The sequence below is a fragment of the Sus scrofa genome, chromosome 9 (assembly GCF_000003025.6).
Source record: "Sus scrofa isolate TJ Tabasco breed Duroc chromosome 9, Sscrofa11.1, whole genome shotgun sequence".
In the NCBI taxonomy this organism is placed as follows: Eukaryota; Metazoa; Chordata; class Mammalia; order Artiodactyla; family Suidae; genus Sus; species Sus scrofa.
In genome coordinates, this window is record NC_010451.4 from 26642981 (window position 1) to 26752142 (window position 109162).

At 44.0% G+C, this 109162-nt stretch overlaps 3 protein-coding genes across 9 annotated transcripts; all 3 read left to right on the forward strand.

Annotated features, from left to right (window-relative positions):
* C9H11orf97 (chromosome 9 C11orf97 homolog) lies at positions 5064 to 27441 on the forward strand. 4 transcript variants are annotated; one of them, XR_305284.3, is made up of 6 exons: positions 5064 to 5316; positions 10123 to 10227; positions 22047 to 22172; positions 22255 to 22307; positions 26194 to 26279; positions 26477 to 27441. XR_305284.3 is itself a non-coding variant. In XM_003129791.5 (5 exons), the coding sequence occupies exons 1-4, from the start codon at positions 5175 to 5177 to the stop codon at positions 22281 to 22283; spliced, it is 402 nt and encodes a 133-aa protein (XP_003129839.1). In that variant the 5' UTR covers positions 5065 to 5174; the 3' UTR covers positions 22284 to 22307; positions 26477 to 27441. The 4 variants fall into 4 exon arrangements, 3 of the variants coding, with proteins under 3 accessions (XP_013834742.1, XP_013834741.1, XP_003129839.1); XM_003129791.5 differs by lacking the exon at positions 26194 to 26279 and having other exon boundaries at positions 5065 to 5316; XM_013979288.2 differs by lacking the exons at positions 22255 to 22307; positions 26194 to 26279.
* Positions 36560 to 43237, forward strand: FUT4 (fucosyltransferase 4; the record flags this gene model as incomplete). The annotated part of the gene is given in 2 exon segments (XM_013979290.2): positions 36560 to 37114; positions 37116 to 43237. Coding segments are annotated over 2 exon segments (2001 nt in total), but the record flags the coding sequence as incomplete, so codon positions are not given.
* PIWIL4 (piwi like RNA-mediated gene silencing 4) lies at positions 36980 to 108876 on the forward strand. Of its 4 annotated transcripts, XM_021102054.1 has the most exons (21): positions 36980 to 37083; positions 39750 to 39807; positions 62189 to 62267; positions 65375 to 65506; positions 69544 to 69758; positions 75844 to 75965; positions 77573 to 77653; positions 80660 to 80857; positions 82938 to 83049; positions 89358 to 89481; positions 90805 to 90922; positions 91484 to 91595; positions 92366 to 92550; positions 95259 to 95331; positions 99236 to 99436; positions 100413 to 100516; positions 102928 to 102998; positions 105054 to 105207; positions 106736 to 106861; positions 106964 to 107111; positions 108337 to 108876. In XM_021102054.1, the coding sequence occupies exons 4-21, from the start codon at positions 65449 to 65451 to the stop codon at positions 108451 to 108453; spliced, it is 2319 nt and encodes a 772-aa protein (XP_020957713.1). In that variant the 5' UTR covers positions 36980 to 37083; positions 39750 to 39807; positions 62189 to 62267; positions 65375 to 65448; the 3' UTR covers positions 108454 to 108876. The 4 variants fall into 4 exon arrangements, with proteins under 4 accessions (XP_020957713.1, XP_020957714.1, XP_020957712.1 ...); XM_021102055.1 differs by lacking the exon at positions 62189 to 62267; NM_001315802.1 differs by lacking the exons at positions 36980 to 37083; positions 39750 to 39807 and adding an exon at positions 60559 to 60648 and having other exon boundaries at positions 108337 to 108453.

A 109162-nucleotide genomic window follows, 5' to 3' on the forward strand; every position in this document is an offset into this window, starting at 1 on the left:
ATGAGGATGCGGGTTAGATCCCTGGCCTTGCTCAGTAGGTTAAAGGATCCAGCATTACCATGAGCTGTTGTGTAGGTTGCAGACGCAGCTTGGATCTCTTATTGCTGTGGCTGTGGTGTAGGTTGGCAGCTGTAGCTCCAACTCGACCCCAAGACCGGGAACCTCCATACCCTAAGAAGCAAAAATAAAAGAAAGAAAAGGAAATTTGGTTTAGTTATGATAAGAAGGATTTTGTTGGCTTTTAAAATAATGTAGACTAGAATCTAGAATAGATACCAAGGTGGTTATAGCATCTACTCTAAAGAAAAAACGATAGCATTAAACATCCCATTGCTTACTCAATTGCCTTATTACTTAAGCAGAAGAAAGACTGAGATGACTTCTGGAAATGTGTTTGAAACCTAGAGAATTAAATACAGAATGTAAAACTTATCTACCCAGATTTTTACTAATATTCCATTAAGTAGCACAAAGTAATATATTACCTTGGGCAATATATTGTTTTACTTCTTTGATAAAGACTTCATTTTTTTACACTAATTTTTTTTTTTTTTTTTTTTTTTTTTTTTTTGCTTTTTAAGGTTGCACCTACAGCTTGTGGAAGTTCCCAGGCTAGAGGTTGAATTGGAGCTGCAGCTGCCAACCTACACCACAGTCAAAGCAATGCAGGATCCGAGCCATGTCTGAGACCTACACCACAGCTCATGGCACAACACTGGATCCTTAACCCACTGAGTAAGGCTGGGGATCGAACCCACATCCTCATGGATACTAGTTGGATGCATTACCACCGAGCCACAATGGGAACTACCCCCACTTCTTTTTACATTAAATTAAGTTTTTGTTACAAGAAAAATTTAGTCTTGGGTTTTGCCTCCATCTAGTGGGTATTTTTGTCTTTTCCATTAAACTAAAAAAAAAAAAAACAACATTCTATTTTTATTCTTCATTTTTAATTTTTTTGGAATAAAAAAAGTAAGGAAAATGGTAACCACAGTTAGTGGGTAAAACAGTACATTTTATACTTAGTTTAATCAATATTTTATTCCCAAGAAGATTTGAGATGGCATATAATTAGTGGTATGCATGTAATAATTGGAAATAGAAAATAAGAAGCCGTTTAGGAGAAGGAAGGAAATAAACCACCTAAATTAATACAGTTACAATTGACAAATTTATCACCAAGCTTTTTGGTATTCAAGGCAAAAGGAAAGACAATAGGAGTTCCCTTTGTGGCTCAGCAGTAGCAAACCCGGCTAGCATCTATGAGAACGCAGGTTCAATCCCTGACCTTGCTCAGTGGGTTAAAGGATCCCATGTTGCCGTGGGCTGTGGTGTAGGTTGCAGATTCGGCTCTAATTCAACCCCTAGCCTGGGAATTTCCATATTCTGTAAGTGCGGCCCTAAAAAGCAAAAAAAGAAAAGAAAGACAATAACTGCATTATTCTTTATTACTTGATCAAAGTAAACCACACTGTTTTTTATGAGTAAAAATATCTTTAGACCAATATTTTTCTAGCTAAAATATGCTTAATTTTTGTATAATTTTGTGGAGTTATAGCAAACACAGTTCGGAAATCTTGATGAATTCTATACAGAGTCAATGCACCCATTTAATTACCATCTAGAACAAGCTGTAGAACAAAACCTGCATCCCTAAAGTCTAGCTTGTGCTCCCTCTCCCCAAGCTCCCTCAAAGGTAACTACTGTTCTAACTTCTAGCACCATTATTTCTTTCTGCCTACATAAAAAGAATAATTTAGGAGTTCCCGTCGTGGCGCAGTGGTTAACGAATCTGACTAGGAACCATGAGGTTGCGGGTTCGGTCCCTACCCTTGCTCAGTGGGTTAACGATCCGGCGTTGCTGTGAGCTGTGGTGTAGGTTGCAGACGTGGCTCAGATCCTGCGTTGCTGTGGCTCTGGTGTAGGCCAGTGGCTACAGCTCCGATTGGACCCCTAGCCTGGGAACCTCCATATGCCGCGGGAGCGGCCCAAGAAATAGCAAAAAGACAAAAATAATAATAATAATAATAATAATAATTTATTATATATATTTTTGTGTTTGCTTCTTTCACTAACCATTATATCTGGGAGATTCATCTATATATTTGCATGAAGAAGGATCTTGTTCTTTTTCATTGTTTTATTCTGTTATATGAACCTGGGCTACAATGATGAAAGCGTGAAGTCCTAATGATTGGAGCACCAAGGAATTCCCTAGAACATACCATGTATAAAAACTAACTCGAAATGCATTAAAGACATAAACATATGACCTAAATCTATAAAACTTCTAGAAGAAAACACAGGGAAAAGTCTCCATAACACTGGTCTTGGCAATAATTTCTTGGATATGGCACCAGAAGTACAAGCAACAGAGGTGAAAATAGACAAATGGACTATATCAAGTTCCAAAACGTCTGTACATCAAAGGCAATAATCAACAGGGTGAAAAACAACACAGGATGAGACAAAAATATTCACAAATAACATAGCTAATAAGGGGTTAATTATCCAGAATATACATAAATTCTACAACTCAAAAACAAAAGAACACACACACAAGGAATACAAAACAAATATCCTGATTTTTAAAAATGGAAAAAGGACTTGAGTGAATATCTCTTCAAAGAAGATGTACAAACGGCCAATAGAGAAAAAAGAGATTCCAAAAAATAATTCAATAAAAACTCTTTAAAATGAAAGGCATGCATTTCTAGATTGGAATGATCTGCTGAGTGCCCAGGAAAATGGTTGATTTGTACCCACATTAAGATGTATCATCATGAAATTTCAGAACAATGAGGACAAAGGGAAGATGTTTGTCTCATGTTTCTAGAAAGAGCACATCCTATCCAAGGGGTCAGGAATAGAATGGCAGTAGAATTCTCCACGGCAACAATAGATACCAAAAGACAATAGTGCAATTACTTTAAAATTCTGAGGGAAAATTCCTTCCATCTAGAGCTCTTTTCCAGCTAGACCCCCGCTTTAGTAGAGCATAAAATAAAGACACTTTTAAGCCTGTAAAGGACTTGGACATTTTATCTTCCACATACCATTTCTCAAAAAGCGCCTGGAGATATGCTTCACCAATAAGTAAACCAAGAAAGAGAAGAAAACAGAATCCACAAAGCAGGGGTTCGATGCAAGAGAGAGGCATGATGGTGAAGGGAAGTCCTTAGACAATAGCTGTGCAACTGCAGGTCTGGAGAGCAATCTGCAGATTGAAGCAGATCGGAGGTCTCTTTGGAAGGAACTTTTTCAAGATGATGAAACTGATAATTTCCTCCTGTGTTTGAACATATTAAGAGATTTAACAAGGAAAGTTTGGGAATTAGTGATTAAGGACATTAAAAATCAAGCAAATTAAAATGCAAGGCAATTACTGACTGCAGGTAATTTAAAAAGAGTGTACAGAAAGAGGAGTTGCGGTTGTCGCTTAGCAGTAATGACCCCGACTGATGTCCATGAGGATGCACGTTTGATCCCTGGCCTCACTCAGTGGGTTAAGGGATCCAGCGTTGCCCGTGAGCTGTGGTGTAGACGCAGACACGGATAGGATCTGCAGCTCTGATTGGACCCCTAGCCTAGGAACTTCCATATGCTGCTGGTGCAGCCCTAAAATGGAAAAAATAAAAAATAAAAAAATAAAAGAGTGTACAGAAAGAAAAAGTAACCTCAGGTTATTATGTGGTGGATGAGCTCAGCTACAACTAGAGTTTACACAGCCGTAGTAATGAAAACTCTCTAGGCAAAATTTCAAGTTATCTGCGTTGGGAGTTTGAGGATGCAGTAAGTATGCGTGCGGTGTGAACCATGGAGACGAGCTAAATCCTCATCTTCTATAGGAGGAAATCAAGATATGATACCTAAAACTGAAAAATATAAAAAGCAGCAACAGTTGCTGTGGCTCTGGCGTAGGCTGGCGGCCACAGCTCTGATTAGACCCCTAGCCTGGGAACCTCCATATGCCACAGGAGCGGCCCAAGAAATAGCGGGAAAAAAAAAAAAAAAAAAAAGCAGCAACATAAACACTTGGTTAAGCGGCTGTAAATATTAAACTCTGGGCCAAAAGGTGCAAGTGGTTGCCTCTGAAGTAAAATGGAGGCAGATGGGGTCTCCTGTATTTGGCTACAAACCTTATAGAACTATTTAACTTTGCATGTTTAACTTTCATAAAAGTAAAACCATAACACGATTCACTTTTTTTTTTTTTTTTTTTTTTTTTGGTCTTTATAGGGCCACACCCTTGGCACATGGAAGTTCTCAGACTAGGGGTCGACTTATTTCCACAGCCACAGCAATGCAGGATCCAGGGCCACCTCTGCTACCTACACCACAGCTCAGGGAAAGACGGGATCCTTAGCCCACAGAAGGAGGCCAGGGATGGAACCCACGTCCTCATGGGTACTAGTAGGGTTGGTTACTGCTGAGCCACGACTGGAACTCCCATAATTCACTTTTTTAAACAACTGCAGAAACAAAACAAAAGCAACCTCACTCTCCAAGTAAAACTCTAGATTTTCCTATTTGCTATTCAATTCAAACTTTTCTGAATTTTTGTCTGTAAAGTTATTATATGGATTGAAATAGACTGTGAATACAAACGTGCTTGGACACTACAAGAGTCGTTTAATAATAACAAGAACTTACAATCCAAAAATTGGGACTCCTTAACATTCATTTATTCAGTCATGCTCTGTGTGTAGCAGGGAGCAGGACAGGTCAAGAATAGCGCTGCGTGAAACCGGAGACCTTACCTTGAGCTCACCTGTCTTGTCCCAGCTCCCACCCCTACCTGTTCCGGGTGGTGATCTATTCTTCAGCCTTCGAGGCAAACTTTTCTGAACTCAGATTCCACTGCTTGCTGAATGTCAGTTTCCCAACCGGGGACTAGTAAAGCTTGTTTTTCAAAATTGGTGTGAGAAACAAACGAAAGATTAATGGAAAATTCTTTGCTTTGGTCGGTACGTAATCGCAGCTCCCCAACTGCAGCGCTACCAGGGAGCTCAGGACACCTGGTGACGCTAGCCGGAGAGTTGCTGGAGGCGGGGAGGATCCGCAGTCACCATGGCAACCTGAGACGCCTCGCGTTCCGGTTCCTCCCCGCGGGCAGCAAAGCCGAGAGGGCCAGCCAGCCAACCTTCGCCCTGGAAGAAGACCCCCGTGGCATGAGGGGGGAGGAGGCGGTGACCGCGGGGGTGGTGCCCGAGGCGGGCCTTGACCGGGAGCCGCCTCCGCAGCCCGAAGGCCTGGGGTACGGAGCGCGTGGGGACCCCGGCGGCGGCGGCCCCCAGGAATCCCGTAAGCAGTGTGAGTTCCTTTGCAGTCGCGGACGCCGCGGGAGGGGGGACCTCGGTGTGAGGAAGCGGTGAAAGGGGAACTGGGGCACACCGGAGGGAGACGCGCTGAAGCCGCCAAGGTTTTGGAGGGAGGGAGTAGAGCTGTTGTTTTGGCAAAGGCAGGGGTGATGGTTTTGTGGCCAAAGGCATCTAGTCCATTTCCCCGAGCCCTCCTTTATAAAAGGAGGTAGCCTCCAACTTAATTGGTAGTGGCATTGGCCTGAAAGCTATTGAAAAAAACTGTGTGTGTATCAAGACCATTAAACTACAAATATATTTGATATTTTAACATAAATATATAAATATTAATGTTAAAATATCGACTGCTAATTAACATACATTTAAAATTAAAATATTAAATTCCGTGTAAAATACAATCTATAAATTTAAGTTTTACATATAGTAAAATATGAAATTTATTTTTTAACTATATAAATAATACATATACATACTTTTGGCAGTACCTTCATTTTACAAACCAGGAGGTCTAGACCAGAGAAAAGGAAGCGACTTGCCTCCTGTCCCTCAGGGCTGGAGAAATCCTTAAAACATTTAAACTTCCATCTGATTCTCCGTTTGTAAATTATGATTACCTGTCTTTTAGAGTCTCACAATTATGGGCCACGTTTTAAGGTATTGCTGTTGTTTCCCCCTTGCCCTGCCGAACACACAAACATTCAACGGAAGCAAAGGCAGTTCTGGTTCACCGCCGCAAATCAAGGTGGTTGAAACCCGAGTCAACGCCAGGTCGAAGTGCTCATCCATTCTGTTCCATAAATTTACAGATAATACACAGCCCCCTGTGCCCCACGGGTCTTCAGCGGGTGCTAAGGAATGATGAGGGTGAAAATAAGAGGCCAAAGGGGAAGGCAGTGGTTCCCAGCCCTTCAGCAGCGCTTCTTTAATTGCCTCTCAGGAGAGCCGCCCGCCCAGGAGTTCTCTTGGATCCCTGGGCGCAGGGGAGAACCGGGGAGGGAGGGGGGGGCTGAAGCGCTCAGCTTCTGCGCCTCAGGGAACCACACCCCCTTCTCAATTCTCAAAGGGACATATCTCCCATCTGGGTAGCCACCTGGCCCCGGAAGCCACCTGGCAAAAGGACCGCGTCCTTCTGCATCAGCCACAATATGCCTGTTTATGATACCTCATTCCTGTTATTCTCAACAGCATGCAGAGGCCTTATTTAGAGCCTCTACATTCAGTATATTTAAGTATTCAGTATATTTAAATAATTCCTTACTCAGAATTAAAATTCTATCTGGGAATTTTGCTGTTAAAGATGCTGGAATTTAAAAGTTCTTTATTCCCTGTGGCTATAGGAGTAAAAGGTGGAATTAACCTTTCACTCCTCAGTTTTACCAAAGTCCTGGGGTTTACTGAGTCCTGGGGTTCCCTTGTGGCACAGCGGGTTAAGGATCCTGCCGTCTTTAAACTGTATAGTGGTGGCTATATGAACACCCACCAAATCTCTCATTGACTGAGGGTTACCTTTATTATTTTCCTTTTTTCTTTTTTCAATGTTGTTTTGAAATAATTTGTAGTGCTCTTACTGTGGTGGCTGAACTTAATACTCTCCATTTTATTAAATCACTGCATCCAGTATTCCAGGTACCATCAAATTAGTATAGTGTGGTGGGGCTATAACCTCCCTTGATCTGAATATTATACTTCTGTTAAGTAGATCTAAAATTACAGTAGCTGTTTTGGCAGACACGTTGTATTATTAACATACATAACAAATTCAGTCTATGACATCCTGCTTTCTGTTTTCCCCTTTGTCCAATTGAAAGCATTTGACTCCAGTCTATTCTATCCTTTACTTACGTAGTTCCTGTGTTTGATCCTAAATATAAGTCTATATTTATCCCCATCAATACCATCCTATGGATTTTAGCCCTTCATTTCAGGTATAGAAGGTCCTCAGTTTGCCATTCGGCACGTAAAACGTTTACCAGGTTCGTGCCATTTTCACATTTGGTGATTTGGCTGAAAGTTCCTATATCCAAATTAGCAAATTAAATGATGACCCCAACGATTCGAAGCAGAGTCTCTGGGAAGCCTCTGATCCGTCCATCAGCATCTTTGGCGTGGGCGCTCTGCTTCCTATAAATGCACATTATTAAATGCCTTGCTGAAATGCAGATGCATTGTGGTGACATCTCCCTAATCTGGCTCGTTTAGTAACTTGGGTTTGAGAGAGTCAGGTAGGTAGGACTTAATTTTTATGACTGGTTTTGTAACTTCTAGGAGTTACTTTCTCATCTACAAAGTAGGAATAATTACGCTTGCATGTGGGGTGATTGTGAGGAAGAGAGAGAGTACATGTAAGCTGGGTAGGGCTTGGTAGCTTTCGATAAATTACAGCCATCCTTACTAGCCAGCTTGCTTGCTTTCCTTTCCTTCAGCAGGGAATATTTGCCTATACTGGCGCTTTATTACTCTCATTTTTTCATAGTTCCTCAAAACCTTTAGTGATTTCCTCCGTAAATTCTCATAGCATAAGTTCTGAAATTTATCAAGAGACTTGAACTTAGAGCAAGCGATCTCTTCTTCTCTCTACTGAACTGTCATAGGCTTTTCTTCTTTCTTTCTTTTTTCTGAGCCACACATACGACATGTAGAAGTCCCCAGGCCAGCAATCCAATTCATGCCATAGTGGTGACCAGAGCCACCGCAGTGACAGTTCCAGATCCTTAACCCGCTGTGCCACCAAGGGAACTCCTTTCTTAGTCCCATTTCATAAACGCTTTTTCTGCCCAAAGATCATGATTTAACCCAAAAAGTTTAAACCACAGAGTTCCCATCATGGCGCAGTGGAAACGAATCTGACAAGGAACCATGAAGTTGTTGCTCCGATCCCTGGCCTCACTCAGTGGGTTAAGGATCCAGCGTTGCCGTGAGCTTCGGTGTAGGTTGAAGATGTGGCTTGGATCTGGCATTGCTGTGACTGTGGTGTAGGCTGGTAGCTGTAGCTCTGACTCAACCCCTAGCCTAGGAATTTCCATGTGCCTCGGGTGCGGTCCTAAAAAGCAAAAAAAAAAAAAAAAAAAAAAAAAGTTTAAACCAAAGTTAAGCTTGAGGAATACTGACCCTCATTCATCTCTCATTCATATGACTCCTAACCTGGGGGAAACAAGAACAAGACCCAGAAAGTATCTAGTTCTACCTTGCTCATGTCTGAGGTTTCATGACCACCCAGACCCACAGCCAGAAGCAGCAGGCCCCTTACTCCCTTTGAGCCAATCTGCACACAAGTCAAATATATATACTTGTGTTCTTTATTGGTTATTCTAGAAAGAATGATACCTGCCACATTATTGTGTTGGTTGTTTAGGTTTTCCACGGTCCCTTGGATTGAGCTTTTGAGCACTAGCACGAGAACTACTGGTTCCCAGACGTTTAGAAGGCCGTATGGGCAGACGTGCACATAGAAGAATCTTTGGGCTCCACCTAATTGAACAGTGTTTAGTTCCACTTGAACACACACCTGTTGAGCATTTATTGTGATGTCAACCTCTGTCCTAGGACTCTGATGAACTAAACAGACAACATCTCTGCCTTTATGGCCTAGTAAGGAAGACAAATAAAAAGCTAACAGTTGGAGTTCCCATTGTGGCGCAGGTGAAACAAATCCAACTAGTATCCATGAGGATGTGGGTTTGATCCCTGGCCTAGCTCAGTGGGTCAGGGATCTGTTGTTGCCGTGAGCTGCAGGGTAGGTTGCAGATGCAGCTCAGATCTGGCATTGCTGTGGCTGTGGTGTAGGCCAGCAACTATAGCTCCGATTCCACCCCTACTCTGGGAACTTCCACATACTGTGGGTGCAGCCCTAAAAAGCAAAAATAAAATAAAAAGTTACACAAATGTATATAAAGTAAATAAGGTCAGATGCACATTTCAATAAATCAAATGAAAAAAAGAGGAGAGTACTATGAGCAGAAGTAACCAGGAACAGTTGAAGATTGTGGGATCTGGGAAAGTTTCCCTAAAGAACTGACATTTCAGCCTAGACCTGAAATTCAGGTAGAAGTTACCCAAGCAAAACAAATACGAGAAAGGCAGTTCAGGCAGAAACAAATAGAATGTGGAAAGGCTTCTGGGTGGGGATGGACAAAGGGCCATGAAGTTAAAGAGTTTAGAGAAGAAGAGAGAGAGGCTGGCAGGAGAGACTGGAGAGACAGACAGACGGACAGATGGGCTCAGCGGGTGTAGAGCTCCCTGTGGTGAGCAGAAGAAATGGAGCTAAAGTACTTAGAACAAATAACCCATCCTCTACTATAGCAGTAGTATCTTACAGGGTCAGGTTTAGAGACCAGGAAGTCATATGTCCATCAGAGGTTCACTACTACAGTTCAAGTTTAATCTTTTTAAAAAGCATGATTAAATACTGCTAGATGGTTCTATATTATGTATCTGGATTGTAGGCTCCATGCATATATCTGTCTTATTCACTGCTGTGTCCTCTGCCCTGAGCCAAATGCCTGGCACAGCATTGGTCTGCTTAATAAGAATTTATTGAATAAATGAACATTTTCTTTGAACTGATAAGGAAAACTCTTTTCCAACCTAAAAGAGGTATGGAAACTTTGTCCCAAAATGTAAAAGTCTCCCCCCAAGTTAAGAGTTACAATGGAAATGATCTTTCCAAACTAAAATCTGTGGGATGAATGGTCTGCCTTTTTTATGGAAGGATTTCTCTCTTAAATAGTTATTTGTGTAGGTAATGGCTAGAGGGTTGGGCGGAATTTATAAGTAATTAATTTTGTTAATGTCTTTGTAGGGAAGAAATTTTTATATTGTGAGCCACATAGGAGAATTAAGGAAGTACTGGAAGAAGAACTTTATATTAAGAGAGATGAATGCCACGTTAAAAATCCACCTGCAGGTAATCTCTGTGACAAAAGATGTGTATTTGTGATATGGATGTGAAACTACCTACTTGATGGCAAAGCGATTATTGCATTACAAAACCATGACTATCAAAATAAAAATGTCTCCTTGGGACATTCTTGAGCTAATTTTATAATTGTTTGGTCTATGTCCAAACAAACTGGGAAAAAAATGCGCTAGGTATCAGTATCTGCATGACTGTCCCTCATTTTTGGTGGTTATTTCTGTATTAGTGACAAGTAGAATTTTTTCCAAGTGACCCGAAAAGCACAATAACATCTTCGATCCTTATCTATAGCAGGTATGACCTGTAACAGTGGTTCCCAAAGTTTAGACTGCATCAAAATCATCTGAGAATTACCTGTTAAAAGCAGATAGCTTGCCCATAGAGTAACTGGCTCAGTAAGTCTAGGAAGGGGCCCAAGAATTTGCATTAATTCTTAGAACTACTAAATGCCAAGGGGGTATTGATGATACTGGTCCAGGGATCCCACTTTGCAAAGCACTGACCCAGAAGACTCTGAGTCATTTAAATAGGTTGAATCATCCAGGACTTTATTCCACGTATACCTAGTATATGAGTTATATGGTCTGGGCCTTGACAGCTCTCACTGATGGTTCATTTGAAAAATACTCTGAAAAATCCCTTGTAGATTTTATTTTGAAACCACTGAAGTCCCTCATTTTCATATTTCCTTCTCAGTGATTCCTCAGTGCACATTTCATTCTTTGCAAACCATGAGATTTTTATTGCAACCATCGTGGGTCCCAGCAGTTGCCTGAAGAAATAAAAGCTGCAGAATGACCTACTGAATTGTTTCTCTGAAACCCAACCTACATATGCTATTTCCCTGGTTAAAAAAAAAGAAAAAATTAAGTCTATACTGTTACATTTTGGGTTAGCGTTGTTGTCTTCGCAGACTACATAAAAGCTGATTTATACACTACTTGGATGTTGTATTATTCTTATTGGATACATTTGTTATGAGATGGTCTAAATGATTAGGAAAAATCATTTGGTTTCTAAAAATTTGTTTTCTAGGCAATCCTTTCAAATATTCTTCATATAAAACGGACAAGGTTTGGGCTACATTTTTACAGCACCCAGCAGAGGTCGCACAAAGGTGCTATTTTAGCCTAGAAAAATCTTTCGAAGCTAGTATTGATTCTGTAAGTTTAAGTTTTAAAAGGCTCTATTGAAGAAAAACAGAAACCGGCTATATATTTTTTTTTCTTTTTCTTTTTTTAACAGCTGGAAGTCCCATGCCTTTGGGGCTCATTTTGCCACTTAATGAATTAACTGAACAATTAAAAATCTCTTAAAATCTCAGCTTATTCTTCCATTAAACGGGGATCTTTATACCTCTCTCACTTGGCTTTTGTGAGGATTTGTGGTTAGAATAATAAAGCCCTGTCCTCAGGTAGCTTATGTTCTAGTGGGAGAGATTATCAAGAAGCAAGTATACAACTAAATATATAATTTCAGGTAGCATAGGAAACTAGCACCTAGCAGGGCGCTGGCAGCTGTGAAACCGCTGGGTGGCGCCTGGGGGGCGGGGCTCCGGTTCACTCCGTCTCAGAGCTGGAAGAATTCAATGAGAGGCAAAGTGAAAGTTAAGAAGTGATTTATTGGAAGAGGACATCTGTGAGAAATATAAGTAGGTGGGCAAAAGAACTTAGTGGGCTACAGTTTTTAATCAAAGGGAGAAAAAGGAGGGGGGAAAGACCGCCTTCTTCCTCATTCTGGAGTAAACGTCAGGCGTCCATCATCAGCTCCTCCTTGTCCCGCAGGGAGCCGTGTTCTTATCCGTACTTGGTCAAAGCGAGACTGCAGTGGCGCAACAGAAATGAGCAACAAGGTGGTAACACTGAGTAAAATATTCTAAATCATCTCCGGTTTCAGTATAATGTCACCTTTCTCTATATGTTGGGTTTTTGTGTGTATGTGTTTAAAGAAGCATATGCCCTGGGACTTATTAACTTACTAATCTCACTGGGCAAGGATGTGGGTTTCATTCCACCATTGTTTGTTTGGGGGCATGGCTCTTGTTTCAGTTTTGTAGCTTTGCTGTGGAGCTTTTTTTTTTTTTTTTCGTCTTTTGTCTTTTTAGGGTCGCACCGCGGCATATGGAGGTTCCCAGCTTAGGGGTCTAATCGGAGCTGTAGCCACCGGCCTATGCCAGCCCCACAGCAACACCAGGTCCCAGCCGTGTCTGCGACCTACACCACTGCTCACAGTAACGCCGGATCCTTAAACCACTGAATGAGGCCAGGGATAGAACCTGCAACCTCATGGTTCCTAGTCAGATTCATTTCTGCTGCCCCACAACGGGAACTCCAAGTTTGCTTTCATGAGTGGTCATTAACTTACAGGGGTTTCCTTTGCTCTTTTTCTACTTACGGTCCCCTAGTGGGATTAACTATTAAATCATCTATTCTGTCCCTACCAACTGGGGCCAGACATTGGAACTCCTCACACAGTGTTTTTAGCTCCTTTAAATGTCTGATGAAAGATTTGGCTTCTCTTGCTGGAAAACACACCTTGTTATTTTTACCTGGAATGCTGCATGGACCTCTGAGGGGCTTCTATGACTTCTATAGCAGCTGTTCCTACATGTTAAGAGTAAGTACCCTTGACCCATTGTTTCCACTTCTTTACTTAGCATTCGCTCTTTTACCTACCCCGGCTAGGCTTGTGCTGCCACATGTACAGAGAAATTGTTCTTTTCCAAATCACAAATGATCTCTTTCTCTCCTTTTTTTTTTTTTTTGGTGACATGTGGAAGGTCTCTGGCCAGGGATCAAACCTGCGCCACAGCAGTGACCAGAGCCACAGCAGTCACCACACCGGACCCTTAACCCACTAGGCCACCAGGGACCTTCTAAATGACCTTTCTTTTGAAGGTCAAGTCCAGTGATCTAGAAAGCCAAATCCAACCCACTAACTCAACTTCTCTGCAGCATCTGACACAATAGTTTATTCCTTCTCTCTAGAATGCTCTCTCAACTTAGCCTCCAGGTTGCCATACTCCAATCTCGGGGTTTGGCTCATCCCACTCTTTCTCTGTCACCTTTACTTATTCGTCTTCCTCTTATGCTCTGAAATGTGCGGGATTTTCTCTAGCTTTACACCCTCCCAGGGGAATCACATCCAGTCCTAGTTTGCTATTGACTCCAAAATCTATATTTCTAGCCTCTGCTTTTCCCCTCAAAAGTCCCAAAAGCCTTACCTAACTTGGATATCCAACAGCCTCGCAAAATTAACAGAGTTCCAGAACTGAACTCTTACTCTATATCCCCGCTTTTAGTTTTTATTTATTTATTTTTAATTTTTATTTGTATTTTCTATGGCCACATCTGTGGCATATGGAAGTTCCCAGGCTAGGGGTTGATTTGGAGCTACAGCTGCCAGCCTACGCCACAGCCACCCCAACACAGATCTGAGCCATATCTGTGACCTCTGCTGCAGCTTGTGGCAATGCTGGATCCTCAACCCACTGAGCGAGGCCACGGATTGAACCCACATCCTCACGGACACCATGTTGAGTTCTTAACTTGCTGAGCCACACCGGGAACTCCACATATCCCAGCTTTTAAAATTCTGCTCTTTGGTGTTCCTTTCCATCTCAAGAAATGGTACCACCATGCCTAGTTTAGACCTAGAAGGCAAATCCTTTCTCCATATTCAGTCTATCAGTGAATCCTGTTGAATCAACATTTAAAAGCTATCCTAAATTTCCCCACCTGTGACCTTGCCAAAGCCCCCATCATCTCTTGCAGGGCCAGCAATAGCCTCCTATGGCAGTTTCTACTGTTGTCCCCTACAGTCTGCTCTCTGTCTCTAACAGAGGGATCTCTTACAAACATAAAGCATTTTCTGTCACCTCCATGCTTAAAACGCCCCAGTGGCTCCTTATTATTCGTAGGCTAAACTTCAATTTCCTTGTGTGGCCTGCTCACCTCTCTGACCTCCTCCCCCATACAGTCCTGCTCCACTTTAGCCACCGAGGCTTTCTTGAAATTCTGCAACATCCCAAACCCGTTCTTATCTTTTTACTTTACCCAGAACATCAAATGTCTTCCTCCCTCTTTGAATGGAGTTTCAGTTCAAATGTCACCTTCTCAGAGGGAACCTCTTTACTAGGTTAAGATAGAAAATATACCCCAACTTACTGTCTCATCCCCTTCTTCTTTCTGCTTTCTTCTGTCATTACCTGCAATTATACATTTATTTCTATTATCGCTTATTGACTCTCTCTCCCACTAGACCATAAGTTACCTGGAGACAGGGGCTTTATTTTGTTTACCATAAATCCTCACAAAAGCCATTTGATACAGGTAGTATGATCCCCACTTTATGGCTGAGTAGACTGAGATTTCGAGAGAGTTTTAACTGCCCAAGATTATGCATTAAATACGATTATGCATTAAGTAGGTGGCTAAACCAGATTCCAAACTCAGGTCTGACCCCAAATTCCATTGATTTTTTTTTACTCGCTATAATGTCTCTGATGACCTGTTATGGCTAAATTCAGTGGATACTGTTCTGCCCTTGGCTGGCTTGAGATTTCTGCAACATCTGACACAGCTGATGGCTCTGTCCTTAAACCCTGCTCTTTTCTCAAGCTCCTTGGTGCCCAAATGTCCTAATTATTCTCTTACTTCTCTAGATATTCTTTCTTACCCCCCTTTAATAACTCTTTTTACTCACCCTCCTCTTCAAATATTGTATTTATGAGGGTATTATCCATATTCTTCTAATCTTGTTCCATTGGCTGTCCCTGAATTGTCCCAGCATTTCCACCGCTATCTCACTACGATGCCTCTGAAATGTGTCTCCACGTTAAACTTTGCCTCCTGGTTGACCCATTTCATACTCTAGATCAACATGTTGAAAACCAAACTCGCACCTCTTTCCTACTTGTCCCTTCCCATGTATCACCCACCCCAGAGAGTGGCACAGGCTAAGGTCCAAGTTCAACACCAAAGAGCATCCTCCACACTCGCTCCAGATCTCATCTCTTCCACATCTAATTAGGCTGTCAGGGGTATCTTTGTTTGCCCGAGGATCCCAAACTCAGGTTGACTCACATGCCAGGTTCATCTTGCAAAGAGACAGACTATTCAGCATTGTATTTTTTCAAAATATACAAACCAGCGGCCAACATCTTAAAAATCAGGAGCTTTTACATACAAATTTAGATCGCTATATTATCTTGGGTGAAGAGGGAGGAAGGAGGAGAAAGGAAGATGTGACAACAGAGCTGACATTCACACCTGGCAGCAGCGGCTAGAGGCGGGTTATACTGCCCCCCCACCTGCCCACCCCGCTGTTAATCATGGCACGCCAACTTCTCCAGTCAACTGGGGCAAATCACAGGTTATGTTTAGCCAACCACTGCAGACTTCCTCTTCTCGTAAAAAATATTTCCGTGGTATTCATACCTACAACAAAAATGGAAAAAGAGGGAAAATTGAGAGAGTCAATTATTTCTTACCTCTGGCTTGCTTTATGTACAATTACCTGCTGGCCCTTTCTCTCTCTTTCTAAATATATAAATAATATAAAAAATTTATATATACATATATATGTATACATAACACACACATATCTAAATATGTATATATTGTGTATATGTTTATATATAATATATATGTATACATAATAATATATATGTATTTTTCATTTGAATTTATGACTCGAGAGAAACAATATATACTATTTCTCATATTTCTTAGATACACCCAAATATTTCTAAATTCTAGGGATATCAAGGTATATGCATATGTTTTTTAATTTATGGCTTTAGATAAAAGTATATACTATTTCTTAGATAACACACGTCTATCTAAATTCTAGGAACCCTAAGGTGTTTGCATGTACCCACACATATTTGTGTGGTTCTCTATGGATTGGTTGGGTTTGCTTGATATTTTTTCTCTTTTGTTTCTTTTTGATTAAATTGAAGTATAGTTGACTCATAGGATTATTAGTATCGGGTATATGAAGTGATTTGATATTTTATAGATTATACTTTATATAAAGTTATTATAAAGTATTGACTATTATTCCCTGGGTTGTATATTACATCCTTGCACTTAGTGTTTGACTTTTTAAACACTCAGACCTACATGTTCTCACAAAATCTGATTCGCGAATGTGAGATTTCAATCACAGTCCAGATTTTTCCTCAGCCATCAATGCAGCACCAAAACACTGTGTAACGTAGCAAAGGGCGGGGAACTTACCCAAGAGTTTATGCCTTTTATTGAGGGGTGTTTGTTCTGAAGTTAAGCAACTTAAATTAAAGCATGTTTTGCTTGTGACTGAGCTAACAATGACAATTGTAGAAGAATCCCAAAGCAATGGACCTACGTTTTTTCTGTCCATTTTTTCTTCTCCTTTGGTTGAATGAAATTAATAAAAAGTCAAAAATTTCTTCTTCTTTTTTTGTCTTTTTAGGGCCGCACCTGCGGCATATGGAGGTTCCAGGGCTAGGGGTCCAATCAGAGCTGCAACTGTGGGCCTACGCCAGAGCCACAGCAACGCCGGATCCAAGCCGCGTCTGTGACCTACACCAGAGCTCACGACAACGCCGAGTCCTTAACCCACTGAGCGAGGTCAGGGATCGAACCCCAGTCCTCATGGATACTAGTCAGATTCCTTTCTGCTGAGCCATAACGGGAACTCCAAAAGTTTCTTCTTTTTTGAGTTGAATGAACTTGGCCAAAGGTCAAAAGCTCCAGAAATTAGGTTTAAAGGATGTTTCGCAGAGCAACCATTATATTTCTTTTGAAATATGGTTGTTTCAGTAGCAAGACGGCACTCAGGAAGAAAGCTGTTGGGTGTAGGGCCCTCGGCTGAACGAGGTCTCCCAGCTCTTGTGGTCGTGTTATAACAATAGTTAGTAAGAGCTGTGAAGATCTTGAAATGGCCAAGCTGGCCCAGGTGTTTGCTACTGTGGACCCCATACCCGGGTCTGGGAAGTGGCATCAGGGAGGAAATGTGGTCTGCCAGGTCTCCAGGCCTTCCTTCTCTGGGCGTTGGATGCTTTTCAGGCTCCTGAGGCAGAGATAGATGGATTCAGTGAGAAGGTGGGGGGCAGAGTGCGGGAGGGGTGTCTGTGATGATGCGGTGGTAATTGTCAGGCGAGTGTGGAGACAAAGAGAAGGGGCTGGGCGGTCGGGCAAAGAGAAGGCAATTTATTGAAGGGAAACGAGGGGGCGATGACCCTTGAGAAGAGCCAGCCCCTTGCCCTTCTGGCTGGTCCTTTTTATACCCCACGGATGGGAAATTGGATCCCCTGGAGGGGGGGTTAGTTTATCTTTAGCCTGAAGCTGGACTCTGGTGGTCTCGCACTCTTGAGAAAGCCGGAGGTGTCCCACCGTAGGGTGGGGTCTCGTCTTGGGAAAGTGGCACCAGCGGCGAAAACAGGATGTTGCCTGAGCAAGGTGGTCAGTCTCATGGGTCACTGTGACCTCATGTTTTGTTTTCGAGGTCAGCACAATGAGCCATTTTAACAATGAGCCCCCACGTAGCCCCTGACAGTAATGATGAATAATGATCATTATTTATCTATTATTCTTATCCTGGCCGTCATTCACAGTATGTCTCCTGGACATCAAAGATTTTACAAATTATCTCTTTTAATCTCTATAACAATCCCAAGCTCTTCTTACTCCCCTTTTGCAGGTCTGGAAGCCGAGGCTCAGGGGGAAGCACAGTGACTTGACCGCAGTCACTACAGTAGAATAACTGATACTTGGAAGCAGGCTTGTCAGAAGCTGAGGTCTTTGCTCTTAGCCATTGGGTTACATGTTAAAACCTGAGGTTATGTTTTCTCACAAGAAAAAAGATTTTGAAACTGTAGTGGGAGCAAATAGTATTTCTCTTCAGTAAAAACAGGATCTTGTCCAGGCTTAGGTTCAAACTGGAGGCAGAACAGGTTTCAGAGGCTTTACATAGACCTGTCAGGTAAGCACAGGGGCCTGGATCCACAGGATCTCATCATTCTGAAAAAAAGAAATGCAATTTTCCAGTCAGATCTGCTGTCAGATGTAATGGAATCTGGGCAACCTAGAGAACTCTCTGGATAAGTAAGAATTTAGCCAACATTATCATTCATATATTCTCAGTGGTTCCCTGAAGATTTTCCCCTCCTTAAGACTTAAAAAAAATGAGAGAGAGAGGAGTTCCCATTGTGGCTCAGTGAGTTACAAACCCAACTAGTATCCATGAAGATGCGGGTTTGATCCCTGGCTTCGTTCAGGGGGTTAAGGATCCGGCGTTGCCGCGAGCTGTGGTGTAGGTTGCAGACACGGCTGGGATCTGGTGTTACTGTGACTGTGTGTAGACTGGCAGCTGCAGCTCTGATCAACTCCTAGCGGGGGACCTTCTATAAGCCACAAGTGGGGACCTAAAAAAAAAGCAAAAAAGAAAAACAAGAGAGAGAAGTAGGCTTATGAGACATGCATTATGGAACGATTGCATACATTTTGCCATTTGTTTTAAAACTATTTCTACATTTCTAAACATTCCTATAGAGGACCATGTGGAAATAACATATTAAGTTAATATTTTCAAATTGCAAGGGCTCGTGTATCTTTCTGGCTAAAACCTGCAGAGGTTACAGTAGTCGTGAAAAATCTGATTCATGAAGCTTACTAGTTTTCTTTCACACAGCCTTTCCTGTCCCAGTGAATATCAAAAGCATACTGCCAAATCCATTCTTTTAGGTCTATATGTGCCTGAAGACATGGAAACTTAACTTTTGTCAAGTCTGGTTTGTTTATTATGTTTAGTACAGATTTAGGAAATATAAAATGTTGCTCAGCAAGTGTGGATGTGTTTACTCTTCTTTAATTCATTCAACAGAAATGTTTTGTGCATCTACAGTATACAAAGAATTTACTAGACGCTAAAGGCCTGTCAAGATAATTACAAACCAAACAAACCAAACAAAAAAAGATAATTTCAGAGCCCAGAAGTCACCGAACATAAATTTACCTAAAATGTTCTTCCTCTGACCATGTTTATACAAAGGAAGCAAAGACAATATGTTTGTAAACTGGCTTTTCAAGCTCTAATGTTCGTTATTCATGGTCCGGAAACAACACAAAACTATATTTAAAAGACACACTTACCTTCTCTGATACACCAGGCCAGATCCCACTGGCTAATATCTTCAGCATAAAGACTTGGTTTTGTAATTTTAAAATTCAGGATAAACACACATCTAAAAAAGCTGCTGAGTAGAAGAGATTTGGGGGCAGGAAAAGGGAGAAAAAAAAAAAGACTTTCTGGAAGATTCTGAGCTTCAATAAAGGACTTCATTCCTCTCTCTTAGCTTCTCTCTGGTGCCTGCTGCCCTTTTCCTTTTCAGGTTAAGCTGCGACACCAAGCCCCCCCCCCCCCCGCCGCCCCCCGGTCTTCCTTCCTCCTCCTGGAGAGCTTTTGCCCAGAGCTCAGAAAGCTGGATTTCCCTTTCAAGAACCGCTGCTTCAAAGGAGATTCATGTTTCTTTCTGGTCCTCTTTTTCCCCAGTTGAATATATCACTTTCCGTAATTTCTTCATCCAAATACCGTATCGAATCAAAATCATGCTATTTTTTTTTCCTGCAGCCTCCATCCCCAAGTACAGTAAATACTTATGCAGAATTGCATTTTGCTTTGAGGGTTTTTTCCATGCGTCTTTGAGCCCATGCACTTACATTTCAGGTATTTTCTCTGTGAGGCTGCAAATGTTCAGCTCTTCCTGTGACTGCATCTGAAAGAGCACAGCTTGATTAAATGAATACCATTCTATGAGTTCTGCCTCTAGATTTTTAACTGTTTTCCATTTGCCAGATCTTCCCACAATGCAGGACAAATCTCAATCTATGTCTTGGTCTCTTGTGGGGTGCCACAAGGGGAAGTGACTAAATGTTTGTGGGCTCCTGGATCTGAGAGTTTATTAGCCTAGAAAAGGGAGCAGCCTTTTCTCTTCTAGATGGGGCTAAAAGAGGAAACTGGCTTGATCAGTGGGGGAAGATTGCGATTGGCTATAAGGAACAGCTTCAACTTTGTAAGGCTCTGGCAGAAGGAGATTGTGGCTTCTTCCTTGAAGGTTGTTGAAGAAGAGAGAGGAAACTAATCTCCGCAGATAGCCTCAGCCCCTCCATTCAGGATGGGGTGAGCTCTGACATTCAGTTTGCTGAGTCAGCTTAGTGACTGTGCCTTTGGGAGTGGAACCTCTGTCCACGCTTGGACAAGAAAATGATTGTCTCTATAAAAATAACAGCTACCGGAGTTCCCGCTGTGGCTTGGTGGAAACGAATCTGACTAGCATCCGTGAGCACACAGGTTCGATCCCTGGCCTCGCTCAGTGGGTTAAGGATCTAGTATTGCCATGAGTGAGCTGTGGTGTAGGTCACAGACATGGCTCAGATCTGGAGTGGCTGTGGCTACAGCTTTGATTCGACCCCTAGCCTGGAAACCTCCATATGCCGAGGGGGAGGCCCTAAAAAGACAAAAAAAAAAAAAAAGTAAAAATAATAGCGACCACTTTTTTGAGTGTAAAGCACTTAGGGGCATTTTATCCAAGTCCTATAAGAATCCTGCAAGGTAAACATCCCCATTTCCAAGGCAAGGAAACGAAAATATAGGGGGTTAAATAACTTGCCCCAAGACACACAGCGAGGAGCCGGAGGAGGAAAGACTGAAACCCAGGTCTCTGACACCCAAAGGCTGTGCCCCTACTCCTTACATGATGCAGACTCTTTCAGGGAGGGATCAAATGGCAGGGTGTACGCCTCTGGGAGCGCCTTGCACCTGCGGAGAAGAGTGGACATTTTCAGCTTCAGATATGGGAAAAATAACTTAGGGCACCTGCCTGAATTCACTTCTTTGCTTGACTTGGGTGACAGTTTTCCACACAGTAGATTTTCACTGAATGCTTGTTAACTGCTTCTAAAAACCTAAACAAGTGATTTTTAGAATATGGAGGAAAGTCCAATGCAAATCATGACTAAACCCATGCTCGTTGATGGTATCAGGATTTAAGACTTATTTGCAATGTGCGGACATCACATCACCATATTTTGCTATGATGTTTTCCAGTGCGTTCAGTGTTTCTTTCAAGGGGGAGCGTACACGGCATCTAGTTTTGATTTAGAAGATTGTTGGATCTATTGGATGAATTAACGTGGTAACTAGGTTATATTACCTTTAGAAATTGTTGTGCTTCTAAGAGTTAAATCAGAATCAGAGGAGATTGACTGAATGAAGTCTATATAGGAGCCATTATTTATTCCCGATCTCTCTGTTTGGCTATTTGTATTTCCTCACTGACTTTTCATCTCTTTCTTTAGGGGCAGGTTAAATCATTGACTGGTATCATAGATAGAGGTTTAATTGCATAGTGAGTAATTGAATGAGTGAACGGGAGTTACAGATTAAACAAATGCTAAAACCCTTGGGTGGTTTGATTAATTAAACCTCCACCGTGAGTGAAAAAAATAATCACCATGTAAATACTTTAAAAATGCTTTGTGTAAAGAGAAGCTAATCTGGGAGTTCCCATTGTGGCTTAGGGGTAAGGAACCCAACTAGTATCCATGAGGATGGGGGTTTCATCCCTGGCCTCACTCAGTGGGTCAAGGATCCGGCGTTGCTGTGAGCTGTGGTGTAGGCTGGCAGCTGCAGCTCCTATTCGACCCCTTGCCTGGGAACTTCCATATGCTGCAGGTGCGGCCCTTAAAAAAAAAAAAAAAAAAAAAAGAAAGAAAAAGAAAAAGAGTGAATTCTCATCATCTTCCTTTTGAAAACCTTGACAGTGGCCCTGGAGGGGATCTGGAGCATCCAAAGGAATCTCCCTGTGGGAGGCTTGAAGCCAGGACCGCCAACCAGAAACAGTTTACTGCCGCAAGCCAAGTACTATTCGAGGCACGGAGGGCTGAGAAGTAAGACCCGATACCCTGATTTCCACCCCAGCTTGGAGGGTGCTGAGCAGTGCATAACCAGCCGTGTGTGTTTTCTTTACAGTCCTCAGTCAGAATCCAATCTTCTTTTGACTCGCTTCCTCAGGTTATGAGCAGGTGAGCCGTAGTGCCTCATTGCAGAACCGCAACCGTGACAGCTCAACTAACCACTTTATCCCATGGATACAATAGAAGTGCACAAGCTTTTGAGTTAGACTCCGGACTCTTTCCTTTCCTTTTTATCCACATAAAACTTTCCAGCGCACAGGCTCAGCGGGGTGGAATCTTCCTCTGCCCTTTCTTCTCGCTGGATGATGTGTGTGTACCAGTGGAAAGAGGAACGGGAGACCAGGGAAATTCAGGAATGATAAGGCAGCTGTTTTACTTGGCCCCACTCGTGTTGCCCTATTTCACGTAGGCGGCAACCAGGCTGGCCCGGAAGACAGTTCCTCACAGACACTATATTTGGGGGAGAAAACATGACTCATCCTTCGCGGTCTCAGCTGGTGACAGCCAGCAATATTTGGGGCAGGCCGTGGAGAAGGCAGGGGTCTGCCAGGGACGCACCCACAGTGTGCTCCTAGCAGACGGACATGCAGTTGGGGCCACACGTCCTGAAAACGGCTCTGCAGTTGGGAGGGAACCCTGGGAAGAGAGAAGTGGGGAAGTGCCAAGCTTAGGGATTCTTAACCAAGATAGGAATCACTTTTTTGCCTGGATTCTTCATGTATAATTATCTATGAAACCTCTACCTCGGAGTTCCTGTCATGGCTCAGTGGTTAATGAATCCGACTAGGAACCATGAGGTTGCAGGTTCGATCCCTGACCTTGCTCAGTGGGTTAAGGATCTGGCATTGCTGTGAGCTGTGGTGTAGGTCACAGACTTGGCTCGGATCCTGTGTTGCTGTGGCTGTGGTGTAGGCTGGCAGCAACAGCTCCGATTAGACCCCTAGCCTGGGAACCTCCATATGCCATGGGAGTGGCCCCCCAAAAAGACAAAAACAAACAAACAAACAAACCCTCTACCTCAAGCACATCAAATAGGTACATTTCATTTCACAGAGGAGGAAAGGTTTTGAATACTTGGCCCAAGTCCCTTACTGGTGAGCGGCAGTCCCTAGACCAGACCAACTCTGTGAGCCAAGCAGTGCACAGGAGCTGGAGTGTCTGGAGACCCTGGAACAGGGTGAGGGCTCAGCCAAAGGGCCACAAAGGAGGGTGGGGGTCCCCAGAGAGGCAGCCTCTGGAACATGGATTCAGGAGGGGGAAATTATAGCTACTAAAGACTGAGACCCAAGGTGAAAAAAAACTTGTTCCTTAAGGGGATTCATGTAGCAAAAAAGGAACCAGTGATGGAGTCCTGGGTTTAATAATAAAGAAGTAGAGTAGCCCCCATTTACCATGTGCCAAGCATGGCAGTGAGCGTTTTGTATAGTTATGTAATCCACATGGTCCCGAGATGAGGGTTTTAATCTCTCTTTTGCAGGTGAGAAAGCTGAGGCATAGAGACTTTACATGACCCAAGATCCTATGTCTAGGGGATGGTGTGGCCAGAACTATAAACCTGTGTTCATTCGACTTCTGCCACTATGCCTCAGCTTCTGGGCAAGCATGGCAAAGGCTCCACTCATTGGACAACAAGGGTGGAACCAGTTATGGGTGGTGGTTAAACGGGCACAAATGCCAGAGCTATGGGAATGCAGAGGCAACCACCTTCAAAACACACAAAGATATCAGTGTCATGAAGCAATGGCTGATTCAACCCAAGTCTGGGACACTTGCCCATTAGGGGCTGTTTATTTCGCCTTTCCAACCACTTTGTCAGGTCCCAATTCAAGTAGGCAAATCCATCATTCTAAGAAAACCCACGAAGCAATTTACAGATGATATATATATATATATATATATATATATATATATCATACACATATATATTTCTTTTGCTTTTTAGGACCGCTCCCACGGCATATGGAGGTTCCCAGGCTAGGGGTCCAATTGGAGCTGCAGCTCTGGCCTATGCCAGAGCCACAGCAACATCATATCCAAGCTGCATCTGTTTCCTACACCACAGCTCCTGGCAACGCCGGTTCCTTAACCCACTGAGGGAGGCCAGGGTTCGAACCTGCAACCTCATGGTTCCTAGTCGGATTGTTTCCGCTGCACTACGACAGGAACTCCAAGATGATTTTCTAAATACTGCATTTTAAGACTGGTTTGGAGAACAAATTACCTTCTTTTGACAACATAGAAATGCAATAGATCACCCAATTGATTAATTACCCAATTGATCAATTGTCCCAATGGGGACATGCGATAAAATGTGTGTCAGATGTTGATCGTCACTACTTGACTTTCATCCATAGAATTTAGGAGAGACTTGTTCACAGCTCCTGCTCACTGACACTTGTCCACACCACCTTCCCAGCAGCCCCCAGGCTCTATCTCCAGCCCATGTCAAGCGCTTACGTAGTGACCACATTACAGTAGAGAACTGTTATTAGCTTCATCTCTGTAAGTTGCCAGCTGCATTTTGCCACATCAGCTGCTACTATCTGCTGTACAAATCCCTACGGATGAATCCATAAGAATCAGTCGATGACTGATAACTGAGAATTAGATATTTCTCATTATCAAATGAAAAAAGAGACAAGGCACAGAAATGTCATAGATGAACAAAAACCACAGATAACTTTCAAAAACTGGTCAGTACTAATTCATACACTGTCAGAAGCTCCACGAAGGCAGGACCCACGTCTCTTTTGCTTACCGCTGCGTGTCTCGCTCTTAACACCGTGCCTGGTACAGTAGGTGATCAGTTGCTGTGTGTCACGAGAATGGCCGGTGAATGATGAAACAAGAAATGCTTATGTGTGAATGCCTTCTCTCTGTCCAGAATCTTCTTGCTGCTAACCCACATAGGTTTAGCCCAAAGATATACAGTTTTCCCCACTTGAACTGCTAAATTAAACAGAATGCAAATGATAGAAGCAAAAGCGAGGGAACTATGTGAATTATGAAAAGTTACACAGACATAAATTTTGGAATGGATGCCTTCAAAGGAGATTTTTCCATGAAATATAATATTTCTAGGAACCAATTTGGCCAATCCCTACTGCCCTCTTTTTCCTCTTCACTGGTGCTTTTCCCCATTTTCGCATGAGCAACGTGATCATTGTAGTTGTTACTCTTCCAACATTTAATATACATCATTTCAAATTTAAACTTAGGGAGTTTCCACTGTGGCTCAGTGGTAACGAACCTGACTAGTGTCCATGAGAATTCGGGTTTGATCCCTGGCTTCACTCAGTGGGTTAAGGATCCAGCCTTGCCAGGAGCTGTGGCATAGGTCTCAGATGCGGCTCGATCTGGTGTTGCTGTGTCTGTGGCATAGGCCGGCAGTCGCAGTAGCTCTGATTAGACCTGTATCCTGGGAACTTCCATATGCCACAGGTGCAGCCCTAAAAAGCAAAAATAAAAATAAATAAATTTAGAATCATGATCGTCTATTGTAGTTCTGAATTCTTTTTTTTTTTTTTTTTTTTTGTCTTTTTGCTATTTTCGCTTCCACGGCATATGGAGGTTCCAAGGCTAGGGGTCTAATCGGAGCTGTAGCCACCGGTCTACGCCAGAGTCACAGCAACGCAGGATCCGAGCCGCGTCTGCAACCTACACCACAGCTCACGGCAATGCCGCATCGTTAACCCACTGAGCAAGGGCAGGGATAGAACCCGCAACCTCATGGTTCCTAGTCGGATTCGTTAACCACTGCGCCACGACGGGAACTCCTGTAGTTCTGAATTCTAAAATACTTTTCAGTTAGAAACTCTGAAGCATCTTCTGCTTTCATGATACTAACAAAATTGAGTCATTTAATTTTATCATGTCCTTGTTATTTTGTGGCACGTCACTAATAATATTAAAGTTGTCTAGTCCAGCTCTTGTCAAGCTTTAATATGCCTACAGATCACATGGGTATCGTATTAAAAAGCAGTCTCTGATACAGCAGGTCTGGGGTGGGATTGGAGAGTCTGCATTTCTGACCAGCTCCCGGGCAATGCTGATGTTGCTTGTCCAGACACTGGACTCTGGGTGAGTAATGAGGGGTCTAGACGACTGAGTTCCTCAGTTGCTTGAATCACATGGGTATGGCTTTTACATTCTGCTTTACCAAATGAAGCACTGTTGGGTATAGTCGATCAAATTTAGATTAAAAGAGGGTTGGGATGAAAGGACATTTCCCCAACATAAACAATGTACTTATCTGTTTGCATATTTCTTTACTCTAGGATAAAATGGACAACTATTCCATTGAGAAGAAACCTCTTTCCCCTGATGCCTGAAAAACAGAAGAAACCCAAGCTTATTTCATAGTTTAGATGTGTTAAAAATGTATATTAGTCTGGGGGGTTCTTATTGTGGCTCAGTGGGTTACGAACCTATTATCCGTGAGGATGCAGGTTCAATCCCTGGCCTTGCTCAATGGGTTAAGGATCCAGTATGGCCGTGAGCTGTGGTATAGGCTGGCAGCTGCAGCTCTGATTCAACCCCTAGCCTGGGAACTTCCATGTGTTGCAGATGCAGCCCTAAAAAGCAAAATAAAAAAGTATATTAGTTTGTAATTCCTATTATTTGTATAAGCTCCTATCTATAAATGAATCCAAAGCAATGACAGACTATTGGTAAAATTGCTAAGTACCTGAAAACAGTGAAGGAAAATATTATATTTATTTTTGGTTGTCACAGTCGAATACAATCAGGCTTCTAATTCAACTTATTAAATATGTCAAATGTGATCAAACAAAGGCATGTTTATTGAGTCTTCACTTCGAGGTAAACATCATAAATATTAATCTTTCACTGGAGTATAATTACATTCATCCATTAAAAAAATTCAGTTATAGGTAAAGGTTAGTGAATAAATAATAGATGAAAAGTTTCTGACTCAGAACCATTTTAATGCTCTCCTTGGTAGAGCTAGTCATTTCTCTAGAATTTGTCCACTAAATAGTAAAGAGCCAGGAAATTTATGAGGAGATCTTAAAAACGGTTCGGGGGGCACAATTTACAAATACTATTTGGGCTAAAATACAAATACTACTGGGCTAAAAAGAGGTTAAAAAGGAGAGGAGAAAAAAAACCCTTCCTTTTGCCCCCAGTTGTCAAAAGTAATGTATAAACAGTATAGAAGAAAATGAAAAATAAAGAAAAATAAAGGAGGCATTCCCGTTGTGGCACAGTGGAAACCAATCTAACTAGGAACCATGAGGTTGTGGGTTTGATCCCTGGCCTCACTCAGTGGGTTAAGGATCCAGTGTTGCCATGAGCTGTGGTGTGGGTGGCAGACGTTGCTGTGACTGTGGCATAGGCCTGCAGCTGTAGCTCTGATTAGACCCCTAGCCTGGAAACCTCCATATGCCTCGGGTAGAGCCCTAAAAAGCAAAAAAAAAGAAGAAAGGAAAAAAACCCATCTATAATTTAATACCCAAAACAACCACTGATAGCATGCTAATATACTTGTATTCTTTTTTTATGCCTATTTTATTTTACATGTTTAAAATCACATTTTATAGTATATACAGGGGTTTGTTTTCCCTTTTAACACAACATAATTTCCCTTTTGTTAAAATATAACAATAGTTATAAATCTTTATATGTTTATACTCGTGTTTTTGCATTTATTACACTACCTTTTTGAACATTTGGGTTTTTCAGATTTTTCATTTTACATGTAACCATTGTGATTTGCTTACCCCCTCCTCAACTTAAAAATTTCTTTTTCCTAGTATTTTGGTAACACACCTTTCATTCTCCTTCCTCTCCTAAGCTCATCTTAAAACTTCCTCCAGTTCATGGTTCCCAGACTTATTTCTCAGATGTCCTGAAATAAATCAAGTCAGGTCAACAAAGAGGCCTGGCTGTGTTCCTTCCCTCCTGAAAAATATTTACCCTATGAAACAGTCAATAATCTCGAGTCAAAATCCAAACTTTTCCAGATTTAATATAAAAATTTCCACTTAGTTAATACATATTAGAAGAGACCCCACATGTAAGTCAAGTCCAGCCACTGCCATGTTTATGGAACGGTCTCATCCCTGGCTACTTCAAAAACAGTGCTGTGAGCCAGCGGCTAAAATTGGAGAGATTACATTTGCAATTAGTCAAGAAAGAGAACACCAAAAACTACCTGGAGTTGAGGCAGAGAGAACATTCACTCTTCTTACAAATCTGAAGTCTTAACCTCCCCCAAATGCTTACCATCAATCTTTTTGCATGTGTGTTAGGACAATACACAAAAGGTGCCTTGGGTGGGGAGAACTGACTTTTATTCCTTCATTAGAAATGATGTCCTGTTTGCACTTGGGCTCCCAGTGAGACTTTACAAACACAGCCTCAGGCGTTTCCTTCTGCATTTCCATTCTACTCCAGCCAGGTAAACAAACCCCACGGTTTAGTCTCAGCCCTGCCACCTGAGCTGGGCGTTCTGCGTCAGCTCCTCCCTTCCTGCCCCACCCCCCATCCCCAGGACCGATCTCCTGGCACTGCTTCCTTGCTAGGGCTTCTAGCCTTCCCTTGGGGGCCCTGAGCTTTGGGGGGTTAAATTCTCTTCTTTATTGCCCACTTCTTTCTTTCTTCCTTCCTTCCTCCCTCTTTTCCTCACCTTCTTTTCCTTTTTTTGGCTGCATTTGAAGTATGCAGAAGTTCCCAGGTCGGGAAGCAAATCCAAGCCACATCTGCAACCTGCCCCACAGCTGCGGCAATGCTGACTCCTTAACACACTGCACCACAGCAGGAACTCTCCCACTGCATATCTTCTGAACTGAATTCATGGACAGGGTTTTCATGCCAAGACTGTTTATAATAATGATTTTTTAAATTACTATATAATATGATGCATCTTTATAATTATTATTATTATTACTAAACAAGCATTTTTGGCCATTTTTGAATACACATATAAAGAACACAAAACTTAAGCTCATAGGTCAATGCTTTTGACCTGCAACTCTCCCTCTCTATTAATAATTAGCCTGATGAAGATATGAAACACAAAAGGCTCCTTCTCCCTCTTCCTAGTCAATAGTCTCCAAAGGAAACCACTATTTTTTATAGTTAAATTTGTCATTTTTTATTGTTCCTGACTTCATAATACTTAGAAAATCATACTTCTCCACCCTAATATTTTTTTAAATCTACCCATATTTTCTTCTTTACTTTTATAAGTTTATTTTCAATTGAAATATTGTAAATTTACAATGTTTCAAGTGTGCAGCAAAGTGATTCAGTTTATATCTATATCTATCTTCTCTTTATCTGGAAACCACTGTTTTGTGTTCTGTCACCCTAGATTAGTTTTACTTGTTTTTCAAAATCTGTACATGGATTGCCCCATATGTTCCTTTTTTTTTCTTTTTTTTTTTTTAGGGCTGAACCTGTGGCATATAGGGGGGTTCCCAGGCTAGGGGTCAAATCAGAGCTGTAGCCGCTGGCCTATGCCACAGCCACAGCAATGCCAGATTCAGCTGTGTCTATGACCTACACCACAGCTCACAGCAATGCGGGATCCTTAACCCACTGAGCAAGGCCAGGGATTGAACCCACGTCCTCACTAATGCTAATCAGAATCTTTGTTTCCACTGAGCCACAATGGAAACTCCTAAGTTCGTTTTTTGTGTCTGGCTTCTTTTTGTCTTTATAATGACTGAGATTTCTTAGTCTAATGTGTTTGATTCTTTTTTGTTTTCCTGTGCCTTTCCATCATACTAATATTTTACAGTTTACCTAATCTTTTGGTGATAGACTTTGGGTTATATCCATGTTAAGGCTATTTTGAATAAAGTCATCACAAACATGTTTTACTGTCCTTTTAAGTAGCACTATCTACTGTGATAATGACAATGATCAATTCAGAAATGACGACCGAGTGACAAGGCAATCAAGGAAATGTTGCTCCAAGAGGTGGCTGGGCAGGGTCACAAAAGCCTAACACATCGCAGCTTCGGAAGTCAACCCTTGGACTCTTTGGGTTTGGAATTTCTCTACAGCTGTAATTCACAGGGGTGGGTCAAGTATAATAGCAGGATGTCCCATAAGGGCAGAAATGTTTGTCTGCTTGTTCAAACATACTTCAGGTACCTGGTACATAATGGACATCCATTAAATGTTATTTCATGAAGTGATAGCTTTTGCAAGTTTTTAAGCTGAAACAAGGTCTGAACTTAATGTCCTGAAAATATCAAAATCGAACAATTCCTAGTCTTTTTTGTGTGTGTGTCTTTTTGTGTTTTAGGGCCAAACCTGGGGCATATGGAAGTTCCCAGGCTAGGGGTCCAGTCAGAGCTGCAGCTGCCAGCCTACACCCCAGCCACAGCAATGTGGGATCTGAGCTGCATCTGCAACCTACACCACAGCTCACGGCAACGCCGGATCCTTAACCCACTGAGCAAGGCCAGGGATTGAACCTGCATCCTCATGAATACTAGTTGGATTTATTACCACTGAACCACAACGGGAACTCCACAATTCTCGGTCTTGTACACTTTAGAAATAGTTCTGCAAGCTGATAATGACAAAGGAGTTATGTCATAATAGATCAAAATAAAGAAATACTGCAGTCTTTTATCTTTCATTTATTTATTTATTCTTTTTACAGCTGTACCTGTGACATACAAAGTTCCCGGATTGGGGGTCAAATCAAAGCGGCATCTGTGACCTATGCTGCAGCTTGTGGCAATGCTGGATCTTTAACCTACTGAGCGAGGCCAGGGATCGAACCCGAAACCTCACAGGGAAAGGTCCTTAATCTGCTGAGCCACAGCAGGACCTTAGTCTTTTATCTGTTAGAGGAACATAGCAAATCCTAGGGTCATCAGATCAAAATCTCGTAACAACAATCCCCCCATTGTTCTTTCTCAAACTGTGGACAGGGAAATGGGCCCTGGAGAGCTTCAAGGGAACCATAGAAGCAAAGCGGCTGTTCAGTGACGAACAGTGGGCTCTGGAAATGGGTGACCAGACAGCATCTCCAGCTCATTCACATCTAATTTCTCTGACTTCAAGAGGGGCTGCTATTCCCTTGTTGTCTTGGATGATCCTAGAAATTAAATCTTTGAACAGTAAGCTCACTCAAAGAAGTTTCCTTTTTTTGCAGGGTCCCCTGGTGCTGCCAGGATAAAAGTAGTTCCTGCAAGGCAGTTAGACAGTCAGGGCACTGTTTATTCTCCTGTCTTTCTTTTCTTCCCAAGACCAAATGTTTGTTAAATTGAGTTCAACATTGCTAAGGGTAAACACAGACCAACAGTTTTTTCAGAGAGGCTGAAAATAATATAACCACTATTTTTATTGTGATTTCATCCTGTTGAGTCATGCAGGATTTCTGGGCTGTGGTTTATCTGGCCACACTCAGTTGGATGCAGAACTATGTGGCTGTCCCACTGCTTCGGGAATGCTTTTTCCTGGCTGTGCAGGAGCAACATGCATTTACCTTGCATTTCCGCACTTTCCCAAAAGCATGAATATGTCACTGATTTTGTTTAATCCAACAGGATTCATATTTCAAGTGCCCCAGACCTCTTTGAGAAGAACAATCACAGGAACAAGTGTGATGGAACCCGGTCTGACCACTTCCTGTTCTGAATGGCTGCTTGGAGAGGAGTTTGCTGGTCAAGGAAGAATCCCCTGATTTCTGTGGAAAATCCATCTTCTCTCCCTTTCTTTAGCCTGGGTGTGTGTGAGGAGGGGGGTCAGGACAGTGTGAAGGAGGAGGTTGTCACAATTCTTTCCTCTGTCTTATAGAGACCTGGGCTGCCTCCCTGAGTTGGGGTCTTGTCTTGAGTTAGGGTCTGATTGCCTTGAGGATGGCCACACATACGTTCTGAGGTGGAGCTGGTACCAGAGTGAGCCCAAATCAGACATGTCTGAGTTCCTGAGACTGTACATAGTTTGGGCCAGCTCGTTTGACTGAGGACCCACGTAGACGTCAAGTGAGTGGGGGAGATAGTGCTGGTGAACCTGAAGAGGGTTTGGGGAGACCAGTATGAGTCTTACATTTTAACCCTGCACTCGTGCTATAGTGTTTATCTTAGTCATTATTTTACAGTCCAAAGTCTTTGGCATATTCGTCATGAATTAGGAAGGTGAATAGTTTCGTAAGTGCCTCATTCATGTGAAATTAATAGTGGTGTTCACTTATTGCTTTAACAAATATTTATTGAATCCCTTACATGTGCCGGGCATTGCCCTGTGTGATATTAACAGGTTTATTTCAATGTCAAAATCATTTTCTTTCGTGTAAGTCTTGTATTCCATAAATTTTACATGTGACTGCAAACAAACTCTGTGCTATGAAAGAGTCGTTTAACAAGAAGAATGAAATAAGCCCTACAAATATTTTAAATATGGTACAAATGTTTCTGACGTTAATCAGGATTTCACTACATAACTTTCTGAACATCCAAAATTTTTGCATTACTCATTCAGTCAAGTAAGAGTACAGGAAGAACTTGAGTACATAAGAGTAAAACCCTAAAACAAATGTAATAAATTCTCTAATTGACTAATTCCTAACAATATCTCTTAGGGGCTGGACATTTTTACTCTTGGATAAAAAGAAACAATTTATAAGTTGGTACTAGTTTTCTTTCTTTCTTTTTTTTTTTTTTCTTTTTCAGCTGCACTCACAGCATATGGAAGTTCCCAGGCCAGGGATCAAATCTGAGCCACAGCTGTAACCTACATACACCACAGCTGCAGCAATGCCAAGTCCTCAACCTGCTGCACCACAGTGGGAACTTCAGTGTTAGTTTTATTTCTCTCCAGGACTTAATAGGTCAATGAACGATAGCTTGTGGATTGTCGTTGATCTTACTAATATTTTTCAACTAAAAATCATACCGTTCTAATCTGCCCCATTATATACAGTTAAAAAAATTGTACCTGACAAAGGCAATCATCTCGATAATCTCTACTTTTCTGCATACAGATTAGCTTTTCCAGCTATACCTGCTTATCGGCTGCTCTCCTTTTCTAGTAAGCATGTAATACTGGAACTCTTGCTCTTTCCTCTCTTCCAGGAAAACAACACTGAAGGATACTTGTCAGGTCAATGTTCGGTCGCAGAAATCCCAGATCCTACCAAAACCAGAACTCGTTTGCGGGTAGCCTGGTTCACAGCCCCCAGTCTGACTGAGTTTGGTGCTGCTGGGAAGCTGAAGGCAGTGAGAACATGTCCTGAGGTGTCCCCAGAAAGCATCAGATGACTCTGGTGAGGCGCAATAGGACACGCTTCAAATGAACTCTTTCCCTGGGGAAGAACAAAGCACGAGTTAGGCTGTTAGGCACCACAGTTGGCCTGGTTCTTGCCCCCAAAGAACTCAATAGCTGATTCTTGGACCCATTGTATATGGATCCCTCATTCATCTTGATAAAATGAGCCTTGAATTCTGGAGCTCTGTTCTACACACCTTTGGCAAATTCAGGGGCCAAAAGCCCTTCCTTATACCTGAATTGTCATTGTGCTTGCGACTGAAATCTAGTTTTTGCTGTAGGACATTTTGTGGAAATTGAGAGGCTTTTTCTTTTTCTTTTCTATTTTTTCTTTCTTTTTTTTTTTTTGCTACACCTGTGGCATGTTGAGGTACTTGGGCCAGGGATCGAACTCATGCCACAGCAGTGACAATGCCAGATCTTTAACCTGATGAACCACCAAGGAACGCCCACAGAGGCATTTAATTATACAAAGAATCACTTGTTTATTGTTACCAAATTTAAAAGAATCATAGGGGAGTTCCTGCTGTGGCTCAGTGGAAATGAATCTGACTAGTATCCATGGAGATGCGGGTTCTATCCCTGACCTCGCTCAATGGGTCAGGGATCTGGTGTTTGCCGTGAGCTGTGGTATAGCTCACAGACACGGGTTGGATCCCGAGTAGCTGTGGCTGTGATGGGACCCCGAGGCCTGGGAGCGTCCATATGCTGTAGGTGCGGCCCTAAAAAGCAAAAAAAAAAAAAAAGTCATAGGATGTTTGAAGTTCTAAAGTGATTTAGAATTCATTTAGTGTAAGAGTAATTCCTTTGCATAAAGCCAGTAGACACACTGTTCGGCTTGCCCACTATCCCTTTCCTCTTACTCTTCAGATGACAGCACTTCGCTTTTTCCTTTGGGGAAAGGCCTTCCCCCCCACTGTTAGTCCATGAGGCTTGCGTAGAACTGATTCTACCACCCAGGTCCAGGAGAGGGTCTAAAGAGAGCCCACACCCCCTGACCACAGTGATTACTTCAAGAATGAGCATTCAGTTCAGGTTGGGCCATTGAGACCCAGCCTAATTTGATGGCATTTCCGATGCATGTCACCAGGGTTCTGATTATTATATGTGCAGTATTTTCCACTGAAAACTTCTGAAGGGGCTTCTTACAGTCACAGGAAGTCATTCACCTGGCCATTTCTCCTGATACTGACCCACATTCTAGTGAGGAACAGAGATTCTAAAAGGTCATTTCAGTAATATACGAAGAACCTTCATTCATTCATTCAAGTATGCGCTGAGATGATGCATCCTACTAGATGCCCGGTTCTAGAGGTGGATACAAGCAAGCAAGTCAACAATGACCAGATGCCAGGGATTGCTGCTCCGGCACAGTAGGTTAAGGATCTGGCACGGCCACAGGTGTGGCCCAGTTTGCAACTGTGGGGAGGGTTGGATCCCTGGCCTGGGAACTCCCACGTGCCATGAGTGCAGCCAAAAAAAGAAAGAAAGGCAAGAAAAAAAATCGACCAAATGCCGACATAAATGTTAGACTCTTATCTATGGTGCCTTATGTAATGGAAGTTGGGGGGGAACGGGCGTAAAGGTGTAGACTTTTGAATTGCATTAAAAGAAAAGCCAATATGTCCTTTTCTTCATTTAGCTGAAAAATGAGTCATGCCTGTACAACGTTTTCCTTCTTTCTTTCCTCCTTTCTTTCTTTCCTTCCTTCCTTCTCTCTCTCTCTATCTCCCTTCCCCTTTTCTTTCTTGCCATGCTCTGTGGCATAAGAGATCCAACCTGAGCCACAGCAGTGACCCAAGCCACAGAAGTGACAGTGCCAGATCTTTAACCTGCTGAGCCACCAGAAAACTCCTAGCCTTTTCTTTTTTAATTAAAAATAATGGAGTAGGCGTTCCCCTTGTGGCTCGGTGGGTTAAGAACACGACATAGTCTCAATCCCTGGCCTCGCTCAGTGGGTTAAGGATCCGGTGTAGGATGCAGATGCAGCTCTGATTCGACATCTAGACTGGGGACTTCCATATGTCACAGGTGTGGCCGTAAGAAAACGAAACCAAAAAACAAGAGTGGAGAATAACTGAAGCTCCTGTTTCAAAGGCAGTCTGCTTAATTAGCTTGAAAATGATTCTACAGAAAGAAAAACATTATAAAAGGTTTTCGTGTGTAGAAGTGCCACTAGATTGATGGGTAGCCCGAGCACCTAATGCTGTCCATTCAGCTCCCAAACTGCCCCTGTGGGCAGGCAGGCATTGCCACTTGAAAATATTTTTATAGAAGCTTTTACAATCTGTACATGGTTTTTAATGAAAAGGTTCCACACAATAAATCCAATGGGCAAACCTGGTTTACTTCTTCACAGTAAAACCCAAATGGCAAAGCATCAAAAACACATGACAAGCTGGCCCCATTCCTAGCAAATCTATTTCTTCCTAACATCGGTAACTTACACAGCACTGGGCTAGGGCACCAGGGATCTCCTCCTATGATCTAAAAATTCTCTCAAAACTGCCTCCTTTCCTTAGGTCAGCAGCCCACTCATGCCCTATTTAGACTTTGCTGACTAAAAGTTTAATTACATGAATGAAAATCCCAAAGTCAGAAATTCAAATTCAAGCCCTAGGCGAAAAAGAATTCCAGTCCCTGTAGAAGTAGATGCCTCCTTGCTTCATTAATAAAACTGAAGAGGCCAGTGTCATACTCCTTTATACCCTAAACTAGGGTGCTATAATATTTATTTATCTTAGTCATCATGTTATAGTCTAGAGTGTTTTGCGGAATCGTCCCCAGTGCAGATTTTCTGCTGTTTCTTAAGCGCTTAGTAAAATTAAGGTGATGTTCATTCATTCGTCTCACTGAATAGGCAGGAAGTTCCCTGAGGACAAAGCCTCAAGGGCCATATTTTTATGTTTGAGTTATGAGTTCGCCCAGCGCTGGTACAAAGAATTCTCTGAGCCAGCAGGCGGAAGGGTTCATTCAGAGGGGGGAGCAAAGGCAAAGAACTGTTGCATTGCTCAGAAAACATTCGAGTCTTCTCTAGCCTCTGCTGAGGAGGTGAGCAAAGCGAATGTTCTTATGACAGAAGGGTTTCCTGAACACGTGGTTTCACAAAATGCACCGTCTTTGTGGGTCGCACCGCGGGACAGGCGGGTCACGAGGTCAAGGTCATCTGGCCCGTTTCCGCGGTCTCGCCGGCTCCCGCCCTCCGGCAGGCGTCGCTGGCCCGTAGCTGGGCCGAGAGGAAGGAAGCGGATCTTCGGTCCTGCCCCGAGGCTCGCATCCCCGGGCCGTCTTCCTCCCACGCCCGCCTGCTCTCTCGCCGCAGCGGCTTTCGGAGGGTCTCGCGTCCCCTGCACGTGCCCACGGCTGACCCGGGCCCTCACTTTGGAAAGCGAGGGTTCGGGCCACCGCGATTGAGGGCCGGGACGCAGTTGGGAGGGAACTCGGGCGGGCGCGGCCCCGGGAGCCTGGCCGGGGAGGAGGTTGCGCGCAGAGAGGCCCGGGACCCCTGCGACGGGATCTGGAGTGGCGGGGCGGGGAGCGTCCGCGGCGAGGCGGAGGAGTCCGGGAACCCTGGAGGAACCGGAGAGAGGGCGGAGGTGCCGCCGGAAACGCCCGGGGCCTGGCAGGGCAGGTCAGGCCGGGGGCGCGGTGGAGGGGAGGGACCGGGCGGCGCCGGGCTGGGCCTCCGGGCCCACTCCCCTCGCCCTGGAGGTGCGCGGGGCGGGGAGTGGCGGGGAGGCAAATGGGACCCGTGGAGCTTTAGATCCCGGGACCGCCCTCTCCCGCTCCAGGGCCGGCGGCGAGTGGCAACGACGGCCAGAGCCGCAGCGGCAGTATGAGAGCCGGCGCCGAGGCTCCAAGCCTGCGGACGCGCGGCGGGCGGCGGCGGCCCTTTCCGCGCTGGCCATGGGTACGCGCTGGGGCCGACGGCGCAGCCGGCGTGGAGGCCAGGGGCTGCCTCTGGCCGCCTGGGCGCTGGCAGCCGTCGGCCTGGTGTGCACCGCCCTGACCGCCTACGTCTGCTGGAAGCAGCTGCCGCCGCTGCCCCGAGCCGCCTCTGCCCCGCCGCGGCCAGTGAGCGTGCTGCTGTGGTGGGAACCCTTCGGTGGCCGGCACATCTCTACCAGGCCGTCCCCCGACTGCCGTCTGCGCTTCAACATCAGCGGCTGCCGCCTGCTCACCGATCGCGCGGCCTACGGGGAGGCCCAGGCGGTGCTTTTCCACCACCGAGACCTGGTGAAGGGACCCCCAGACTGGCCCCCGCCCTGGGGCGTCCAGGTGCGCCCAGCGGAGGAACAGCAGGTGCTCGTGTTGGACGACGAGGAAGAACCGGTGGCAGCTGCGGCCGAAGCCCTGGCCGCCCGGGGTCCCAGGCCCCCCGGCCAGCGCTGGGTGTGGATGAACTTCGAGTCACCCTCCCACTCCCCAGGGCTGCGAAGCCTAGAGAGTAACCTCTTCAACTGGACGCTCTCCTACCGGGCCGACTCGGACATCTTCGTGCCTTATGGCTACCTCTACCCTAGGACCCATCCTAGCGAGGAGCCGCCGGGCCTGGTCCCGCCGCTGGCCCGGAAACAGAGGCTGGTGGCCTGGGTGGTGAGCAACTGGGACGAGAGCCAGGCCCGGGTCCGCTACTATCGCCAGCTGAGCCAGCACGTGCCGGTGGATCTGTTCGGCAAGGGCGGGCCCGGGCAGCCGCTGCCCGAAGTCGGGCTCCTGCACACGGTGGCCCGCTACAAGTTCTACCTGGCCTTCGAGAACTCTCAGCACCTGGATTATATCACCGAGAAGCTGTGGCGCAATGCGTTTCTGGCTGGGGCGGTGCCGGTGGTGCTGGGCCCAGACCGGGCCAATTATGAGCGCTTCGTGCCCCGCCGTGCCTTCATCCACGTGGACGACTTTCCAGATGCCTCCTCCCTGGCCGCCCACCTCCTATTCCTCGACCGAAACCCAGTCGTCTACCGCCGCTACTTCAGCTGGCGCCGGAGCTACGCCGTGCACGTCACCTCCTTCTGGGACGAGCCTTGGTGCCGGGCCTGCCAGGCTGTGCAGAGGGCCGGGGACCAGCCCAAGAGCGTCCCCAACCTGGCTGGCTGGTTTGAGCGGTGAAGCCAATCTCCCTGGGTATAACCCAGGGAGACTGAGTCGTCAGCTTTCGGGTCCTGTGCTGTGCATCTCCTTAACTGCTGAATCGTGGGACTAAATTTTCTAAACAACCATTTTTAATCTGTTGGAACAAGTTGATTTACCAATGAATATTACTCAGCACAGACTGGGGTGGGAAGGATCCTGGCTGCTTATGGTTTGCGCACAACTAACAGTTGGGCTCCCTCTGTTGTCCAAGGGCATCCGTGGTCTGGCATGAAGACGTGGTCCTTTCTCACCTTGGAACCGGTGCAGAGGTGAAGAGGCAGATTGACTACAAGAAACCATTGTCACTTGCCCTGAATTTCCTCATCTGTCACAGGTCATATCTGTGGCCTGTGCTGAGTCCAGATCTCAGGCACTGCCCCACCTCTCACATGTCACTGGGCCAAATGCAGCAAATTCCTGATTTGATAAAGAGTTTTGTTACAGGATAGTGAGAGGAAAGTGGGGCTTTCCCCATGTCCCTGGATTCCTCAGGTGCATCTCCTAAGGTGAGGAGGTGATCCAGGAATCCATGGACTTCCTTAGAAAGTAGTTTGTTCTCCTGCTTTATGAATGGACACAAGATGCTGGATGTCCTTGGAGAAGAGTTAGGATGAATCTTTGGTGTACCTCATTTTGCATAAATGTATTCCTGAAAAGCCGCTTTTGAATCAAATTCTCTGCTTTAGGAGAGCACAGTATTTAACGGAACCCTATGGAGAATCCCTTTACAATGTGAAAAATCGTCTCCTAACTGATTTCTTCTGTCTATGTTTTTCGATAACTTGGATTTTTACATATTAAAATAACAGATGTGAAAGTAAAGCAGAAGCACCCGTCTTCCTTCTTCCCAGAAAACCAGCCTGTGTTTACAAACAGAAGAGAAGGAAGCCACAGTGGCACTTTTCACATTATTTATTTTGTATCTTTACTGGAGCTGAAATTTACACTGGAATGTCATTCTCCAGGGGTGCTGGCATTACCTGTCTGCGGAACAATGAAGGAGGTTGTACTGCTTTGTGGAATCCTTTTGCAGGAAAAAAGTTTCCTGGTGTCTGTTAATGGCAGTTTTTGTTTCTGTCTGCCAGTTTGTAGTTAAATGTTTAATCGCTAGAGAATAGAACCTTCTAAGTGCCTGCAGTAAAACGTTTATCCTTTTTTTTAAAGAAATCTGCACTTCCCCTGAGGGCCACCAGGTTCCCCTCCTGAACTGCCTAGTGGTACAGTAAGTATATCCTCACCTGTCTACTGCCCTTGAGACTGTGCTATGGGACCAACTTTGAAAATACATGCATTGACTTTAAGAGTTGTTGAATGAGCTTATTAGGTGTCACCATGTGCCTACCCTATCCTAAACACTGAGCTTGGGGCATGAGGATGTGTAAGGCGAGTTACAGCTCTTTAAGGCCCTTACCATCTTCTACTGTCAAAAAGTAAAGAGTGAATTTTGATAAATCACTTAGCAGAACTTGTTTGTTTAAAGGGATATTTGTTTTTTTAAATTGAAGTATAGGTGATTTCCAATGTTAGTTTCAGGTATACAGCAAAGTAATTGTTTATACATATATATATATAATATATATATGTATACATATATTATTTTTCAGATTCTTTTCCATTATAGGTTATTATAAGATATTGAATATAGTTCTCTGTGCTGTACAGTAGGTCCTTGTTGTTTATTTTATATAGCATAGTGTATATCTGTTAAGCACAAACTCCCTATTTTGGGGGGAGGGATAAATTAGGAGCAAACTGACATTCTTAATAATACCGTAAATCAATTATGAGAAAGCCAGTTGATTTAAAGTCTGAAATAATGGCTTTTTTTTTTCCTCCTTGGTTTATTATAATAAGCATCCTCAGTGATTAAGCATTGCGGGGAAGGTCCACAATTGATTTGTGCTGTAGACAGTAATTGTGCATTTGATTAGTACAATTAGCTGCTTCCTAAAGTAACTTTTATCTCTATGCATATAATGCAGACTCACTAAAATCTAGGTGCTTCACGTTTCCCCTTTTCCCTAAAAGGAGAAATTAAAATTCCTGGATAAAATTTTCTCATTAAAATATTATAGAATATTCCAATATCACAGTAGCAGCCAACCAATAAAGAAAGAAAAGTTCTCTTCCTAAAATAAGTATTTATGACCTATTGGCCAATGATCTTGGTGTTACTGGGAATTTACATGGGACAGTGGGGGATAATTTGGATTTTGGAAGTAATCTGGTTTAGATTTGAATTCCAGCCATGTGACCTTGGGCAAATTAGTAATAACCCTGAGCCTTAGCTTTCTTATCTGTAAAATGGAGTGAGAAACTACTTCATAGCTCCTATGAACTGTTCAAGAAATAAAGTAACGAGGTGCCTGACACATAGTGGCTACTCAACTGGTGAGAGAGAGAGAGATTTTTTCACCCTTCTTGGCAATGATTTCAGGGTACCTCCATATCCATTTATATGGATTATAAAATTAAATCTCATGATATGTTACAGAATAATCTGAAATAAAAAGGAAGGGGCCTCATATTATGTATTTCAAATGAATCCCTAAAACTGAGCCATACTGTTTCAAGAATCATTGCTATTTACACTGAGCTGAGCTTGAATTTGCAGACTAGGAAGAAGCACCTCTTTGAAAAAAAAAAGTTGTTTTTTTTTTGGTTAAGTTATATAGTTAAGTAAGTAATTATTATTTTACTAATGCTGTCCTTAGTATTAACTAAGTATTTAAAACTAACCAGGTTTTTTTGTTGAATACTTACCATAAGGAAAGTATAATTGCAGTTTTATTTATAAGCAAATTTTGCATAAGGAACAAACTATCTTTTAAGCTAATCTCATCAAAGAGCAAGCAAAATGCAGCAATTGCTCATTTTGTTATTTTTCAAGCCACTTTAAATTGAGGAGGTTGGAGTACCCCTTGTGGCTCAGTGGTAATGAACCCAACTAGTATCCATGTGGATGCAGTTCTGATCCCTGGCCTCACTCAGTGGGTTAAGTATCCTGCATCGCCCTGACCTGTGGTATAGGTTCCAGATGCAGCTTGGATCCCGCATTTCTGTGGCTGTGGCCGTGGCTGCGGCATAGGCCGGCAGCTGCAGCTCCGATTGGATCCCTAGCCTGGAAACTTCCATATGTTGCAGGTGTGGCTCTAAAAAATAAGTAAGTAGGTTAAAACTTCACCTACATTAATATAAAAAGACATATATTTCAAATGACTTTCATAAACTTGTCTTTCAAATTTATTACAGATTTCATATTTTTAGTGCTTGATGGCTAATTACAGGAGTGCACGTGGAATGATGGAGACAGTATGACTTGCTTTCAGTTATTCACAGGTCCTTTTCCTCGGCAGTAATTTAGAGAGAGGGTAGCTTCATGGAAAGAGCTTGCAATTTGGAGTCAAAACCTGAGTATGTGGTTCTACCACTTTCTGCCCCTGTGGCCCTAATTAGGCAAGTTACTTAAGTTAGCGTCCTCCTTATAATGCAGGAATGCCCCTGCGAAATAAGGATTAAATGTGAAGATGTCTGCCAAGGTGCTTCGTACATTGTAAAGTGCTAGACAGTTATGGGATGCTCTAAATTTTCAAAGCTCTAGAACAGGGATCGGTACGCTTTTTCTGTACAGGGCCAGAGAGTCAACATGTCAGGCTTTGCCAGTCCTACAGTCTCTGCTGCCCCTACTAGCTCTGCTGTTTTTGGTGCCAAAGCAACCATGGACCATCTGTGAATAAAGGCAGTGCCTGAATTTGGCCCCTGGGCCATACGTTGTTAACTCTGCTCAGGATTTTTAGAGATATAAGGAATTTGAGAACTTTCCTATTGAGGGTTTCTTAGAAAGGATTTAAGAGTTGGAATTTAAGAACTTTGCAGGCACTTCTTCCTGGGTTACCAGACCAGCTTTACGGCATTTCCTAACTGTTTATCTTGGGCAAATGATTTAAGCTTTCTGTGTTTTGACATTCTCATGTCTAATTGGAGGTAATCATATGTAATTTACGGAGGTGTCGGGCAAGTTAGAAAAGACACTCAAAGTACTCAGGACGGTGTTGGGTACACAGGAGGCATCTGGAAGAAGCTGGCTGTGATGATCACCAGTCTGTTTTACAGAGGAAGGAGCAGAAGTCCAGATCCATTTAAGGACTTGTCTAAGGTCACAGTAATAGTGGCACAAACCCTGCTTGCGCAAGTCACAACCCTGTCAAGCCTCTGTCACTTGAACTGCAACATGAGGTTGGACATCTCTTGGGACCTTCTAGTTTTGTTGCCATCCTTCTGCTAACTGGCACCCTAGGGCTTAAAGAACTATATTTACATCCCTAAGTGTCTTCCTTACAGTCTGGAAAAGACTTATTCTACACCGCATTAGTAAACTGGCAGAAAAACCAGGTACCAGAGTTGGAGACTCTGATTTACCATATACATATGGTAATATATGTATATTATATATATATGTCTTTTTTTAGTCCCATGCTTAAATATCAGGGGAACCAAGTTCTTGGTAATTAGTCTGGTGAATAATTGCATTGAATACATTTCAAGTCATTCTTGGGTGTGTCTCAGGGACTTTTATGTTACACATTCTTATATTTATGTGTGCTCGTTCAGGTTATTTTGACAAATAATTAAAGTAATGAGACAGAAAATGACTCCTTGTTTATAATATATATGCCCTCCATGCACTAATGCTTTCAACCACGATATGAAGGATATTTCTTGGTCTAGGGTTTCTGTAAGTTCACTGGTTCTAGAATGGTAACTGAAATGTGATGCTTTGCCTCTGCTGAGCCACACAAGGTCTGGTTCAGCTCATCCTCTTGTCTTTCTTGCCTGGCCTCCTCACTTTAACCTGCTGACTCGTCTCCAAGGACATAAGCAGTATATTCCATTCCATTTCATTTTGCTAAGTGCTCTGATGCCCTCGGTACTGTCTCTAGCTCCTGTGCAGAAAATTAAATAATGGTTTTTTTTTTTTTTTTTTTTTTTTTTTGTCTTTTTGCCATTTCTTGGGCCGCTCCCGCAGCATATGGAAGTTCCCAGGCTAGGGGTCGAATCGGAGCTATAGCTGCCAGCCTAGGCCAGAGCCACAACAAGGCGGGATCCAAGCCGCATCTGCAACCTACACCACAGCTCATGGCAACGCCGGATCCTTAACCCACTGAGCAAGGGCAGGGACCAAACCCGCAACCTCATGGTTCCTAGTCGGATTCGTTAACCACTGCGCCACGACGGGAACTCCCAATAATGGTATTTTTAAAAGAGGTGGAACAAAGACTTGGAGCACGGTGGTGGGCAGGAGTACCTTTCCTCTTAATTTGGATGCTCAAATTATGAAAGGGAAAAATATGAACTTGGAAAAACAAAAAACACTGGCTACTTTCTCTACCTTCTCTTCTCCAACAGAGGCTCACTGATGTGCCCATTTAAGTATAGAGTTTGAAAAATGATGATGGCCAGAGATGACGGCCAGCTGAGGGTAGGAGCAGGTGTGACAAGAAAAGGGGACTCAATAATGAAAGAGTTAAAAGAAAAGTGCATTATTCAGCAGAACAGATGGTGAATGTATGTGGGGAGTGAAGATAAAAGGAGAACCCTTGGAGTCAGTGCTTAAGAAGTGTTTGAAGCGAAAGGGAGAAGAGAAGATAGAGGAAGAGGGAAGATAAGGGCAAGATGACAATGAAAGAAGCAGGATAAAGGAGGAACATAGCCCCGAGAATGAGGAACAGTGTAAAACCTACCATGCGATGCCACTTTCCCCAAAAGACACCTTTGTGTCAACTTGAAATGCCCCATCTGTTGCCAAATGGAGGATGACATCCAGGAGTCTGAACTCAGTGACAAGGAGTCAGGAACTTCACAAGGAATAAACTAACATTTCAGCAGAAATACAGAACTGTCACTTCATTGATTACAACAGCTTCTTGAACTCTTATGAATGCTTCTTTCTCATTGTGGAAAAATGAATTCTCCTTGCAGGTTTTTTTTTTTTTTTTTCTTTCTTTTTAATTTCTAGTCAGCATACTTCAATTGTACTCAGTACCCACTATGATTGATTGATTGATTGATTAAGGGTCACAGGTGTGGCACATGGAAGATCCCAGACTAGGGGTCAAATTGGAGCTACAGCTGCAGGCGCAGCAATGCGGGATCCTTAACCCACTGGGCGAGGCCAGGGATCAAACCTGCGTCCTCATGGATACTAGTCAGGTTTGTTTCCACTGAGCCACAACTGGAACGCCTCAATATCCACTTTTAGAAAAGTGTTTTATTTTTTAATATAGCCAGAATCACCAGTTGATGCTTTTGAAGAAGGGTCGAAGGGAAACATGGAAGGACATTTAATACCTTATGAGTTTCATGGGGAACCCAACTGTAAAACTCTTTTTTTTTTTTGTCTTTTTGCTATTTCTTGGGCCGTTCTCGTGGCATATGGAGGTTCCCAGGCTAGGGGTCAAATCAGAGCTATAGCCGCCGGCCTACGCCAGAGCCACAGCAACGCGGGATCCGAGCCGCGTCTGCAACCTACACCACAGCTCACGGCAACGCCGGATCGTCAACCCACTGAGCAGGGCGGGACCAAACCCGAACCTCATGGTTCCTAGTCGGATTCGTTAACCACTGCGCCACGACAGGAACTCCTCAACTATAAAACTCTTTCAGGTACATTGTAAAGAAGTGGATTTTTTTTTTCCTTTTTTTGTCTTTTTAGGGCCACACTCGTGGCATATGGAGGTTTCCAGGCTAAGGGTCAAATAGGACCTGTAGCCACTGGCCTACACCACAGCCACATGCCAGATCCAAGCGACATCTGTGACCTACACCACAGCTTGTGGCAGCACCGAATCCAACCCACTGAGCAAGGCCAGGGATTGAACCTGCCATGGATGATAGTCAGATGTGTTTCTGCTGAGCCATGATGGGAACTCCAAGAAATGGATATTTAAGATCTTCAAATTAATTTTTGAACATTACTGAATATTCCCTAAATCTACTAAAAAATAGTATCCTGTTAGATCATGAGTGCTAAAAATCTTACTCTGAGTTATTTTGCAAAGGGGAGGGGAATGGACTATTCAGCAACATTTGACAAACTTTTTTTTCTCTTTTTTGGCTGCCCCCTCAGCATATGGAAGTTCCCTGGCTAGGGATCAAATCTGAGCTGGAGCTGTGACCGCAGCTGCAGCAACACCATTGCACCGGGGATCGAAGCAGAGCCTCCACAGAGACGAGCCAGATCATTAACCTACCACACCGCAGCAGAAATTCCAACAAACATTTCTTCTCTGTGCAGGCACTGTGCTAGGACTTGGGGGTGTAAATAAAACTAAGGCAAAGACTCTGTGCTCAAAAAGTGTATGTTCTGATGGGTGAAACATTTTGACAATCCTAACACATAATAAGTGCTGTCCTAATAAAGGCATGTCACACAAGGACAGATTAAGTCATATGCGGAATCACAGAATTTAAGGTGAAAAAAAGCAAACTTTCAGTAGTAGCCTTGGAGGAGTCGGGATTGCAAGCCAGGGAGGAACTTCATCACAAATTAAGTCTTCTTCATGAAATTTTTCTTTATGAAAATTTTCTTAGTGAAATTTTTCTTTATGAAAAATACAAGTGCCGCAGCCTGTGGTCTCAACACTCATCTACCTGACTATTCACTATTCAGTTAAAAATAAATGTCATTATTAAGCATCACCTTCAAAATGACTAATCCCTATAGGGATTTTCCTCTCCTAGCCACTAGGAACACCTACCCTCACCCTATAATTTTCTCCTCATAACATTAGGTAAGCATTTTAGAAATCTCTGTTCCACTACCTGAAATTTATTCTGAAATATAATTAGGCACAACTATCACACCGATCAAACAAACATCTTTAGATAAAAATGTCTCATCTAAGGTGGATCAAGCCTCCTTCTTTGGGAGGTAAAAATTTGTGGCTTTTAAATAAAGTTTTTTTTTTTTTTTTTTTTTTAAGAGTTGCAACGTTTATTTCAGGTTCTCTCTCTCTCTCTTTCTCTCTCTCTTTTTTTTTTTTCACCACACAGGCAGCATGTGGACATTCCCAGGCTAGGAGTGCCACACAGCAGCAATGAGAGCCACAGTGATGAGAACACAGGAGCCTTAACCTGCTAGGCCATCAGAGAGCTCGAACATTTGTCTTTTTTTTTTTTTTTTTTTTTGTCTTTTTAGGGCCACGCCCTTGGCGTATGGAAGTTCCCAGGCTAGGGGTCGAATCTGAGCTGCAGCTGCCAGCCTATGCCACAGCCACAGCAATGCAGGATCCCAGCAGTATCTGTGACCTACACCACAGCTCACAGCAATGCTGCATCCTTACCCCACTGAGGGAGGCCAGGGATCAAACTCACATCCTCATGGCTACTCCTCAGGTTTATTACACTGAGCCACAATGGGAACTCTTTTTTTTTTTTTTTTTTTTTTTTTTTTTTAATGGTGCCCTTGGCACATGGGAATTCCTAGGCCAGGGATTACATCAGAGTCACAGCTGCAGCAATATCAAAACCTTTAACCCTCTGCAATGGGGTGGGAATTGAACCTGTACCTCTGCAGCCACCCAAGCCGCTGCAGTGAGATTCTTAACCCACTGCCTCACAGCAGGAACTCTAAACAAGGACTCTTTGCTGGAAGCTGTAGTTCACTCATCTGTGCTATTTTTTAAGCTCCTACTGTGCACAGGGTGCTTTACATTTTTTTTTTTTTTTTTCAACTCTACATTAAAGACATTGTGGTAGTCAGTCTCCAAGACCACCTGCACTGGTCCCTGCCTCCTGGTATCCATTGGTTCTGATTTAGTGACTCATTTCTCCTTCCTTCCTTCCTTCCTTCTTTCTTTCTTTCTTTCTTTCTTTTTCTTTCTTTTTTGCCTCACTGGGGGCCTGTGGAAGTTCCTGGGCCAGGGATTGAACCCATGCCACAGCAGCAGCCTGAGCTGCTGCAGTGACACTGTAAGATCCTTAACCCGCTGTGCTGTCTCTTTTGAGAGAACTCCAGTGACTCATTTCTAATGAAGAGAAGAATATGGCAGAAGTGAAAGGTGGACACTTTTGGATTAGGTGATAAAAAGCCTGGTTTTCCATCCTGGGACTCTTGCTTTCGAGCTTGCTTGCTCTGATAGGATGTGAGCTGCAGTGGGGGCAGGAAACCGAGGGAGGCCCTCTGGCCAAGCCAGTGAGGAACTGAGAACCTGGGTCCAACAACTTGAAAGGAACAGGGTGCTGCCAGCCTTCAGCTGCATGAAGTTTCAGATGAGACCCCAGGCCTGGCTGACATCTCGACTGCAACCTCCTAGGAGCCTGCAGGGCACAAGGCGAGCCACACCCAGATTCCTGACCCCCAGCACCTGTGAGGTTAAGTAAATGTTTGTTGTTTTAGGGTTTGTTTGGACGTATTCGTTATGCAGCAATAACTAACTAATGCAAGAATTATCCGGATTTTAGAGATAAGAAAACTGAGAAACAAGACTCGTACAGTCATGCAAATTGTACCCCAGCCAGGTGTCCATTTGATTCCAAATCTTTCATTATAGGACTTTGCCTTTCATTAAGTCCTTTAAGTCTAAGCTCTGCAGTAACTGTGACTATGCCCCTCTGTCCTAGTTTACATAATTTTCATTCATCTTCAGTGGCTTATATGGGCAATCTTCTCAACTACTCTGAATGGGGATTTTCTTATCTGTAAAACACGGGGGCCCATATTTAGCACGGGTTTACCAGGAAGCTTGCTGGAACCTCAGTGGCTGGACATTTGGAAAGAAGCAGGAGCCATGCCTGGGAAGGGCTTAGACAAGGTCAGATGACTCACTAGAGGCCGTCCCTTTGGGTGGTTGCCAGCAGCTCTTACTGTGGTATCGACAAGAACCTAGAGACCTCATGGTGAGGGTCAGTGTCAAGTTAACATCAGTTGTGATCTTGTGGGCTCAGTACAAGGGTCTCCAGGTGACACGACTTGGGACCAGATGGGTGGCAGCACCATTGCTGTTTCAGGTGGTCAGTCCATGTGGTTTAAAGGAAGATCACAGCAACATGTCAGGAGTGTAGAAATGAGGTCCAGTCCCTAGGAGGATGAGGTTGCCAAGCCAGAGAAAATTCTAGGTCTTCTGAGGAGGGCTGGGGAAGGAAGGACTAGAAAATTTAACTGCTGTGAGCTGCAGTATAGGTCACAGACGTGGCTCGGATCCCACATTGCTGTGGATCTGGCGTAGGCCAGTGTCTACAGCTCTGATTAGACCCGTAACCTGCCACGGGAAGCGACCCTAGAAAAGGCAAAAAGACAAAAAAAGAAATGAAAGAGGAGACATTACAACTGACACTACAGAAATACCCAGGATCATGAGACTACTAAGAACAATTATAAGCCGACAAATTAGATAACCTAAAATAAATGAATAAATTTTTAGAAATACACAACCTACCAACACTGAATCAGGAAGAAAAAGAAAATCAGAACATACCGATAGGTAATAACAATATTCAATCAATAATCAAAATCTCCCAATACAGAAAACCAGAACCAGAGGGCTTCCTTGGCAAATTCTACCAAATATTTAAAGGAGAATTAATATCAGTATTTCTTGGCGTTCCCATCATGGCTCAGCAGTTAAGGAATCTGACTCGTATCCATGAGGATGCAGGTTTGATTCCTGGCCTCGATCAGTGGGTTAAGGATCCGGCATTGGCCTGAGCTGTGGTGTACGTCGAAGATGTGGCACGGATCCAGTGTTGCTGTGGCTGTGGCATAGGCTGGCAGCTACAGTTCCAATTTGACTCCTAGCCTGGAAACTCCCTATGCTGCAGGTGCAGCCCTAAAAAGACAAAAAAAAAATTTTTTTTAATTGAAAAATGAGCCTACCAAGGTGAAAGTGCTTATGGCCAAGGAAAATTAAAATGGCATGTTGCAGTCATTGGGGGGTGTGGTTTTGTTGCTGAAACAGCCTCTGTCCACCAGTGCCTAATAGAAACATGGAGAGTTTTGAGCAAAAGAGAAAAAAAATAAAAAGATTTATTGCTTTGCCAGACAAAGAGGACCAAAGCAGGCTAATGCCTTAAAATTGTGCCCTCTTTGAGAGAGAATAGGAAGGGGTAGAAAACAAGGCCACAGATAAGAATCAAGGCAGATGCAAGCATTCGTTCTTCAAAGTTGGCGTTTAGTGGCCCTGGGACTGGTTCTGGTGGGTCCTCCTTCTTTCTGGAATAAAGAGTACTTTATAACATCTTTCATTTTGGAGGGGTTTAGTTCTGCAGAAGAATTCAAAGCTATTTTTATGTAGATTCCTTGAGGAGGAACTATGACCTGGCCCAGTCTTGCACTCTTGAACTATTTGCTCACTATTCCTCTCCTATCTCTGTATCTACACACCCTCCCCTTCCCTGATTAGCAACTGTTTGAATTTGCTTTTTGGAACTCAGGGAAGGTTATGGAGGCGAACAAGGCCTCTTTCCTAGAAACAAGAAATGGGGGACACAGAAAGCCCTTCATGCCCAGTACCCCCAGAGGGTCCTGCATGGTTGCCCCTTGTATGTGTGTAAATAAATTTAAATCTTTCCTGAAGCACCATGGAGCACACACAGATAAACAGAAAACATTTTTGCTGCATGGAATCTTCGGTGCTTGTAAGTTCCTCTCTCCAGAAGCAGTTAATTGACTTTCAGAGCATTCACTATAGACCAAGAGGCAGACGTATGTTTTGGAAAGATTTCCAGCATAACGGCTAGTAGTTAACATGCATAAGGGGAATTTTTCTTTCTTTGGATTTTTTTTTTTGAGAATAATTTTTAAAAAAATTTTAAATAGTTATTTCCTTTCTTTGGATATTTTAATAACATATTTCGTTTCTTTTCTTTTCTTTTTTTTTTTTTTGGCTTTCTGCCTTTTCTAGGGCCGCTCCCGTGGCACATATTTCTTACAAATTGTTGAGAGAGACACAGGCACTCTTCATGTCACAGATAAAAAAACTGAGGCATAACAACCAAATGCAATGTATTATCCTGACCTAACTACTCTGGACAAGAAAAAAAAAAAAGATGATTTAAAGGACATTTGAGGATAATTGTCAAAATTAGCTATTCACTGTAGATTAGACAATAGTATTTTATCCATGTTAAATTTTGTGGTTGTGTAACCGAGCAGGGCCCCCGTAGGGCTTCTGGGTGCAAAGCCTTTCCGTGTCCTCCCTTTCTTATTTTTAGGGAATAAGCTTCGGGCTCCAAGACCTTCTCTGAGTTCCAAAGAGCAGGTCCGAACAGTTGCTAATCAGGGAAGGGAGGGGATGCTGAGACCAGGGAGGAGCAGTCAAGAAACACAGGGCAGCTTCGGGGCAGGGTCCTGGTTCAGCCTCAAGGAAATATCTTTGCGCCCTTCTGCAGAACTAAACCCCCAACGAATGGAAGATGGCAACTACTTGATGAGCATTCTTCATGCCAGAAAGGAGGACCTCTGGAACCAGTCCTGGGGCACTAAACACCAGCTCTGAAAGACAATGCAAGCTTGCCTTGACATCAGTCCTCATCTAGGTCCCTATTTTCCACTCTCCAAACTACAAAACCACCTCCTAATCTCTCCCAAGGAGGGCACAGTCTTTAAGGCTTTAGCTGGCTGTGGCCCCTTTGCCGGGCAAAGCAATAAAGCTCTCTTTTTCTCCTCCACTCAAAACTCTGTCTCCACATTTCTCTTTAGCAACAGCAGACAGAGGCTGAGTTTTGGCAACAATTGGATTGGGTTGTATGAAAGAATGGGAAAATATTCTTAACAAATACACACTAAAATATTAGGGAGTCAAAAGATATGATTTCTATAACACACACACACACACACACAGTCACACACACACGAAGAGAAAATAGTAAAGCGCAAACACCAAAATGTTACCTGAATCTTTGTGGAAGGTTCTTTATGCTAGTACTGACATTTTCCTGTAAGTGTGATATATTTCAAATTAAAAAGTTAAGAAATGAGACCGTTCAAAATTAACCTAGCAAGTATGGTTGAAATAAAATCCAAAGAATACAACACTATTGATATACTAATTTCACAGGTATGCCATTATTTACAGCATTTTCCTAATAAAAATCATTTTTAAAATTAAGGTACAACCACAGGACTGAATAATGAAGAACTGATTTTACAGCTGACTTGCAGGGTGAGTTTAGGTAACTCTTTTAATTGTATTTTCCTCATTGATAAAATTCAGACACCCCTGCTTGAGTTCACAGTGGACGTGAAATATGTTTTAAATGAGTGAATATGAAACTGAAAACATCTCTGACTGAACACAGCCAAAAGCCACATTGGGACTTTAACCCTTTTTTTTTTTTTAAATTGGTCTTTTTGGGGCCACACCCATGTCATATGGAGGTTCCTAGGCTAGGGGCTAGGGTGGTCAAATTGAAACTAGATGCCAGCCTACACCTTAGCCATTGCAACTCAGGATTTTGGAACTGACAGCACTAATTTGCCTGAACCTAGCCAGAACCCAGATTGGGACTTGAACCCAGGGTTTTAAGTTAGAATCACTCACCGTGTGTCTGGACTCACCGAGGTTCAGGTTCTTCATGTCTCCGCGCAGAAGGAATTCGGCGAGAGACAAAGTGATAGGCAAGAAATAGATTTGTTAAGATAGGAGCTTGTGAGAGATGCAAGAGGGCAGGCATGGAAGCTCTGCCCCAGGATCTGGTGGGCTACAGTTTTATCCTCCAAGGGGAGTGGGGGTTGGAAAAGCCTGCCTCTTCCTTTCTGGGAGTAGCAGCTCCTCCTGGGTATCTGGGTATCAGCAGAAGAGCGGTCCTCAAACTCTTGCCCTTGGTCTGACTCTGAATGCAGACCTCGTCCCATCCCCCACCCAAGGACCTGAGGCAGTTCTGGTGCCTCCACTAGTCAAGCAAAGCTGCCTTGCTCTGATGGCTTTTTTGAGCAATTTATTTGCTTACAGTGATCTCCCAATGTCCCCTAAGTGTCCCTCTTTAACTATGGTCCTTTATGGGGACTTTTACAACTACCTGTGCCTACTCCATCCCTATTAATCTGAGCCGTGTCTGCATGTGCACCACAACCACATCGATACCAGATCTGAGCCGCATCTGCACCACAGCTCATGGCAATGCCAGATCCTTAACCCACTGGCCAGGCCAGGGATCAAAACCTCATCCTCATGGATACTATCCAGGTTCCTTAACTGCTGAGCCATGATGGGAGCTCCCATGTATTTTTTTTTTTTTTTTTTTAATTAGAATCATTCACCTGGTGTCTGGACTTACAGAGGTTCAGTTTCTTTGTGTCTCAGCACAGAAGGAATTCAGTGAGAGACAAGTGATAGGCAAGAAATAGACAAGTGATAGGCAAAAAAAAAAAAAAAGAAAAAAAAAGACAGGACACTTGTGATGAATACAAGCAGGCAGGCAAAGAAGCTCTGCCCCAAGGATGAGTTGGGCTACATTTTTATAATGCAAGGAAAGTGAGCTTACATGGTTAGCTCCTCCTTCATACCCGTTAAGAGAGTATCTGACCCTATGAGGTCAAACTAGCAAGGTGTTCATTCGAATCAACAGAGGAGGGATAACATATGCTACAATATGTTAAATTATCTCAGGTTTCTGTATAATGAGGGTCTCCTACTTTGGAATGTCATCAGGAGGTCATCGTTCCCTTAAATGCCTGTCCTTGGTCCAAGGTTGATGATCTTGCCGAACTTGAACGCAGGCCTCATTTTATCTCTCAGTCAATGACCTGAGATATACCCTGTCTTTTATTTATAGTTTTATAGTTAAAGTAAGCCAGCTTCATTCTGATGACTTTCTCGAGCAATTATTAACGTACAGTGGTCTCCCCAAATTCCCTAGGCTTCCCTTGCTATGGTTCTCTTCTGGGACTTCTACAGTTCCAGCTACCTGTGTATCTATCCTATTCTATCCCTATCAGATACGACATTCTTTTTTTGAACTAGGCTAACCTAGGTTCCCTCCAAGATAGAATGTGAGATAAGAACCTGAGATAGAACCTGCTTGCATGCAGGTAGTTAATTTTGGGAAGTGATTGCAAGGAAGGAGAGTGAAGCAGGGAAGGATGAAGTCCACTCAGCAGTGCATTACCAAGGTCATCGCCACTGTGGTATCTGATACTCAATCCCTCTCCGACCCTCTGTGACGCTACAGAATGCACCACACAACAGTTTGCTCCATGGGTGGGGAGGGAGTATTTACCCACCATCTCCCACATCACAATGGCCAAGCATTCCCCAAGGGATGTTAACTCCTTTGAGCTTCTGGGGTTGTTCCTGTGGGTATGTTTCCTGCAGTAGCAGAGAGAAGTCCGGGGACAGAAGTGAGAGGTTAAGTTGAGGTTACACTGTGTGAAGCTGATGGCCACAGCCATGACTGGGGTTGAAAGGTAGGCAGAGGAAAACGTGAAGGATGACACAAGATGAGAGTTGCCTGTGCCTCGAAACACCATTGCCAATATGTGTACCTGAAGGGATTTTTTTTTTTTTTTTGGCTTTTTGCTATTTCTTGGGCCACTCCCGCAGCATGTGGAGGTTCCCAGGCTAGGGATCTAATCGGAGCTGTAGCTGCCGGCCTAGGCCAGAGCCACAGCAATGCGGGATCCGAGCAGTGACTGCGACCTACACCACAGCTCATAGCAACGCCAGATCCTTAACCCACTGAGCAAGGTCAGGGATCGAACCTCAACCTCATGGTTCCTAGTCGATTCATTAACCACTGTGCCACAACGGGAACTCCCTGAAGGATTTGACACAAGTACAAAATATGGCAAAAATTGTATTGAATTGATTTTGTAAATTGTGTCCATCACACATCCTTATAATGATAACCAATCATTCAATTTTTATTACAGGCCAAACATTACACTAAGGGTCATTATTAGTATTTCATTTAATCCTCAAAACAACCCTGAGTGGTAGCCTTATCTCATGCTTCTTAATCTAGGACAATTTGTCCTACAGGAGTCATTTGGCAGTGTCTACAGACATTAAATTTTTAAAACAATTTACCTTATTGAAGTATAGCTGATTTACAACGTTGTGTTATTTCCAGTGTGCAGTAAAGGAATTCAGTTACATATATATGTGTATATACAATGTGTATACATTCTTTTCCATTGTGGTTTATCACAGGATATTGAATATAGTTCCTGTGCTCTACAGTAGGACCTTGGTGTTTATCCATTTTTTCTTTCTTTCTTTCTTTTTTTTTTTTGGTCTTTTTGTCTTTTTAGGGCTGCACTCATGGCATATGGAGGTTCCCAGGCTAGGGTTCCAGCCACAGCAATGCGGATCCTCAACCCACTGAGCGAGGCCAGGGATGAACCTACATCCTCATGGATGTTAGTCAGGTTTGCTAACCGCTGGGCCACAATGGGAACTCCTATGCATTCTCTATATAATAGTATGCATCTGCCAATCCCAAACTTCCAATTGACCCCCCTCCACCTTTGGCAACCACAAATCTGTTCTTTATCTATGTATAGATATTTTGGGGCCCACAGCAAGGACAAAAAATACTGGTGTCTAGTGAGCAGAAGCCAAGGTTACTGCTAAACATCCTATAATGCATAGGACAGCTCCCTAAAATAGCAAATCGCCCAGCCCCAAATGTGAATAGTGCCAAAGGTGAGAAAGTCTGGCATAACTTTCCCCCATTTTATAGTTGAAGAAACTGAGGCTAAAGGAGATTAAGTGTATTTTCTTTTCTTTTCTTTTTCTTTTTATGGCCACAACTACGTCATATGGAAGTTCCAGGGCTAGTGGTCAAACTCAAGCTACCACTACAGGTCTACACCACAGCCACAGCAACACCAGATCTGAGCTGCATCAGTGACCTATGCCACCGCTTGTGGCAACACCAGATCCTTAACCCACTGAGCGAGGCCAGGATTGAACCCATGTCCTCACAGACGCTATGTCAGATTCCTAACCTACTGAGCCACAACAGGACCTCCAAGTGCATTTTCTTGAGTCATAACAATAGTAAGTGATGGAGCTGGGATATAAATTCTAATCTGTCTGACTCTAAAGCCCATGTACATTGTAACCATGCTATTACAGGGAATATACAAACGCTTTTAAAATCATATGTGGAGGGTACAGTGTGAATGATTTGTAGGTCAGTTGTAATTATAACAGAGTTAAAATGCAAGTAGTGATTGGAAATAATTGATATTTCTGATTTCATAACGAGTTAGTATTTGCACAATTGAAAGGATCTGACTGAAGTTGCCTACATGTGTTCTCAGCCTTTCTTGTTCCTCTATAATAATGGTCTCACATCAATGAAAATCAAATTTACCAGGAGGTGGTCAATTTGGAAAACATGGGATAAAGATTATTTTTATATTCGGAAACAAAGCATAGGCTTTCGAAAGTATATTCCTTGTCCAGATTCTGTTTTCCACCTGTCTTACATTCTACATAGCAATTTATGATCATGCACAACTTTTAGATTTATTTTCAAAAGAAGAACTTTCTTCTTTCTTCCTTTCTTTTCTTTCCTTTTTTTCTTTTTTTCTTTTTAGGGCCACACCTGTGGCATATGGAAGTTCCCAGGCCACAGCCACAGCAACACCAGATCTGAGCCGCATCTGTGACCCAAGCCACAGCTTGCAGCAGTGCCAGATCCTTAGCCCAGGGATTGATCCGCACCCTTATGGATACTAGTCAGGTTCTTAACCTACTTGGACCACAAAGGGAACTCCCAGACTCATTCATTTTCAAGAGAAATGTATTATTCATTAGCGTAGTTTCACTGAACAAAGTCCAAGACCATCATACCTTTGCACTTGCCAGCCCTCAAAGTTAATGATTTCCCAGGACAATGTAATGAAAGAATATTCTGATGTAAAATAAAGAGAAGGCAAGGTGTGGCATTTTACACTTTTTCCTCTAGCAAGGGCTATATCTAAAGCCAGGCAGATGCCTTAGAGGGAGGTGAATAAGAGACAAGTGGATATGGTGTGGGCTTGGCAGGTAGACGGACCTGAGTTGTAATTCTCAGCTTGCCACACACACTTGAGTGAGTCACTTAAGTTTCCTAGGCTTCAATTTCCTCATCTATAAAGAGGCAACAATAATGTTTTCAACAGAGCCTGGCATACTACAGGTATTCAGTTAACATTAGATACTATATTTATCTAATTGTAGGGTTTCAAGAACAGAAAATTGAATGAATCACCTTCTTCAATTCACTGTACATGGTTCTCATTGATCTGTGCCAGTTCTATACTGTAATGTATTTTCTTTTCCTTTCCACTTTCCCCATTACCACTCCTCTTCTTCTCCCTTTGTAGATACTCAGTTTACTGTGTTTGGCATATATCCTTGGCTAATTTTTTGAGTAAAGATATATATTGGATATATATCTTTACTCAAAAAATTAGAGTTCCTGTTGTGCGGAAAAAAAATGAACTCAAATAGTAACCATGAGGATGGGGGTTCCATCTCTGGCCTCGCTTAGTGGGTTAAGGGTCCAGTGTTGCCATGGACTGTGGTGTAGTTCACAGATGTAGCTCGGATCCTGTGTTGCTGTGGCTGCTGTGGTGTAGGCTGGCAGCTACAGTTCCAATTCTACCCCTGGGAACTTTCATATGCTGTGGGTGTAGCTCTAAAAAAAAAAAAGGCAGAAAAAAAAATTAGTACATATCAGAGTTCCCATCGTGGTGCAGCGGAAAGGAACCTGGCTAGGAGCCGTGAGGTTTCAGGTTCAATCCCTGGCCTTGCTCAGTGGGTTAAGGATCCAGTGTTGCTATGAGCTGTGGTGTAGGTTGCAGACGCAGCTCAGATCTGGCATTGCTGTGGCTGTGGCATAGGCTAGCAGCTGTAGCTCCTATTAGACCCCTAGCCTGGGAACCTCCATATGCGATGGGTGCAGCCCTAAAAAAAGCAAAAAAAAAAAAAAAAAAAAAAAAGTACATATCAATGTACATGTGTCCCTGATGTTTTTTTTTTTTTTTTTAAATAACAGGTGTTATTTTGCCACAGAGTAGATCTCAATCTTTCCTTGTTTTGTTCTTAATTCATTACAATGTGTTAAAGACCTAGTTATGTTGCTGAATGTATCTCTAGGTCATTGCTTTGACTGCTGGCCTAGTATTCTACTCTATGCATCTACCACATTTTACCTACTTATTGCCTCATCTGATGGACACATAGCCTGCTCCCCACACAAATGTGCCCTTATAATCTCAGCACAAGCTTTTTGATATATCCACAGCTCAATTTACCAAAGTTTTACATATATTCATGATTCAAATAAGCTTTGAAAATTAGGAACAGAAGGGAGCTCCCTTAAAATGATAAATACAATAAACCAGATATTCATAGCAAACTCAAAACAGAGACATTTCAGAGACAGTGTCCTTAATATCAGGAAAAAAATAAAAAGAGCAGCTATCACAGTCACTTTCAACATTGTACAGGAAGACTTGACCAACATGATAAGACAAGAAAAAGAAATAATAATAAGAAGAAGGAATGAGATTACATTATTATTTGTAGATGATATGATCATGCAAATTCAATAAAAGCAAAAGACATGTGATGTGAAATGAGTTGAAAAAACTCGATAAACAATATCAACTTACAAAAATCGATACCATGTATCTACACCAATGATAACTAATTAGAAAATATAAGGAAAACAAGATACATTTCAAAAGACTGTTAAAACCACAATTTCCATAAATAATACACAAAATTTTTATGAGAAAATTAAATTTTATTCAAGGATATAAAGAGAAACTTGAAGAAATCTAACACTGTAGGAAGGACAGTTCTTTCCAAACTAATTTATATATTCCATAAAATGCCAATTAAAAATTAAATAGGCATTTTAAAGAAGGCTGACAAACTTCTTTTAAAACTTATATGGAAGAATATGGTTCACAAAAATAAATCAATTGAAAAAATAAACAAAGAGTAAAGACTTACCCCACCAGATTTTAAGAGCAATAGCAAGAAATAAATGGAGTTCCTGTCGTGGTTCAGTGGTTAACAAATCCGACTAGGAACCATGAGGTTGCGGGTTTGATCCCTGGCCTCGTTCAGTGGGTTAAGGATCTGGCATTGTCGTGAGCTGTGGTGTACATTGCAGATGTGGCTTGGATTCTGTGTTGCTGTGGCTCTGTTGTAGGCCAGCGGCTATAGCTCCGATTTGACCCCTAGCCTGGGAACCTCCATATGCTGCAGGAGCAGCCCTAGAAAAGGCAAAAAGACAAAAAAAAAAAAAAAAAAAAAATTAGTTAAACATGGTAAAGTACTGATGCAGAGCAGATATAAATAAGTAGAGCAGAAATAGAGGGCACAAAATTAAACCTAGGTTTATTGATACGGCAATTTGTCATTTGCTGGATGTGGCTCCACAAACCATTACATAAAGAATATACTGCTTAGGAGTTCCCATCATGGCTCAGTGGTTAATGAATCCGACTAGGAACCATTAGATTTCGGGTTTGATCCCTGACCTCGCTCAGTGGGTTAAGGATCCGGTATTGCCTTGAGCTGTGGTGCAGGTTGCAGATGCAGTTCGGATCCCATGTTGCTGTGGCTGTGGCATAGGCCATCAGCTACAGCTCCGATTTGACCCCTGGCCTGGGAACCACCATATGCCACGGGAGTGGCCCTAGAAAAGGCAAAAAGACCAAAAAAAAAAAAAAAAAAAAAGAATACACTGCTTAATAGATGATAGATGATGTTAGGGGATAATGGCCCACTATATGGAGAAAGAGTTCAAATCCTTACCTCATACCATATAGATCATATAAACATACATGTATATTTATTATTTTTCATTTTAGGGCTGCATCTGCAGCATAAGGAAGTGCCCAGGCTAGGGGTCAAATTGGAGCCATAGCTGCCATCCCACACCACAGCCACAGCAACACCAGGTCTGAGCCACATCTGTGAACTACACCAAAGCTTGCAGCATTGTAGGATCCTTACCCACTGAGAGAGGCCAGGGATCGAACCCATATCCTCATGGATGCTAGTCTGGTTCTTAACCCACCAAGCCACAGGGAACTGCTATACATTTATAAATATAAATGAACACTTGAAGGATACAAGATAGCTAATGTGAACAGTAAACTAAAAGAAAATATCATATAATTCCCTTGTAATCCTAGGGCAGAGACAATTTTCATTTAACCCCCCCCCGAAAAAACCCAAACACCGTAAAATTAAAAAATGGTAGATCTGACTACCTCAAAATCAAGAATTTTGATGAAAGAACTTTATAGTTAAAATTAACAAGTGATAAATTGGGAGTAGATATTCACAATGTTAAAAAAATATTTAGAAATTCCCCTAAATCATAAGAAAAACATGAGAAATCCAATTTAAAATCACAACGGATATAAACAGACAATTCATAGAATGAAAAAAACCAAAAAAACCCCAAAAACTCTACAGCTATTACATCCATGAAGATGAGGTCACCCCCTCCAACCCTCTCCGTTTTATTTTATTTTGTTTTTCATCCATGCACCTTTTAAATTAATGCTCCCAGTACCACTGTAGGCGAATGGGCTATCTCCCAGAGACAACAGTAACATGACAAATTCGGAGACATCCAGAAGCCAGGAATAGAAGCGAACAGAAACTATAGATGAAAAAGCAACAATGTGATACAACCTTACCTATACATAGGATGGGCAAATACTAGCAGGTTGCAAAATGTCAAATTTGAGTGGTAAGGGGAGGGAGAAGAGAAAAGTCTGGGCCACAGCCCTCCCACCCCCTCCAGTCCACGCGCCCCCGCGCCCGCGCCCCCGCCCCGGAGCCTGGCGGGCTGCGTGCCTCCCCCCACCCACGCGTGAGGCTCCAGCCCAGGAGCCAGAGAGCCACCGCTTCCAAGTCCTACGTTGCAGCTTTGCCATCTGGATGCCAACGAAAAAATACCCTCGTTGAGACTTTGCTGCCTTTGAAGACACTGTGGGCTCACTGGGAACATGAGTGGACGGGCCCGCGTGAGGGCTCGAGGCTTGGCCCGCAGCCTCGGTGCCACGGACGTGGGGCGCATCCCGGCCTCGGCGGCGTCGGTGGGTAGACCGCTTGCTGACGTTATCCCGCTCCCTCCTCCCTCCATCTCCTTTGGGACACCACTTTCCTGGGCAGATAGCCCTTCCTCTCTGCCTGGACGTAGTGGCTTATCTTCTTTCTCAACTCTAGGTCTTTCCGGGGTTTCTCATACTTTTGTTTGTTTGTTTGTTTTTTCCTGCTGGGGAATTTATTTAAGTAAGATACTAATTAATGTAGATATTTTGGCCAGTGAAAAGGGCTGCAAATTGGAGGCAAGTGTATTATTCCTTTCTACTTTCTGAGTTTAAAGTACTTTATTCGGTTTGAAGTCTCTTGGTGAAAATGGCTGTACCTTCCTCGGTACCATTATATAACATATAATCTAATATGACCTGTCTTGCTAATTCTTATGTAAAAATGAATAATCTCAAACACTCATGTCATTTAGAATCTACTACTGCTTCTTGAGCAGCCGCTGTGCACGGGGCTCTTACTAGACTTGGGCGACTAGGTAGAATTGAGCGGCAAATCAGCCATGTTTCAGTGATGTTACAACCACATGCTCTTAGGACCTGGAGCCTCTCTTATAAGGATGGAGAGTATTGAAGTGGGTAGTGTGTGGTCAGTATGCCTTTATTTACTCTTAGGAAGAAGGCGTCTCTGGACCTCAGCCTTTTTTTTTTTTTAAAGCAGGTCAGAACAAGTAATCTCACCCTGAAAAGAAAATACTAATGGCTCCCTTCACCTATTTTCTGAACTAATTTTGGACCAGTTTATTCAAGAGAGTCATCATCGGAACTGGTGGCTCAGGTCCTCTGGCTCTATTTCTTTTCTTTTTTTTTTAAATCTATGTTTTTTTCATTTTTATTATTTGAAGTGAGAATCGCAACTATTTATTTATTTTTGTATTTATTTATTTATTTTGCTTTTTAGGGCCACACCCACAACATATGGAGGTTCCCAGGCTAGGGGTCGAATGGGAGCTACAGCTGCTGGCCTACACCACAGCCACACCAGATCTGAGCCACGTCTGTGACCTACACCACAGCTCACGGCAACACCGGATTCTTAAACCCACTGAGCGAGGCCAGGGATCGAACCTGCAACCTCTTGGTTCCTAGTCGGATTTCTTTCAGCTGCACCATAATGGGAACTCCTCCATTTATTTTCTTGCTGCAGACATGTTCACATCAGAGGGCCATGTCTGAGGGCTGCAGAAGCATGAGGCCTGCACTTACCGGTACTGCCTGCTCTCTGAAGAGCTCCTTGGGTACAAGGATCACACCTTTGCCTCTTTCCACCTCCAGGGACTAAGGACTGTATCCGGCTCATGGCTGGCACTGAAATCAAAGATTGACCAATGGGGAAAACCATCACTTATCCTTACCTTTTTTTTCTAATCTCATCGCCTCTCTCCAGCATCTTACCTGTTAACATTTTCTTTTCCTAGTTCATGGTAATCTGATGCCATAAGACATGATACTGTTCTCATCTTGTGATAGCATTTTAGTTTATGATTTAGCATCTTAAATCTGACCAAATATTTTTTGCCCATTTTAGCCTCCCTCTGTTGCTCTTAGTGACAGTGAAGCATCTTCTAGCACTGACCCCGTGGGAACAAGCAGGATTTCACAGAAATGTAAGTGCAGCTTTGTCTGTTCCATCTAAATGGAACAGGAGGGATCCTGCTAAGTCTTACAGCAGCAAACTCATTTCTTGAGCCATCCCATCTTCTCTCTCTTTCTCTCTCTCTTTTTTTTTTTTTTTTTTTTTTTTTTTTTTTTTTTTTTGGCCGCCCCTGGCGGCATATGGAGTTCCTGGGCTGGGCCAGGGATCTGATCTGAGCAGCATTTGTGACCTCTGCCACAGCTGCAGCAGTGCTGCATCCTTTAACCCACTATGCCAGGCAGGGGATGGAACCAGCATTTTGGTGCTGCAGAGAGTCTGCCGATCCCGTTGTGCCACAGTGGGAACTCCCCATCCTCTCTTTCTTAAAGGATCTCCCTGTGTGTGTTGTTTCGTTGGAACTTCCAAACACAGAACCTGCCACTGAATTTCCTGACTGTCCTAGCAGTTGGGAACCCACAAACACTAGAAAGATAGTTTTTCTGATTCTGTTTACTGAATAGTTTTGGGAAAAGTATTTAAAAATTCTTTGTGAATATAAATGCCAGTTGCCTTGCAGGGATGGTAGAAACCTGCCGTGCCTGTTGCCCCATCTCTCTTCATCCTTCTCCACCCTTGGTAGACGTCACCATTTGGTGGTAGCCCTCTTCCCTGCAAATCCAGATACAGCCTCAGGATACTCTACATGCTGCTCCAAGTAGCCTCTACCATACCGTGCAACTTGGCATGCGGATGCACTAGTTGCCTGGGGCTGCCATGGCAGAGTGCCACGCACAGGGTGCTTAGACAGAAGAACGTATTGTCTCATAATTCCAGTCCTACCACCACCATTCAAGTGTTACTTGGCTTTTTCTCTGGGGTTTTCTTTCCACATTCGCTGCATATTCTTGTGACTAGCACATGATGGAGCCTTTCATCTTTTAAGGGTAGATTGAATTTTTTTTTTTTTAATTTAAAGACTGGAGTTGAATACACATTACATAACATTTACCAGTTTCACAGTGTTTAAGTGTGTATAGTCCAGCGGCATTAAGGACATTCGCAGTGTTGTGCAGCCATCATCACGGTCCATCTCTAGACTTTTTCCTCTTGCCGAACTGAAACTCCGTGCCCATTAAACAGTAACTCTCCATTTGCCCTCTAGATCCTGGCAACTATTATTCTATGGTAGAGTATTTTTCTATGAATTTTTATGAAAATGTCTACAAATTTTTATGTCATTATTCTGTGGTAGATTGAATTTTTAGAAACCCTAGAACAGTAAATGATATGGATAATCTAGTGAGAATAGTCAAATTTTTAAAAATTAAATAAATTTTGTGGTCTTCCTGGGAGACTTAGACTCCAGAGGGAAGGGTATGTGTGGACAGCAGTTGGGGGCATACCAAGTGGTCGTGCCATGTGGGTAGCTGCATACAGTGACCATGTCAAAGGGCAGTGATCAAGTCAGAATCCCAGAGATTTGTCAGACTATTAGTCATATTACTTTATAATAATAATTCCACACTATAAAATTTCTATTTTCCCATTATCATCAAAGTGCCAACGTTGTATCCAAAAAATTAGCATCTTTTTGTACTTGTTTATAACAGAAAATGTTCATCTGGAAACATTTTAATTTCACATTTTCTAGAATCTAACAGTACGTGGGATGCCGCAAGGTGAAGTGCTGACTTTCATGCCTGGGGAATGATCTGGCATAAAAACTGATAGCAGTGTCCGGGCGTTTCTCGTCCGTGGTTGTGAAAAGTGAGAGGTTTAGCCCCAATCTGTATAGAAGTTGATGTGGACAATCTCAGTCTGTAACTCTTTATTTTATTTTTTTTTAGGGCCATACCTGTGGCATATGGAGGTTCCCAGGCTAGGGGTAGAATCAGAGCTGCAGCAGCCAGCCTATGCCACAGCCACTGCACGCCAGGTCCAAGTTGTGTCTACAGCCTACACCACAGCTCATGGCAACACTGGATCCTTAAACCCACTAAGCAAACCTGTGTCCTCATGCATACTCATTGGATTCCTAACCCACTGAGCCACAACAGGAACTCTTCGTCTGTAACTCTTTGGGGTGTTAACCAAGAGCTACAGGAGAGAGACCAGCTCCCCATAAATGGGTGTGGAGCAGGGATTAGGGGGAGATGCCTCCTTAGCCAAGAGAAGAATCAGACCAGCCTCAAATGTTCTGAAGTAGGACTAACTCACAGTCTGCTAATTGGAACAAAGCATGCCCTGCTTCCTTCACAATTTTCAGTTTTCAGGCTGAAGACTTCTGTATAGTCAGGATTGTTTTCTGCAATGTGGGCTAGTTTTATTAAAAGCCACAAAAATCTGAGTTTTGGTTCTAGATGCATTTTTTTTTTTTTCGGGGTAGGTGGGTGGTGGTCTTTTTTAGCTCCACAGCTGTGGCATATGGAAGTTCCCAGACTAGGGATTGAATTAGAGCCATAGCTGCCAACCTACGCCACAGCCACAGCAGATCTGAGCCATATCTGTGACTTACACTGCGGTTCATGGCAACGCTGTACCACAGAATGAGGCCAGGGATCGAACCTGCATCCTCATGGATACTAATTAGGTTCTTAACCCACTGAGCCACAGTGGGAACTCCTTTAGATGCATTTTGGATATCAAAATTGTAAATAATATCATTAACCTGAAGCATAGTTGATATATATAATCTCAAGAATATATAATATTATAGTATCCTTATTATTATTACTTTTGTTGTGCTGCACCCATGGCATATGGAGGTTCCCAGGCTAGGGGTCTAATTGGAGCTACTGCTGCCGGCTTATGCCACAGCCACAGCAATGCCAGATCTGAGCCGTGTCTGCAACCTACACCACAGCTCACGGCAACGCCGGATCCATAACCCACTGAGCGAGGCCAGGGATCAAACCCACAACCTCATGGTTCCTAATCAGATTCCTTAACCACTGAGCCATGACGGGAACTCCTGTACTATGGTGTTATTGATGCAGAACTTAGTGCTGGCAGCTGATCAGCATAGCGCACAGCAGCCCAGAACTTCTGGGCTCAGGTGATCCTTCACCTCAGCCAGGACTACAGGTGTTGCCACAAGGGGGGTCAATGCCCACTGGCATGTTTCTCTTCATATTTTAGATGCAGGTGGTATATCTTCTGGAGATGCTGGTTGTACCTTCAAGGAGAGAGGTGGGAAAATCAGAGGAGACATCATGGATTTGGCTGTTTGTACTCGAGAGACATTGGCCCACGTGAGAGACTGCAAAACAGGTACCCAATCTTCATGTTACTTACTTTTTATTTTATTTTATTTTATTTTTTGTCTTTTTGCCATTTCTTGGGCCGCTCCTGCGGCATATGGAGGTTCCCAGGCTAGGGGTTGAATCGGAGCTGTAGCCACAGCAATGCGGGATCCAAACCGCGTCTGTGACCTACACCACAGCTCACAGCAACGCCGGATCCTTAACCCACTGAGCAAGGCCAGGGATCGAACCCGCAACCTCATGGTTCCTAGTTGGATTCGTTAACCACTGAGCCATGATGGGAACTCCTACTTACTTTTTAAATGTTACAAATCTTGCTCAAGAAATTTTAATTTCTAGATCTAAAATAAACAAGTTCGTATATTGACTTAAAAGATATGTATTGAACATCTGCTATATTCAGGGCTTTCTTTAATACTAGTTTTAGCCTTAATTCTCTACTAATTTTAATAGAAAGAAGAACATTTTCTCCAAAACTACGTTTCATTGGTTGAAAACATTTGCTCCTTACACCTGGAGTAGGGGGGTCCAAAAAGGTGCTTTGTCTCTTTCCCAACCTTTTGCCTATTTGGGGAATAAGAGCCTTTCTGAACTTCAGCTGTAAAAAGAAAGATGTAGCCTATGTGGGGAATTTTTTACTCAGAGTCTGGGGTCACCCCTGAAGTTGCACCTAGAATTGTGGGTGCACGTACTGCGCCACTGATGCAGATCAGTTTTTTTCAAACTTTTAAAAACCATGCAGCAAAGTCAGTAGAAATATTGTTATCAAGCCTGCGTACACACACAATACAAATACAATTGAAACAAAGTTTCATGAAACAACTGTTTGCCCTTCCTATGGGCAGGGCACTCCGGTCCATTCCTTTGTATTCTAGGCTTTTCATGAAATCGGATGGTTCACCTCACTTTCAGAGCTGCAGCACTAATGGGTCATGGTTACTCCATGTACTGGGGCAAATGATCTCAGAGGGGTATTGCTAACTCTGACATGCTAGATGTGACTTCTCTTTGTCCATTCATTTGAGCAGCTGAAATGCCTCTGGGAGAACAAGAACAACCAAAAAACCTTTTAATGAAAATAGCACAGTGATTCCTTACTCCTACTGCATATCTGTAGGTCAGTGGAAAAAATGTTGCCTGCCTTATCAGTAAACAAAGGATGTTGTAGCCATCAAACCACTACAGCCAGCCCGATAGTGAGCGCTGAGGGAACTCAGGATGGAGACAAATGGGCTGCATGTTGCCGAACCCCCAGCCACTGCAGCCACCCCCACTTGTACACCTGAGGGGATTCAGGATGGAGAGAAGCAGGATACTGGCCCCAGGTAGCCACAGGGCATGTCAAAGGAATGGTTTCCGTGAGCCCTGACTTCCGCATCTTCCCATACAGAGAAAAGTGCTAAATGCCTTAACTCGATATATCTTGTTTTCTTTTTCTTTTTTAAAAAAAATTTATTGAAGTATAGTTGGTTTACAGTGTTGTGTTAGTTTTATTGAGTAGATTTTCCTGTACCTTAGGTCCCTGTTCCATATGCCACAGTGTGCATATGCCATCCCAAGTTCCCAATCCTTCCCTCTCCCTCTCCCCCCCATCCTTCCTTTTGATAAACATACGTTTGTTTACAAAGTCCGTGAGTCTGTTTCCGTTTTGTAAATAAGTTCATTTGTATCATTTTTTAGATTCCATATTTAAGTGATATCATATGATACTTGCTTTTCTCTGACTTACTTCATTAGTATAATCTGTAGGTCCATCCATGTTGCTGCAAATGGCATCATTTCATTCTTTTTTATGGCTGAATAATATTCCCTTGTACATATACATGTCTTCTTTATCCAGTCCTCTGTTGATGGACATTTAAGTTGCTTCCATGTCTTGGCTATTGTAAATAGTGCTGCAGTGAATATTGGGATGCATGTATCTTTTCAAATTATGGTTTTCTCTGGATATATGCCCAGGAGTGGGATTGTTGGATCATACAGTAGTTCTATTTTCAGTTTTTTGAGGAACCTCCATACTGTTTTCATAACAGTAATACTTTGATGTTTTGACTACCTGATCTTTGTTGCAAAAACTCCTGTATATCCTGGCTCCCCCATCACCTCCTAGGAGCAGTTTCTCAGAGTTATCTGAGATGCTGTCTCCCAGGCTTAAGTCCTCAGTTTTGTCCACTGAATAAAAAATAATTCTCAAATTTAGGTTGTGCATTATTTTTTCAGTTGACACTCAGGTCAAAACTGAGGGAATACGGCATAAGGTACACGTGACACTTTTTCTTTCTAACCACCCCAGGGCTCATGTTTGCATTTCCTCCATGAGGAAGGCGCAGGAGTGTCAGTTTGGTCATTCTTTTCTATAAGACAATCACTGGGTGATTCTCTAGCAGGAGAGGTGAAAAGTACTTCCTTTGTGCCCTCCTAGATTCTCTCTTGGAGGGAGCTTATGCCAACCTGGGCACTGACTAGCTACATTGTGGCAATTGCTGAATTTGTCCTGCAGATGTTGAAGAGGTGGATAAAAAAATTCTGTAGGGGATCAAATTCTGGAAGCACATGGCCTCCTTGTGCCTTTAAGAAACAGGGAGCCCTGTCTGTTCTCACACGGGGTGGATGTGAAATTTCCTCCTTCCTCTCCAGCCCCTCCCTGCCGCCCACCCCATCTCTCAGGGCCATCTGAGAATTACAGATGGAATCACAGAGCCATCACAGCCAACACTGATTGCAGTTGTTCAGAATTTTCTCAAGTAGGGTGAACTTTTGATTATCTGGCTTTCCAAGAGGAGGGGGCCTGTAATCATGGTAAAAACTGAACAGCGTCTTTATAATCTGAGAGCACGGTAATTTCAGAGCCAATCCATTGACATGGGGTTGTGGTCAAGGAAAGTGTGGTGTTTATTGTAAGGCGCTGTAGGAGTCTAGGACAGCTCGTGCTCAAAAAGCCCAAACTCCTTGATGAGTTTCAGTAAAGCATTTTTTTTTTTTTTTTTTTTGGCTGTGCTGTCGGCATGTGGAAGTTCCAGACCAGGGATCAAACCCACTCCACAGCAGCAACGCAGGATGCTGCAGTTATAATGCCAGATCCTAAACCTACTGCAAGGGAGCTCCTCAGCAAAGCATTTTTAAAGACCAGGTGAAGTAGAAGCGTCCCAGGATATGGGATCAGCTCGCACACAGCTCTCTGGTTGAAGTGAGGTGACAGGGGTAAACATTATCAATCTTTTGGTGCCAGAAGTTCTGGGGGTTGTGTGCTCCTGGCTGTGTCATCAAGTAGTTAATTTCTTCCTTTTTTTTTTTGGTGGTTTTTAGCATCTGTAAAACAACTGAGGAAATATGTGTCAGATACTATTATCTAGGTACTGTTATACTGTTATCTTCAGAAAGGAGCTAAAGCAGAGGTCCTGATAGAAGAAGTCTGTCCCAGGAAGGCCCTGGGGGTTCCTGCTTGGTTACAAAACTATTTCTTGAATGATATGAGTTGCCTAGAATCAGCTTCAGGGCAAGCTTTGGAAGGAGTCCTAGGGTAGTTGAATTTGTATATTTCTCTTCTCCCCAAAACAAGAATGCTAGCATCTGCTCTTAGGTTCTTAGGAAGCCTGGTTTGAATAAGATCCTTTTGTTTTCAGGACTCCCATAAGGTTATCAGGCTGCTTGTTACTAGAGCTTACAGAGGGTCACTGAACAGGAATCCTTGCTTTCCAGGATTCATATGCAAATACTTTTTTTTTTTTTTTTCTATTCTAGGGCCACACTCGTGGCATATGGAGGTTCCCAGGCTAGGGGTCCAATCAGAGCTCCAGCTGCCAGCCTACACCACAGCCACAGCAATGCAGGATCCGAGCACCCCAGCTCACGGCCACACCGGATCCTTAACCCACTGAGCAAGGACAGAGATCAAACCCGCAACCTCATGGTTCCTAGTCGGGCTTGTTAACTGCTGAACCACGAACGGAACTCCTGTATGCAAATAAGTTTTTTGAAAGCTGTGATATGACCATAATGTGGGGTTTGGGGTGTTTTTCTTAATTAAAATTTTTTTTTCTTTAGGTTCCAGTGGAATACCTGTGAAGCTGGTCACAAATCTCTTTAATTTAGACTTGCCTCCGGACTGGCAGCTGTACCAGTATCACGTGACTTACAGTCCCGATATAGAATCTAGGAGGCTGCGAATTGCTCTGCTTTATAGTCACAGGGAACTTTCCAGCAAGGCAAAAGCATTCGATGGTGTCATCCTTTTTCTCTCGCAAAAGCTAGAAGCAAAGGTATAGTATGGTTAATCTGGTAATACATACACACACATGCATACATTTATGCTCCTCCATAGACATTTAAGAGGTTAGCTCTTTTCTCCACAGCTGGAATCAGTGTTTCACTCACTCCTTTTCTCTTTACTGTTCCTGTGCCTGAGAGCAAAGGACTTCTTAATTAAGACCTCATCAGTAATTGATATCTTAATTAAGAAGCGGATGGTCTGGCATTTAAAAAAGAAGAGCTGTAATATAGACACTGCTTTTTCAACTGCCTTTTTTTTTTTTTCTTTTTTTAAAGGCAAAGTGTCCTTGAAATAGGAGTCCTTTTCAAACTTTTCCAAAATAGGCAAGAGTTTAAGAAATACCACTTAGGGAGTTTCCATCACGACTCAGAGGTTAACGAACCCAACTAGTATCCATGAGGACGTGGGTTTGATCCCTGGCCTCACTCAGTGGGCTAAGGATACAGCATTGTGGTGTTGCTGTGGCTGTGGTGTAGGCCAGCAGCTGTAGTTCTGATTTGGTTCGACCCCTAGCCTGGGAACCTCCATATTCTGTGGGTGCAGCCCTAAAAAAGGCGAAAAAAAAAAAAAAAAAAAACATAAACGAAATACCATTTAGCCTATGGCCTCCGAGCTTTAAATTTACTTTTATTTATTTATTTCTTTGGCCCCTGCCCCATTGTATCCATGTGTCAAAGAGCTTTGCATCAAACCGTAGATCTGTCATTTCTTTCATGAATTGTTCCATCATATGAAATATGAGTTTTTAAAATCAATCTTAAGAATTTTTGGGAGTTCCCGTCGTGGCGCAGTGGTTAACGAATCCGACTAGGAACCATGAGGTTGCGGGTTCGGTCCCTGCCCTTGCTCAGTGGGTTAACGATCCGGCGTTGCCGTGAGCTGTGGTGTAGGTTGCAGACGCGGCTCGGATCCCGAGTTGCTGTGGCTCTGGCATAGGCTGGCAGCTACAGCTCCGATTAGACCCCTAGCCTGGGAAACTCCATATGCCGCGGGAGCGGCCCAAGAAATAGCAAAAAGACAAAAAAAAAAAAAAAAAAAAAAAAAAAAAAAAAAAAGAATTTTTGTAACGGTGTGACCACTGGATGTGGCAGTTACATCAGTCCTATCCCTTTATCCACTTTTTTTTTACACCTTTGATACTTCCAAGGCTAAAATCAAGATATTGGTATTGTAGTTTTTATCATATACTTTGTTCTAAAGCAATAGTATAATCACTACAAAGAAAAAGAACTGGTTTCTGTATGAAAAATTAAAACAGAGTTTTCTCTCTCTTTTTTTTTTTTTTTTTTTTTTTTTGGCGTTTCAGGGCCGCACCCGTGGCATATGGAGGTTCCAAGGCTAAGGGTCGAATCGAAGCTGTAGCCGCCGGCCTACACCACAGCCACAGCAACAGGGGATCCAAGCCATTCTGAGACCTATGCCACAGCTCAGGGCAACACCAGATCCTCAACCCACTGCGCGAGGCCAGGGATCGAACCCTAGTCCTCATGGATGCTCGTCAGGTTTGTTAACCACAAAACAGAGTTTTGATGCTTCTGTCCCTTGGAAAGCTTAACCTTTTTTAGTTCAGAATTTTGAACAGGATGGCAACAAGGACATAAATGTAAATTCCTAGATTCCATGTGAATCTTTGTGAATTTCCTCAAGAAATGTGTTTCTGAGCACTCTTGGGACCTGTATGCTTTCATGAGATGTTGAGACTTAGAGGAGCTGCTTGAATGTAGAGTTTTAAAATTATACCGTATGATTAGACTTAAGGACTTGGAAAGTCGGGATCTATACATTTAGAAACATAGTTCTATTCATCCTAAGTCCTTATTGATCCTTCAACATTTTATCCTATAGCCAGATGTTGCTAGCATGCTGATATGGTCTCTCAGTCTTAAATGATGTATTATAAGAGTTTTATTATCATTAGAGCTCAGGGAGCTCCTGCTCTGGCGAAATGGGATCGGTGGCATCTCTGCAGCTCTAGGATGCAGGTTCGATCCATGGCCCAGCGCAGTGGGTTAAAGGATCTGGCGTTCCTGCAGCAGTGGCTCAAATCTAATCCCTGGCCTGGGATCTCCATATGCCATAGGGCAGCCAAAAAAGAGGAAAGAAAGAAAGAGAGAAAGGAAGGGAGAGAGGAAGGAAGGAAGGAGAAAATGATTAAGGATCATCTTGTTTTTCTAAAGACATTTGTCCTAACAGTTTGGAAATTGGGGAACATTAAAATTATATATACCTTCCTTGAATGGTCCACCATTCCTCACTATTACCTGACCAAAGTGGAGAGGTTTTATTCTGCAAATGCCAGGAGTAAGTTAATGTAACTCATTTCATATTCAAAATAAGCGTGTAGTGTGTGCCACACATCTTATCGTTGGAGATGGAGTCTGATGAGGCAGGGAGTAAACAGCCGGCAAAAACCTGGTGAGCCAAATCAGGCCTGTGGCTTTTATTTTTCCAGACACAGTTGCTCCTGTTTGCTGTTCTCATGCATTCATTCTACACTTATAAAGAGCCTACTGTGTGCCAGGCAGGGTGCTGCCACCATGGAGGAAATGATACAGTCAGTTTCCTCGATCCCCGTCTCGCCCTAGCAAAACATTGGAGCGGTGGATATTTTACAGATTTATTAAACTGAAAGTACATTGTCACAGAGGAGGAAGAGAGAGAACTCATGTGCATGCAGGTTAAAAAAAAAGAGGGCCCAGCTCACTCTGCAGTAGTCTTTATACCTCACCATGTGGACCTGAGTGGAGACCCAATTTGATCTTCTGATGGGTCTTGGGCAGGATGCCTTATTTGCATGGGGAACAGGTTCTATAGAGGCGGGATGAGGAATGGGCGACGTCCCTTCTCTAGCAGGGAGTGAGCCTCGCAGGCTGGTCAAGGTGGGGGAAGGGGAATTACAATGAGAGGCAGCCAGAGGCTTTTGGGTTTCATCTCCTTAAAGGGGACCTGAAGCCTAGAACAGAAACAAGGGTAAATAAAACAAGGTTCTTGTCATCAAAAATATTACAGTGTAGTACTGAGGTTATTGGCAAATAAATGCAATGCAAGGTAGAAGGAAATAAGTGCCATGATGATAACGAGCAGTTTTGTTGAGTACTTGTGAGGTTTTAGGTCCTGTGCTTGGTTGTTCTCTGGCTAAGCACGGGCACAGCTCTCTTGAGCCGATCTGTACTGTATGTCCCAGCTGCTATTACATTCAGCAGATTACGATGGACAAGCATGTCCTCTGCCAGACTCTTTGGATGCATGGACTCATTTGATTTTCTCATCACCCCTGGAGCCTCAGAGAAGTTCGGTATCTTACCCAAGGTCTTCAAACGGAGATGATGGAAGGAAAGCGTATCCCAGCAGGACCCTTCAGTGGGCATGGTCTTCCATTTCTTGGGTAGGATTTGGGTCAGTGAAGGGGGCGAGGGGGAGGACCGGAAGGAGCAAAGGCACAAAGATAGCAAGTGAACGGCATATTGTAGAAACTTCTGGTTGTTCAGTTTTAGCTGGGAAGGAAGGGAAGTTGTGGCTCCTAAGGTAGGGAGACCTGTCCTGCTGAGAAATGGAGAGTGTCCTCCATGGACTGCCGCTGGAGCCTTTGAGAGAGAGTTTCCATGGAGCTATGTTAAATTTCAGGGACTTTGATCACATCCTATTGAATGGTGGACAAGAGAAAGTGAAGTGGAAGATGAATGAAGTGTCCCTGGAATAATCTGGACAGGATGTCGATAGAGCTTGAGCCTCGCACCATCTTTAAGGCTTGCCTGGCAAAGCAATAAAGCTATCTTTTTCTCCTTTACCCGCCCCCCCCCCCGCCCCCGCCAAAAAAAAAGAGTTTGAGCAAAAGTACAACACACTGCTGTGGATAGAGATAAGATCCATGAATTATCCCCCTCAATCTTCACAAGCCTGGTCTCGTTCCCACAGTAGACATGGGAAAAGATCTTAAAGAGTTGAAATAACTTGCTCCATGTCATACAGGCTGCAAGAGGCAGAGAACCAGGGTCTGTCCACCTCTAAGTCACATGCTCTTGAGCTTGGTGGTAAATAATTGATGTGCGAAGCTGCCATGGGTTGGAGACACTGCTGGTGTAGAAGGGCAAAGCCTTGCCACCCCATGAGGCAGTGGATGGAGGGCGGGGCGGGGGAGGGAGTGAAAGCTCACTCTGAGGGTGAGGGTGTGGGGTCCAGAACAGGCAGGAAGCAGGGAGGCCGTGGTGTTTGGTGGTGGAGGTGCGGGGGTTGGGGGCGCTGATGAGTTTGCGCTTAGATGGCTGTTAGGGATGTTGTTCCTGGAGACAGCAATCTGGGCGGGGACCATCTGCTGCCCACCACTCATCCCAGAAGCCTTTGTTGTCTTATGCTTTTGTCCTGACATCCCAGCAGCAGTCTGAGAAACGCCTCCCTTCTCTCTTAAGCCCACCCCTCTCTTCCTCCCTCCCCCACCTCTGACTTCTGTACAGTTTTACTAGAAGCAAGAAACACCTCAGTGTTTCCCTGGGAAAGGATGCATTTCTCTTTGCTTCCATGCTATGAACCACCCCTGCCCTGCATTCTTGGTTCAACCTAAAAGCAGGCAAAACTACAGTTTCACTATAAAAAATAGGGCTAAAATACATAAATGCTTGCTAATAAACTGACCTCTTCTAATTCCTTACCCTTCTGAAAAATCCTTGATTATTGATTTTTTTTTTTTCCTTTTCTTTCTGGCCACCCCTGCCGCTTGTGGAAGTTCCCAGGCCAGGGATTAAACCCCAACTATAGCATTGACCCAAACCGCTGCAGTGACACCACGAGATCCTTAACCCGCTGTGCCAGAAGAGAACTCCAATCACTGACTTTTATTGACTGATGTGTTCATTCTTTATTCCAGAAATCTGTTCTGAGCCCTACCTGGTCTAAGGAGCTTTAAAGTTAGCTGGGCATGGAGTTCCCATTGTAGCGCAGTGGAAACAAATCTGACTAGTATCCGTGAGGATGCAGGTTTGATCCATGAGGATGCAGGTTTGATCCCTGGCCTTGCTCAGTGGGTCGGAGATCTGGCGTTGCCGTGAGCTGTGGTGTAGGTCACTGGTATGGCTCGGATCCTGCATTACTATGGCTATGGTGTAGATCACAGCTGCAGCTCCAATTCGACCCCTAGCCTGGGAACTTCCATATGCCTCAGGTGCAACCCTAAAAAAGCAAAAAAAAAAAAAAAAAAAAAAAAAAAATTGGGCAGCTGGTATAAAGACCTATTCCTGCATTCATTATATTAGTAGAACACTGTTCCTGATGATAAGAATCTAGGGATTTCTCTAGACCATTTGAAAATTGATAATGCAGATTTCCTATCTGTTTAAACTGTCACCATTTTCTCCTCTCTCTTCCCACATTCATTTCCCCTCTTGTCTGTCCCCTATCCTTTGCTTTCTTCTCTGCCCGTCTGTTTTTTTTTGATAAACTTTTCAGAGGCTTCTGTCTGAAATGCATGAACTCTCAATGGGCAGGACAGTCCACTAATAGGCTTCTGGGCATCCATAAACTCTTGAAAATGGGTACATTCTGTACATATATGGCATTTTCTTGGGAGAATGTCAGTGACTTTTATCTGACTTTCAAAGTAAGCTGCAATCTATCTTCCTGCACCTCTCCACACCCCAAAAGGGTCAGAACCACTGCTCTAGAATTTTCTCTGGACTAAATCTTTTTTTTTCCGGGGGAGAGGGCTGAACCTGTAGCATATGGAAGTTCCTGGGCCAGGGATTGAACCTGCCGCCATAGCAGTGACCCAAACTGCTGCCGTGACAATGCCTGATCCATAATCTGCTGTGCCACAAGGGAACTCAGGATCTTTGAATGCTGAGTCTGGCCCTGATGCTCTATTAAGAAGTTTGAAAGTAGAGAAATAGGTTGCTTTTCCAGGATTAGCAAAATACAGAGAAAAACCCAAACATAATGTGATGATTCGATTATTGCTCACGTTGCTAATGCCTTCCGTTTCGTCTGTGTTCATGCGCATCAAGTTGTGATGGCTTTAGCATATCGACATCCGGTGTACTTGAGGAGTATCTACAGAGTGCCTTTGGAGTGCTCGTTTTTTCCAGGTCACAGAGTTGTCCACTGAAACTCAAAGAGGCGAGACTGTGACAATGACTATCGTGCTGACGAGGGAGCTGCCGGCAAGTTCTCCCGTGTGCATCCAGGTCTTCAGTATCATCTTCAAGAAGTAAAGTGCCTTCCATGTGAATTTAATTGAGGCTAGGGATGCCTCTCAGCGTAGAGTCTGGGTATCAAAATTATGAAGGCAGCGTGCCAGCAGCAGTGTCATCTTTAGGGCCATTTTCCATGTGCTTTCGTGTCCTTGTGCAGTAATTGCACTACGGTCCATCAGAGCCTCTAACCGGTGCCTCTGGTACTTTCTAGTGTTCCCCATGTTGAGATGAAGGACTTCAGGGTTATGATGTCTTGGTGGTAGCAAGGCGGGTGCCTGGATGCCTTTTTCTTTTCTTTGTTTTCTGTACCCACTTTTAGCCTCCACCCCAGACTTGAAAGTTGGGTGTGTCTAGCTTAGTAAACGGATGGACTGGTTTTTCTCCTAGTTGATTTATTTGGGGTGTGAAAGGCCATCGCCCTCTGCTTTCTGCTCTCACTGCCTCTCTGATCCCATCCCTTCCCCATGTGACCCCAGGGGCAGAAGGAAAGTTGTCACCGAGCTTTTCAGTGATCTTCAATCTGATCTGAGGATCACTCGCTTCTGTGTCAACTTGGGTGTGGGGTGGCCCTTGACAAAATACAGGTTCCCCAGCCCCTCACTGGAGCTAATGCACAGAAGATCATGAGTAGGGCCTGAAAATCCACAGCTTTGGCAAGCTTCCCACATGACCCGTGGGAGCCCAGAAGGTGAGAAGCTCTGTTTTCCTGCTACTTGTGTGGGTCCCTAGGATCTGTTAAAAATCTAATATTCGAGCCCTTTGCTCAGCAGTAGCCTCTGGACACGATGAGCACAGGGGAGCCTGGGGTTTGCTGAGCAGGCACAGAAAGAACTGCCCACTCACCCAGATGCATTGTTTCCTCTTTCTAGAAACATGCCATCCAGAGAACATGGATGCAGAGATTTTCATACTAAGTGAAGTCAGACACAGAAAGACAAATCTTAAGAAGTCACTTATATGTAGAATCTAAAAAAATGATACCAATGAACTTATTTATGAAACAGGAATAGACTCACAGACATAAAAAACAAACTTAGGGTTACCCAAGGGAATTGAGGGGAGAGGGAAACCAGGAGTTTGGGACTGACATACACACACTGCCATATGTGAAACAGACAAACAGCAAGGACCTGTGTAGTGCAGCAAACCATATTCAGTATCTTATAATAACCTGTAATGGAAATGAATCTGAAAAACAATATATAACTGAATCACTTTGCTGTACCTCTGAAATTAACACAACACTGTAAAGTAACTATACAAAAAAAGACAGAAGGACCACCCATCTCAAAATAGGGAAGGGACCTGAAGAGCCTGTGGACATGGCTTGCCTCACCCCATCCAACCAACAATCACAGTCATAACTGCTAAGTGATCACCTCATTATCACTGGAGTTAAACCCAGACAGGTAGATCGCATTCCACTTGTGTCATCCCCAAATATAAAGGGATAGTTTTTATATACACACTCATATCTGTATTTAGTAGCTAAACCCTTCCGGCATTATAACAATAAGAGTTCTGGATTTTCTACTATTTTTATTTGGGCATGGGTACAAACTTAGAAGTATACTGTTGTTGATTCATGCTTAACAATGATTTAAAACATATATACTTGCAGGATCTTAAAAAAGTTGTCCATGTACCAAATTGGACGGAACTTCTATAAGCCTTCTGAGCCGGTGGAAATTCCCCAGCACAAGTAGGTTTATTTATATTTTCTGTGACACTGAAATTGTTCTAATGTGAACATCGTAATTTATGATGCAATATTATACCATTATGCCTCCTATGAGAGACACCAATGGTATGAAAAGTAATGGATTTTTTTAATTTTCAAGTTTTTTTATAGAGTGGTGAAAGTCAAAAGCTAGCAGCCTCTTTTCTTTTATTAGTGTGCTGGGTCATTACCATAAATCCTAGAAGGAATTTATAAACTGAGTTTTCTGTGTATGACAAGTAGTAATGAGAGCATGGAGTTCTGTTGTGGCTCAGCGCTAATGCACCCGACTAGTATACATGAAGATCTGGATTCGATCCCCGGCCTCCCTCAGTGGGTTAAGGATCCAGTGGTTGCTGTGAGTTGTGGTGTAGGTCGAAGACTCAGCTTGAATCCAGCATTGCTCTGGCTATGGCGTAAGCTGGCAACTGCAGCTCCAATTTGACCCCTAGCCTGAGAACTTCCATATGCCTTGGGTGTGGCCATAAAAAAAAAAAAGTAATGAGAGAAGAATAAGCTGTATTATGTTATACCACATAGCTTGTGATTTGTTTTCTTTTTAGGGCCACGCCTGTGGCATGTAGAGGTTCCTGGGCTAGGGGTCGAATCAGAGCTGAAGATACCAGCCTACACCATAGCCCCAGAAACACGGGATCCAAGCTGCATCTGCCACCTACGCAGCAGTTTACGGCAACGCCAGTTTCTTAACCCACTGAGTGAGGCCAGGGATTGAACCCAAATCCTCACAGACACCATGTTTGGTTCTTAACCTGCTTTGCCACAATGGAAACTCCTGGTGCTCTGTTTTCATGCTGACATAAAGTTAGCACCACCAGGGTGGTCGATAGGAAATTATCAGGTAAGCAGAGGTCACACAAGCCACTAGGCTAAGCCACCCTAACGAAGGATAGAAGTGTTAGGAACACTTGCAGAATTTTCAGCCTCAACTGGGAAGTCGATGCGGCAGGGAAGGTGGTCAGCTGGGTCTTAAACTGGTTATTAGTCCGTTCTCCAAAATATGTGGTTGAGCCAAATACAGAAGCAACCAGGAACCCAAGTGAGAAGTACAGATGTTCCTTGACTTAGGATGGTTCCATGTAACGACATTTCATTTTTTTTTTTTTGTCTTTTTGCCATTTTCTTGGGCCTCTCCTGTGGCATATGGAGGTTCCCAGCCTAGGGGTCTAATTGGAGCTGTAGCTGCCGGCCGATGCCACAGCCACAGCAACACAGGATCCGAACTGCGTCTGCAACCTACACCACAGCTCACGGCAACGCCAGATCCTTAACCCACTGAGCAAGGCCAGGGATCGAACCCACAACCTCATGGTTCCTAGTCGGATTCGTTAACCACTGAGCCACGACGGGAACTCCAAGGACATTTCAATTTTACGATGATGTGAAAGTGATACACATCCAGTAGAAAGCATCCCTTGAATTGTGAGTGTTTATCTTCTCCGGGCTCTCCATATGCGGTGTGACGCTCTGTCATGATGTTGGGCAGAGGCAGGGCGTGATCCCAGGCAGCCATGGGATCCTGGGGGTAAATAGCCAGTAAACAGACACGCAGTCCGTGCCCTTGTAACTATTCTGTTTTTCACTTTCAGTACAGTATTAAATAAGTGACATGAGAAACTCAAGACTTGATTATAAAATAGGCTTCGTGTTGAATAATTTTGCCCAACGGGGTCTGCTAATGTCAGTGTTCTGAGCATGTTGAGTGGGTTGGGCTCAGATGTTCAGTAGGTTAAGTATGTTAAATGCATTTTCGACACGGGATATTTTCAATTTATGTTGGGTTTATCAAGGTGAAGACCCATCATAAGTCAAGGACGATCTGCGCATTAAAACATAGAAGGTGGGGGCAGGGTGTTTGGTCTTCCACCAGGTGGAGGGAAAGGTGGGGTTTCTGTGCATTAATTTAGTGTGTCAGGGTGATCTGTGTAAAGCATCTTATTCATTCATCCCTGTCGCTTTTCTCTCCACCTGGGTTAGCAATTCTCGTGGGTCTGGTGTGTGCTGAGCTGAAGTTGGTCCTAGTGTACATGCTTGTCCTGAAGGCTGGTGCTCGTATCATGGTGAATGAAGTCCACAAAATATAAGAAGAAAGTATTATTATTATTATTTCTGCTGCCCTGCCACATATGGAGTTCCCGGCGGGGGGTTCAGATCTGAGCTGCAGTTGCAACTTACGCCACAGCTGGGGCAACACTGTATCCTTAACCCGCTGTGCCTGACGGGATGGAACATCCCTCCTGGTGCACAGAGATGCCACCCATCCTGTTGTGCCACAGCGGGAACTCCCAGGAACTATTTTTAAAATATTTGTCTATTTTTTCATGCTCCTTCCCTAGTTTTTTTTCTTATTCCAAGACTTCAGACCATGATATTCATCAAAGGAGTTGTAGCCAGCGATAGTTTGCTTGGTTCAGCTGTATGTGGTATCACTTAGATTCTTTTAATTCTCATTAGTAAGTCTATGCATTGTCTCCACCAGTGAGTCAGGGTGCTTTTCTGAACCTAAGTGTTTGCATGCTGGGCCAGAGAGCTCCATAAACAGGTTAACCCTATAGCTGTGTTCCCAGCCTGGAGCAATTTTGCTCCCCAGGGAACATTCGGCAAGGTCTGCAGGTGTTTTTGGTTGTCACAGCTTGTGACACTTCATAGATAGAGGCCAGGGATGTTGCTAAAATCCTGCACTGGCAGGACAGCTCCTAGCAAAGAATTATCCAGCCCAAATGTCAACAGTGCCAAGGTTGAGAAATGCAGAAATGCAGCTCTAGAGGAATGTATTTTTATCCTAAATATGTCTTTAAAGACATTCTAGCTGAAAAGAACTAAAAGGGATTCGTCAGCCACTGAGAGAAATCAGACTAAAGAAAGACGGTTTCATAAAATCCAGAGAATGGAAGTATAAAATCACCATTGAACAATGTTTCTCTAACATTTAAACCATTTATTGAAAAATGCGTATTTTTATTTTTTAAGATTATCCCTTTGGCCTGGGTTCGCCGTTTCAGTATCACATTTTGAAAGCAGGCTCCTGTTTAGTGCTGATGTGAGTTATAAAATACTCCGGAACGAGACGGTTCTGGAGTTCATGACTGATCTCTGCCACAAGACCGGCAGGTCCTGCTTTATCGAGACGTGTGAGAAAGAGCTGCTTGGGCTCATTGTCCTCACAAGGTAAAAGCCTGCATTGAAATAGATTTTTCTCTAAAGAATGTGCTATTTATGCCACGTGGGAACGGGAATAGCATCAGGCACTGCCTGAGCACGGATCCGATCAGCCTACTCACCCAGGTTTAGACCTGGTCGTCTGCATTGTCTAGAGTTCAGGCTTCCTCATGGGGTGTGGGGGGCTGGCCGCAGTTCCTTTCTCCTGCTGTACCCCCTCCCCGGATCCCCCGCGGTCTGTGCTTTGCTGCCCCAGGCTGGCTGCTGGATGCCGCATCCCTAGTTCTGCCTTGTAGACTCCTATAGAGTCTCCCAGTTGTTACTGCTTTTCTGAAGCCCCCACCTGTCCACTCAGTTGGAATTATTCGGTTCCTGCCCCTGTGCTTCTCCCAAAGCCCAGGGCTTAGAGCGACCTCTTTGGACCCACTTTATTTCATTTAATTACATCACAGTGTAGCCGAGCCGAACCCTATGTGGCCTTCCCAGGAAGACCCCAGCCCCATGTCCTCTGCGTCAGCTCCCCTCTGAAGCACGGGGATAACAGTATCTGGTGCACTTCCCTTCACCACAATCCGGGGTCAGTGGATGGGCTTTCCTTCACGTGGGCCAACGGACCCAAGTTTGGTACTGTAAAAACAGGGTGGAACATCAGGTCTGTGCCTCATCTTTGCTATAAGATTATGGAGTCCCTGGGCTGAGCCCTTTCAAGTCTGTGGGTTTATCTCTGTCTGTTTTGCCCTCAGTGCACATTGAACTGAATGGAACATGGGCAGTTAGGTGACTTTTTTTTTTTTTTTTTGCCTTTTTAGGGCCGCACCCACAGCATATGGAGGTTCCCAGGCTGGGGATCTAATCGGAGCTGTAGCTGCTGGCCCACCTACACCAGAGCCACAGCAGCGCCAGATCCAAGGCACATCTGCAACCTCACCACAGCTCACGCCAACGCCAGATCCTTAACCCACTGATGGAAGCTAGGGATCGAACCAGCATCCTCATGGGTACTAGTCAGGTTCGTTTCCGCTGAGCCCCGATGGGAACACCCATGAACACTTTTTTTTTTTTTTTTTCAGAGAACCCACTAGCCTGCTTCTAGTCTGGCTTAAAATTTCCACTTGAAGTCGTTTTTCTAGGTTACGGAGCAAAGAGGCAGCACTAGTTGAATTCCACGCCCCCTACCCCCTTATCCTGCTGTCAAGATCATGAATTAGTTTATCACACTATTTCAAAGTCACCTTGCAAGGCACCAAGAGCCCCGGAGAAACTTGACAAGGAGGTTTCTGTCCCCAGGCTGGGGCAGCCTGAGAGGATGCTTTAGGCCACAGTGCTCGCTGAAGGGGAGAAAGGGCTTAGATGAACTTAGCCCACCTGCTTTGCAGTTTTGTGCAGGACCAGCCTTCGATGGGAGGTTAAGTAGGCTGCCACAATTGTGGCCAATCAGCCTTCTTGGAGTACTATTTTATTTTAATTCATTTGTCTTTTTAGGACCGCATCCGCAGCATATGAAGGTTCCCAGGCTAGGGGCCTAGACCACAGCCACAGCAACGAGGGCTCTGAGCCGCAACTTCGGCCTATACCATAGCTCATGACAACACCAGTTCCTTAACCCACTGAGTGAGGCCAGGGATCGAACCCACGTCCTCATGGATACTAGTTGGATTCATTACTGCTGAGTCACAACAGGCACTCCTCTTGGGGTAGTTTTTAATCAGAAAAACTAGCAGGGAATTAAGAAAATCTGAGTGACTCCAGGAGCTGATGGGAAAGTTTTGAGCAAGGCTTTGGCCTCTGAACACTTAAGAATGATTTCCCTGAAGTTGCAGCATCTCAGTGAGAAAAGCACATGATGGGTCTAAGGATGCTCCCGCTGGTGTTTTTGGAATATGGAGGTCTTCTTGTCAAAGGAAGTTATTATAAATTCATGCTCTCCTCGGATGAGAGCTGATCATTTTTTAAAAAGTGATTATTCTTGAATTACTATTTTCATAATTTCTGAAATTCTAGAGAATACTCTGAATTAAAGCTGTCGTGACCTTGCCACTGAGCCTGGGGGATTTGGGAGAAGAACTTAAAGATTTCTTGCATTTACCAGATACAATAACAAGACCTATCGCATCGATGACATCGACTGGTCCGTGAAGCCCACACACACATTCCAGAAGCGGGATGGCACTGAGACCACCTACGTGGATTACTACAAGCAGGTCGGACTTGTCTTCCTTCAGCCTCATGACCCTTCCTTTCGGCTCACAGGGGTCTCGCAATTCCTCTCCAGTCTCCAGAGTCCCCTGGACCATCAGGCTGAGTCTGCCTCCAACATAATTCTCTGACCTGTCCCTTCCCCTCCATCGCTACCACCCCTGGCTTGGTTCAGGCCCTCCTCCTGTTGCCAGCTGTCCCTCCTGTCATCTGAGCTATCTCCTAGAAGCTTATCTAGGAGCTCCCGGGTGGTTCAGTGGGATAAGGATCCGGCATTTTCACTGCTGTGACTCTGGTTACTGCTGTGTCACAGGTTCATCCCTGGCCTGGGAACGTCCACACACTGACGGTGTGGCTGAAAATAAATAAACAGGAGTTCCCCTTGTGGCTCATTGGGCTGAGAAGCTGACTAGTATCTGTGAGGATGCAGTTTCGACCCCTGGCCTCGATCAGTGGGTTAAGGATCTGGTGTCGCCGTGAGCTGTGGTGTAGGTCAGATGCAGCTCGGATCCAGCATTGATATGGCTGTGGTGCAGGCTGGCAACTGCAGTGCAGATTCGAGCCCTTGCCTAGGAACTTCCATATGCCACGGCTACAGCCCTAATAAATAAATAATACAATTTAAAAAGCATGTCTAATAATGTCACCTCCCTGCCTTACATATTTCCATGGCTCCTTAGAAGGCAGTTCTAAGCTGGTGGGCAAAATTTTCAAGGCCCTTTACGCTCTGGCCCCTCATTGCTGACGTCCCATTTCCTCCTGCGTCCTGCTGTGCTCACCCTCTGTGGTTCCCTGAGTCCCTAATGCCCCTGTGTGTTTTCCACATGGGGCTTCCTCTTCCTGGATGTGCATTCACAGCCAGCCAGTCACTGAACACCCTTCAATATGCAGCTTGGAAGTCGCCTCTTCCGAGATGTCCTGACGCTCTGCCCAGGGCTCTCCTGCCTGCACTTAGTGCTCCCAGCTATCGTGGCAGGACCTGAACGGCTCGACTTCCCCTCTCAGCTTGGAGCTCCTGATTTCCGACACCAAGGGCTAGCTCGGTATCGTGCAGGTCGTAGATACTCAAACATTCACTGATGGAATCTCCTGCTGATTCTGGGAGCCTGATTTATAAGGATGACACATCTCTCATCCCCACCGTCCATCCGAACAGTTCCTTTCAGAGGTGCCTTCTCTTTAATGTGCTGTCATAGTCCAGTCTCCAAAAGCTCACTGCTGTTTTATTTACTTATTTATTTTGCCCCTTTTTTTTTTTTTTGGCCATTTCTTGGGCCGCTCTTGTGGCATATGGAGGTTCCCAGTCTAGGGGTCCAATCGGAGCCACAGCTACTGGCCTACACCAGAGCTGCAGCAACATGGGATCCGAGCCGCGTCTGCAACCTACACCACAGCTCACAGCAACGCCGGATCCTTAACCCACTGAGCAAGGCCAGGGATCGAACCTGCAACCTCATGGTTCTCAGTCGGATTCGTTAACCATTGAGCCACGACGGGAACTCCTATTTTGCCTTTTAGGGCCACATCCCAAGCACATGGAGGTTCCAGGCCAGGGGTCGAATCAGAGCTACAGCGGCTGGCCTATGCCACAGCCACAGCCACACCAGATCCGAGCTGCATCTGTGACCTACACCACAGCTCATGGCAACGCCGGATCCCTAACCCACTAAGCGAGGCCAGGAATCGAACCCGCAACCTCATGGTTCCCAGTCAGATTCGTTTCCACTGCTCCTTGATGGGGACTCCCTCACTGCTGTTTGAAAACCAAAAACAAACATAAAGCAAAACCTGGCCTTGACCTTTCTACACCTTCAAGAAAGGTGATCTCCTCCTCCTTAGCTCATTTCTGTGGAAGGTCGTCTAACTAGATCTGAGCGCCTCTTTAGTTCTTCCTTCCTGAAACCTCAGCCGTCTGGTATCTGGTTCTGCTGCTATGGAGGTAGCTCTCTAAGGTCAAGGTCAGTTACTTGACTTCTTAAAATAAGTTGACTTCTTATTTTAAGGGGTTTTGGGTGGCTTTGGATGCTAGTGACCACTCCCACCGAGCAGAACTCTCTGCCTTGGCCCCTCAGCCCATCCCTGGAGGTTCTCAGGTCTTCCCCCGCCTCCTTTGACCCCACCCCACCCCCACCCTGCTTTCCCCGGGACAGTAAAAACTATCATTCGCCATGGTCCCCTAGGTCGGATCTTTTCTTCATATTTTGAGATCGTTCAGATACAACATTTTTGCCTTGCCCTCATTCCCCATCTGCGTTTTCAGACCGTATTTGCATGAATATCCCACAGGCACTTAAACTAACATCATTCAGACTGAATCCACTCTTCCCCACTCCTGCTTCTCCTTGGAATTCTGCCTCTCGGGAAATCACAGTGCTTTCTTCCTCTCCTTCACCCACACCTCCTTGTTCAGTTGTTGCCAAGATGAATTCTGCCTCCTTTATCCTTGAGTTCTCCCTGGACCCTCTTCTCCTTCCCAGCCATGTTCCCCCTTCCCTTCCCAGCCCTGTCCCCCCTCCCCAGCTATGTCAGGCCCCTGTCCCCTTCCCCCTCCCCAGCCCTGTCCCCACTGCATTAGTGCAGAGTCTCTCAGAGATTTCTGTCCTGGGGATCGCAGCCCCCTTTGTGGTTTCCTCACCCCAGCTCTCTCCTCACTGGGACCCATCATCCTCAGAGAGACTTTTCTGAAATGCTGCCCAGAAATGTGGTAAAGAGCCTAAACTCTGAAATGAGATGGTCCCGCACTAGCTGTGTAACGTTGGGCAAGTCACTAATGGTGGAGCCTCTGTCAAGGGAGCCATCTGTCAGCCTTCATGGCGCCAGGGAAGCACTAACCCAGGAACTAGTCTGAGCTGAGCTTTTCATCTGGTGCCTGCAGGTATGAGCACTGGGTAAACAGCCTTCAACTCCAGCATCACGCTGTTTGACTCCATCTCACCCCTTAACCTCACCCGCACGGCATTCCCACCGTGCCTCCACGCTGCCATCCACCCCCCCACCCCCGTCTACTTACTGTCACTCAGCCTTCACTCATGTCCAAGAGACACTGGCATAAAGCCATACTGTACCTTTCCTCTTCCCCACCTGGTGAAATACTAGGTCAAGGTCAAATGTCATCTAGTTCCTGAAGTCCTTTCTGACTTTGCTGCCTGTCACACACAGAAGAGCTGGCCATTCTCTCTCTGAGCATTTGTAGCGCAGATCACATTGCTTCTGGAACACGTTTTCCCTAAAGAACTCGGATGGCGTTTGGCATTTGGCAGAGCATCTTGTGCAGAACTGTGCTCCATATGTGTTTGTTTATTAAACACAAAGTTTGTTAAACATTTGGCTTTTCTCCTGCATGGTTGAATTCATTTTTCTTTAATGTATTTTAGGACCTGTGACATTCTGAAAAGAGAATCATGATAAAATCCCCCTCACTTTCTCTGTAAAGAGTTGTGGTGTGCTGCATATATATTGTAATTAGGGAGAAAAAGAAACAAAATGGGGCCACTTTCTAGAATGTCCTCCTCTCTGTCCCAGGAAAGGAACGATCAATTTTGGTGTAGTCAGCTCTCAAAGTGGAAGGCATCTTGGAGTTCCTGTTGTGGCTCAGTGGGTTAAGAACCTGATTAGTATCCATGAGGATGTGGGTTCGATCCTTGGTCTCGCTCGGTGGGTTAAGGATTCAGCATTGCCGTGAGCTATGGTGTAGGTCACAGATGTGGCTTGGATCCAGCCTTGCTGTGGTTGTGGCAGAGGTTGGCAGCTGCAGCTCTGATTAGACCCCTAGCCTGGGAACCTCTATATGCTGTGAGTGTGCCCCTAAAAAAACAACAACAACAAAAAAGTGGAAAGCATCTTGATATCGACCTTCGTATTTCTCTATTTTATCTTATCATGAAACATATTTTCAAATGCTCAGAAAGTGGGGGCACAGGAGAGAGTAAAGTTCACCTCCTACCAGAGCTTAGTGGGGCGTGTTCATGGCCATGCCCCGGGTGAACAGAACTCTCTCTTCCTCTCTTCTCTTCACGTCCCTGTTTTACTCGAGCTGTTCTGGGAACTCCTTGTGCTTCCATGTTTTCTTCAAAGTGCTCTCTTGGATTCCACCTCCTTCGTGAAGCCTTCCTTGATTTACCAGCCATAAAATGTTTTCCCTACCACCCTGTCCCCACTCCTCGCCAGGGACCCGGTCTTAAGTGGTGTAACAAGCAGAGATTCCCAAGTCTTAAGGGATGAATCCTGGCTCTGCTGACTTCCAGTTATGGGACCTTGGAAAAGTTCTTTGATTTCGGATGGTGTTTGGGCATCTGTGAAGGGGATGATGATAGCATTTGACTCATGGGTTTGTTGTTAAGATTCGAGGGGGAAACATGTACGTGCTTAGTGGATATTATATTATATTGTGCTTCTGCCTTGCTTTGTAGATGCTGTCGTTATATGTGAAGGCAGGGACTGTGCCTCTTACCTTATTCCTGCAGTTCCTGAAATATAGGAAGCACGAGATGTGAATTAATGAAGTTGTGTATGACAACACTCTTTCTATGAAGACTTCTCAAGCTTTTTAGTTATAGCATTGCTGAAATCACCATTTTTAAATTTCTTTTTCCTGAATTGTTTTTTATTTTTTATTTTTTTAATTAAATTTTTTTTTTCTTTTTATGGCTGCACCTGTGGCATATGAAAGTTCCTGGGCCAGAGGCCACATCTGAGCTGCAGCTGCAGGCCTATGTCACAGCCACAGCAAGCTGTATCTGTGACCTACATGGCAGCTTGTGGCAACGCTGGATCCTTAACAACTGAGCAAGACCAGGGACTGAACCTGTACCCTCACAGAGACAGTGTTGGGTGTTTAACCCACTGAGCTGCAAAGGGAATTCCTGTTTTTTATTTTAATGACTTAAAGTCCTTATTGAGTAGGGAAACACTCACTTCTGGCCTCCTTAATTGCAATTTTTGATGTCATCATCGCTTAGTCCGGGGCATTTTGTAAATTCTAATTCCAGTCATTCTGTCATCAGTGTTGAGTAAGTTATGCTGGGAATGAGTGTGAATGGGAACCTTTGCCTTTGGAAGGTAAATGAACTCCTAGCAAGGTGAGAATGTTGAAATTCAAGTTTACCAAGGAAATGGGGTGGGGTAGGAGCTAATGATTGCCGAGGAGCCCTTATACCTTGTGGTTTACTGGGGACACCTCTGAGCCCCTGTGCCCCCCATTCCATAGATGAGGAAGGGTCAGTAACTCCCTCAATGTCACGTTCCAAGTAAGGAGAAGAGCTGTGACTCAGGTTTACGTTCATCAGACCTCAAACCTGCTTCCCTCTAACATCATATTGTCCTGAGATGTAAGGACAGTTATGCTCTTTTGGGGAATCTGAGGTTGACTCAGTATAACATCATATTGTCCTGAGATGTAAGGACAGTTATGCTCTTTTGGGGAATCTGAGGTTGACTCAGTATAACCCTTGCCTCCAGCTTGTGTATAGGTATTTTCAAAAGGAACACAGATACTTAGAGCCTGTTAATTATGCCTGGGGTGGTCTGCCTCAGTCTCCAATGATGGAAATGAGGCTGTTGAGTCAGCCGCAGTGGGGTCTTTGCACTAAGGATGGAGCCATCTGCAGGCTGTTTGACTCTGGATGAACTCAGAAGAGAGCAGGGAAGGGAGTAACAAACAAACAAAAACAGTGTCGGAGTTCCTGTTGTGGTTTAGCGGGTTAAGAACCTGACTAGTATCTGGGAGAGTGCGGATTTGATCCCTGCCCTTGCTCAGGGGGTTAAGGATCTGGCCTTGCCTTGAGCTGCAGTGTAGGTTGCAGATGCAGTTTGGATCTGGCATTGCTGTGGCTGTGGTGTAGGCTGGTAGCTGCAGCTCCAATTTGACCCCTAGCCCGGGAACCTCCCTATGCTGCAGGTGAAGCCCTAAAAAGAAGAGAGAAAAAACAAACAGTGTTGCGTTATAAACGATAATAAAATTATGAAACTGGCCCTGAAGTATAAAAGATAGGTCCTGTGGAGGCATTCCCTAGTGGCTCAGCACAGTAAGGATCTGGTGTTGTCACTGCTGTGGCCCAGGTTCGACCCCTGACCTGGGAACATCCACTTGCCATGGGCGTAGCCAAAAAAAAAAAAAAAAAAAAAAAGTGGAAAGGTCCTGGAAAGGAAGTAGAAAGGAGTAGGTAACCATAGGGATTGGTGGAGACCTTCTTTTTTTCTCTATTGAAAAGGATTGTTTATTCACCTTGATATGACCTTGCTGCTTATACGCAGGGATGCGCATTTTATGGTATTTCTAAGTTAACTTTTCCTTCCTTCCTTTTCCATTCTGTAGCAATATGACATTACGTTATCTGACCTAAACCAGCCAGTGCTTGTTAGTCGGTTGAAAAGCAAGAGAAATGATGACACTGAGGCTCGGATGATCCACCTGATTCCTGAGCTCTGCTTTCTAACAGGTAAGGTTTATGTTTTATACTCCATCAGGCTCTCCATCACAGGCTCCTGACACTTAGCTGTGGGGAGAACCTCCTTAAGTTAGCTGAGTGCCAGAGCTCTAATTTAATCCATGGAGGATGGCCCTTTAAGTTATTTCTTTGATCGTAGAGAATGTGGGAGGATAGAGTGCCCTTGGAAATTGCTTGGCACCATGAAAGTTACATTTCCTCTATCGTGTGTTTTCCATTAGTTACTTTTTTGGGGGGGGGGTCTTTTTAGGGCCACGCCTGTGGCATACGGAAGTTCCCAGGCTAGGGTCCCATCAGAGCTGTAGCTGCTGGTCTACGCCACAGCCACAGCAACACGGGATCCGAGCCATGTCTGGGACCTACACCACAGCTCACGGCCACGCTGGATCCTTAACCCACTGAGCAAGGCAAGGGATCGAACCTGCATCCTCATCAATGCTCGTTGGATTCGTTTCCACTGAGCCATAACAGGAACTCCTCCATTTGTTACTTTGATGTTAAACTGACTTCCAGGTATTTTCCTAAAACTGAGCTGCTTGCCCTCGTTTTTTTGGAACGTCGCTAGTTTAGGAAACTACAGGACTTTAATTTTCTTCAGGTGTATTCTTTGGGTGCCAAAATGATCCTTACTTTCTTTCTGCATGAGCTTCCAGAAGGTAAACTCCACTCATTGTAGAATCTGAATAACTTGTCTCAGGCACTTTTCATCACATTCCTCTGGTTGCCAAGGTGAGGCTAAGAAGGGAGGACTTCCTACATTTTACGTTTTTGTTTTGCTCGGATCAGTTATGATGTGTATGTATTTCTTTTGTGATTAGAAAAGTTAATAAGGACATCAGCCTTGTGGGGAGAAATGTCTGTTTTTAGAGTTACTCTGACCTTTCAGATCTGCAATTTCCATGGTAGCCTCTAGCGATGTGTTCACTGAGCACTTGACAGGTGTCTAGCAAGGCTCGGGGCTTAGATGGGCGAGCGCTGTTGAACACAAGGTGGATGTCTAAGGTGCAGTTAATGTGGAAACGACCTCATTAACAATGTTTTTGCATTGGTTACATGTTGATAATATTTTGGATATACGGAATTAAGTGATATATACTATTTGAATAATTGCATCTGTTTCTTTCCGGCTTTTTAAAAATGTGGTTTCTCGAAAAATTTAAATGCCATGTGGCTCGCATTGCTATTGGATGGTGCCGTCCAGATGGTGAGGCTGATTCAGTTTAAGTGAAAAGTTTTATTACCCTGTGCCTGAGATGGGCCGGAGTTACATCAAGGCCTGTTCATTTTTTCTTCGTTTTCATTCACAATGAATAGGGCTTCCCGGCCAGGCAACCTCTGATTTTCAGCTGATGAAGGCTGTGGCCCAGGAAACGCGTCTCAGTCCTCTGGGAAGGCAGCAGCGTGTGGCCAGGCTCGCAGATGACATCCAGAGGTATGGGGACAGCTCCACATCCAGACGCTCCACAGCATCTCTTTATTAACTAGCTTGTTACCAGGAATAATATCTCGCCTTTATTAAGCACTTAGCATGCGCCAGGCAGTGTGGCAGCCCTGTCTGTGTATTGTGTTTAATCTTTACATCAACCCTATGGATTGGGAATGAATGTAATTAGTCCTACATTTTGCCAAAAAAGAAACCATGGCTTTAAAAGCGTTTCGGAGTTTGCTCAAGGTCACATGTTATTACATGGCAGCACTGAGAGTCGAAGCCTGGGCTGTCTGGCTTAAAGGCCCATTTTGCCACCCCTGGGGCCACACCAGAGCCTTTCCATCTCTGCGTGTCCCCCGTGGGCCCAGGCTTCCCGTAAGTCTCTTGAGCAGGGGGAAAAGGGTAAGTAGAAATAGAGGCCAGGAATTCTCAAAAAAATAAGAAACAAAAAATAAATAAATAAATCTGTCTTTGGATGGTTCAGAGAGTTATAGTTCTGTCTTTAATGATTAAAATTCTTTCGAAAATAAGCACTTTAATGATTTAAAACTCACCTCTCCACAGAAACAAGGATGCTCGTTTTGAGCTCGAGACCTGGGGGCTGCACTTCGGATGCCAGATGTCTCTGACTGGCCGGGTCGTGCCTTCAGAAAAAATCCTCATGCAAGACCATATAGTAAGTGCTCTGATTTTATTTTCATTTGAAAGTATTTTCCTAAACGCGTGTCCGTTTGCTCATATGTGAGAGTGACTAGTGGGCTTTATAATGTAATATTCATTTGGTTTCTCCATGGCCACATCTCTGCTCTTCCTTTGCTCCAAACCTGCAGGTCCCTCAGGTTTCCTTTTGCCTTTTCCGTTTCTTTTTTTAGGGCCACACCCATGCCACATGGAAGTTCCCAGGTGAGGGGTTGAATCAGAGCTGCAGCTGCTGGCCTACACCACAGCCCCAGCAATGCCAGATCCGAGCGACTTACCCTGCGACTTAACGTCACAGCTCATGGCAACGCTGGACCCTTAACCCACTGAGTGAGACTAGGGATCAAACCCTTGTCCTCATGGATACCAGTCGAGTTGTTAACCTGCTGAGCCACAGCAGGAGCTCCCCTCTGTTTTCCTTTCTTTCTTTCTTTCTTTTTTTTTTTTTTTTTTTTTAAGGGCTGCACCTGCAGCATGTGGAGGTTCCCAGGCTAGGGGTCCAATTGGAGCTACAAGCTGCCAGCCTACGCCACAGCCGAAGCAACACGGGATCAGAGCTGCGTCTGTGACCTACACCACAGCTCACAGCAACGGCAGATCCTTAACCCACTGATCGGGGCCAGGGATGGAACCCACATCCTCATTTGTTTCTGCTGAGCCACAGTAGGAATTCCCCTCACTGTCTTTTTTATTTAATTTTACTCTGAGTAAATGTATTCAACCTATCAAGATCTTAATTTTTTCCAGTGTCAACCTGTGTCTGCAGCTGACTGGTCCAAGGATATGCGAGCTTGCAAGATTTTAAGTGCACAGTCTTTGAATAAATGGCTGATTATATTTAGTAACAGAGCTGAAAGTGTGACGGAGAGCTTTCTGAACTGCTTGAGAAGAGTTGGAAGTCCCATGGGATTTAAGGTGGATCACCCCAAAATGTGAGGAGATGCTGAAAATCATCCCAACTTTTCCCCTGTATTAATTTGGTTTAGTTAGAGATAATGGCTGATATAGCTACAAATGTTACTTTATATCAGTAAAATTTCCTAATATAAAGGGCCAAGAAAATAGTTACAAGTAGATAGATGTGGCAAGTTTTATCCAGTTAAAATATATTTTATGTTCGTCTTTTTTTGCTTTTTTTCTTTTTGCCTTTTTTAGGGCCGCTCCTGCGGCATATGGAGGTTCCCAGGCTAGGGGTCAAATCAGAGCTGCAGCTGCCGGCCTGCACCACAGCCAGAGCAACTGGGGATCCGAGCCTCATCTTCTACCTACACCACAGCTCATGGCAGCGCTGGATCCTTAACCCACTGTGCGAGGCCGGCGATGGAACCCACAACCTCATGGTTCCTAATTGGATTCTTTAACCACTGAGCCACAACAAAGACCTTATGTTGGTCTTTGTAAAACCTTATTTTCATAGTTCTTCCTAGGCAGTAGCCTCATTCCCTCAACAGCTTTCCAGTACCAACTAGGGTATAATTCTTCAATAAATCCATGTATTGCCTCCTCAACTTTTCCTTAGTTCTTCCATATCACTTATTTATAAAACTTAATAACAAACAGGATATTAACAAATAAAAGTTGAGTTTCCTGACTTATTGGATAGATTTTATGTTTTGAAATTTAATGTGAAAATATGTCTGTAATAAGTTTTTCTTATTCTGTTACTATAGCCTGAGGTTTTTTTTTTTTTTTTTTTTTTTTTGCCTTTTAGGGCCACCCCTGCAGCATATGGAGGTTCCCAGGCTAGGGGTCAAATCAGAGCTACAGCTGCTGGCCTATGCCACAGCTACAGGAATGCAGGATCCGAGCTGCATCTGTGACCTACACCACAGCTTATGGCAATGCTGGATCCTTAACCCACTGAGCAAAGCCAGGGATGGAACCTGAGTCCTCATGGATACTGGTCAGATTTGTTAACCACTGAGCCACAACAGGAACTCCACTATAGCCTAAGGTTAGTCATCTAGCTAGTTTTCTGATAAAACCAAGGTCATTTTTTTAGCTTTTGAACATTTATTATCTACTACTGTATGCTAGATAGCATGCTGTTTTCATGGAATGAGATAAATATGATGCTTTCAGTTTACGAAGGGGTCCATTCATACTCAGTCATACTCAAAATTGAATATTGTTTTGTTTTAGAAAAGCCATAAAGTTGGTCATACATTACTTCATAACTTGCTATGCTTAGAAGAGAGCAACAGATACTTGTTTTTCTTCATTGTTGTGGAGGTGCATGTCCTAGTTGCAGGGTGGAAAGTTATTCTTTAAACATGGTTATGAATTAATTACATTAGCATCACAAGCATTCTTGAAAACCATAGCTGTCCCAAAGTCTCATTTTACACTGGCGTGTCGAATTCTCCTCTTATCAAATCTGTTAACAAATCTCCTGGTTTGAGTTTCACCTGCTCTAATTTCTCTTAACCTATGAGGTAATAGAGCAGGAAAAGATTCATGAAAGAAGCCACAGTCCAAGAACTTGGACTTGCACCATAGGGTCCTACACAGATTCCAGCAAGGCAGTGCCCATGATCTATTCTTGGCCTGATTTCTTTTAAAGTTCTTTTATTCCATCATTTTCTTTTCCATGAAGTATTTATTTACCCATGAGATCTATAAGCATAGGTTTGCAACCCATCTGAAACAGCACTGCCAGCCATTCCTGAAGTTCCCTTGGAACCAGGAAGTGGCAGACAGTGGTCCTGCCACCTGCTGGGCAGGTGTTAAAAGGCTGCTGGGAATTGGGACAGCCTATTCATATATATGTATGAGAGGCTGAACCTATGTCAAGAAAATACATATGTAAATGCCTCTGCATGGGAATTTTTTTTAACCCTCTGGCCCCTAACATAATGTATGCACAGAACTGATCATTGCTAAGTACTTGTCCACAGGTTGATTGATTAAAGCTAACTATTCCAGGCTTCAAACAAGGTACCACTAAGGAAAAAAACAAATAATTTTATGTCTGAATCATAGATTATCTGAATATCTTGATCTAATTAACCTAATTATTTTTATTTTCAATTCCCGGGGAGAATTGCTAGTCTCGCTTTAACTTGAACTCTTTTTCTGATGTTTGATATTGAGACTTGTGGTTTCAAAAGTTCACTTATTTTTTTTAATCTTTTTGTCTTTTTCTAGGGCCGCTTCTCACAGCATATGGAGGTTCCCAGGCTAGGGGTCCAATCGGAGCTGCAGCTGTCAGCCTACACCACAGCTCATGGCAATGCCGGATCCTTAACCCACTGAGCAAGGCCAGGGATCGAATCCGAAATTTCATGGTTCCTAGCCGGATTCGTTAACCACTGAGCCACAACGGGAACTCCAGAAAGTTCTCCTTCAACCCCAATTTAAACAACAGAATTGTTATTTGAGTAGCAGACCCTCTATACAATGGAAAAAATTTTATTTTTCAACAACCTGTTTTTTAAACTAATAAAAATGCTAATTAAATGTTTCTGGTTTATCTTGTGTGGGAGAAGCAATTTTAGATTCAAAAGGATTTCACTTTAATGATTTTTTCCCTCAAATTATAGTCTGTTATAAAAACTGATGAATATTATTTTTAGCTGCGTGTGACTTTGTGCTACTAAGAAGAGAATGACGCATTTTCAAAATTAATCTTTTTCTGTAGCATAAAAGTACAAGAAAATCCAGCTGCGTTTCTTCACGCCATACAGAAGCATGTGGATCCTGAGGTTCAGTTGGTGAGTACAGGGTAATGTTTTTGTGTTTCGGGGTATGATTTTGTTTTTTCCTTATACCTAACAACTTTGAAAGAAGGCGTTTGAGCATATTCTCCCATGATATGTTTGCAAATTGCTGTGCATTTTCCCAGGCACCCAAGAAAGAGCCCCCAAATCTTAGTATTTTAATCAATATATTATTTCCCTTCATGTTTCCATTATTAATTCTTTTTAAAAAATTTTTTTTTATTTTGGTCTTTTTGCTATTTCTTTGGGCCGCTCCCGCGGCATATGGAGATTCCCAGGCGAGGGGTCTAATTGGAGCTGTAGCCACCAGCCTACGCCAGAGCCACAGCAACGCGGGATCCGAGCCGCGTCTGCAACCTACACCACAGCTCACGGCAACGCCGGATCGTTAACCCACTGAGCAAGGGCAGAGACCGAGCCCGCAACCTCATGGTTCCTAGTCGGATTCGTTAACCACTGCGCCACGACGGGAACTCCTCCATTATTAATTCTTAAATGCTCATTGCTATTCAGCCTCCTGAATGTCTACATATTTTCCAACTTGTTGAGGGGTCATCTTTACTTAAGATTTAAGACAAATCACCTCCCGTCATATCCCATAAATGTTGTGTCAGTGTGTTCTCCCAGGGTTTCAGGAGAGTCTTGGAAGGTTTAGGGTTTCCCATGTCACCTCAGGCCCCATGTTTATGCTTCCTCTGAATTCTTGCCCGCCTTCACGAGGGCTTTTTCCTCCTGCATTGCCATCACCCCAAGGAACCCATAATTGCTTCATTTCCCAAAGTGTAGTGTGTGCGAGTGCTGTGTGTGTGTGGGGGGGGTGGCGTATATAGCTGACTTTGCTGAGGGTTTGGGGCCAAGGCATGGTTATATCACATGCCAACATTCCATGCACATTAAAATTGACATCCCTTTCCTTAAAAATCTCAGCCATTTCTGTGACTTGGAAATGTTCACTACGTCTCCCACTGTTTGTGGTGCTTCTCCTGCCCATCTCCTGTCTTACCTCCCTGGCTCATCCATCCCAGCTCCCAACATCCCTGTTCGTTTCTCACGCACAGGAGTTTAACTCTCTGTTTTCCTTTTAGTCAGAGACACACACACAAAATAGTTCACAAGGATGTTATAATAAACAAAGGAAATTCTCACCATAAGAGCATTTATTTTTCACCTAAAAAAAGTAAAATCAGATTTCACATTGTGGCGCAGTGGAAACGATTCTGACCAGGAACGATGAGGTTGTGCGTCCGATCTCTGGCCTCGCTCAGTGGATTAAGGATCCGGCACTGCCGTGAGCTGTGGTGTAAGTCGCAGATGCGGCTTGGATCCCTAGTTACTGTGGCTGTGGCGTAGGCCGGCGGCTACAGCTCTGATTGCCCTAGCCTGGGAACCTCCATATGCCGCAAGTGCGGCCCTAAAGAGCAAAAAATTAAAAAAAGTTATATCAAACTTACAGAAAAGTTGCAAGACTAGAACAAAGAACTCTAATATTCCCTTCACCCAGATTCTCCAATTGTTGACATGTTATCATATTTACTTTAACCCTTCCTCCCTCCCTCCCTCCCTCTTTCTTTTCCTATGTATGTATGTGTGTGTGTGTGTGTGTGTGTGTGTGTGTGTGTGTATCTATCTATCCATCCATCTACCTACCTGCCTACCCAATTAGGTACTTATCTACCTACCTACCTATTTTGTCCTGAACCATTTGATAGTAAATTATAGGCGTGATGTCCAGGTTTCTTGGTAGGGAGCTACCTTGAGACTATGTGAATATCCTCTTCTCATCGAACTTTTATCCACTAGTTTTAGAATCCATTGTAATTCTTTGAAAATTTTGTATTTTTTCCATTTTTCTTCATTTATTGATAATTCGTGTCTGAATCCATTACTGCTATGATGGTTGCCATATAGTGACTTTCTAATTTCATACTTCCTTCTACATTTATTAAGTGGCATTATATTTTAAGGGGGAGCTTTCTCTTCTCCCGTTTTTTGTTCGTTCACTTATTTACATCAGTATGGATTCCTATTTTATTTACCAGCTTATAGTCTATTACTATTATTATTTATTTTGATGTTCAAATTGTCCCTGGTTTTGCCAATGGGAGCCCCATTCGAGCTGGCTTCTGTGTCTATTTTGACCTGTTCCCATCTTTTTTGGAACACTTCCTTACTCTCTGGCACAGCAAGATATTCCAGATTAATCTAAGTTTTGCTGCCCAACTCTAGATTCATATATTTCTCCAATGAGCCCAGATTCCTTTTTGTAGAGACCCGTATTTAGAGACCAAGGTCTGGGTACTGGGTGTGTTTATTTGCTACTGGGGTGTCACTGCCCCTAGGCTTTCTCAGTGAGAAAAGCTAGGAAATTGTGCATGTGTGTGTGTGTGCACACACGTGTGTATCTGATGTACTTTATACACACACACACACACACACACATGATACTTGCATCTATTTTATTACTGTATGTTGCTAGGTATATATTAAAGCATTTTATTAACATTTTAAAGTATTAAAAACGTTTGCATCTCCCAGTACCACAAGAAAGTGTCCCCTTTTTCCATCTTTGTACCTCTTTTCTCTGACAGTGAGAAACGTGGCTCTTATTTCCCGCATTCTTGCTTAGCTCCCCATCCCTGGTGTGTGCCAGTCTTACCTGGCTCCCACCTTCTGATCCTGGTCCGCACTGGGTCACTGACTTTTACTGCCGTCTACTTGCTTAGCTGGAACTCATGGGATGGAAAGCAGGAAGGCCCTTAAAAGAATTTTGCTAATAATTTAAAATAGTTTCCCCTACTTTATGTAATTAAGTGTAAATAATTTTAGCCCTCGACATAGTGATTTTGAACAGTTCTATAAGTAAAAAAATAACTTTATTTTCTGTTAATTATGACAGTGCCTGTCTTTTTTTCTTTTTTCTTTTTGTAATTTGAGGGTTTTGAAAGTAGAGAATAAAATATAGGAAGGAGATGGAGTTAGGCCAGGAAAGGGAAATACCTGATGGGAAGTAGAGGCAGTGACCGAGAGGGTAGAATTTCAAAATACCAGGGCAGGTGTTCCCGTCGTAGCTCAGTGGTTAATGAACCCAACTAGTATCCATGAGGTTGCGGGTTCGATCCCTGGTCTCGCTCAGTGGGTTAAGGATCTGGTGTTGCTATGAGCTGTGGTGTCGGTCGCAGACGCTCAGGTCCTGTGTTGCTGTGACTGTGGTGTAGGCCAGCAGTATAACTCTGATTTGACCCCTAGCCTGGGAACCTTCATGTGCCACAGGTGCAGACCTAAAAAGACATAATAAATAAATAAATATTTAAAAAATAAAAATAAAAATACCAGGGCACCTGATCCTTAACCTACTGAGCACCTGAAGCTTCTTTCTCCGTGTTTTCCCTCCCCTCACACCTTACACCCAAGTCCTGGTAAACAAAACCTGTTGTTGCAGCCTTCTTTTATGTTGGCTGTCCAGTGCCTAATGGGAAAAAGCCCACAGTTTTAGCGACTGCTCCACTTTGCTTCTCTGTGGCTGACGTTTGCAGGGGAAACAGTGGGGATGAGAGCTGGAGAGCCACAGGGAAGGGTCACTGCAAAGAAGGGAGGCAGCTGGGGAAAGAGCCAGGACAGAGGGAATGTGAGGAGACTAACAGACTCCAGCTGGTAGAGAAGCGAGGTAGGGTTGGAAGGAGGCTTTGTGGAGTGGATGGCTCATGAGACAGAGTTTCAAGTGGCTCAGCTTCATTGTCGGGTCTTCACAGACCGCTTAAGAGAAGACCTGTAGGTATGTTAGTATTTGCTCCTTGGGAACAAGGCCAGAGATGTTTGGAGAATCCATAATTCATTTTTTAAAAGCTTCCCCTAAACATAAGTAAATCGACTTTCTTTGTCCTGTTTTTGTTGCATTTAGGTGATGTGTATTCTGCCTTCTAATCAGAAGAGCTATTATGATGCCATTAAAAAGTACCTGAACTCCGACTGCCCGGTCCCCAGCCAGTGCGTGCTTGCCCAGACACTCAGCAAACAAGGAATGATAATGAGCATTGCCACCAAGATTGCCCTGCAGATGGCCTGTAAACTCGGCGGCGAGCTGTGGGCTCTGGAGATCCCTGTGAGAAACCCTCACTCTCTTCCTTTTGCTCATCAACCCATCTCTTCATGTGTTTTTAAAATGAAATCCAAGTAGGAGATATTTTCCCTTGATCCCGGAAATACTTGCTTTGTCTGTTTGTTGGGTTGATTTGTTGCTTGCCTGTGTATCTGCTGTGGGTTTCATCACCCCAGCCTCCAGGAGGGGACCTGGGAGGGAAGGTGAGCCATGGTCCCTGTTCCCAGGGAGCTTCAGTCAAGCAGACAATGGAAAGAGCATCTGGTTTGGCACAGACTTGGAGGGAATTGATCTGGAGCTTCTCAGCCATGGTTTGCAATCTGGGCTCCATGGCCTCTACCTTTCCCTGCTTTCAGCAGGATGCTACCTCATAGAGTAGACTTGTATCCTGGATGGGACCCCCCAACCCCCAGACTTCCAGGGCTTGGGGAGCTGACAGAGCGTGGGATCCAAACCTCCAAGCTGTGTTGGGGACTGACAAAACCCTCTTCTCGTTCCTGAACCGTAGCCACCCTTGAGGGGGAGGGAACATTATCCATCCCCTTAACCAGAATGTATGAGGTTCCCCCTGGCTGCTCCTCCTGGAGGGTATAGACAAATGAGGATTCTTAGCTGAAGAACGGGGAATGGAGTCTCTTTGGATTCTTTAGGCCCTTAGGCAGGGGATAAATGGACTGACCACTTTGCCAGAATCTCTTAAGCCGCTGATGGGTCTTGCCCACCCTCGCAAAGGAGGGTGGCTGTTTGGACTGCAGTGGGTCTCTGAGGCAGGGCATGTGCTGTGCTCCTCCCTCTCTTCTAAGTCTCTTTGATTTCTGGTTTAATAACCTGCCTCCTTTGGACCTTGATCACCCTGGCACAAAGCTTAAATCAACTGCTTTAATAACCAGGGACAGTCTTTTAAAAACTTCATATTCAGTCATTGCTTGAGAAAATAATACCATCATTCCATTAAATCATGACCACTTTCACGTTGCAGTTGAAGGCCCTGATGGTGGTTGGGATTGCCGTCTGTAAAGATGCGTTCAGCCAGGGAACGGTGGTGGTGGGATTTGTGGCCAGCACCAACCCCAGAATCACCAGGTACTTTTGAAATTGCCCCAGCATCTTCAGTTATGTAGACTATTGTGGTTTCTTCTAAAGACACTACAGAAAGGGATAGTTTTTATTCTTCACTCATTTTTATTTTTATTTATTTATTTATTTATTTGTCTTTTCTAGGGCCACACCTGCAGCATATGGAGGTTCCCAGGCTAGGGGTTGAATCGGGGCTGTAGCCACTGGCCTACGCCAGAGCCACAGCAGCTCGGGATCCGAGCCGCGTCTGCGACCTACACCACAGCTCATAGCAACGCCGGATCCTCAACCCACTGAGCAAGGCCAGGGATCGAACCCGCAACCTTATGGTTCCTAGTCGGATTTGTTAGCCACTGCGCCACGACGGGAACTCCTTCTTCACTCATTTTTAAAATATGAACACCTATGGCCCTAAATTATACTTACATATACAAACATGATGGATAATACTGAGCTAAAGTGTAGCTTCATTAAAAACTATTTTTATAGGTGTTCCTGTCATGACTCAGCGGTATCAAATCCAACTAGTATCCATGAGGATTCGGGGTCGATCCCTGGCCTTGCTCAGTGGGTTGAGGATCCGGCATTGCTATGAGCTGTGGTGCGGGTCGAAGACACGGCTCGGATCCCAGGTTGCTGTGGCCGTGGTGTAGGCCAGCAGCTATAGCTCTGATTCGACCCGTCACCTGGGAACTTCCATATGCCGAGGGTGTGGCCCCAAAAAGCAAAAAACAAAAACAACCCCCCCAAATTATTTTTGTACAGACATTAGGACAAACTATTGCTTATATGTAAATCATATTCCCCAAATGATGGCTGTGTAGAAATTCCTGTGCAGTTATTTCTCAGAACACCTGCATTATATTGGGTGCTGTTCTGGGAAGCTTATCTGTTTTATGTCAAGCAGTGGAGAAGCAGATCACCTGGCTTTACATCCTGATCTTCCACTTATTTTATGTACATGCTCAATACATGTTTGTTACTATTGCAATTATTATGTTACTATACTATTGTTACTGTATAGTTTGTTGCTGTTACTATTACTTTTGTTTTACTCAAAGCCCCTGGATGTGGTGGTGGTGCACACAGCTGTGAAAAATGTAGGCAGGATGACACATGAAACATGGACTCACAGCACCCATGCCATTGTAGTTCTTAGAACTGGTGTGGCATTTGTGTCTAAACAGTGTGCTTCCAGGCTGCTTACAACATGTCTTCTTCCTAGAATTAAACTCTTTGATTGACTCCATTCAATTTGTGATTGAGTATATGTTTGGGATTGTGAGGCCCAGGAAAATCGTAGCATAACTGCGTGCCTCCAGCTTCAGTCTGGGCTGCATGAGATCCCTGTTCTGTGTGTCACTTCCTTAATCAAACACATAAGGGACTTCTGGCTTATCAGTAGCAGTTTTAATGGTGTCATGACTGCTGGCATATTGAGAGAACTAGAATTGACGTGGCCACATAAGTCCTGATCTTCATTTTCCAAGTGCTTTTAATGAATAATTTTAGGAGGAGAATTGCTTCTGAAATCTAGATAGGTTAATTCATGTTAAAATTTCAATTGCTGGAGAGCCCGTCGTGGCTCAGTGGTTAGCGGACTCGACTGGCATCCATGAGGACACAGGTTCGATCCCTGGCCTCGTTCAGTGGGTTAAGGCTCCGGCGTTGCTATGAGCTGTGGTGTAGGTCGCAGATGTGACTTGGATCCTGAGTGGATGTGGCTGTGGCATAGGCACGTGGCTACAGCTCTGATTGGACCCCTAGTCTGGAAACTTCCATATGCTGCAGGTGTAGCCCTAAAAAGACAAAATGACAACAAGATAAAAAAAAAAAAAAAAGATTTCAACTGCCAAAAAAGCTCACCTGTAGAAGTGAAGTTTATGCCTGAGAAGTCTTTGAATATTTTGAACATAGAAGATCTACTGCTAAACCAATAAATTCCTTTATAATCATAACGCAGTGGTCTCTATTTATCTGTGCTTATTATGTACCAAGTGCTGTACTAGGTACTTTTCATATAGTATCTAATTTAATTTTTACAACTCTGTGAGGTACTGACTACCTACTATCATGTACATTTCCTTGGTACAGATGAGGAAATGAGACTTAGGTTCACATAGCAAATCGCCTAGCTGATGAGTGTATCAGCCAGGAGTAGAACTCAGATACGGCTGATGCTAGCTAGCCCTGTAGCAAGAAATGGTGTTTGGGGGTGTATGTGAGAGGAAGAGCATTTGAATGTATTGTGATCATATTAGGAACAATTGATTTTTACACATAGTGTCTATTTTTAAAATTGAAATATAGTTGATTTACAAGGTTGTTATAATGTCTACTTCTTGATTTCATACTGGTGCATGTGTACCATAGAACTTTTGAAGGTGAACTTCAGTTTTCTTCTGTGTTTACTCTAGGTGGTTTTCCCGCTGTATCCTTCAGAGATCAACAGCTGATATTGCAGATTGCTTGAAAGTCTTCATGACGGGTACAAAAAATGTAGTGGCGGGGAGGGGCTGCAAGGCCTGTTCCTTCAGACCCAAAGGCCACAAAACTCTAGCCCACCAGACAGGTGGAAACAGGCTCTTTTTTTATTTTTAAAATTTTATTTATTTTTTTATTGCTCAATGAATTTATTTCATTTATAGTTGTACAATGATCATCACAATCCAATTTTATACGATTTCCATCCCACAACCCAAGCACTTCCCCCCACCCCTCAAACTGTCTCCTCCAGAGACCATAAGTTTTTCAATGTCTGTGAGTCAACATCTGTTCTGCAAAGAAGTTCCGTCTGTCCTTTTTTCAGATCCCACATGTCAGTGAAAGCATTTGATGTTGGTGTCTCATTGTATGGCTGGCTTCATTTAGCATGATAATTTCTAGGTCCATCCATGTTGCTAAAAATGCTGGTATTTCATTCCTTTTAATGGCTGAGTAAGAATATACACAATGGAATATTACGCAGCCATGGAAACAGACTCTTTAAGCCTGTCTGAGTCAGCTGGTACCCAGTTGGAGATTCCAAAGCTGTGTCCTGACTCAGGCTAACAGACAGGCTGTGTAGAATTTACATTTGTCTGTGTGTGACAATCTGAAAGCCAGCAGGAAAGAAAGTTTGTAGTTGCTGGTGGCTCTGGCAAGCAGCGTGAAAGCCAAAAGAAATCTATGCTGGAGGAGGAAGGATTATGACAGACTAGCATTCAGTCTAGAAACAGGAGAGAAGTTTTGGGGACAAGGAAAGGGATGCTGGCGGATCAAGTGTGGCATGGCAGGAGGAGATGGGGAAGCTAGCACATGGGGAGGTGCCCTCCTCCCAGAGGGATGCGGGGGAAAGAGGGACCTGGGGCTCCCATGGCCTCCGGGACCCTAGCCCAGATGGGGCTTGGCCATTCCCTGGCTCCGTGACCAATGCGGCCCCCTACCTCCCTGATCTGTAGCGTCCTATCTGTAAACTTTGAGGGGTTGTAAATATTTGCTTCTCAAGAGGTGAATTTGGTAATGAATTTACATTATGGTCATCTATCAAACTAAAATGGATTCCTTTCTTCCTTCCTTCCTTCCTTTCTTTCTTTTGTGCTTTTTAGGGCCATACCTGCAGCATATGGCAATTCCCAGGCTAGGGGTCCAATGGGAGCTGCAGCTGCTGGCCTGTGCCACAGACACAGCCATGGCAGATCTGAGTTGTGTCTGTGACCTACATCACAGCTCATGGCAATACCAGATCCCTGACTCACTGAGCAGGCCAGGGATCAAACCTGCATCCTCGTGGATACTAGGATTCATTTCCACTGCGCCACAATGGGAACTCCTAAAATGGATTTCTTGGATGATAAATTCTCCTAAAACAGTGGTGCCATATATGCATGAAAATAGATTCTATACCATATCACTTTCCCCTCACTTCAAAACCTGGTTATTATTATTATTTTTTTAGTAGTTACGAAAAGTTTCCATTGGGTTTTCTGTTGGGTGGAACTTACTGTCTGGTCTCTGCTCCTTAGGCAATTTCTAGTGAGGGTGAATGGAAATTTTTCAGGGTTCATATTGTCAGCGAGATTAACAGGCGAGTCCATGTAAAGAGATGCTTTTAGAGGAACAGCCAGCTCTTTTCCTCATGTTTTCATGTTTATGCTCATTAGAGAAGAAAATTACCTGAAATTATTCTTTCCTTATTGAGAGGATTTAAAGATTTAAAGAAACCAAATTAGTATTAATTCAGTTTGGGGGAATTGGTATGTCAATTGCATGAATGAAATTTTAATATATTACTTAAACATTGAAATTTTACTAAGGAGATATGCTAAGTTCGAGAATATGTTATGCCATAGAAACCATTATGAGTCCTCAAATAGCGGAGATGCAGGGCTTTCTGTAAAGGGTTCTATTTTTATATTATCGCAAATACAACCCAGATTAGGTGTCACCCTGTCTTATTGTGGTCTGAAATAGCAAACTCTTTAAACCTTGAACTATATGGGAATTTTATTCTTTGCTGGTATCGGACAAGTCCTTCTTTGCTGACTCACACCCCTTTCTGCAGGAGCACTCAACAGATGGTACAAGCACAACCACGGCTTGCCAGCCCGGATCATTGTGTACCGGGACGGAGTAGGGGACGGTCAGCTGAAAACACTCATTGACTATGAGGTTCCCCAGCTGCTGGCCAGTGTGACAGATGCCAGTTCAAATACCAGGTATCAATTTAGTGTGCTTTCCCCCACACTCCCAGTTCTAGCACATTCACCGTAACTATTCACTGTGACTAGATACCAGCATCTCTCTCTCTTTTTCTCATGTCCATAAGGTTTGATCCTTTTCTGCCTCATGTTAGATACGAGGGTAGCTGGGATGATCTAATGTAAATAGTCTGGGTGGCATGAGCCTCTGCGGACTCTGAGTGGGGCGCCAGAGGAAGGCAGGACGCTGCGATTCAGCAGGAAGCCTGCGGGCGACTGGCAGCTGAAGAAGCCTCATACATATGAAGATGCTAAGGGGGAAAACAAGCTGTGGTTTTGACCTTGAGGCCCAATCAACACATGGGGGAAAACCTCCAAAATGCGGGCACTGGTGTGCAGCTCAGGTCTGCGGAGGTGCTGAGAGCAGCGTGGGTGCCATGAAAGCTGGGCACGTGAAAGCTTGTAGAAATCAGACTGTCACCATCCTAACACCGGGCACCTTGCTCTGCTGCGACATTTCTTCCTTCCTTCCTTCCTTGCTTTCTTTGAGGACTGCACCTGTGGCTTATGGAGGTTCCCAGGCCAGGGGTCCAATCAGAGCTGTAGCTGCCGGCCTACACCACAGCCACAGCAACTCCAGATCCGAGCCTCGTCTGTGACCTACATACACCACTGCTCATGGCAACGCCGGATCCTTAACCCACTGAGTGAGGCCAGGGATCAGACCTTCGTCCTCATGGATGCTAGTCAGATTTGGCCCTAATGTGTAGCTCATCCATCCATCCATCTGTCCATCCACCCAGGCTTGTGTTTTGCAGGATTCAGAAGCAATGATTTGAGGAGTAAGAGGAACTTGTGGCTCTCCCTTTGCTTTCAGAAAATGAGAAGGAGCGTGAAGGTGAAACAGGGAGATGATTGATAATGGGAAGACCAATCTGGTCTCCATGGATAATTCTGGAAAATCTTTTTTTTTTGTCCTATGAACCATTCTTCCCTGACCTCCTTAAATAATATAAATTGGTCAGGTGACTGGGCATAACACGCTTTTGCAACAAATGAAGACAACCCTTAATTTAAATCACTTTGTGTCTGGGTGGAGAGGAAATTGGGGGTAATTTTAATTTTCTTTGTTTTGCTAATGAACTAATTTATTTCCTGTAAAAATTGCCACAAAATTTAAATAAGTAGAAAACTGGATTTCTCGTTGCAGCTCAGCTGGTTAAGAACCTGACATAGTCTCTGCGAGGATGGAGATTCGATCCCTGGCCTCGCTCAGTGGCTTAAGGATCTGGCATTGCCACAAGCCGTGGTGTAGGTTGCAGAGGTGACTGGCATCTGGCGTTGCTGTGGCTGTGGCGTGGGCCAGCAGCTGTAGCTCCGATTGGACCCCTAGCCTGGGAACCTCCATATGCCACGGGCGTGGCCCTAAAAAAAAAAAAAAAAAAAAAAAAACAGAAGAAGAAAGCTGCATGGCTCGATTTTAGTTATCTCGTTGTTGTTGTTATTGTTGTTATCGTTCTTACTATTTTGCCTCTCTGGTTCCAAGCCCCAGACTGTCGGTGATCGTGGTCCGGAGGAGGTGCACGCCGCGGTTCCTGACCGAGAGCGGCCGGACGCTGGAGAACCCGCCCCTTGGCACTGTCGTGGATCTGGAAGCAACTCGGCCTGAATGGCAAGTCTGTCGGAAAATCCCTTGGAACAAAGCTTTGACTCTGGGGTCCGCTTTGCCCTGTTCTGCGTGCCTTCTCCCTCACACTGCTTCCTTTCCCCTCAGGTATGACTTTTACCTGATCAGCCAGGTGGCCCGTCAGGGAACCGTGAATCCCACCTACTATAATGTCATCTATGATGACAATGGCCTGAAGCCCGACCACATGCAGAGACTCACCTTCAAACTGTGCCACCTGTACTACAACTGGCCGGTGAGTGACCGTTGTGGACTTAGGTGCAGACTGGTACTCGAGGTGGCCACCCAGGAGCTGGCACCCGATGCACTTTTGTATCTTCAGCCCTGGCATCATGTCTGGCTTTATTTGATTTATTTATTTATTTTTTTTAGGGCCTCATATGGAGGTTCCCAGGCTAGGGGTCGAATCGGAGTGGCAGCTGCCGGCCTGCACAGGCTACATCCTAGCAGCGCAGGATCCAGGCTGCATCTGCAGCCTGCACCACAGCTCATGGCAAGGCTGGATCCTTAACCAACTGAGTTGAGGCCAAGGATTGAACCCGTATTCTCATGGATACTAGTCAGATTCATTTCCACGGAGCCACGACAGGAACTCCCATGTCTGGCTCTTTACCAAGGAGGAATGAATGAACGATGATTCCCTTCCTCCACTGTGAGTGAAACACCCTCGCTCATAGACGTAAAAGAGCAGTCACTATTATAATGCATTAGCACTTATAATTTCCATAAGTCTTTATTTATTTATTTATTTAATTTATTGCACCTGTGCCACATGGAGGTTCCCAGGCTCGTGGTTGAATCGGAGCGGTAGCCACTGGCCTACACCACAGCCACAGCAACTCGGAATCCACGCTGCATCTGTGACCTACACCACAGCTCACAGCAACTCAGGATCCTTAACCCACTGAGGGATCGAACCCGCATCCTCATGGATACTAGTTGGGTTTGTTACTGCTGAGCCACAGTGACAGCTCCCTGGAAGTCTTTCTTGTATACGTTATTTGAGGCCAGCCTGGGAGGAAAGGGGTACTGGTATTTCTAAGTTACGGATGAGGCAGTTGAAGCTAACTCAGAAGTTTCACACCAGGTAATGGTGTCTGGTGGGAAGGTAACAGGTGTGGCTACGTCTGTTTTCCTGTCCATGAGGCCCAGAGCGGCTGTCAAAGTCCAAAGCCAAGACCTGCTCTGAGCCCCTCGAAACACCAAGTCGTAGGAAACTTAGATCAGCCCTCAGTGTGTGGCTCCCAGATCCCAGCACCACGAGACCAGACTGGCCTTCCCCTGCCTACCCCCATCCCCCAGTGAATTTCAGTTCCCAGGGAGCAAAGTTGCCCTTCGTTGGTTGGGTTTAGTTCTCATTGACTTACAACCCCTTCTATCTAGTGGATGAAAAAACTCAGGAAGAAGTATCCTTGGAAGAGCAAGTTATTCTCTTCATTACTGTCAATACTTCTCCGCAGGGCTTAATCAGTGTTCCAGCCCCGTGTCAGTATGCCCGCAAGCTGACCTTTCTGGTGGCACAGAGCATCCATAAAGAACCGAGTTTGGAATTAGCCAATTCTCTCTTCTACCTGTGATGACACGAAGCACTGACATCCTTAGAGGAAGGATCTGAGGAGCACTTGGTGTGCTTTGTACAAATCCACCAGGAGCTCGAGGCTGTGACTGGAAGGAGATTTTTAGTTTTAAATAACTTCTGGGGGAAAAAAAAAAAAAGCCCCAAAACCTTAATCTAAAATGGCTCAAAAGAAATGTACCATGTGCTTGGGGGTGAGTTCTCATTTTGGTATGTGGAATTAAAATGTAGCATCATCTGTGAGTAATACCACAAAGCTGAATATGCTCTCAGAAAATACGTGTTCGTGTGATGACTTGATGGTAGGTAAATTGGGTCTAATTTCCACCCTCGGTTTTGCAGAAGTTTTCTTAAGTAATGTTATAGAGTGTTTTGTGGAGTGGCTTAAATCATTGTTAAAAAATAAAGAAAATTCAGAGCATCACCTATGTGTTTATTGTTATTTGAACCGCAGTTGATATTTCACGTGAACTTCATTTTTTACAGGTTTTCTGCAAAGACTCTTAGGCAGTAGACCACCTCACCATCCTTATTTGAGTTATATTTCTAGAAAGGAACATGCCATTTATTCTCATTTTCTCTCTGGCTTTGCAAAGCCAAAGCGTGTGGGAGCTCCTGAGCCAGGGATTGAACCTGCACCACAGCTCTGGCCTGAGCCATAGCAGTGACAAGGCCGGATTCTTAACCCACTGAGCCACCAGGGAACTCCA

What these genes read in the sequence shown, in the direction of transcription:
- C9H11orf97 (XM_013979287.2), top strand. Translation starts at nt 5,175, where the DNA reads ATGAGGGGGGAGGAGGCGGTGACCGCGGGGGTGGTGCCCGAGGCGGGC. An exon ending in CCAGGAATCCCGTAAGCAGT is followed by an intron (nt 5,317 to 10,122) that starts GTGAGTTCCTTT and finishes ATGTCTTTGTAG; the next exon opens with GGAAGAAATTTTTATATTGT. An exon ending in GAGGCACGGAGGGCTGAGAA is followed by an intron (nt 22,173 to 22,254) that starts GTAAGACCCGAT and finishes TTTTCTTTACAG; the next exon opens with TCCTCAGTCAGAATCCAATC.
- PIWIL4 (NM_001315802.1), top strand. Translation starts at nt 60,559, where the DNA reads ATGAGTGGACGGGCCCGCGTGAGGGCTCGAGGCTTGGCCCGCAGCCTC. An exon ending in AAGCAGGATTTCACAGAAAT is followed by an intron (nt 62,268 to 65,374) that starts GTAAGTGCAGCT and finishes TTCATATTTTAG; the next exon opens with ATGCAGGTGGTATATCTTCT. An exon ending in CTTGAAAGTCTTCATGACGG is followed by an intron (nt 102,999 to 105,053) that starts GTACAAAAAATG and finishes CCCTTTCTGCAG; the next exon opens with GAGCACTCAACAGATGGTAC.